The following is a 144,179-nucleotide window of genomic DNA, read 5'->3' on the forward strand; positions in this document are numbered from 1 at the left end:
CTACTACTACATAACTACTAATAAGGTGAGTTCTTTTGTAGCACCTGGTTCCTGGCACGTACTCCTTGTGAATTATATTCTAATTTTATGCATTTTTTCCCTGGACTCGGCGAGTTGAAGGACCAACTCGCCGAGTAGGAGCGGGACAAGGCGCGGGGTTAGAACTTTGTACTCGGCGAGTCGGTACCTGGACTCGGCGAATAGATCCTGTTTGGACAAAAACCCTAATCTGGGTGTTTGCACCCTATTTAAACTCTCTAGGCTTCCTTAGTCCCTAACACTTCCAGAGAACCGTAGAAAGAAATCCTAGCCCCCATATTGTTCTTGAGAGTGATTTTTGGCTTAGTGGAGAAGGTTCGGAGCTTAGAGGAAAGAAAAGGAGGTTGAAGTGAGCAAGGAGGGGAGGTAGATCCGGAATCTACACTGTGAGAAGCTTCCATTCAGGTAGAAAAGTTCTTACCTTGTTCATTAGTTCATTAGATCCCCTTTTTGTCCCAAATTAGTGGTTTCAAGCCCTAAAACCTCAAATTCCATGTATTTATGCTTTAAGTTCTGAAAGGACTTTGGATTGGGATCTTATGGACATCCTAGAAGTATAAAGTCTCTGTGGTTGGAGTTATTGAGGTCCCTATTGAGTGTATGACCCCTTAAAGAGCTTGGATTTGCCTTCTTGAGCTTATAGGGCCATGCATGCACGTAAAGTTTGCAACTTTACGTGATAAGCATGCCCTAGGAGCATAGATTTATGGGTTAGAAGCGTTGCATGTCCCAGTTTTGGTATGTTTGGGAAGTGGGACGTAGGGACTCTGCGAGTTCTATGAAGATGGTCTTAGACTCGGCGAGTTGGATGAACAACTCGGCGAGTCCTATAAAGATTGCCTGGAGCTCGCCGAGTTGTTCTTCAAACTCGGCGAGTCATATGAGCTTTCACAGAGTAAGAGGGGTTTAAGTGTTGAAGGTTCAACCCTTCGTATCTGCACGCGGAATTAGCAGTGTAGCATAGTCCCAAAACCCAAACCCTCTTATGGGGTGTTATGGTGAGGATTGGAAGCAAGTAGGAGATCCGCTCGAGGAACTCGGCGAGTTGCTCGCAGACTCAGCGAGTCGGGACACGAGTCGGCCTCATAGTCCCGAGTAGTGAGTCAAGGGTGACTCAGTGCATGGAAAGAAGGACTTGGCGAGTAGGACCAGATTAGTAGGGGAAGGACTCGGCGAGTCTGTGCCACGACTCGGCGAGTCCAGTCAACTGGAAGTTGACTTTGACCAAGGAGTTGACATTGGACCAGGGATGGGTCAGTTAGTTGACCTAAGGGTGTTTATGAGTGGCTAATCAATGTTTATGGGTTTGTAGCCGGAAGATTACCGGTGCAGCAGCCAGACGACCAGCAGTCAGACTTTCGGTAGCTACTCTTCGAGGTGAGTTTCCTTCCAGTAGTAACGGGTCTAAGGCACCAAGGCCGACTCGTATAGACGATATGTTAGTGTCGGAGTGTGGGCAGAGCCCGTATCTCACAGTTGAGTTTGATTATGATATATGCCAGTATGATAGAATTTTTTATACTCGTTGTCTGTGTGATACTTGTATGTTATGGTTGAGCAACTGAGTGTGGGCAAGGCCTGTATCTCTTTGATAGCGGAGTATGGGCAAGGCCCGTATCTCCCAGATAGCAAAGTATGGGCGAGGCCCGTATCTCTCGGATAGCGGAGTGTGGGCGAGGCCCGTATCTCCCAGCTAGCGGAGTGTGGGCGAGGCCCGTATCTTCATGAGTGTGGGTGAGGCCCGTATCTCCTAGCTGTTCGTCGCATGTTTGTATGGTATGAGGTATTATGGGGGAACTCACTAAGCTTAGTGCTTACAGTTTCAGTTTTTGTTTCTGGTACCTCTTCTTCGAAGGGGAAGGAGCTGACACAGTAGCGGCCCATCACACATATGTCTCGTATTTCCGCACCGGGAGATCTTCCTGGGGATTTGTACTCTGACATTTGTTATGTTTTTATGATAATGTTTTCCAGACATACGATATCTTTTATGAAATGTTATGATCGGTGAACGTTTTATTCCTGGTGTTTTACTAAGTATATGTTTTAAAAATGAAATTTTTGGCTCGTATTTTTAGGGATGTTACATCTTCTTTGGCAGAGTTGAGGCATCTCAAATACCTCGACTTGAGTGGGAATCTTTTTCAAAGAAGTCAGATTCTTTATTTCATTGGATCCTTGAAACAGCTGAGCTACCTCAATCTCTCTGATGCTGAATTTATAGGTATTATTCCTCCTCACATTGGAAATCTTTCTAATTTAAAGGTTCTTGATCTCAGTTTAAACTTTAAGTTGAATGCTGATGAAATGGCATGGGCTTTTGGGCTTTCGTCACTCGAGCTTCTCCACTTGAGTTCAGTGGATCTTAGTGGAGCACACAACTGGGACATGGTGCTTCACATGATTCCCTCCTTAAAAGAGTTAAGTTTGAGGAGATGTAGTCTTTCCAATTTTAATCTTGGTGCTTTTCTTAATTCGAGTAGAGTACTTCCCAACACCAAACACCTCGATGTTGGCTTCAATTCTACAAAAAAAAAAAAAAAAAAAAAAAAAACAGTCTTCGTGTACACAATCATTAAAATTGTAACGTCTGACTCTCAGGTAATAATTTTATTGTAACACCCTGTTTATTATATATCAAATGATGGTCTCGTAGAGCTAATTGTCACACCCTAAGAAATTGGAGGTTAAAAGTGTAAAATCCGGACTTAATTTGTAAGTATTATGGAAGGCAGGGACTAATTGGTAATTATTGGGACTTCATTGAAGAGATTTTGGAGGTTTAGGGGTTGAATGGTAACATATGGAGCTGAATTGTAATGAATTATGAAGTCAGGGGCTGTTTTGTAATATAATGGACGTAATTTGAAAGGAGTTTAGATGGCAGGGGTTAAAAAGATAAATTTTGGATCTATTTTGAAGAAGTGGGGGCAGGAGGGACCATCTTGGTCATTATGGAAAAGATGGAATGAAGGATGGGATATATAAACTCGTTAGCCTTTTTACCCTAACCTTAATGGTATGTTGCAGCCGCCATCTCACCCCCCTTATACCTCCCTTCAGCCGCCACATTGCATGACACTCCCAACCGCACCATTTTCCTCATTCGTTTTCCGATCAGACCAGGTAGCCAAGCCGCTACTCCGCCATCGGATGCAACGCTGCTGTCGGAGATGTTGTGGGCAGACGACGAGTCGCCGAATCAGAGTGGAGTTGGGTCATTGTGTGCGGGTCGTAAGCCATCGGAGACACTCGGTAAGCTAGATACACTGCAATTCTACTTCTCCTTCGTTCTGTTTAGCGGTTCGACGTCAGGGTATGTCGGTTGTGGCTGCCACCATCCGTTGGCCGCCATTTCTGCTATACTCCGGCGACGTCAACCGCTTGGGAGGCCAACAGATGTTATATGCTTGAGTATTCATGTGTTGTTGTTGTGCTTGCTGGTTGTAGTGCTTCTTAGTGATTTTGATGTGGATTCGCATGCGTTGGGCTCTCTGTCGAGTGAAGTTATGAAGAACCACCATGGCAGCCGGCCATGGTGGCTGCTACCGTCACTGCCTACCGCAGGTGGAAGATTTGGGTCCGTTTCTCGAGCAAAGGAGTGTACTTCTGTTAAGTGTGTGTTTTGTGTGGGTGTATGGTCGGAGTCCTCGGAAAAGTCATTACCACCACCATAGGGTGGTGGCTGCCACCATCTGCCGCCGCCGGCCATCACAAGGTGGCTGCGTGACTGTGTGTGTGTTTGTTTAGTGTGTTTATTTTGATATTTAGCATTGTATAATGTAAATCATAGCTTGGAATAATAAAAGAAATTAAAAACCACCACTTTAGGGTGGTAGCTGCCGCCTCATGCCGCCACCGGTCGTCGTGTCGTGTGGCGGTGTGCTTAGTTGGGTTGGGATTGCTAGTTTGTGGATGTTTGGTCAAGGGACTAAAACCTTAATGGGCCTTGAAACCCTAATGTGCCCAATGAGGCTTAATGGGCATAAAAGCCCAAACATGTGTCTAATGGGTTTAATGGACCCCTAATGGATCCAAGGACTTAATTAATGGGCCTATTGGCCTAAGATGGGTTGGAAACCCTAATTAGGGTTTAGAAAACCCTAATATTGGATTTATGGGCTTGGACTTATTGAGACCCACTTGTGGGCCATTGGAATAATAGAATTGTGTGATTAAGCCCAATCACACCATATGACTTATTTAGAAGAAGGATGGACTTAATGGATTAAGTCCTTAATGGGTTAAGTGAGAAACACTTAACCCTAATCATCATTTTATGTGAAACCCTAATTTCACTTGGGTTTATTGTTGGGCCTTGATGATTACGTTATTAATGGGCCATCCAAAGTCAAGCAAATGGACTAGAATATCTAATGGGCCTAGAGTAAGGCATATGTAAGGGGTTTGGGCCCAATTTAGAAAATTAGGCCATAGATGGGCCATAGTTTGGGCCTAAATGATTATATGATGTTGGGCCTTAGAATGAGACCATGTAAAGGTTTGGGCCCAATTTGGAAAATTAGGCCATATGTTGGGCTTTGAGCCATAGTTGGACTTTTGGGCCTTTGGATTGGGCTTTGGGCTTAAATAAGCCAAGATAGGGGTAATGTAGTAATTACCCAAAGCATGTACTTATGGTTATGAAAGGGAACCCAATTATTAATTGGGTAATGTTTTGATATTGACAGACCGGGAATCTTTTATCCAGTAGTTGGGGTTGAGTTTGCGGGACGCCAACAGTGTGGGGTTGAGTCTTCGGGACTTCAGTAGTGCGAGGTGAGTTACCTTCCAGTAAGAGTGGGTCTACGGCCACAATGTCGACCCACTAGTAGGAGTTATTTGTTAGATGATTGTCTTTGTGATAATTATCTAGTGTATTGTTATCTGATATGTTTTATATGCTAGGATGCTATGACATATGTGTTAGTAGTGGTAGGGGTGATATAGCCCATAGTTACCAGTTGAAAGATACCGAATGGGTAGATAGTACTCATGCATGCCTAGCAGTATGATCATGATATGTTATTGAGTGATAGTGGTAGGGGATGCAATAGTCCCCGGTTACCGGTTGAAAGATACCGAAGGCAGTTACCGGTTGAAAGATACCGAAGAGGTAGACAGAACCCATGTATGAAATGTTATTAAGTGACCAGTATGGTTATGATATGCCATTATGTGATTCAGTATGTTTATGTTATGTTATCATGGAACCAATATGTTTATGACTTGTTGATAGGGGGTGAAATAGTCCCCGATTACCGGTTGAAAGATACCGATGGCAGTTACCGATTGAAAGATACCGATGGCTGTTACCGGTTGAAAGATATCGATGGTAGTTACCGGTTGAAAGATACCGAAGGGTTATACACAACCCAGGCAATGCTTATCTGTTTGTTTATGATATGTTGGTAGGTGATCATTATGTTATGATGTTAGTATGTGATCGATATGTTATGATGTTAGTATGTGATCAGTATGCTTATGATATATTATTATGTAATAGTCCCCGGTTACCGGTTGAAAGATACCGATGGCAGATACCGATGGTATTATGTGGTATGTGGTATAATGTGGGAACTCACTAAGCTCCGTGCTTACGGTTTACAGTTTTGGTTTCAGATGCTTTGTTTTCAAAGGAAAGGAATCAGCTCGATTGCAGCGCATCACACTATGTTTTCCGCACATGAGATCTTTGGGATTACATTCTGATATGCTTTTATGATAAAATGCTTTGATTATTGACAATTGGGTTTTATGTAATAACCTAATTAAAAACGAAATTTTTGGCCTTGAATTTTGGAATGTTACAAGTTGGTATCAGAGCCTTGGTTTGAGGGACTCAGACACACTTTCGGGTGTGTCTGGACTCAAACTGAGGGCTTGGTATGAAATTTTTCAAAAGAAAATCATTTTATAACAAGAATTTGAAAAGAATTTGGACGGAGAAAAGAACTCTGAAAAGAACAAGGTGTGTGATGCGTGTAATCAGCCAAGCTCAAGTAAGTTTTCCCCAAGATACCCATACATGTTGTGTTATGATATGATATGATTATGAGAACTGCATGCTAGACTAGGGCTAAGGATCTAGGAAGATGCCTTATATGCCTGTTGTATGTGCTTGCTGAATTACATGATAGTACTGATCAGTCAGTGATAGGATAGCCTGTAAAGGTTATGCCTGATTGTATGAGCCTTTAGAGTTACATGCTAGTATAGATCCCTAACAAGAGGATAGACTAATCTGATTGGAATATGTTGGTGAGATTTTCCATTGTCTGAATGCTGCTTGCTTGGTGCTTTGAGGGACTCTTAGTAATGTGAGCTAGCTACTAAGTGAATATGCTAAGTCGCGAATGGCTATATTCATGAGGTAGCTAGTTGACATTAGTGGGAAGTTCTTTAGTAGTTGAGGACCAGGTGAGTACGGGAACCTAGGAAAGCTTAGGATATGCTTAGTGGGTTAGTAGTGAGGTTCAGTGAGATTTGGGTGTACCAGTTGAGGAAGTGACTTGGAGGATTTGGGAGGATTGCTGAGGAAAGTATGGATAGGTGTGGAAGGTAGTATCGGGCCCGTACTACTGAAAGCACAGGATCCATAGTCGAATCAGTGAGAGTCTTGGAGAATCTAAGAAGCTTTAGGGAAGAGTTTGTGACCCAGTGTGGGGACAGAGGATGTTCTAGTTGTTGCAGTTTTGCCATTGGCAAGCGAGCTAGTGAGCGTGACAGGGTGTCAGACCCTGAAGGATATGATTTCCAAGAGTTGCAGATGCGGGATCGATTTGGGAGCACCCTGGAAAGAGATGTGCGTGCCAGGTGCATATAGTAGAGCGTCTCGGGAAGAGACCCATGACTTCTGATCATCGGGTGAAAGGCCAGCAGGGCCTAAGTCAGTGCAGCGCGTACGAGAAGGTACACGAGGGAGTTTGTTACTCCAAGGGTTTATGCTGCTACAGGGCAGCGGGGTTGGTCATGTCAACAGAAGGGGATCTGATTTCAAGAGTACTCATCAAGATTTCCAAGGATGGGAGATCTCGAGGTTTAATCGGTGATTAAACGCTAGCATGGGCAGTCACAGGTTGTCATCGGTGGGATATTAGAAAGCGAGGAGGATTGGGAATCCTTCAATTCTCATGTAATGTGAAGACTTAGTCGAATCTAAGTGGGGGAGAGACTTTTTTATAAAGTTCTCTAACTGTGAGTTCTGGTTGCGCGAGGTGCAATCTCTTGGGCACCTTGTCAACCAGAAGGGCATTCTCGTTGATTCGGTTAAGATAGAGGCAGTGATGCAGTGGGAGATTCCGAGGTCTCCAACCGAGATTCGGAGTTTCCTGGGTCTATCGGGTTATAATCAGAGGTTTTTACGGGACTTCTCTGAGATTATGGGTCCTTTGACCCGACTGACTAAGAAGTCGGTGGCCCTTCGCTGGGGGCCTGGACAACAGGCAGTGTCACAACCCAAAACTGATAAAGGCGGAATACGTTTCGGGGTGGAGGATGTCATGTACAGTATCATCACAATTGCATAATAGTAAAAACAAGAAACATACAACCATTTCATTTCCATAGTGAGTTTAATTACAAACATGTTCTGTAAAGTTTCAATAGACACCAAAATATAACAAAAATAAGAGATGAATCTCGTATGCTCCATCTTCTCCAAAATGCGGCACCTGTACCTATCTATCTTTGACCTGAAGATACAAGTTATTTTGAAAACGAGTATCAGCATAAAGCTGGTGAGTTCATAAGAATTTAGTGTGGTTCATGTATAAAATGGGTTAAAACTTATAGTGTTAAAAGCTGCAATTTATTTTTATAAGTAGTAGAAAACCCTAGAAAATCCTATATTTTCCAGAAAATACATCGTAAGTGAAAACCTTTAAATTACATGTAAGTCTTATCATTGAAGACTGTTCGTTGTAAAAGTATAGTAGTAAATCTCCAGTAGGTAGTATAGATAAAGAAAAGTTATGCCTGATGACAGTAATAGTGGTGCGAACTTTCATTAGTAATAGATACTTACTTACTTCGGGATATTAGCTTAGACTTTAGTCTTAGTGTTTTAGTGTGAAATTAGTATATTCCTTTTATGTGACCAATAGTGTGAGAAATAGAGGGTCCGATGACCTTCCCGGTCATCCGTAGCGTAGTGAAGTAGTGCCATCCCTGGGCCTGCTCGGCTCGGAATGAAATTAACAGTCGGGATATAATAGCGTCTGCCCTGTATAGATCTATACATGTAGCGTCTCCTTCCTTCCGGAAAACCCTGGTTACAGTATGTAAGCGCGTAGAGTGTCTTGTAGAGGATTAGTGTGTTATACTCTGGATTAGTGCTTTCTCTTGTATTATAGTGTAGTAGTCTTTTGTATAGTTCATAGAGTGTTCTATTATTCATGTATCATCTTGTAATAGTAAGAATTATAGAGTATATAGTAGTACAAGTAACGAGTAGTAGTAGCCTTAACTATACCTATTATAGCTAACTTAGTGTGTACGGTTCTTGGCAATTATATGAAAGGGATATCGAATAAGATGAAAATGTTCGTATCTAACACCAATATACATGATATATAACTAAGAAATCAACGACAGTCGGACAGATAACAAATACCCTAAGCCCACATCAAACAAGAACAGGAAATAAGGCGAGCTATCGGTCCTAAGTACTTCAAGTCTTACTTATATAAATATATTAGTGTAGATACATTTTACAAGAAAAGTAATTTAATAAAAATCTTAACAAAAAGAATGCATTTAGAAAATAGTTTATTTTTCCAAAGTAGTTTTTAAAAAACGTAGAATTCTTTTATAAAGCATAGTGATAAATCACATGTGATTTGAACTACGGATGGTAAATCACATGTGATTGATTTCCATAAAATGTACATTTGACTTGTATCCCCTCCCCCTAAAACATGTAAAAACAGTGAAAAAGGTTCATTATGGGGTATGAACTCACCTGAAATCGGGTAAATCGGGTGAAAGTGTCGGTTGAGCGTTTGGTGTCAAGTAAGGACTTGTACACCTTTTATGTCACACCCCCGAACCAGACGGCGGAAACGTCCGAGGGCTGTTGTGACTTAATTGAATACCATAACATTGAATATATATGAAACATAACATCATTCGTCACCATGCATTAATATAGTACAACCGATAAAGTTTACATTGAGTACATTGTTTAAACATTACATTCCCAAAAATAAATTGTTCGATTCATAAATAAACGAACTGCAAGCCATCACTGAGTACATTTTCCTTTGGTTCACTTGTTACCTGAGAATACAAGTATTTTGAAAAACGTCAACATATGAAATGTTGGTGAGTTCATAAGCAGTATTTGAAAAGCAACGTTTTGTATTATTTTGAAAATCACCAGAAAATCCGATATTTTCTGAAAAAAGTTTTTGAGTAAAAAGAAGTTTGTGAAGATCCATAAGTATGCTTGTTTGTTTCTATAGTTGTAAAAAAAAATGTTCATTATGCTTGTGTACATTTCGAAACTGTATGTATTGTAAAACCCTAGGAAAACCCAATGTTTTCCTAATTCTTTGAATTCCATGAAGTTGAAAATAAAACCATCGCGGCGTGTGAAGTCATTAATTCCAGGCGACGTCGGATTATTGCGCATGGTGAATTGCTATAAACACGCGTTACGTAAACGACCAGTTTACAACTATACTAACGATCCCGTAGGCGTCGTCCGTACTATTCACGTAATCCAACCGCCCTGACTTCGAGTAATCCCACATCCGAAGAGAAAGAGGGCACGAAGACCTCGATAACTCCATTAGCCGGTTGGGGATAAAAAAAAAAAAGAGTACGAGGGGCCTTTGACCCGCCTCGCATTAAAATAACCGACTTTACTAGCAGTACCAAAGGACCCTTGGGGACCAATAGTATAAAAGCCATTGAAAGTCCTTTTACGTTGTGTTAGATCATGTAAGACCCAACAACTCGTAAGGTAGAAGTCTTCGGGCCTAAAGATCAGGTCATTGGGCTAGCTAGGCCCAACAAACAAGATTTTACACTCTGGGGCCCAAAGATGGTGCGTAGACGTCTGTGCACTCTCACGTGTGTATTAAATTCCGAAATGTTACTTGTGTGAATCGAGTTATCGTCGTGTTAGTAGTTTCGGGTTGTTATTGATTCGAGACCGAATCAATTCGTTTAACAACGATTTTTGGTATTGTTGTGTATTGTAGTTCGTCGGTAGTCGCGGTGCCAATATTTGATCACGTTGGGTGTATTGAATTAGCCTTGAAAATTTTCTGTTTTCATCCCCTCTTTATTTTGTAAATTTACTTTTTCAACCCTTTAATTAAATAAATTTCCGGTTTGGTCCTTAAACCATTTTTCTTGACAATTTAACACCAAAACTTATTGAAATTGATATTTTTCAGCATATTTTAGGTTGAAAACAGTTTGAGTCCCTGAAAATACAGTTTTCTCGGTTATAACCCCTCTTTTTCGCAGTTTTTACAATTTTGGCCCAAATTGGAAAATTTTTGCAACTTTGGTCCTTTTTTAAATTTGAAAAGCATTTTAAACCTTAGAAAAGGTCTTGGAACACTAGTAGTCCACTGTTTTACAGAAAAACACAGTTTTGGCCCTTCAAAACAGAAAATTTCGCATATTGGGCCCTATTGGGCCGAAAATGTCATTTTTAGCCCATTAAGCTTGAAATTTATGTTTTTAATCCTCCAAAAGAGTATATTTTCAGAAAATACATTATGGAAACTGTTTTGACTCATCTCACCCATCAGAATTCGAAATATTTCATTTTGGGCCCTTTAACTTTATATTTTTAACATTTTATGTCCAAAAATTGAGTTTTTAGCCTAAAGAAAATATTATTAAGCCATTTAGCTATTTTTCTTGGAACACTCTGTATGTAGAAATATATTTTATGCTAGTATCATTTAACATAAAGTATATCTCGATTTTTAGGGGTTTATGGCTAGATCTAACATTATGAACACACAAAAACACACATATAAGCATAGAAATCATACAAGGCATACAAAACACATATAGATCTACACTTTCACTTGTATTCCCCCCCCCCCCCCCCCCACAAAAATTATAAAACAGAAAAATAGGGAGTATGAAACTCACCTTAGGGTGTGGTTTCGGTTTTTGAAGAAAAGATGGAAGAAAGCTTGGTGATTTTTGGCCTTAGCACCCTTTCTTGAAGATCTCGAGTTTGAGGTGATTCTAGGATGCAAGATCACGATTTTTGCATGGATTAGGAAGAGATTTTGATAAAACAAAGAGTCTAAGTCATAGATCCAAGCATAACCTTACCTTAGATGAAGAGTTTGTGGAAATATCCTCTTGAAAGCCTCCTAATTTTCGAGATTTTTGAGTGGAGAGGAAGGATGTGTTCTTGAGTATTCTAGAGAGAATTTGTGAGAGATTTGTGTATGTGTGTGTTTGAAATGGCCGAGAGCAAGAGAGAGAGAAAGAAGAAATGATCTTTCAAGTGATGTGCATGGAAACATGGAATAACTGGCATGGAGATCCAAAAGACAATAATGAGGTGTCAATTGCAAGTCAACTCTCTTCATTTCTTCTTGGGTTTGGGCCTTGGGCCGAGAGTTTTGAAGGGAAAAGGAAAAATTTGGGCTTTTTGCCCCTAAGCCCAATATTAGAGTTTGTTTGGGTGAGTTTTAACCTAAAAGAAATATAACATGATTTTTACATTTTGTTGGACTAGTTTAGGTTATTCATGGATCAAAGCTTTTAATTCATTTCATTCTAGGCCCAATATGGCCCAAAATGTTGAAATAAATTAATGTGGGTCCAATTAGAGCCCAACTAGGGTTCTAAGCCCATGATAGTCAAATTGGAAGCTTATTGGTCCATTGAGTCCAATAAGGAAGTCCTAGTCCAAAATGGACCTAAACAATAACTTCTAGGGTTTCCAATTGTTTGATGACCATTTGTAGTACTTGTATGATGTATTTAATTGAAGTTTTTGATGTCATAATAATAGGTATCACACATGCTCTTAAATTTTTGATTCAACATTTACTTGAGTGTATAGATTACATGACACAAAATTTCTAGTTGTGACATCATCCCCCCGTTAGAGGGAATTTCGTCCCGAAATTCTGTTTGAAGCTAGGTTTGACAAGGCTAGAATAGGTGAGGGTACTTTTGCTTCATTTGGTCTTCGTGTTCCCACGTGAATTCTGGCCCACGCTTTGCATTCCACCGTACTTTCACGATCGGGATGCGACTTTGCTTAGTACGCTTCACCTCCCTGTCCATGATTTCGATTGGTTCTTCAACGATCAGGAGATTCTCATTGATTTCGATCTCGTCAAGAGGAATGACGAGGGTTTCATCTGATAGGCACTTCTTCAAATTAGAGACATGAAACATGGGGTGTACACCGTTTAGCTCTGTGGGTAGTTGCAGTCTGTATGCTACCGGACCTATTCGGGCGACGATTTCAAAAGGTCCAATGTATCGTGGGTTCAGCTTTCCCCGTTTTCCGAAACGTATAACCCCTTTCCAGGGTGAGACTTTCAACAGTACTCGATCACCGACCTGAAATTCTAAGGGCTTTCGCCGTTTATCGGCATAGCTCTTTTGTCGGTCACGCGATGCTTGCAATCGAGCTCTGATTTGAACGATCTTTTCCATGGTTTCGTGAATGATCTCCGGTCCCGTTAGTGCCTTGTCCGACGTATGTGTTTTTGCTATCTGGGTGTCACCTACTTCAGCCCAACATAACGGTGATCTACATTTACGCCCGTGCAGTGCTTCGAAAGGAGCCACCTTGATGCTCGAATGATAACTATTGTTATATGAGAACTCGACTAGAGGTAGGTGGGTATCCCAAGACTTCCCAAAGTCTATCACGCATGCGCGGAGCATGTCTTCGAGCGTTTGGATGGTTCGTTCGCTTTGACCATCCGTTTGCGGATGATAAGCGGTGCTCATGTCGAGGTGAGTTCCCATTGCCTTGTGGAGTGATTGCCAAAAACGTGAAAGTGAACCTACTGTCCCTATCCGAGATAATAGATTTTGGCACTCCATGGAGTCTCACGATTTCTCGTAGGTACAAACGCGTCAATCTCTCCATCTTGTAGGATTCCTTGATTGGTAGGAAATGGGCAGATTTCGTTAGTCGGTCGATTATTACCCATATGGTGTCTAGTCCGTCCGACGTCTTGGGTAGCTTGGTCACGAAATCCATAGAAATTCCCTCCCATTTCCACTCATGGATTATTGGTTGCTGCAATAACCCTGAGGGCTTCTGGTATTCCACCTTTACCTTGGCATACGTAAGGCACTTACTAACGTAGGTAGCAATTTCTGTCTTCATGTTAGGCCACCAATAGTGTTGTTTAATATCCAAATACATCTTGTCTGAACCAGGATGAATGGAGTATCGCGTCTTGTGGGCTTCCTTCATAACTACCTCCCTATATCCTCCGACCTTAGGGACCCAAATACGGTTCATTAAGTAGTATACTCCATTCTCCTTTGCTTCTAGGTTCTTCTCCATCCCGCGCAATGCTTCACTTGCCTTGTTTTCCGTTTTCATTGCCTCTGACTGGGCTACCGCAATTTGGAGTGGCCAGATGAGTTTGAATGGTTATCGAGAGAGCTTTCGCGCGGCGATTAGAGTACTCCTTCCGACTTAACGCGTCAGCTACCACGTTGGCCTTGCCTGGGTGGTACTTGATCTCGCACTCATAATCGTTTAGCAATTCAACCCATCTTCGCTGCCTCATGTTCAGCTCCTTCTGGTTCAAGATGTGTTGGAGACTCTTGTGGTCCGTGAAGATGGTGCACTTCGTACCGTACAGGTAGTGCCTCCAAATTTTCAGAGCGAAGACCACGGCTCCCAATTCTAGGTCATGGGTCATATAATTTACTTCGTGCGTCTTTAGTTGGCGGGATGCGTATGCTATCACTCTTCCACGCTGCATGAGAACGCAACCTAAGCCTTGATTTGACACGTCACAGTAGACTACAAAAGCTTTCGTGCCTTCTGGTAGAGATAGTACAGGAGCACTACAGAGAGCTTGCTTCAAGGTCCGAAACGCAATCTCTTGCTTGTCTGTCCATTTGAATGGTACGCCCTTCTGCGTAAGCGAGGTAAGTGGCTTGGCGATCTTAGAGAAGTTTTGAATGAATCTCCTATAGTAGCCTGCCAGACCCAAGAATTGACGAATTTCAGTGAGCGTGGTCGGAGTTGCCCATCCTTCCACGGCTTTGACCTTAGAGGGATCCACATGAATTCCATCTTGGCTAACTACGTGACCTAGGAAGTTCACACTCCGGAGCCAGAACTCACACTTGGAGAGTTTGGCGTAAAGCTTTTCTGATCGCAGAGTTTCTAGGACTTGTCGGAGATGTTGGCCATGCTCTTCTTTGCTTAGAGAATAGACAAGGATGTCATCGATAAAAAACAATGACGAAGTTGTCGAGGAATGGTCGACAGATTCGGTTCATTAGGTCCATAAATGCGGTAGGAGCATTTGTCAGACCGAAGGGCATTACAACAAATTCATAATGTCCGTAGCGGGTTCGGAAAGCGGTTTTTGGAATGTCCTCTTCCCGGACTTTGAGTTGGTGGTATCCGGACCGTAGATCTATTTTAGAAAAATAACTAGCTCCTTGGAGCTGGTCAAATAGATCATCGATTCGTGGGAGTGGGTAGCGGTTCTTGACTGTGAGTTTATTTAACTCTCTGTAATCGATGCACATCCTAAAGGATCCGTCCTTCTTTTTGACAAAGAGTACTGGGGCTCCCCATGGCGAGTAACTAGGTCGGATAAATCCCTTGTCCAGAAGCTCACTGAGTTGGCTGGACAATTCCTGCATTTCAGCAGGAGCCAGCCGATAGGGTGATTTAGCGAGAGGAGTTGCTCCTGGAACGAGGTCGATTCGGAACTCAACCTGTGTCTCTTGGGGTACTCCCGGAAGATCTTCAGGAAACACGTCTGGAAATTCACACGCTACCGGGATATCTTGAATGTTAGTTTCTTCCTTGGTCTTATTCACTATGTGAGCCAGAAATGCCGAATCCTTCTTTCGTAGGTGCTTTTGTGCCTTAATGCACGAGATAAGGCGAAGGTTCATGCTGGGTTTGTCTCCGTAAATTACTAGGGTTTCGTGATTTGGAAGGCGAAGGCGAACAGCCTTCTCGTGACACATAATTTCAGCATGGTGGGGGCTTAACCAGTCCATGCCAATAATCATATCGAAACTCCTAATTGATACAGGCATCAAGTCTATTCGAAAGATGTGTTGATTAAGGGTTGGGGTACATCCGATGTAGATTTCCCCAGTGGATTCGGTTTTCCCATTGGCCATTTCCACCGTATAGGTTTCATTTAGCTTTTGGGGTTGTTGTTTTAATAAATGTTTAAACTTATCGCTTACGAAACTTCGCTCCGCTCCGGTGTCAAATAAGATGCATGCATAAGCGTGGTTTAGGGGAAACGTACCGGTGACAACTGAGGGGTCCTGAATAGCCTCACCCTGACCCATGGTCAACATCCTCCCTGCTCCTCCGTTTCCAGAATTGTTGTTGTTAGGGCAGTCTCGACGGAAATGCCCCGTCCTTCCACACCCGTAGCAGGTGTGGCTAGGTCCTGCATTGCTGCCGCCGGTGATGATGTTGTTGTTGTTGCGATGGTTGTTATTGTTGTTTCCCTGATTTTGGTTATGGGGAGGATAAGTCCTGCAGTACCTTACAGTGTGTCCCCTTCGATTGCAACTGGTGCACTGAAAATCCCTGCATTCTCCGTTATGATGGAGACCGCACTTATTGCATTTGGGAAGATTACCGGAATAGGGTCTTGAAGCATTTGGAGCAGCTGAGGCTGGAGCATGTAGTGCGGCTGGAGCCGGTGCGGTGACAGCGTTACTGCCACTGTCTGCTGCTTTTTAGAGGTCTCGGGGCCCTGGCGCCCCTTCCTCTTATTATTCTTTCCCTTTTTGCCATCACCTTCCTTCTTCTTCTCAGCCTCCACTGGCTTCTCGCCCTTCTTGTTGTTATGGTCATACAGCCTCTTTGCCAATCTTTTTGCACTATCAAACGTTTCAGGTTTCGCAGCTATCACATTCCCTTGAATTGGTGTTGTTAGTCCCCAGATGAATCGCTCAATCTTCTTTCCTTCCGAGGTGATCATACCCGGGCACAGCAGAGATAGTTCACTAAATCTCGATATGTAGGCATCGATATTTGGATTCTGCACAGTGAGGTTCCATAGCTCTTGCTCCATCTTCTGTATTTTTCCTCGCGGGCAGTATTCAGCCATTAACATTTCTTTCATCTCTGCCCACGGCATAGAGTTGGCTACAGGGAGCGTCATGGCTTCCACATGTCTATTCCACCAAGTGAGTGCTTGGTCCACAAAAGTGCAGGCCGCGAACTTCACCTTCATCTGCTCGGGGCATTCGCATATCTCGAATACCGATTCCACCTTCTTGATCCATCGCTTCAGAGTGATCACCCCTCCAGTGCCGTTAAAAGTTCGTGGTTTGGCGTTCGTGAAGTCCTTGTAGGTACATGTTTTGGTAGGTCCTTGATTCATCCCGTTGTTCGAACTTCCGGCTCCTTGCCCATTGACTCCTCCATTGTTCCCTTGATGAATTTGCGCAATCGCTGCAGTGACCGCAGCAGATACAGCTGCCTGGAACGCGGCTGAGTCAATTTCGGGTGGAGTTGGTCCTGGGTTTCCGCGAGTAGGTCGGAGAGGCGTCTTTCTGTCACGAAACGGAAAGATGTTGAGTGTATGTGGTTTCTGTGAAGTTGTGATCCTACTAACTAGGTGCATGGTACGAACTTGAACACTACTACCCTTGAACATTCAATCATAATTTCTCAACACATAGCAATTTGTAATATCATAACAAAGCACATAAAAGTTTATTAATATTATCCGCGTTTGATACAAGAAAATTTTGCTCGTAAGAGCATACATGAGTGACACTAATTCGACAGCATAACGGCTCTGTGAGTAGTGTAGTCACTTAAACATAGAGTCGGGGTACATAGCATAGTTCCTAACGATCTACTAAGATAAGTCTATCTCTAACCGCGATGAGCTGCGTCCGGAGGTGGTGTCGAGGATGTGGATGCTCCCTGAAGACGAGCCACCAAGCGTTATGCGTCCTGAAGTCGAGACTCCCACCTTACCTGCCTCATGTGAAACTCCCGAAGGACGTCACGCGTCTCCTGTTCCGCACGCTCGACCCTAGTCCACAGCTGGCGTACCTGATCAGCAGTGCCCTGAGCAAGGTCGCCGGTGTCCCGTAATCGTCTCACCATGAACGGTAGGGCTCGGTCGGCCAGTCCTCCGTCCCTCAGGTCAAAGAACTCACGTGACATGCCGAACGGAGGTCGCTGTCCCTGATGTCTGCTCCATCTCCAAAGATCAATGCCCCAAGGAGGGGTAGGACCAGTGGGGCCCACACGGTAAGCAGGCACCCTGATCGGGTAAGGGGGGTTGATGACCTCGGACTTTGCGTCCGAATCACCCCCTTCGCTGTCATCGGGTTCCTCTTCGAAGTTCTCTTCGTCTTCTTCGGGTTCGGCAGGCTCGCCCTCGACTTCTGCCTCCGGTTCCCCGTCAGATTCCTCTTCGGGGTCTTCCTCAGGTTCCTCTTCAGGCTCTTCCTCCTCTAGCCATCCGTTGTTTCCCTGGTTAGGGAAGTAGGGATCCCCGGGATGATGAAAACCAGCCATGCTGTCTGCGAGAGTGTGTACATACGCTAACGTTATTCCTAAGGTGCTACGGTTATTGCATAAGCTTAAACAGGCGTTCTCTTTTTGGTGCTAAAAGGGTATAGTTTTAGGTTCCCTAGCTATCCCGATCTCATCAGGACGTGTGTTAGTTTTACTTTGGAGAGAATGTAGTTGATCAGGCTACATCCACTCCTTGGTATCACTAAGAACAGTCCCGAATTAACCGAGATACTAGCATTATTGTGTTTGGTTCGGCGTTATGTTCCTATTCCTAATGCAAGCAAGGGTGTTTTATTTACTTGTTTTGTTCAGAGTTATGTTAGTCCCTCTTTTTGGTTTATAGTTGCATAACAATGTGTGGCTAGACATGCTAGTTCACTATAAACAAAGCTCTGATACCAACCTGTCACACCCCCGAACCAGACGGCGGAAACGTCTGAGGGCTGTTGTGACTTAATTGAATACCATAACATTGAATATATATGAAACATAACATCATTCGTCACCATGCATTAATATAGTACAACCGATAAAGTTTACATTGAGTACATTGTTTAAACATTACATTCCCAAAAATAAATTGTTCGATTCATAAATAAACGAACTGCAAGCCATCACTGAGTACATTTTCCTTTGGTTCACTTATTACCTGAGAATACAAGTATTTTGAAAAACGTCAACATATGAAATGTTGGTGAGTTCATAAGCGGTATTTGAAAAGCAACGTTTTGTATTATTTTGAAAATCACCAGAAAATCCGATATTTTCTGAAAAGAGTTTTTGAGTAAAAAGAAGTTTGTGAAGATCCATAAGTATGCTTGTTTGTTTCTATAGTTGTAAAAAAAATGTTCATTATGCTTGTGTACATTTCGAAACTGTATGTATTGTAAAACCCTAGGAAAACCTGATGTTTTCCTAATTCTTTGAATTCCATGAAGTTGAAAATAAAACCATCGCGGCGTGTGAAGTCATTAATTCCAGGCGACGTCGGATTATTGCGCATGGTGAATTGCTATAAACACGCGTTACGTAAACGACCAGTTTACAACTATACTAACGATCCCGTAGGCGTCGTCCGTACTATTCACGTAATCCAACCGCCCTGACTTCGAGTAATCCCACATCCGAAGAGAAAGAGGGCACGAAGACCTCGATAACTCCATTAGCCGGTTGGGGATAAAAAAAAAGAGTACGAGGGGCCCTTGACCCGCCTCGCATTAAAATAACCGACTTTACTAGCAGTACCAAAGGACCCTTGGGGACCAATAGTATAAAAGCCATTGAAAGTCCTTTTACGCTGTGTTAGATCATGTAAGACCCAACAACTCGTAAGGTAGAAGTCTTCGGGCCTAAAGATCAGGTCATTGGGCTAGCTAGGCCCAACAAACAAGATTTTACACTTTGGGCCCCAAAGATGGTGCGTAGACGTCTGTGCACTCTCACGTGTGTATTAAATTCCGAAATGTTACTTGTGTGAATCGAGTTATCGTCGTGTTAGTAGTTTCGGGTTGTTATTGATTCGAGACCGAATCAATTCGTTTAACAACGATTTTTGGTATTGTTGTGTATTGTAGTTCGTCGGTAGTCGCGGTGCCAATATTTGATCACGTTGGGTGTATTGAATTAGCCTTGAAAATTTTCTGTTTTCATCCCCTCTTTATTTTGTAAATTTACTTTTTCAACCCTTTAATTAAATAAATTTCCGGTTTGGTCCTTAAACCATTTTTCTTGACAATTTAACACCAAAACTTATTGAAATTGATATTTTTCAGCATATTTTAGGTTGAAAACAGTTTGAGTCCCTGAAAATACAGTTTTCTCGGTTATAACCCCTCTTTTTCGCAGTTTTTACAATTTTGGCCCAAATTGGAAAATTTTTGCAACTTTGGTCCTTTTTTAAATTTGAAAAGCATTTTAAACCTTAGAAAAGGTCTTGGAACACTAGTAGTCCACTGTTTTACAGAAAAACACAGTTTTGGCCCTTCAAAACAGAAAATTTCGCAAATTGGGCCCTATTGGGCCGAAAATGTCATTTTTAGCCCATTAAGCTTGAAATTTATGTTTTTAATCCTCCAAAAGAGTATATTTTCAGAAAATACATTATGGAAACTGTTTTGACTCATCTCACCCATCAGAATTCGAAATATTTCATTTTGGGCCCTTTAACTTTATATTTTTAACATTTTATGTCCAAAAATTGAGTTTTTAGCCCAAAGAAAATGTTATTAAGCCATTTAGCTATTTTTCTTGGAACACTTTGTATGTAGAAATATATTTGATGCTAGTATCATTTAACATAAAGTATATCTCGATGTTTAGGGGTTTATGGCTAGATCCAACATTATAAACACACAAAAACACACATATAAGCATAGAAATCATACAAGGCATACAAAACACATATAGATCTACACTTTCACTTGTATTCCCCCCCCCCCCCCCCCCACAAAACTTATAAAACAGAAAAATAGGGAGTATAAAACTCACCTTAGGGTGTGGTTTCGATTTTTGAAGAAAAGATGGAAGAAAGCTTGGTGATTTTTGGCCTTAGCACCCTTTTCTTGAAGATCTCGAGTTTGAGGTGATTCTAGGATGCAAGATCACGATTTTTGCATGGATTAGGAAGAGATTTTGATAAAACAAAGAGTCTAAGTCATAGATCCAAGCATAACCTTACCTTAGATGAAGAGTTTGTGGAAATATCCTCTTGAAAGCCTCCTAATTTTCGAGATTTTTGAGTGGAGAGGAAGGATGTGTTCTTGAGTATTCTAGAGAGAATTTGTGAGAGATTTGTGTATGTGTGTGTTTGAAATGGCCGAGAGCAAGAGAGAGAGAAAGAAGAAATGATCTTTGAAGTGATGTGCATGGAAACATGGAATAACTTGCATGGAGATCCAAAAGACAATAATGAGGTGTCAATTGCAAGTCAACTCTCTTCATTTCTTCTTGGGTTTGGGCCTTGGGCCGAGAGTTTTGAAGGGAAAAGGAAAAATTTGGGCTTTTTGCCCCTAAGCCCAATATTAGAGTTTGTTTGGGTGAGTTTTAACCTAAAAGAAATATAACATGATTTTTACATTTTGTTGGACTAGTTTAGGTTATTCATGGATCAAAGCTTTTAATTCATTTCATTCTAGGCCCAATATGGCCCAAAATGTTGAAATAAATTAATGTGGGTCCAATTAGAGCCCAACTAGGGTTCTAAGCCCATGATAGTCAAATTGGAAGCTTATTGGTCCATTGAGTCCAATAAGGAAGTCCTAGTCCAAAATGGACCTAAACAAGAACTTCTAGGGTTTCCAATTGTTTGATGACCATTTGTAGTACTTGTATGATGTATTTAATTGAAGTTTTTGATGTCATAATAATAGGTATCACACATGCTCTTAAATTTTTGATTCAACATTTACTTGAGTGTATAGATTACATGACACAAAATTTCTAGTTGTGACATTTTAAGACCCTAGTAACATATGAGATATATGTTTTACAAGTAATTAGTCACTTATACTTTTATTAAAACATTTACATATACTAAATTAATTAAAGGTCTTATGGATTAGAAGTGATTCTCGGGAAGTATACAAAACCAAAAGGGGGTAACTAAGGGTCCAAGAGCTTACTCCCTTGGAGTTTACAGCCCAAAGGCCACTCCTTGGGAGTTTACGGCCGTAAGCCCCATGGCTTGGGCCGTGAACTCTTGTGTACTCCCCAAATTTTGATTTGAAGGTCCTTGTTTCAATCCCAATAATGTTTAGTGAAGGTATAGGGCCATCTAGGGGGCTTAAGCCCTCATTTGACAAGTTTTGGGGGAGTTTATGGTCTAAGCTTATGCTTGGGCCGTAAACTCTAGTTTACCCCTCAAATCATTATGTATAATTGTCCCAAACTCAAAATGGAAATTCCCTAAGCGATATCTCAAGTCTAAACATGTTTTGGAAGGGTTTTTGGGGCATTTTGCATGGATAAGGGGTGTCTACGGCCTAAGCATGTGCTTGGGCCGTAAACCCTCTTTTATGCCCTCAAAATTATTGTTTTGATGCTTAAACACTCCTAGATAAATTCCCCAACTAGTATTTAAGCTCAAAGGAAGGAAAATCGGGACTTTTGGCACCCTTTTAGGTGTTTACGGCCTAAGGAGATTCTTTGGCCGTAAACTTCCTTTTGATGGCTATTTTGTCTGATTTTTGAGATAATGCAACAATAAATAATGTTTAGAACGAGTTAGGGCAGAAGATCTTACGTTTTGAAGGCGAAATTTGCGGTTTTTGGAGTCGGTTACGAGCTAGAGATAGAAAGTAGTGAGAGAGAGGAGCTTGAGTGGTAAAAAGCTTCTAAGAGGTGTTCCACCTTCTTTTTATAGGTCTCGGGTGTTGCACCCGGTATACGACTACCCGATGCTAAAGCTTAACGGGGTTTAAACTTTTTACCCGGGTTAAATGGTTGAAAATAATATAACTTTATTTCGTTAAATGGAAATAACATTAACGAGTTATATTTATTTTACTAAGATAATAATCACTTGAAATATAAATAAATAAATAAATATTTATTTATTAGACGATTCCAAATTACGGAACTTTTTATGAAATGACATATTCCGTTAGCGGATAGGGATTTATATAACGGAATAAATGTTGGGTTGTCACATCATCCCCCCGTTAGGGGAATTTCGTCCAGAAATTTAGAATTCAAACAGTTAGGTTATTACAGTACTACTAAGCAAAGAGATGGGGATATTTGAGTTTCATTTGATCCTCGCGCTCCCAGGTGAATTCCGGTCCTCGCTTGGCGTTCCACCGAACCTTCACAATTGGGATGCGGCTCTGTTTCGTTCGTTTTACTTCTCGATCCATAATCTCCGCAGGCTCTTCCACGAAGTTGAGGCTCTCGTTGACCTCGATCTCGTCAAGCGGAATCACAAGAGTCTCGTCGGACAGGCATTTCTTCAAGTTTGTGACATGGAAGGTAGGATGTATGTTACTTAGCTCGTGGGGTAGGTGGAGTTTGTAAGCTATACGGCCGATTCTAGCGAGAATCTCAAAGGCCCTATATTCCTTGGGTTCAGCTTTCCACGCTTTCCGAAGCATATCGTGCCCTTCCAGGGCGAGACCTTCAAAAGGACTCGGTCTCCCACCTGGAATTCCAAGGGTTTTCTTCGTTTCTCGAATGATCTCCGGACCCGTGAGAGCGCTGCCAGGAACTCGTCCTTTAGCTAACCGAGTGTCACCCACCTCAGCCCAACACAGAGGGGATCTGCACTTCCGGCCGTAGAGGGCTTCGAATGGAGCTGCCTTGATGCTTGTATGATAACTATTGTTGTAGGAAAACTCCACAAGGGGTAAGTGTGTATCCCACGATTTACCGAAGTCAATCACACAAGCTTGCGTCATATCTTCTAAGGTTTGGATCGTCCTCTCACTTTGTCCGTCAGTCTGCGGATGGTGGGCTGTACTCATGTCCAACCTCGTCCCTAATTTCTTTTGTACTAATTGCCAAAATCTCGAAGTAAACCTACTATCTCTATCTGAGATAATAGATATAGGGACGCCATGCAGCCGAACTATTTCCTTAATGTATGTTCTTGTGAGTTTCTCCATCTTGTATGTTTCCTTGATGGGTAGGAAGTGTGCAGACTTGGTCAATCTGTCGACGATGACCCAAATTGTATCCAAACCGCTCGTTGTCTTGGACAGCTTGGTTATGAAATCCATTGTGATCCGCTCCCACTTCCATTTCGGTATCTCCAGTTGTTGGAGGAGACCCGGCGGCTTCTGGTATTCGACCTTGATCTTTGCGCAAGTAAGGCACTTACTCACGAAGGTAGCAATTTATGCTTTTATATTAGGCCACCAGTAAAGCTTTTTGAGATCCAGATACATCTTATCTGAACTAAGGTGAACGGAGTATCGAGTGTTGTGCGCTTCCTTCATGACTAGGTCTCTGAAACCTCCATGGCGCGGAGTCCAGATTCGGTCCATGAGATAATAGGCTCCGTCACCCTTGACCTCCAAACTCTTATCCATTCCACGCAGGGATTCTCCCATCACATTCTCAGGATTTAGGGCTTCAAGCTGAGCCTCCCTAATCTGTGCGGATAAATGCAAAAGGATAGCCATTGTTAACGACTTGGTTCTTCGACCAGAATACTCTTTTCTACTTAGGGCGTCTGCTACCACGTTGGCTTTCCCCATGTGATAACGAATTTCGTAGTCGTAATCATTGAGTAGTTCGACCCACCGGCGTTGTCTCATGTTGAGCTCTTTCTGGTTCAATATGTGTTGGAGGCTTTTATGATCAGTGTACACTATGCTCTTCGTTCCATACAAGTAATGTCTCCAGATTTTTAGTGCGAACACGACCGCTCCTAACTTGAGGTCGTGAGTAGTGTAGTTTACCTCATGTGTCTTTAGCTGTCTTGAGGCATAGGCGATGACCTTACCTCGTTGCATCAAGACACAACCGAGCCCCTGATTTGATGCATCGCAGTATACAACAAAATATTATGTTCCTTCGGGAAGGGATAACACCGGTGCGGTGCATAGGGCTCGCTTCAGGGTCTGGAATGCCTTCTCCTGCTTCTCTTCCCAATCGAATGTTACGCCCTTCTGTGTCAACATGGTGAGAGGTTTCGCAATCCAAGAGAAGTTTTGAATGAATCTGCGGTAGTAGCCAGCGAGGCCTAGAAATTGACGAATTTTTGTAGGCGTCTTTAGTGCTGATCAGTTCTCGATAGCTTTAATTTTGGAGGGATCCACGTGGATTCCTTCTTCACTAACCAAGTGTCCTAAGAATTCAACTCTTCGGATCCAAAATTCGCACTTAGAGAACTTTGCATAGAACTTCTCTGATCGTAGGGTTTCTAGGACTCGTCGTAGATGATCCCTGTGTTCTTCCTCGCTCCGAGAGTAGACGAGTATATCGTCAATAAAGACGATGACAAATTGATCCAAGTATGGATGACACACCCTATTCATCAGGTCCATGAACACTGCGGGTGCGTTAGTCGGTCCAAAGGGCATCACCACGAACTCGAAGTGCCCGTAACGGGTTCGGAAAGCTGTCTTCAGAACATCCTCCTCAAGCACCTGTAACTGGTGGTACCCGGACCTAAGATCGATCTTGGAAAAATAACTCGCCCCTTGTAGTTGATCGAATAGGTCGTCGATACGAGGGAGAGGGTAGCGATTTTTGACTGTGAGTTTGTTGAGTTCCCTATAATCGATGCACATACGGAACGATCTGTCCTTCTTCTTTACGAACAAGACTGGAGCTCCCCAAGGTGAGAAGCTCGGTATTATGAAGCCCTTGCCGAGCAGCTCGTTAAGTTGACCGGATAGTTCTTGCATCTCGGCAGGCGCTAAACGGTAGGGCGACTTAGCTATGGGGGTATCTCCTAGGACTAAGTCGATTCTGAACTCAACCTGATGTTTGGGAGGTAGACCTGGAAGATCCTCTGGAAAGACATCAGGGAAATCGCATACAACAGGGATGTCTTTTGGATCTTTCACTTTCTGACTTGTGTCAACGACGTGAGCAAGGAAGGCGTGATATTCTTTAAGCAAGTATTTCTGGGCCTGAATACTGGAGATGATACGAAGGCTCGTACCGGGTTTATCTCCGTAGACGAATAGAGTTTCGTGGTTCGGAAGATTCAGGCGAATGGCTTTGTCGAAGCATAGGATATCGGCGCGATGCAGACTCAACCAGTCTATACCAATAATGACATCGAAACTCTTGATTGAGACTGGTATGAGGTCGATTGGAAATGAGTGATCGTCTAACGTGAGGGTACAACCTATGTAGATTTCATTAGAGCTTTCGGTCTTCCCATTAGCCATTTCTACGATGAATGTTTCTTTTAGTGGTTGCGGGGATTGTTTAAGTAAGTGTTTAAAGTTTTGGTTTATGAAGCTTCTTTCTGCACCACTATCGAATAAGACACAGGCATAAGAGTTGTTGAGAAGAAATGTACCTGTGACTACTGTGGGATCCGCCACTGCTTCGTTGTGACCAATAGTGAGTAGTCTTCCGGTTCCTCCTGTACTCCCAGCCTTCGGGCAGTTTTTCTTGAAATGGCCAGCTTCACCGCAGCCATAACAAGTCTGGGTCACTCCCGAACCGGGAACTTGCAAGATAGGTTTGGGTGGGGCCTTGCAAAACCGGACAGTATGGCCCTTCCGGCCGTAGTTAGAACACTGCAATTCACGGAAGGGGCCGTTGTGGTGGAAAGGGCACTTGGGACACTTGGGCAGGTTCCCAACATAAGCTTTTGGCGGTGTAGGAGTGGCTGGAGTGGTGGCAGCATGGACAGCCAAAATTTGTTGATCCTTGGAGGAGGTTTGAGTTTTCTTGCCCTTTTTCTTATCCCAACGCTTTCTCTTTCTGTAAGTTGAATCGGGTGGTGCAGTGGCAATTGCAGTTGTTGTTGCTGGAGTAGAAGAGACTTCATGATTGATTAGACTATGGGCCAACTCCTTGGCGTTGTCGAAGGTGGTAGGGCGTGAGGCTAGAATGTTTCCCCGATACAGAGGCATTAGACCCCAAATGTATCGTTCGATCTTCTTATTTTCAGAAGGGATCATGTTGGCACACATAGCCGCCAAGTCGCAGAACTTGGCCGTGTAAGCTGTTATGTCGATCCCTTTCATCTTGAGGTTCCAGAGTTCCTCCTCAAGTTTTTGAATTTCGCCCCTAGGGCAGTACTCCCTTCTCATGAGGTCTTTCAGAGTGTCCCAACCCATGGCATTGGCTGTTACCAAGGAGAGTGCACTGACATGGCCGTTCCACCATGTCAAGGCCCTGTTAGTGAGGGTGGCAGTAGCGAACTTGATTTTGCTCTCTTCGGGGCAAGAGCACATTTCAAAGACAGCTTCGGTTCCTTCGAACCACTGAGACAACGCTAAAATTCCTCCGGTACCATAGAAGACGGTAGGTTTGCAGTTCATGAAGTCCTTATAAGTGCATCCCTACACTCTTTGATGGACTTCACCAAATCTAGAGTTGCCATCGCTCGCATCACCAGAGTTCATTTGAGCCATGGCTGCTGTCACAGCCGTTTGGAACAGCACTGGATCGAACTGCAGAGGAAGAGGTGGCTGAGGAGGGGTTTGAGTTGCTGGTCTTCCTCTGCTTGGATGCTTTCGTGGAGGCATCTTTCACTGGAAGATCATAGAAATGATAGTAATAGTAAGAGTCTATTGCGAATATGAATAGAGTGTTTCATGGATTAAATCAACATAATCCAAAGATCATAATGAGAGTCATAGCAATAGAGTAGTTAACTGCCAATCTACTGGTATTAATGATGTGATACAAGTTCATGAAAAGTGACCTAATAGTAGGTCTTACATCAAACCATAAGGAAAATGTTGGCAGTCTATAGGCCTAATTAGAGTACTTTCAAAGCTAGGAATGTTTACAGACAAGTGATCTACGGAACATAGAAAGGAAAGGCTAGTCCATTAAAAAAAGAGTGAGGTAATTAGACATCTTCTACGGGCGACGGTTACTTGTTGGGCGAACCCTTAGTTCTGCTAGTCGACGCATAACTTCATGAAGATGTTGTTCATGGGCCCTTTGACGTGCTCGAAGTTCCCTAACTTCGGCTCGGGATGCAGCTAGCTGTTGCTGTAGAGCCTCGTTGGTCCTCCTTGTCCTGTCCATGGCTTCTTCAAGTTGGCGGATGCGAACAGTGTTGAGATTCAAATTGGCATCCACTTCTACAACTCGACCAACAGCTGCTTGACCCTGCTCGACATTCCTAGCAATCCTTCGGACCATGATGAGCAGAACTCGGTCCGCTGATCCTCCTTTGCTTATGTTGTAGAAGCTTCGGTCTCCATTGTAAGGTAAAGGTTGGCCCTGCTCCTCGCTCCATCGGTTCAAGTATATTGCCCACATGGGAGTGGGACCCTGAAATGCCGGACGGGGGTTGGGGTTCGGAGCTTCAGGAGGTAGGTTGTTAACTTCTGGTTCAGAGTCGGAGCTATCCGAAAAGCCTTCTGCTCGGTGATCGTCCAGAGGGATCTGGTGATCATCGTCTGACTCTTCGTCGAGCCATCCTCCATTGCCCTGGTTTGGGTAGTACGCATCGCCGGGAAGGTGGAAGCCAGCCATGCTATCTACGCGAGTTAGACCAATACTTGCATAATGCATACTAATTACATGTGACCGAGGCAGGATAGTCCGTCGAATAAGTGACCCTAACTCTAAATCCACAACCAAACAAGGAACAGGAAGTAAAGCAAAGATCACAGATTCTAAGCCTATAACACCCTAATCACAGGTAACTGGAAAGTATCCATTTAGCAACTATTACTCCACTAGTAACAACCCATTTTAGTTCTCACATATGTATATTTTAGCGGCACATAATACTCCTATAGTATTCTTATTCTAACGTTATTGTGGTAGTGTTGGTAAGTTTTTGACTTGTTGCAACACCACAACCAAACTTAGGCACATGCTAGTCACTCCCAGGAAAAATGTAGTTGATCAGGCTACATCCCCCCCCCCCCAGATGTGACTATATGTCTCTAAGCCCAATTGTGTTGTCCAACAATCTTAATACTTTTATTCTGTTCTAGTGCGATACTGACTTCCGAATTTTATAGAGATGTGTATATACATACTTAGTTAAATATTTTAGTACTTAACAGTATATATTCTTGGTCAGAGTGTTTTAGTCCCGAAGTGTTTATAGTTCGTATATCTTTTATAGGTTGATATACTTGATTCACTATAAACAATGCTCTGATACCAATCTGTCACACCCCAAAACCGATAACGGCGGAATACGTTTCGGGGTGGAGGACGTCATGTACAGTATCATCACAATTGCATAATAGTAAAAACAAGAAACATACAACCATTTCATTTCCATAGTGAGTTTAATTACAAACATGTTCTGTAAAGTTTCAATAGACACCAAAATATAACAAAAATAAGAGATGAATCTCGTATGCTCCATCTTCTCCAAAATGCGGCACCTGTACCTATCTATCTTTGACCTGAAGATACAAGTTATTTTGAAAACGAGTATCAGCATAAAGCTGGTGAGTTCATAAGAATTTAGTGTGGTTCATGTATAAAATGGGTTAAAACTTATAGTGTTAAAAGCTGCAATTTATTTTTATAAGTAGTAGAAAACCCTAGAAAATCCTATATTTTCCAGAAAATACATCGTAAGTGAAAACCTTTAAATTACATGTAAGTCTTATCATTGAAGACTGTTCGTTGTAAAAGTATAGTAGTAAATCTCCAGTAGGTAGTATAGATAAAGAAAAGTTATGCCTGATGACAGTAATAGTGGTGCGAACTTTCATTAGTAATAGATACTTACTTACTTCGGGATATTAGCTTAGACTTTAGTCTTAGTGTTTTAGTGTGAAATTAGTATATTCCTTTTATGTGACCAATAGTGTGAGAAATAGAGGGTCCGATGACCTTCCCGGTCATCCGTAGCGTAGTGAAGTAGTGCCATCCCTGGGCCTGCTCGGCTCGGAATGAAATTAACAGTCGGGATATAATAGTGTCTGCCCTGTATAGATCTATACATGTAGCGTCTCCTTCCTTCCGGAAAACCCTGGTTACAGTATGTAAGTGCGTAGAGTGTCTTGTAGAGGATTAGTGTGTTATACTCTGGATTAGTGCTTTCTCTTGTATTATAGTGTAGTAGTCTTTTGTATAGTTCATAGAGTGTTCTCTTATTCATGTATCATCTTGTAATAGTAAGAATTATAGAGTATATAGTAGTACAAGTAACGAGTAGTAGTAGCCTTAACTATACCTATTATAGCTAACTTAGTGTGTACGGTTCTTGGCAATTATATGACAGGGATATCGAATGAGATGAAAATGTTCGTATCTAACACCAATATACATGATATATAACTAAGAAATCAATGACAGTCGGACGGATAACAAATACCCTAAGCCCACATCAAACAAGAACAAGAAATAAGGCGAGTTATCGGTCCTAAGTCCTTCAAGTCTTACTTATATAAATATATTAGTGTAGATACATTTTACAAGAAAAGTAATTTAATAAAAATCTTAACAAAAAGAATGCATTTAGAAAATAGTTTATTTTTCCAAAGTAGTTTTTAAAAAACGTAGAATTCTTTTATAAAGCATAGTGATAAATCACATGTGATTTGAACTACGGATGGTAAATCACATGTGATTGATTTCCATAAAATGTACATTTGACTTGTATCCCCTCCCCCTAAAACATGTAAAAACAGTGAAAAAGGTTCATTATGGGGTATGAACTCACCTGAAATCGGGTAAATCGGGTGAAAGTGTCGGTTGAGCGTTTGGTGTCAAAGTAAGGACTTGTACACCTTTTAAGACCCTAGTAACACATGAGATATATGTTTTACAAGTAATTAGTCACTTATACTTTTATTAAAGCATTTACATATCCTAAATTGATTAAAGGTCTTATGGATTAGAAGTGATTCTCGGGAATTATACAAAACCAAAAGGGGGTAACTAAGGGTCCAAGAGCTTACTCCCTTGGAGTTTACAGCCCAAAGGCCACTCCTTGGGAGTTTACGGCCGTAAGCCCCATGGCTTGGGCCGTGAACTCTTGTGTACTCCCCAAATTTTGATTTTAAGGTCCTTGTTTCAATCCCAATAATGTTTAGTGAAGGTATAGGGCCATTTAGGGGGCTTAAGCCCTCATTTGACAAGTTTTGGGGGAGTTTACGGTCTAAGCTTATGCTTGGGCCGTAAACTCTAGTTTACCCCTCAAATCATTATGTATAATTGTCCCAAACTCAAAATGGAAATTCCCTAAGCCATATATCACGTCTAAACATGTTTTGGAAGGGTTTTTGGGGCATTTTGCATGGATAAGGGATGTCTACGGCCTAAGCATGTGCTTGGGCCGTAAACCCTCTTTTATGCCCTCAAAATTATTGTTTTGATGCTTAAACACTCCTAGATAAATTCCCCAACTAGTATTTAAGCTCAAAGGAAGGAAAATCGGGACTTTTGGCACCCTTTTAGGTGTTTACGGCCTAAGGAGATTCTTTGGCCGTAAACTTCCTTTTGATGGCTATTTTGTCTGATTTTTGAGATAATGCAACAATAAATAATGTTTAGAACGAGTTAGGGAAGAAGATCTTACGTTTTGAAGGCGGAATTTGCGGTTTTTGGAGTCGGTTATGAGCTAGAAAGAGAAAGTAGTGAGAGAGAGGAGCTTGAGTGGTAAAAAGCTTCTAAGAGGTGTTCCACCTTCTTTTTATAAGTCTCGGGTGTTGCACCCGGTATACGACTACCCGATGCTAAAGCTTAACGGGGTTTAAAATTTTTACCCAGGTTAAATGGTTGAAAATAATATAACTTTATTTCGTTAAATGGAAATAACATTAACGAGTTATATTTATTTTACTAAGATAATAATCACCTGAAATATAAATAAATAAATAAATATTTATTTATTAGACGATTCCAAATTACGAAACTTTTTATGAAATGACATATTCCGTTAGCGGATAGGGATTTATATAACGGAATAAACGTTGGGTTGTCACAGGCAGCCTTCGAGGCTCTTAGACAGCGGTTGTGCGAGGCACCGATTCTCACCCTACCATAGGGTGTAGATGATTTTGTGGTTTACTGTGACGCTTTGATCACGGGAATGGGTGCGGTACTGATGCAGTGGGGTCACGTGATAGCAGGTTTTGGGAACCAGGTTAGAGTTCCGGCTAGGATTCAAGTTCAGTGGTGTGTTAGGTCGAGTGCATGTTCGACCTGGTTTGGAAAGTGTTGTAAGACTGCGGGGGTAGCCGTAGCATTCACTGACGATCAGGTAGTATGGAAAGTGTTGTAAGACTATGGGGGTAGCCGTAGCATTTACTAGCGATCAGTTAGTATGGGAGGTGTTGTAAGACTGCGGGGGTATCCATAGCATTCACCAGTAGGGGTAGCCGTAGCATTCACTAGCGGTCAGATAGTGATAGAGTGTCGTGAGACTGCGGGTGTAGCCATAACATTCACTAGGTTGGTAGATGGCATGAGCGCGTTGTTAGAACACGGAAGGAACAATAGTACCCACCAGTTCGGGTGCAGCAGTGAGGATACGGAAATCCACTGATTGGATTTCGGATTTACCCAGATGGATTAGCTATGGTTGAGCCAGTGATAAGACTGTAGGAACGTCACTACAGGTATGAGATCAGGGAAGTAATGGACTGCTTAAGGGCGTTTTTGATGTAAGGCTACCATTAGTTAGGTGGCAATCACTTTTAGCCTTGGACTTGATGATGATAGGATTCGATGTATGGACCCGATCAGTTAGATCAAGTGGTTGTTAGAACCTCAGTGGCATGCTAACTAGTCGTAAGTAGTTTCAGAGAAGGATCACGTTTAGAAGTCATGCGAGACGACTAAGTGGGAGTCCTTTGGCCCCACAGCCGGGCAGAAACCCGATATTTTAGATGATGGGCGAGCGAATTGAGACCCAGGAGGCCTCGATAGATTTTGGGAAGCAGCTATGTAGCAACATACTGCTTCAGGCAGTTCAGTGTTTGAGCAGCTTTAGCGTTTGGGCAGTATTAGTATTTGTGTTTTGGGTTGCAAATACGAACGAAATAGTTGGTTGATTGAGAATTGACAAGTCACTCACAACGGGATTAGCTGAGTCTTGGCCAAGTATAAATGACATGCAAAGATAATTAGGATTATGACCCTGAATTATAGTGGAAACCTCGAGTTATTGAAAGTTGAGTAGTCAGTTGAGGGATAAACAGACTAGATTCAACGATAATGATTCAATATGAGTGGTCTGTTAGGGATTCAGATCATCTCGAGACAGCAGACTTCAGACGGAGTAGACGAGATCTAGTTGCGAGGAATTCGTTCACCTACGGATTTAAGGCTATATGAGGTTTGGTCATGACTACCCTGGGAAGGCTAGGGTGTGCCCAGGTTGGTGACCACACTACTTGAGTAGCTGGGCGAGTAAGGAATGGTAAGGAATTATTTCGGGGACGAAATCTAATTTAAGCGGGGGAGAGTTGTAACACCTTGTTTATTTATTAAATAAATAAACAAATTAATGAACGAATGGACGCCCCAAAATAAATAATTATATATCAAATGATGGTCTCGTAGAACTATATCAAATGATGGTCACACTCTAAGAGATTGGAGGTTAAAGGTGTAAAATCCGGACTTAATTTGTAAGTATTATGGGAGGCAGGGACTAATTGGTAATATTAGGACTTCATTGAAGAGATTTTGGAGGTTTAGGGGCTGAATGGTAACATATGGAGCTAAATTGTAATGAATTCCGAAGTCAGGGGCTGTTTTGTAATATAATGGGCGTAATTTGAAAGGAGTTTAGATGGCAGGGGTTAAAAAGGTAAAATTTGGATCTATTTTGAAGAAGTGGGGGCTAGAGGGACCATATTGGTCATTATGGAAAAGATGGAATGAAGGATGGGATATATAAACCCGTTAGCCTTTTTACCCTGACCCTAATGGTATGTTGCAGCCACCGTCTCACCCCCTTATACCTCCCTTCAGCCGCCACATTGCATGACACTCCCAACCGCACCATTTTCCTCATTCGTTTTCCGATCAGACCAGGTAGCCAAGCCGCTACTCCGCCATCGGATGCAACGCTGCTGCCGGAGACGTTGTGGGCAGCCGACGAGTTGCCGAATCAGAGTGGAATTGGGTCATTGTGCGCGGGTCGTAAGCCGTCGAAGACACTCGGTAAGCTAGCTACACTGCAATTCTACTTCTCCTCCGTTTTGTTTAGCGGTTCGACGTCAGGGTATGTCGGTTGTGGCTGGCGCCATCCGTTGGCCGCCATTTCTGCTATACTCCGGCGACGTCAACCGCTTGGGAGGCCACCAGATGTTATATGCTTGAGTATTCATGTGTTGTTGTTGTGCTTGATGGTTGTAGTTCTTCTTAGTGATTTCGATGTGGATTCGCATGCGTTGGGCTCTCTGTCAAGTGAAGTTGTGAAGAACCACCATGGCAGCCGGCCATGGTGCCTACTGTCGTCACTGCCCACCGCAGGTGGAAGATTTGGGTCCGTTTCTCGAGCAAAGGAGTGTACTTCTGTTAAGTGTGTGTTTTGTGTGGGTGTATGGTTGGAGTCCTCGGAAAAGGCAATACCACCACCATAGGGTGGTGGCTGCCACTATCTGCCGCTGCCGGCCACCACAAGGTGGCTGCGTGTGTGTACTTGTTTTGTGTGTTTATTTTGATATTTTGCATTGTATAATGTAAATCACAGCATAGAATAATAAAAGAAATTGAAAACCACCACCTTAGGGTGGTGGCTGCCGCCTCCTGCCGCCACCGGCCGTCGTGTCGGGTGGCGGTGTGCTTACTTGGGTTGGGATTGCTAGATTGGGGATGTTTGGTCAAGGGACTAAAACCCTAATGGGCCTTGAAACCCTAATGGGCCCAATGAGGCTTAATGGGCATAAAAGCCCAAACATGTGTCTAATGGGCTTAATGGACCCTAATGGATCCAAGGACTTAACTAATGGGCCTATTGGGCTAAGATGGGTTAGAAAGCCTAATGAGGGTTTAGAAAACCCTAATATTGGATTTATGGGCTTGGACTTATTGAGACCCACTTGTGGGCTATAGGAATAATAGAATTGTGTGATTAAGCCCAATCACACCATATGACTTATTTAGAAGAATGATGGACTTAATGGCTTAAGTCCTTAATGGATTAAGTCCTTAATGGGTTAAGTGAGAAACACTTAACCCTAATCATCATTTTATGTGAAACCCTAATTTCACTTGGGTTTATTGTTGGGCCTTGATGATTGCGTTATTAATGGGCCATCCAAAGTCAAACAATTGGACTAGAATATTTAATGGGCCTAGTGCAAGGCCCATGTAAGGAGTTTGGCCCCAATTTGGAAATTTGGGCCATAGATGGGCCATTGTTTGGGCCTTAATGATTATATGATGTTGGGCCTTAGAATGAGACCATGTAAAGGTTTGGGCCCAATTTGGAAAATTAGGCCATATGTTGGGCTTTGAGCCATAATTGGACTTTTGGGCCTTTGGATTGGGCTTTGGGCTTAAATAAGCCAAGATAGGGGTAATGTAGTAATTACCCAAAGCATGTACTTATGGTTATGAAGTGGAACCCAATTATTAATTGGGTAATGTTTTGATATTGACAGACCGGGAATCTGTTATCCAGCAGCTGGGGTTGATTCTGCCGGACGCTAGCAGTGTGGGGTTGAGTCTTCAGGACTTCAGCAGTGCGAGGTGAGTTACCTTCCAGTAGGAGTGGGTCTACGGCCACAAGGCCAACCCACTAGTAGGAGTTATTTGTTAGATGATTGTCTTTGTGATAATTATCTAGTGTATTGTTATCTCATATGTTTTATGTGCTAGGATGCTATGACATATGTGTTAGTAGTGGTAGGGGTGATATAGCCCATAGTTACCGGTTGAAAGATATCGAATGGGTAGATAGTACTCATGCATGCCTCAATATGATCATGATATGTTATTATGTGATAGTGGTAGGGGTGAAGTAGTCCTCGGTTACCGGTTGAAAGATACCGAAGGCAGTTACCGGTTTCAAGATACCGAAAAGGTAGACAGAACCCATGTATGAAATGTTATTAAGTGACCAGTATGGTTATGATATGCCATTATGTGATTCAATATGTTTATGTTATGTTATCATGGAACCAATATGTTTATGACTTGTTGATAGGGGGTGAAATAGTCCCCGATTACCAGTTGAAAGATACCGATGGCAATTACCGGTTGAAAGATACCAATGGCAGTTACCGGTTGAAAGATACCGATGACAGTTACCGGTTGAAAGATACCAAAGGGGTATACAGAACCCAGGCAATGCTTATCTATTTGTTTATGATATGTTGGTAGGTGATCATTATGTTATGATGTTAGTATGTGATCGATATGTTATGATGTTAGTATGTGATCAGTATGCTTATGATATATAATTATGTGATGGTGGTAGGGGTGAAATAGTCCCCGGTTACCGGTTGAAAGATACCGATGGCAGATACCGGTTGAAAGATACCGATGGTATTATGTGGTATGTGGTATAATGGAGGAACTCACTAAGCTTCGTGCTTACGGATTACAGTTTTGTTTTCAGGTGCTTTGTTTTCAAAGGAAAGGAGTCGGCTCGATCGCAGCGCATCATACTATGTTTTCCGCACATGAGATCTTTGGGATTACAGTCTAATATGCTTTTATGATCAAATGCTTTGATTATTGACACTTGGGTTTTATGTAATAACCTAACTAAAAACAAAATTTTTGGCCTTGAATTTTGGGTTGTTACATTTATGGCCTTACTTTTCATTAATTGCAAGGTCTACTCGACAAGTTGCTTTCCCTGACTCGTCGAGTAGAAGCAGATTGGGCCACGTGTTTAAGTGACCTACTCGCCGAGTCCAAGATAGGTCTCGACGAGTAGGAGTTGGAGGATGAAACCCTAATTTCCGGGGTTTTGCACCCTATTTAAAGGATCATTTGCCTCATTTAGCTCCCTTATAGCCTCTTGAGAGTCCAACAAACCCTAATCCATGTGTGTGCTCCATTATTGTGTGTGTTAAGCTTTGGAAGATGGATCTTAGTAAGAAGAGCTTGGAGAGCAAGTGACTAGAAGCAAGGAACGTGTGGGGATCTGAAATCTACCTCAGTTTGCATCTTTTGGAAGGTATCAAGTTGTTACCTTGACCTTCTTTCCTTCTAGATATCATTTTGTTGAAGATTAGGGCTTTTTCTAGCATGTTATGTAGCCTTTCTTGAGTATGGCTAGGATCTGAAGTCGCAACCTCAGATATGAGCTCACCTTGGTCTTTAAGTCCATAAAGTTCCAACTTTAGCAAGAATGAACCCTTCCTTATGAGTTAAACCCCATTTCAAGCTCGAATTTGGCATTCTATGTCTCTAGATCCTTGCATGCACGTAAAGTTTGCAACATTACGTGATAAACATGCCTTGGGAAGCTGGATCTGCAATATGGAGCCTTGAAATGGCTCACAAAGCATCTGAATGAAGAAAGGTCTGAAGGGACTCGGCGAGATGCATGGTCAGCTCAGCGAGTCCAATGAAGATTGTCGTGGACTCGGCGAGTTAGCTAGGGTTTTCCCAACTTTTGGCATGCATGAACTCGGCGAGTTGCAGGGAAACTCGACGAGTCAATAGAGGATTTCACGACTACTCGAGTTCTGGAAGGAGTCGACGAGTCAATGAACTGCCCTCGACGAGTCAGGTCAACATGGACTGTTGACCTTGACCGTTGACTTTGACTTTGACAAGGTTTGACTAGTTAACTTTTAGGGCATTTTGGGAAAATTGGAAACTTATGAATATGGTTCTATGGTGAATATAGGTGGTGGAGTTTGTAGCGGTGATCCGAGAGTTTGAGTTTATCATTTCGAGTCGACAGTTGAGAGGTGAGTTACCTCACTATACTAAGGGGTCTAAGGTACCAAGGGCGGCCCATTGGATATGATATCCTAGCAGTTGGTAGTATGTTGAGTATGAGTTAGTGTTGCATGCTAGTTGTTATGCCAGTTAGGTAGATATGTAGGACTACCTGTAGTATTATGTGATTATCTGTATGCACATTAGTTGTGTTATATGTCGACATATTATGTGGGATGGGTTGAGTTGATACTGCTCCGTGCGGTAACCAACAAACCCGAGAGCAATCAAGATACGAGCTGAGGGCCACGTGGGGCATGGCAGACTCGTACTGTGGGCTCGGGAGCATTCCAGATACAAGTTGAGGGAGACTCGTACTGTGGGCTCGGTGGCAATCCAAATGTGAGTTGTGGGCCCGGAAGGCAATCCAGACTCACACTGTGGGCCCAGGGGTAATCTAGTCTGTAAAGTTGTGGACCAAGTACATGTTGTTATTTATGAATGTATTTATGTGCAATGTATCGGTATTTTGGGGGAACTCACTAAGCTTTCGGGCTTACAGTTTCAGTTTATTATTCCAGGTACATCAGGGGATCATGGCAAGGCAAATGCATGATCGTACAACTTCTCATGTGTTGTTTATGTTTCTGGGTAAACTCTAATATTATACATTTTGGAAACAAGTTTGTAATGATTTAATGGTTTTGGAAATGTTTTTAAAAGTTCAAATTTGTCATGATTTTTTATGGGTGTTACAAATTTCTTCCCCAAAAACCCTTGACACAAAACGTATATCAGACATGCTCTCACATCATCATCACCATTAGCAACTAACAATGTATTATTTAATATGATACTTTTCAATTCAGATATTGTCATCGAACTATTTGTTTTGTTCGGAAAGAGATGTTCCCGCAATAAATACCTTTTTTTTTTACTAAAAGTTTGCTTTTTTTTTCGGACACCTTTTTTCCTATTTATTTTCGATACATGCCAAAAATAAATCCGGTGATCAGACAAAACTCTTTAGGGCCATAAACCATTTTCGTATCTCCCACTTTAAAATACAATCAGTTTATGCCATCTAGAGATAATACTGCATCTAGCCGTATCTAATAAATGAACATTTTGTGGAATAGCAAGCCTACCCTTTCTATTTTTTTTTGAAAGAGAAAATACTAAGCCGATCCTTTGTAATGAAGCGACATCCAACAAAATACTAAAAACGGTCCTGCTAAATGATTCATGTCGGGTAGCCGTCAAATGTTTAAAGACTTTCCATATATTACACCCCGATCCTTTCAGATTAACCACGACTTTAACATCGTCACACTTGTGCTAAAATATAAAAAATGTTGAAAGGGTATAATTTTTATTTTCAATAACACATTAATGATATTTCTAACTATACTAAAAATTCACAAAACTATAAAAAAAAAAACATATACATATGACAATTCACTTGCAATAACATACTATGAAATGCTAAGGTACAACCTTAAGATGCATCGTAAATAAGTTTTATAACATAAATCATATTTATATCACAATTGTGTAACATATTCACATAATACTTGCACTTGCATCAAAAATCATTTGGCTACAAATATAAATTATGAAAACCAACTGTACAACCTTACAAATGGCAAATGTACAACTTGAAGATGCATCAAAAAATCTGTTTACTACAAATATAATGCATGAAAACCAAATATACAGCCTCAAAATGCACGATTTATGCATCATGTACTTGCACAATCACATATCTGCAATATACTAACAATACCAAGGCTACTGACGCATCAAAACCACAATGCTACTTATGAAATGCTCTAAATATCGGATATAACTTATACATCTACGAAAATCAGAAAGGCAACACCTTCGATTTATGTTTTTTTCGTACTTTTGATGAATAAGTCGTAAACAAACATACCCTAAACATGATAAATGATGATTATAACACCAAAATAGTAAAGATCCTACCATGTTTTCGGGAGAGTACATACGATCGTCTATAGCTTCCTCTGAGAGACTTGAGAGAGTTTCCCAAACAAAAGTGAAGAAAAATAAGGGTTCTAAATTTTTTTTAGGAATTTATATTCTTAAAAAGAGAAAATTGCAGATGGACAGGGTTAATCTACGAACATACAACTTACAATGCACGCCTATGCTTTAAGCGCTTATACATTCGCAGATGAGAAGACAAAATCGCATATTACCCTAATCCATCTGCGATTTTAGTGGCTATCTTACATAGTTATAAAGCTTGCATTTTCCCTTGAATCTCATGCATTTGAAACCCCCCACAATAATTTGCTAAAACCTCATGCATTTGAAACCCCCAAACCTTTTCACCTTCTTAATAATTAATCACACATAATCAATGGTAATTCATATGAGATAATAATTTGCTAAAACCTCATGCATTTGTATGGTATTAGAACATGTTTGAGTTTTTGGGTTTTAGACTTTAGTAAATGGGTAATCCGTTTGATACGTTGGATTTGAATCTATCTTATTCGAATTACCCAAACTCTTATTTTCCTTATTCAAATGTTACATCAATGCCAAACAAAAGATAAATTAATAATATATGCTCATGCATGTTTTGTACAAGCCCCAATCAAAATACAAAGTATCATGATCATACAATTAAGTGTGTCTTTTATTCCATTTTTGGCTTTATAACAAAAGTTTGTTTACCTGGCGAAGAAAGAAAACTTGAAGATGAATATTTAGGTTGGATGTTTATATAAGATTTGTTTTAAATATATAATAAGCAACGATTATAAATAATAAAATCAAATTACATGGATATGTCATATTATCCATGCAAGTCTTTTTTGAAATGCAAATTGTCTATCTTAGCACTTTATTATTTAGTGTATGTTTCAAATTTTAATAATAATATTAAGTGTTTCTTAAAAGTCTTATTTAACTTATTATTAATAATAAGTGGTTTAAAATTAATGAATAACAAATTTAAATGATAATAACATCAAATTATAAACTACATTTAGCTATAAATAAATTGTATTTTAAATGAACATCATTATTGAAATTAAAAAATGATCGCATAAGTAAAAATATAATTAATCAATAATAATAATTGTTAAAAATAATACTAAATAGATAATTATATTTAAGACAAAATTGCAAAAATGGTCCCTGTGGTATGCAAAATTTTGGGGTTTTAGTCCAAACAGTGACTTTTTTGGTTTCGTAGTCCTTTTGGAGTGGTTTGTATGTGAAAATGGTCCCTCCGAAAACTGAAATGACTATAATACCCTTGGGGTATTTATTTTTCATTTTTCTTTCATTATTCTTAAAATTTAATATTTATTTATTTATTTTAACAATTAAAAAAATAAAAAAGGGCCCACCTCTCTCTCTCTTTCTCTCTCTCTCTCTCTCTCTCTCTCTCTTCCTTATGATCCATCACCCGTTCGTCTCCTTCCCCTGTCAAAGAACTAGAATCACCGGTGATGTTTTCCCGGTTCCCCACTGCCGCCACCTCCATATCCCCTTCCCTTCCGTCTTCTGCCGAGAAACACCACCAGAAGCACCCTCTCCGGCTGTTGCTACCCTTCTCAACCCCCACAACCCCGATTGAAGGCTTGAACCGCCAGAAAAATCGACTCCTCCCTTTCGAAGACCCATTCCATTTCGTTTGACCGACAGACCAAACACAACCACAATAAGTCTTGATTTTCACCCTTATTGCTTGATTGAACTCCTCAGGACCGCCGACAGTCGCTATTGGTTTGATTCCCGATCAATCCTCTTTTCCTTCCTGTGTTATAGATGACACACAATCCAGAGTAGCAGAAACGGCGATCGATTTAGTGAGAGGGGTTGTTTTTGTCCTGTAACACAAGTGATGAAAGAGGGGGGTTCTTCACCTTCGTGGGTTAGTTAAACAATCGAAGGTGATGACTTGAACAGGGCAACGATGGTGGTGAGGGGCTGAAGATGGTGGTGGCAATAAGGCTGCTCCGGTGCTCTTCTATGCTTCATTCCTTTTTTGTTGTCGGCTGTGGATGTAGGGTAGCACTCGAAGTGATCGTAGGGTGTTTGGGGGTAATTAATCAACAGGAAAGAAAATGGGGAGGAAGGGAGCTACAGAGGTGGTGGCAGTTTGTCTTATGGTGGCGATTTGCAACGGAGTGGAGGAGGAGGAGATCCCTCGTCGTTCTTCTTTCTGTTCCGGTGGCACACCCATAAAAGGGAAGCAACAACATCAAAAGGGGGTGTTTGGGAGAGAGAGAGAGAGAGAGAGAGAGAGAGAGAGAGGTGGGCCCTTTTTATTTTTTTAATTGCTAAAATAAATAAATAAATATTAAATTTTAAGAATAATGAAAGAAAAATGAAAAATAAATACCCCAAGGGTATTATAGTCATTTCAATTTTCGGAGGGACCATTTTCACATACAAACCACTCCAAAAGGACCACGAATCAAAAAAAGTCACTGTTTGGACTTGTTTCCTGAAAAAATGCAAACCACAGGGACTATTTTTGCAGTTTTGTCTATATTTAATTATATTAATAAGGAATGTAGGTTGATGTCAATTAATATTATTGTTCAATATATATATATATATATATATATATATATATATATATATATATATATATATATATATATTGTGACAACCCTATATTTTCCAACGCTTTGTAACTGTTGGGTCAAAAATATTGTTTATACTTTACTTTTCTAGACAATTATTTTTATGTAATATTTTATTAATTTATGGTCTAGTTTACGGCTGAGTTTACGGCCGTAAACACCTTGCGGCCGTAAACTCGTTTACGGCCCAATTGTTTCCGGCCCATGTTCCTTAGTATAAATAGAGGTGTTAGGGTGAGGAGAGCTTACGGCCAGAGAGAACTAGAAAGCATTGTATGTGAATCTTTTGTATCCGGATCTTAATTCATATCAATTCATACGAAGATTCATATTATTCTTCTTCTCCTTCTCTTCTTATTTTATATGACATCATCCGTTTGATTGGGATTCCGCACCATCAAACGGATCTGACTGATACACGGGCAGATTAGAGACTTACAATTGGTATCAGAGTCAAGTTGTATCAGTCAAAAGGTTTATTGTTTCATCAAAATTTCGAATATTTTGTGTTTATGGTCCAAGCTTACGGCCGTAAACACCGAGTTCTTGGGCCGTAAACTCTATTTGGAGCATTATTTGATCTTGTTTTCGTAATATTTCTGCGTTTTTGGATAGATCTCGCAAAAATAAAGGGGGTTTGTTCTTTGTGTTTTTCATAAAAAAAAGGTTTTTGATTGAGTTTTGGAGCTTCAAAGTCGAATTTTCACGTAATCTTAAACTGTTTACGGCCGGCGGCGCGTTTGTGTTTACGGCTAGGGTTTCCGTAAATCTCGGCTCGGCAGCGGCTTGCGACTCGGACGTGGCGGCTCGGAGTTTGCGGCTCGGATTGGAAGTATACGGCTCGGCTACGGAAGCCGGCTAAAGTTGAATCTTTGAAAGGAAAGTTTGAAATTGCCAAACTTGATGTTAGAAAATATGATTTCTCAATTGAGGTGGTTGCAAATATGATAGACCAAAGCATGCAGTTTAAAAGGAATCAAAACAAGGGTCTAGGGTATGATAGTGTACCTCCTCCGTACAATCATAATTACACATTCATCCTTATGAAACAAGAAGAAATTGACAGGGAGGCACATCTTAAATACGGAAAACCAGCTGGATTTGTGTCAGGAGGAGTTATTAATTTTGAAGATACTAATGTTGCTACTTCATGTGCAGGTAAAGTAGCAGAGGATGAGAACAAGGAGAGCTCTTTAAAACAAACAAACGACCCATTGAACTCTGAATCTGTTGCTTCTAACCAACCTCCCGTTGGTAAATACAGGCCACCATTTCAAGCTAAACAGAGTGCCTGTTGCAACTGTACGTGTGGGAAAAGCAAGAGACAAGGCAAGGATATGCCACCAGGGGCAGGAAGAGACAACTCCACAGTGAAGAAAAGGACATGTTTTCACTGTGAAACACCTGGACACATTGCCAGAAATTGTCCTAATCGCGCATATGTTCTCTACTATGCACAAGGTTGGCAGAACGTGCCAAGAGGGAGATTTTTCAAAAGAAAACCCTCAAAGTCACGTTCAGAACATGATGATTGGAACGCACAGGAGGCGAAGAATCAAACTCCAAAGGCCAAGAATCTGAATGCCAAGGGAAAGAAGGAAATGTCGGCCCAGAAGTCTAGTCCAAAAGATGCTCCCGTGAAGCCAAAATCAAAGTCATCTCAACGGCCGACATCAAGTTCAAAAGCAAGTACTGAGCCACCCATCAGATTGAAAAAGGAATGGGTTAAACCCAACTACAAATGGGTTCCGAAGGCTCAATCTCCCAAATCAACTAACGATTCTAATATTTCTATGTCTTCTGTTTGTGATAAGCAGGACATGTCATGGGAGAGAGTATCGTGCGTTGATGACAAAGGTCGACCCAGTTTCAAAATGGAATGGGTTCCAAAGACCAACTAATCTCGCTCTGTGTTGGAGCAGCTATGGAGGCATATCATCAGACTTCAGTTTGTTGGTAGTGGTTGTTCCAGGCACATGATAGGGGACATCTTTCAACTGTACAACATTCAGATCTTTGTTTGAGAGTATGTGTCCTTTTGCGGGAAAGGAAGAAAAGAAGGGATCACATGGGGTTAGTGCTTAATGACATGAAGAATTTTCGGATGTGTTCTGAGTTTACGCGTGCTATTCTCAGACCTTCTGGATGCAGATTCAATCGGTGAATTACGGTTTGCGTTTTCTTCTCTATACTCCTAAGTTTTTCTTAACCTGATTCGCTTTAAAGACTAATTTTTGTTTTAGGATAGTTTAAATTTGCGCATTAATTTTTGTTTCTCTCCTATGCACAAATTTAGGGGGAGAAATAAAAACAAAACAAAAATTAGAAAATTTTCAAAAAATCCAAAAACATCAGAAAATCAGAAAAAAAAAATATATATTGGTTATGAAATGTGTTTGAGGGAGATGTTTTGGGAAGTGATATTATCAAGTGATAACAGACAATCTGCGTCTGCGTAACGTACCCGAAGTTGAAGGGTCTATGCTCTGACTTGATGCGTCGGTAGGCACAAAAATTTTTAAATAGACTTGACTAGGCAGAATTGAACTTAGGAAATTTATAGACTTGACAAATCTTGACCTAGTTAGATACGTTTAGCCTGACAATACGACGCTCGGATAGGTTGAGCAGGGAGATATATATGGGAATCTACTCGTCACATTAAATGAACCCGTACTTGGAACCGTGGCTTAACTTTTCCTTGATGTGCGGATTCTGTCCTTAATTCCGGTTGGATGGGGCGACTGGTAAATTCCGATAAATTAGGTCTGTAGAAAATCGTTTTCTTTCTTTCTGTCTGTTAGTCATATGTTGTCTCCTTTGCGTGACTTATAATCCGACCTGGTACACAACATATGCAACTCTATTTCTCTGCAGGATATATATGTGTGTGAAATATATGTGTGAAATACTTCTCATCTGTTAGCCATATGCTGTCTCCTTTGCGTGACTTCTAATCCGACCTGGTACACAGCATATGTAACCTTCTTCTTCTCAACCCCTCTGAAGTAGTTAGCAATAGAATTCTGAATCTATTCTCTCTCTGAATGGTTGTCTGCTCACCCGGTGTAAGGAGTACTCTGGAAGTTCTTGATGGCTGGGGCATATCAGGAAGCGGGAAACACGTTCCAGTACACTTAAAATTGAACACTCAAAGATTGTCTATAGATCTCGCTGCTCAATTTAGGTGGACAACAATATCCCTGGTCGTCGTCAGATGAATGGACCTTAAGATATAGTATCTAAGAAATTAGGATCAGATATAATTTTTAGGAACTTAAGTTCACTTTGTCTTGTAACAAATAGTATGTCCTAAATTTGTCACAATTTTTCGTGTTTAAGTGGACAACAATACCGACGATCGACCAGACAAAGATGTGAATATGGAAGGTACCGACAAGTGGATAAAGGCTGTCTAAAAACTTTGATACCAAATCACTCTTAAAGTTATATATCATTTTTATTTTTGTTAAATTTATTATAGTGTCTTCTAATTTAAATATTAGGGGAGAATTAAAAATTAAAAATTAAAAAATAAAAAAAAATCAGAAAAATTAAAAAAATCCAAACATAGTGTTATTTTTGTTTTATTTCTTGTTCAGAAAATAAAAAAAATCCAAAAATATTTTTGTTTCCGTTTTAATTTGTGTGTTAAGTTTCTTTTAGTTTTGTTTTGTCTTGAAAAGTGATTTCAGGTATAGATAAGGCTCATGGAGTTTGTGTTGAAGATTTCTGAGCAAAAGCTTCGTCCGTGAGCATCGAAGAATTCTCATTCAAAGGAGCAAGAAATGAAGGTTATTCTTTCAAATTCAATCTTTCAACCCCAGAAGCAAGGTGAAGCTGCTGAAATTGAAGATTATGTGACGGATTGCATTGAAGCCTCCTCAATCAGTCTGCTGCTATCTTTGTACCTGCTGAAGTGATCCAGAAGATTTTGTTCTCTCTGAAGATTCTCAAGCTAAATGCGCCATCTTTCAAGAATCAGTACGTCAAGCTTCCTTACTCAATGTGCGATCAATGCCAAATTCAGAAGAAAACCTCAAGTGCTCAAGATGAAGTCATTCATTGAAGATTCATATGTTCATCCTGATGCTGTGAATAAATCGAAGGTTAAAGCTGAAGCCAAGTTCCCGATGAAGATTAACAAGCAAAACCAGCTACTTTTTAGGGGGAGCTTGTTGGGTCAATTAAGAAAAGAAAGCTATAAACCAAGGGGGAGATTGTTGGGTCAAAAATATGGTTTATACTTTACTTTTCTAGGCAATTATTTTTATGTAATATTTTATTAATTTATGGTCTAGTTTACGGCTGAGTTTACGGCCGTAAACACCTTACGGCCGTAAACTCGTTTACGGCCCAATTGTTTCCGGCCCATGTTCCCTAGTATAAATAGAGGTGTTAGGGTGAGGAGTAGAGGATTGATGAACTAGAGAGCTTACGGCCAGAGAGAACTAGAAAGCATTGTATGTGAATCTTTTGTATCCGGATCTTAATTCATATCAATTCATACGAAGATTCATATTATTCTTCTTCTCCTTCTCTTCTTATTTTATATGACATCATCCGTTTGATTGGGATTCCGCACCATCAAACGGATCTGACTGATACACGGGCAGATTAGAGACTTACAGTAATGCTTAAAAGTCAAATACAACGAAACCATTTGGAATCAGCAGAATTAACCCCAAACATAAAGTATTCAAAAATCTAAATATGGGATGCATCAAATATTAGATATCATGACAAGAATCCTGAAAACATAAAGAACATTCAAAACCAAGTTATATTGAAGAAATTATAACCACTTGAATATTTATGACACACCGTTTAAAACGTCATTTAACGTAAAAAAAAAAGTGAAATTGTAATAAAATGCATTTTAGCCTTAAGTATCTAAACAAAAGTTGTAGAGTTCGTTAAGCCATAAACATGAATAAAAGGATCGCCCAAATTGGACCTCGTATGAAGAAGTTACGAATTTTCTAAGTTTCGTAACAGTAGTAGAGGGCTAAAAACTCGAATTGAAGATCGAGCGTTATTTAGCTATTGCAACCTAAACGAAAGTTGAAGGTCTCCACAATAGGAGTAAAATGGTAAAAAGTCAAACAAAAACCGACGTCGAATAAAGAAACTATGAATTTTTAACGGACTTTAGCAGTCCCGGCCTATTAAAAACATAATTAAAAATAAAGTCAAAACTAGCCGACGGAGTCTAAATGAAAGTTGTAGAGCATAGTCTCACCTACGCGGAGATATAAAGAACGCGAAAAACGAGCTCGTACGCGAAAGTTACGGAATTTCGAAGATGACAGACTGGATTACGCCCCGCGTAATCCAATATTACGCCCAGCGTAATAGGCCCAGTGTCGAGTCCCATCGGCTCGAGTGCTCTACGCTAGCTAGCCTGGAGTCGTAAGTCATGACGCATTGTTACGCCCAGCGTGACCAAGGTACGCTCAGCGTACGCGAGTACGCCCAACGTACTCCAAGATTACGCCCCGCGTACTCCAATTTTTCACCCTATAAATAGATGGCATGAACTACGGGTTTTAGGCACACATTCTCAAACTCCCACTTACTCCCACACACTTTCAAGCACCAGAAGCCATCTCGACACTCTCGATTTCCGCACCCGAACCTCCGACGAAGTTGCTACGCTACCGAGAGTCACGAGAAGCTTGAAAACGCAACTTTACGCAGTTGAAGTTCTGCTCGACTCTAATCTCATTTTCATCAACCCAAGCAGGTGAGTTTCATACCCCTATCTTTCAAGTCTTTTCATGTTTTAGGGGGGAAATACAAGTACAATACAAATAAAAGTATCGTTTTATAAACAAGTGTAACATCTATCTAATTTGATATTCGATACCAAACAACTTACTTTATAGGGCTAGTATATCATCAAGCTATTTTCACTCAAATGGAATATACTTTCTGAAAAACTATAATGCATGTAGTTAGAAAGTTATTCATACAGTCTTACGTATACATCTTGAAAAACGATATACTTTCAAACACAATGAAGTAGAGTCTTTCTTATCGTAAATCTATTTATACTAAGTAATCTGAGATATTCAAACTTCAACGTACTCCTATGTATGCATTTCAAGTCCTGTATTATATACCAAAATCTCTTGGAGGGAGAGCGTGATACTTGTGTATAGATCTATACGAGATTGACAACCCCGCACCTAAACTGTTAGCTACAGTTAAACCGGCAGGTCTGGGGTGACAAATGTCATAACACTACAACACCTGAAGAATGTTGTTACAGGCAGTCAGTGTCAATAGTATGGTTATAAGGCTCACATAAAAGTATAAAAACAAGTTTGATTTACGAGATTCATATATGCATTCTATTTTCTACACTATTTTTGAGTACAAAGTTATCTTTACCAGTTAAGTACGAGAAATACTAATGCACTCCAACTTTGGGAAAATTTCAAACTCTTTATAGAAAATATTGGATTTTTTGAAAACCACATTCATTAAAGTACTACCAACGGGACATTTTTCAATACAAAAACACTTATGAACTCACCAACTTAATTGTTGACACTTTTTCGAAACCACTTGTATTTCTCAGGGAATCAGTGATACAGGTAACCACTAACTTTTGAAGAAGGCACGTTGAGGACATTTATTATTAAAACATTTATATCATCATATTGTAATATTCTTTTGGAAATATGTATAACGCAACAATATACGTTTTTATTATATATATGATGGTTGTGTTACTTTCTTTATAATATTCAATTGTTGTGATACTACGTGAAGTCATCGACCCCCGAATGTTTCCGCCATTCTGGTTTGGGGGTGTGATATATATATATATATATATATATATATATATATATATATATATATATATATATTAATGTAAAAATATTATCTCAAAGTTAATGTCAATAACATAACCATTTTAAACATATATCTTTTAATATTTTAACAATATATTTTTAATTTTCGATGCGCAACGCACAAGAATTCTGTCTAGTTTTTATAATTATAGGTTATTTTTAACTATTTTCTGCAAAGGGATTAGAAAATTTGTTATATCTATAATTCAAAACCACCGATTAATTTTAACATAGCCCATTTTAGCAATTTTGTCTTTAATAAAAGACAAAACTTTAAAAATGGTCCCTGTGGTTTTCGAAAATATCAAGTTTAGTCCTTAAGTTCAAAAAACCTCACAGATGGTCCCTGTGGTTTCAAAACTTTTAACGTTTGGTCCTTTTCGCTAACTCCGTTAGCTTTTGGCCGTTAAGTGAAAGACAATTCTGTCATTTCACTTCCACAGGGACCATTTATGAAGTTTTAACTTATTTTTTTTAAAAAGAAAAAAATATAATTATTTAATATTAAAGGGTCCCATCTCTCTCTCTCTCTCTCTCTCTCTCTCTCTGTTGCATCTTCTATTCCACTGTAGCCCCATTTTCCTTATTTTACATGGTCCAAATCAACAAAAAGAGTTTTCTCGATTTTACTCAATTTGTCCCGGAGTCGGCTGATCTTGAATCATATATAAGGTGTTTGTGTGAAAGTAAAATGATTGAGGATGCACTCCAAGTGTTCGATGAAATGAAGAAAGTTGGAGTTTGCCCTTCATTAGAAACATGGAACTGTCTTTTACTTTCTTCCATTCAAGAAGGGTATACGAATCTTGTATGGGAATTATATGGTGAAATGATGCAATCTGGCATTGTTGCAGATCTTGATACTGCCAGTTGCTTGATCCAAGCCTTTTGTTTGGACAGAAATGTCACAGAAGGGTATCATCTTCTTCAACTATTTTTAAACAAAGGGTATGTTCCTCACAAATTTGCTTTTGACAAATTGTTATTTGAATTTATACTGGATCAAAAGTATGACAGAGTACCCGGTCTTCTTCGCCGGAAGGTATGTTAGATGTTAAATTGTTAATTGTGTCTTTTTTCTCCGATTAGATTTACTTTCCACATGTCAAGGATTTCAATAACCTATTGATTAACAGAGACCAAGTCTACATGAATGGTGGGAGGGTTTTTTGGGTGAGAGGATGGAAGGTGATAAGCCGATATTAGCTTGAAGAGATCTTCGATCATCAGAAAGTCAAACATGACGGTGGGAATGTTCGGCGATCGTTCAGAGGAGTATCATATCGAAGGACGCTTCTCTCAGAGGAATTGCACGATATATGATTCAACGAAGGAAACAATGGCGGAGATCAAACGCAAAGTGAATGCTTCCACTAATGTGATGCTTGGGAAAGATGTATTCTCGCTCATACTGAAACCTGGTTGGGGAAGAAGAAGCGGGGGTGGGGTATGTTTTTGATCGATCTCTCCGGAGGTAAATTAAACCCGAGGGTCGTCGGAGATTGATCTCTCCGCCCCTCCTTAGCGATTCTATCAATCATCACCGGACCATTTTTTTTCTGCTTGTTCGTCTTCTTCGATCTGAGTTAGCGAAAAAAGTCCTTTCCCCTTATTTGTTTTGGAGAGAGAGAGAGAGAGAGAGAGAGAGAGAGAGAGAGAGAGAGAGAGAAGGGGGGGGGGTGGGACCCTTTAATATTAAATAATTATATTTTTTTCTTTAAAAAAAAATAATAAGTTAAAACTTCATAAATGGTCTCTGTGGAAGTGAAATGACAGAATTGCCCTTCACTTAACGGCCAAAAACTAACGGAGTTAGTGAAAATGACCAAATATTAAAAGTTTTGAAACCACAAGGACCATCTGTGAGGTTTTTTGAACTTAGGGACTAAACTTGATATTTTTAAAAACCACAGGGACCATTTTTGAAGTTTTGTCTTAATAAAAAAATAAAAGGGTTATTTCGAGAAAAGAGATAGACAAGCAGGAAAAAAAAACGCAAGGCAGCAGCAAATAGCTGCTGTTGGGATCGATGGAGCCAGCAGCGCCGCCGTGGGTGGCTGCAGATGGCAGTGGTTGCGGCGGCGGCCGGCAGAGGTCATTGGTGGCCGGGATGATCAGAAACGACCGCATAACTCTCCAATTTCAGTTTTGAAACCAAATTGTGAAGGTAACATCTAAACCCTAGTAAAGATTGTGAAATTGTTGGAGTTATTGTGATGCATTCACAGCTTGGTATAGATTTGTATCTTAAAACGTCACTAGAAACTTGAATTATTGGAAGAATATTATATACGGCATTGACTTAATATTTAAACTGACAGATTTGACTTTTCTGTGGTCAAGCTTTAATTTGGATTTTTTTTACGTTGTGTTAAAGTAATGGTTGTAAGATGATCATTTGTTGGGGTTTTAGCTAAAACAAGACATAGAACTAAGTTAGAAGAAAGCTGAGTTGAGACTTGAGATAGTGTTTAGGGACCTAATTTTGTCAATTCTGGGTTAAATTGGGGAATGGTGATTAAATTGAATTAGATAATGTTGGTGTTTGGATTAGATTTTTAGCTTCTTGCTTATAGCTTATTTGTGGTGGGAATAAGCAATAAGCAATAAGCATGGGGAGGAATGCTTATTAAAATTAGCTTATTTAGCCTAATAAGCTGGATTTTATCCAAACGCTTAAATTAGCTTATTTAAGCAATAAGCAGTTTTTTTTTTTTCCTATCCAAACACCCCTAATAAAAATGAAAATATTATATCAATTACCTATATACGAGATCCTTCTTTAGACAGTAAGACTATGCACGTCACCTGCTTGCCTGCTGCTTTCCTCATCCAATAAGAAGTCTGGCGGTCATTCTTTAACTTATGTGGAGTCGGTTTGCTTTCCTTCTCCACACCGCCTCAATTAGTTGTGTCAAGCCGAGTCACTGTCTATTTTCTCATGTTTTTCCGTTTTCCCGCCACCTCCTACTTGGTTTTGCGCACCGACCACTGGGTTCAATAAACGGCGTCGTTTGGCTATTGATGAAGGTCACCTAGACGTCACGATGAGGTAGAAGACTTAGCGGTGGGTTTTCCTTCTTGGCGGCCACGTTCCCCCCAAAGCTGCATATCTTTTGGATCCCTTTTTACCGCCACCTCCCATTGATTGCTGCTGAGTCACCCTTTTGACTTCCTCTTCATGCCGCTCCATGTTTATTCTGTATTTAAGGTTCGCATAATTTCACATGTTTGTTGTTGGTTGTTTTTTTGCGATTTAATATTTGATTCTTCTTTCCCCATTTCCATAATCGGTTTGCTGTTGTTTCTGTCTTAAAGATTTTGCTTCGTACTCGCATCTTCTTCTTGTCGTAATGTTTCTCCCTCCTCAATACATCTCAATTCCTCTTTCTCTCTCTAGGGTTTTGTTGCTTCACGATTGATGTTGAAGAGGACGAAAGGGAAGGGCCTGATGAAGAGACGATTTAGCCTAAAGACCGTTACTAATGACAAATCGATGACATGGAACCTTAAATTAAGGTAATCTATTTTTCTCATTTTCTCTTTCTCGATTACTTATTGACGTGCACAGTATCCACCACCATGACCAGCTTGTATTCTTACTCTCATCTTTTGTTGACTGTTAGATAAAACTAATTTTCCTTTTTTTTTTAATAGTTTAACATATACAATGACTTTCTTGATTCTCTTTTGATTTTAGTAATCGTACGGAAAAAACCATCATGACCACCTTCAGAATATAGTTATTTTAGTGCCTGGGTTTGCTGGATCTATTCTCAATGCTAATGATGTTGAAACAGGGAAAGAAGAGATGGTTTGGGATTCAAATTTGGGAATTTGATTGTCAATTTTTGTGGGAAACTTTGCTGTCAGTTTGTACTGATTGAACAAAGTATGTTCTTATCTAACACTAAATTTATTAATCAGATTTCTAATATATCTACATGCCCTTCCAGATCATCTTTCTTGATGTTTTTTTATAATCGTCATACCCAGGGTATTTGTAGTCTTGTCATGGTTCTACTTAATTAGGATTTAGAATATACGTGTAAGACGCATTTGTGAATCAAGGTAATGGTTTCAATTTCGGTATGTCCTTTAAAAGCGGAGTTGTTCTTGATCAAAAAATAAGATATCTCAATTACCCTTTAACAACAGTGTCATCCAAAAATATACAGCAATAGTAGAATATCATTCCATCTTAATGTTTAATGACTATTGAGTATTGATTGCATGTCTATCATCCGAATATAAACGTCAATGATGTGCTAGAAATTGAAAATTTATAATGACTAACAATTCTTGGAGGCTCTTGAAACCTTTTTAATTGTGTGGTTTGAAAGTTTCCATTGTGATTACTTTGTTATCTCAAGTTTAGTGTGCTAGAATATGGAGATTTGGCAGGAGACATGTTTCTGAACCTTTGGATACCACTCGATAAATTTGTCGAGGATGAAAATGTACTTGCAGGTAAGGATACATTAACTGTCAGATTAGTAATATGGTTTTTGTTGGTTACATAGATTGTAATTAATTCATATGAGATATAATAAGGTTAGGATGAGGACTTATTTGTGTTGAGAATTTAGTAGCATTTTCCCCAGATGTTGGTGGACTAGCTACAAGCTCGAGAGTTTCATGATCTTTTAATATTTTTCTTAGGTTAAAACTAACAGTTTATTTGTTATTTTCATACAAAAAATGAAAGGGATTATTTCATTAAATCCTTTTGCGGAATTGAGAAACCTAGATTGCAAGTCAACCTCAGACCCTGTGGACTCATCAAACACTTTCACCACTCCATTCCGAAACAAAATACTTCTATGGAGGTTAGTTTCCAAAAAACAATTTGATTCAACTTTGTGGGTTTTGGAATTTGACTTACTATTATCTGATATGGGACGGAATCAAGGAATATAAATAAGAGTACATAACATTAAATTTCTTGAATTTAAAAAGAATGGATCTTGGTACTAGCATAAAAAGATATGAAAGTTAAAGTTGAATCCTACTTTAAAGTTTAAAAAAATGGCAACCAAGATTAATAAGATGCTATTTTCAAATTTAAAGTTTGAATTTATGTCTAATTGGAACCTGAAATAACAACCTATTTAATGTTATTAAAGATTTGAAATGATTGTAATTGACATTATACATTTAGAGCTTTTCCTTCAACTTGCATCTCAAACGATGGCCCATGTTTCTTCATTTCTTCATTAATGCTCTAGGTGCTCAACCAAGGTTGTTGAGATCTTATAACCTTAAAAACTAATGTTAGCAGGTAATCGTGATAGGGGAATGAGCATGGTATTTCCAAAGGTTTTTGGATTCAAGTTGTTGGGGAAATAAAATAATGGTGCAAAAGCTACTGATTGCGCTTTTTGACAGTCGCCCAAAGGTTGGGCTTTATACACCAATAAATATAATTATTATATAATTTACTTTATAAATCAATATCTTATCTTATATGTTGGAGTTCTTTTAGGTATGCAGCAACAAAAACATGCTAAAATCCCCTTCCTCAATAGATGGTACGGCAATTTAATAGCAACCTCATGCTTCCCTGATTTCAAAAGGATATTTGAATCATCATTGACACATTAAAAAATTTAATTTTTTTCTGAATATTTTCTAACTGGCAACCAGGAACAAAGTCTCAGCAGAAACACATGACACCATTAGTTGATGCAAGAGTTTTATATAGCTGGAAAAATAAATCCTTTATGAGGATATCAAACCCTGAGCATAACGTATATATAATAAGTAGTACTACATGAATCATAAATGCATATATATTATATCCAACGCATACCAACTGTTCGATACAATGCTCATGACAATTCTCTTTCCTTATGATCTCAATTTTAATAAACTTATACATATACTTTGCAAGAAAGGAAATTTTTAGGAGAGTGAGTTTTTTCCACAAGTTATCGAAGTATTTATGAATATTATTTGTGTTTATTTAGCCAACTGTTGGTTGTCTTCATTTGACAGAAGTGTGTCGGGTGTAATTTTGATACCTATAAAAAGTTTACATTTTGATTCTTTTTTTTTTTACCTTAAACTTTACTGCTCAAAGAACATACAAACCCATCTCATTTAGAGCTTCAAAAAAACTGCAAATCGAGGAAGAAGATGCACATGGGAGAAACTTTCAGCCATTAAAGGCAACTGTGGAAACTGACTTGTTCTTGATGAATTTGTTGTAATTTTAAACCGCATGGATACTTAGAACTATCAGGCTCGTTCTGCTGGTTTTAATGTTTTTCTTTTGACTTTGGCCCAATATCCACCCCTTGACAGTGGTTTTTCATAGCAGTTACCAAGTTGGTATATAGAAATTTAGATATTTGTTATTTGTATTTACAGTTTATTTTCTGTATTTGATCATTCTTTAGATCAAATAAATCCGATGGTAACTGACAGCAAATTCGAGTTTCGTCTAATATCTCACCCTCAGCCAATGCACCTTCGCAAAATTGTCATTAACATCAAATTTAGAAGTATCTATATACCCACATTACCATTATGCCCTTGTAACCTACCTATATGGCCTTTTTATAATAATACAATGAAAGCATTTTACCTCATGCTATTTCAAGATTTGGTGTTCAAATACAGATCCATAAACACACTCCAAATTACCAAAATTGTCCCTCAACCACACTAAAACCCTATATCAAATCAAGTCTCATGCCATATAATCACCATAGTCCTCCATATAATAAGTCTTGAAAGCATAGATTACATTTTCAAACTACAATGCATAAACAAGAAAAACAATCCATAAACAAAATACCATATATCTCTATTTTACACACATCTATCCCAAAATTATTAAAACATAACTTTCGAAATTCCCAAATTACCCTTCGTGGGCTGTGCTCAGCACGGCCCTCCTAACTTCACTAGTATATACATATGCTAAAACTATGGAATGATGTTAAATCAAGTAAAAAATCAACCAAATGATAGCTGGAACAAGGTTTTGATTACATAGGGAACATATTGGAGGGGCTATACGACCTTGTAATATATTATTATCAGATATTGATGACTGCTGATAGGAAAGTGGGTTGAGGCATACTTGTTGGGTATTTTATAAACTGATATATAATTAATTAATTAATATTGATGTTACATATTACTTATATATACATACTGATTACTAGACAAAATGTTTATTTTGATGACTATAAATATAATTCAAGAATGATCTAATCTCTTCTCCAATCTCTCTATATGTAGTCAGACTAGTAACTGTATGGCTGTGTAACTAACCCATGAGCTACATTCTAACAACTTACTTCTGTTGACTTTGGACTCCAGCTTTGACTTTTGTTTGACTAATTTGTTTACTTTTCTTCTGGTATATGTATATACTATATAGTAGAGTATTGTTAAAAACAACCAACTTAGTATTGAATTGTGGAATATTATGCAAATTTAGGATATATGGTATACTACTTCTAGCTTAATTAAGAAGGACAACTGGGGATTGTTTATACTTTATACTTTATAGTTATGGCAAGAGTGTATGTACTATGTAGTGAGGGGTATATATGTTTGAAATTGAACTTGCTTATATAGTTTTGTCTTGACTTCAAAGTCGTTGAATGAAAACTTTCAAGGTAGCTCTTCATTCAATGTTGTATTCCTATAACACTATTAGTTACCAAAATGTAAACATATCTAGAATGTAAGACAAGAGAATAAAAAGAATAGCATCAATTAGTAGAAATGCCGTATATAATTATAATGTTGCTGCTCGAGATGAGATTGAATTCAATACCTAGACAATGCCTCTGTAGTACATACATTAAGTTTCAATTTGGTTTAGGAAAGGGATCGGGCTTGAATTGAGATACACTTTCAGATGGATTAGTCTACAATCATAAGTCTTTATTGGAATGTCTTTGAGTATTCTTTTTGTTTTATTAATTAAGTAGCTTATATTATAAAACAGAGCAACAAATTAAATTTGTCAATTAATTTATCAGGTGAAAACATTGCAAATAGGCATCTGGCGAATGTCAAAGATTTGGTCATAGCTTCAAGAATGCAAAATCCATTTTAATTGGAAAGGTAATTTCTTGCAAGATATTATTACTCTTTTTAAATCTGCTGACTAGTGGGCTTTCAAAAGTTCTACATGTCGTTAATTACTTACTTTAATGTAGGTTATACATGCATTTTAGCTATCCAAAACATTCTCATTTTGTAGGTTTTTTTTATCATTATATTAATGTTGGTTGAACCCACAGAGCATGAAAAAGATTTTATGTATTCATTACCTCTTGTGTTATGATGCTTTCCTTGTTTCTTTAATTTTACTTTTTTCTTGCAGGGTAACCCCTTTTTAATTTTATTATGTGTTTTGAGGGTTTTATTGTATATATAGATAAGGACTAACCTTGCCCTTTACTTTATTTGATTTGTTTCTTTAGGTCATTGAAGATGCATCATATATTATACTCATAACCATGTTACAGGTCAGTTTTTTCTAACTCGAGTGGGTGAGTTATCTATGTGAACCTTGTAATAGTTGAAAAACACCATGTCTTGTATACTCCACACTTTAATAAAATAATCAAATAAACAAACCGAATGTTTCCTGTAATTTAGGGAACCCAAGTGTCAAAGATATAACATAAACTTTGGGGGCTACTTTGTGGACTTTAAGAATCATATGTGAGGTAACATATTCACAAGTTCATGTATCATTTAATGTAGTTTTTTAAATTCACAAGTTTCTGTATCATTCCTGACTTTAATACATAAAAATAACAATATAGTTTTAAAATAATGTGATTCAGGAGATTGTAAGTATTAGATTACACTTTGAATAAGTTTTAAAATAAAAAAAATATATTTTAGGTATTTCTGTAAATCATTAAATTTCAAAATCAAGTTTATAATCTTTAAGGGTAAATGACACAAAAAACATTCTTTTTACACAGAAATTCGATTTTGACACTGTGTTTTTTTTTTGTGTCAATTTTGACACTGTGTTTTCCAATTTGTTACAATTCTGACCACTTGACCGGTTAACCAGGTTGCATGCTGACGTGGCATGATGACGTGTCGGTTTTGATGACGTGGCATGCTGACATGATATGCTGACGTGTCAAAATTGAATTTTTTTCTCACAAAAAACACTAAGTTTTCATTTTTTTTCGATTTTGACACTACGTTTAATTTTTTCTTTCAACTTTGACACTATGTTTTTTTGTTCCAAATCGAACATCATTTTTTCCAATTTTGTTCAATGTTGACAATTTTCTATTTGAAACCGTATAAATATTTTTTTAATACATTTAAACCGTATAAATATGTTTTTTTTTTCATTTAAAAACCAAAGTTTTGTATAAATACATTTTTTTTACACTCAAACCATATTTTTATGTATAAATATGTATTAGCTATATAAAAATTGTATTTTATATTAATATGCAACTTTAAAATGTGTTTGAAGGTTTATAGGCGTGTAGTTAATCAAAATTTGGATATCAAGTTTGCAACCCATCAAATTTTTACATCTTATTAGAAGCTTATGGTTAGTTTGATTTTCATGATATAACTAATGCTTTGAATGTAAGAAAAAAAACACCTTGTATTTAAAAAAAAATGTGGTTTTTAAATGAAAAAAAATATGTTATACGGTTTAAAATGTAATAAAAAAAATATATTTATACGGTTTCAAATGGAAAATAGACAAAATTGAACAAAATTCGATAAATGATGTTCGATTGGAACAAAAAAAACATACTGTCAAAATTGAAATAAAAAATTAAACTTAGTGTCAAAATAAAAAAAAAGTGAAAACTTGGTGTTTTTTGTGGAAAAAAAATCAATTTTAACACGTCAGCATATCATGTCAGTATGCCACGTCATCAAAACTGACACGTCATCATGCCACGTCAGCATGTTACCTGATTAACCGGTCAAGTGGTCAGAATTGTAACGAATTGGAAAACACAGTGTCAAAATTGACACAAAAAATAACACGGTGTCAAAATCGAATTTCTGTGTAAAAATAGTGTTTTTTGTGCCATTTACCCAATCTTTAATCATGATAAGTCTTAAAACCATCATATATATTGTTTTTGTGGGCAAATGCATTTACGTGTGACATGGGGAATTGATTTAGCCAAAAATCACCTTCTTTGATTGAGAAAATTAAAAAAAAAAATAGCCCATGACCAAATCAATACAATTTTGTGGATACAAATCAACATTTGATTTCCATGTCTTGTTTTGGTCAAAGGAAAAGTAAATATAGATAGACTATAAGCATGCAGTCTTGTCTTGTGGATACAAATTTTCAATTGACTTCCAAGTCTCCCATCACAATAACTTGTTTCATCACATCACATGCATGGGCAACTTAGTCATCATATTTGTAACTTGTAAATTTTCTGTTATAAATTAAAATTTTATTTTCATAAACACTCCACAAAATGCAATGTCAAGTCTTGTACCCTTCTCCAGCATACTGTTAGGAACAAAGCTAAAAAATCAAAAATTAAAATACGTTTCCTTTCCTTGACACATTAACATTGTTACATCAAATAATACTAAAAACAACTTGTTCTGTTGTATCTAGTTTTTTAAATCGTTGAAACCAAAAATCATTTTTATAATATAGAACAATAATTTACAAAAATTTATAATCTATCTTTGATTTCTCAAATACATAAATGCTTGTTTGTCAATATATATTGTGCTTTTTTCAATTCATAAATTGTTAAAGACTTGTGACCAAGTAATTACGTGTGCTATGGGGAATAAACTTAGACCAAAACCACTTATTTTGATTAAGAGAAAATTAAAAGTGAACCTGGACCAAAAGAATACAAGTTTGTGGATACAAATTGTCCGTTGACTTCCATGTTGACTTCAAAGTCTTATGTATCATTTTCTTGTGAACAAATTCCCAAGTACATGTATCATTTCTGACTTAAATATATTAAACAATAATATAGTTTTTAAATTCACAAGTTTGTGTATTTTAATTATAAAAATAATAATATAGTTTTTATAAATAATGTGATTCAAGAGATTGGAAGTATTAGCTCATGACCAAAAAATACAATTTTGTGGATACAAATTAAACATTGATTTCCATGCCTATTTTGGGGAAAAGTAGATATAGACAAAGACCAAAAGCATGTGGATAAACTTGTTTCATCACATTTTTTAAAACACTTGAATACTGTAGTAGTGCATGATATACTGCTTAGTTTGCAACTTGTAATTTTGTTGTGATAAATTAAAATTATTATTTTCATATAATAACATAAGACAAATAAAGAAACTGAATATTGCATGTGATTTAGGGAGGCCAAGGTCTGATACAAGTAATGTCAAAAATAATAATAAAACTAAATGGAGCCTCTTGTGTATCATAAATGTGAACATATTGATTAGTAATCTTGAACACTGTTTTTATTTAGACTTTATAATAATATCAAAATAATAACATGATTTCTAAATAATGTGATTAGAAGCTTGTAAGCATTAGACTTCCACTCATTTGACCTGCTCAACCCATCTAGCAGTTTCATATTTAGCCGCGATTTTAAATTCCCAGTTTATCATTGTAACCATCACTTAAAAATATTTATAATGTATCTATGATTTATCAAAATGGAGATGCTTGTTTGTCAAATACTGTGTTTTATTCAATTCATATTTTGTTAATAATTTGTGGCAAAATAGAATTCCATGTGCTGTGTGGAATAGTCTTGTCCCACAAACCACTTTTTTTGATTGACAGACAAAAAATAAAAAAGCATAAGAATATAAGGTTGTGGATACAAATTCTCCTTTGACTTCCAAGTCTTCCAATATTCATTTATGGCTTTATAAATGTACTCGTTGCTTCATCATAATAACCCATCACTTCTTCATCACAACCCATCTTTTCTACTTCAACTTTCTTCTAAACTAAAACTGAGTTAAGGTTGATAATGGGGATCCATCTCATTTTCATATGTGTGTTTTTGTTTGCAGCCACATATACTTGTTTGGGGGTTGGAAATGTTAGTGTCCTTTGCTCTGAGAAAGAGCGACTTGCTCTTCTCAACTTCAAACACAGTATTGTCAAAGATGACTCAGGAATGATGTCATCATGGGTTGGAAATGAGTGTTGCCTGTGGGAAGGAATCCAGTGTGACGGTGTCACTGGAAATGTTCAACGCCTTCATCTCAAAGGAGATTGGCCCTACCCCTACAATCACTTAGCTGCTAATAAGGTGAGTTCTTCTTTGGCAGAGTTGAGGCATCTCAAATACCTCGACTTGAGTGGGAATGATTTCCTAGGAAGTCGGATCCCTGAGTTTATTGGATCCTTGAAACACCTGAGTTACCTGAATCTCTCTTATGCTGGTTTTGAAGGTATCATTCCTCCTCACATTGGAAATCTTTCTAATTTAAAGGTTCTTGATCTCAATTCATACGATTCTGAAAACTTTCTGAAGGCAGATGATATGGCATGGGCTTTTGGCCTTTCGTCACTCGAGCTTCTCAACTTGAGTTATGTGGATCTTAGTGGAGCACAAAACTGGGACATGATGCTTCACATGATTCCCTCCTTAAAAGAGTTAAGTTTGTCAGATTGTAGACTTTCCAATGTTAATCTTGGTCCTTTTCTTAATTCCAGTAGAATACTTCCTAATATAAAACACCTCGATCTTGGCTACAATTCTTTCAAAGGTCCACTCCCCTTCCTTCTTCAAAACATGACATCCCTAACATTCCTCAGTCTTTCTGGATTTAATCATAGTTTGGCATGGAACTTTCCAAACCTACTAAGCATGATCCCCTCTTTGTCAGAGCTTCATTTGTCAGGTTGTGGGCTGGATAAGACGCATCTATCTTCTCCACATCTTAATTACAGTACACTTTCTAACATCCAGCACCTCGATCTTAGCAATAATCCACTTGGAGGTATATTTCCATCTGTATTGACAAACATGAGCTCCCTAGAAGTCCTTGACCTTTCAGATACCATGCTGAATTCATCGCTTCCTATTATGCCTAAACTTCTAGAGCTTCATCTTTCTGGTAACAAGTTTAAGCAGATTGAGGATGTTGGAATCTGGAGACAGTGCCACCTGAAACAATTGCGTGTGACAAATAATGTGTTCCGTATGGAAATGACTGACCCACCAAAAAACGCATCAGAATGCTCCCAATATTTTTTGGAGTTGCTGGAATTAAGTCGGAGTTTAAATGGTAGAATTCCAGAAACACTTGGAAGACTGGCGAATTTAAGACACCTTGATCTATCGTACAACAAACTGACTGGTTCAATCCCTGAATCTGTAAGAGGATTAAGATTTTTACAAGTACTATATCTATATGAAAACCAGTTGACTGGCCCCATTCCAGAATTCCTTGGGAACCTTACCCAACTTGTCCTTTTTTCTAACAAATTGAATGGTTCAATTCCAGAATCCCTTGGAAAATTAGCAGCTTTAACAAAATTGTATCTACATTTTAATTTATTAGACGGGACTATTCCAGTTTCGATTGGGCAACTTGCCAAACTCCGTACTCTATCTATCTCTAACAATTCTTTAGAAGGAGCGGTTACCGAAGCCCATTTTGCTAATCTTTCAGTGTTGAAGGACTTGGATGCTTCTTCTAACACTAAGCTGACATTCAATGTTTCACGTGGGTGGATACCTCCATTCCAGTTGATATCTCTTAGTCTCAGCTCTTGCAATATCGGGAATGGATTTCCGCAGTGGCTTCGACATCAGAGGAAACTTAAGAGCTTAGAGTTATCCAATGCTACACTTTCGGGGCCGCTGCCCACATGGCTGCGGAAGATGCTCATCATGCCTTATTTAGATTTCTCTCACAACAAACTCAGCGGATCTTTGAAAAACCTTCCTAATGTGAAAAATTATGATGTATATGGGTCTTTTGATCTATTACTTCTGGAATATAACCTTTTCAGTGGGTCAATTCCACGGTCATTATGCAGAAGAACAGATTTGGAAGTGCTTGATCTTTCAAGAAACATGTTTAGTGGGAAAATTCCCAACTGCATGGGGAATCTGCAGGGTTTGACTGCCATGAGATTAAGCTCAAATCAGCTCTCTGGTGCCATTCCTAGCTCAATTGCTCTTATTTCATCATTATTTTGGTTAAATTTGAACAAAAATAACTTTACTGGTGAAGTTCCTCCAGAATTAGGGAATCTACAAGGTTTGGAAGTCTTAGATTTGGGTGACAATAAATTATATGGAAATATACCCAATTGGATAGGGAAAAAACTTACATCTTTGGTAGTTTTGAGTTTACACAAAAACCACTTCACTGGTAGAATTCCTCCATCTCTTTGCAAAAGTTCAAATCTTCAAATTTTGGATCTTGCATACAACAACTTAACCGGAACCATCCCTCCGTGTGTAGGAAACTTAAATGGCATGGTTGTGGGTCACTCGATATATGAGCATTATTCAGATATCGATCATGATAAGAATGTGATTCAGGTCATGAAAGGTGTTGATCTTGAATATACAACAACTTGGAGAATGGTTTATAACATGGACCTTTCAAGCAATAAACTTGTGGGAGAAATACCTGTTGAGCTCACTGCACTTTCGATGTTGGTGGGTCTGAATCTGTCTAATAATCATCTGAGAGGGGGTATTCCAGACAGCATTGGAAACATGATGAAGTTGGAAACTCTTGATTTCTCAAAAAACAAGTTGAGCGGGAGCATCCCTCCAAGCATGGCAGCTTTGACTTTTTTGAGCCATTTGAATTTGTCACACAACAACTTGTCAGGACAAATTCCAACAGGAAATCAACTGCAGACGCTTATTGATGATCCATCAATATATGCTGGGAACAAACATCTATGTGGACCTCCATTGCAAAACACTTGCTCAAATCATCAAGATTCAACAACAACAAGAAGCAAGAAGAAACACAAAGCAGCTGATGAGAAGATGGAGGTATGGTTGTTTTATGTGGATATAATGAGTGGTTTTGGAACAGGGTTTTGGGGTGTTATTGGAGTTCTGATGTTCAAGAAGCAGTGGAGACACAAACTTTTCATGTTTGCTGAGGAAACCATGGATAAGATATACGTTGCAGTTGTGGTAAGAGTTGCCAAGTTCAAGAGAGGAAGAGAATAGCTGCACCGATCATGTGGAATGCAAGTAGTTCTTGAATGCATGTTATCAGTGATAGTTTTGCTTTTGAGATATGCTTATTCTAATGTATTACTATTTGGATTTTGTATTTGTATGGCCTTTGTGATATCAGTGTTGTTTAGAGGTGCTAATTTACAAAATTTCTTTTGGATTTGGTATTTATACATGATCAAGTTGTAGATTTAAATTACTATGTATTTGAGTTGTAGATTTTTTTTTCTTTTTAATTCTCGACCTTCTGCTGCTGCTCTCACTCCCAACATGCAGTTGCATCCCTCAGTTTTCCTCTACATTGGTCCAAGTAAGTAAGAACCATGTAACTGACTCATTATTTATTTCTTCATTTGTAAAATCTCTAGTTTTTCATGTTTAGAAAGAGGATGTTTGGGTGAAAGGTGGAGTTTTTTTTTGTTGGATTTGGTATTTAGATAAGACTATGGTCTAGTATGAATCTGCAATGGTAGTGATCTTGGTTGATTGTTTGATTATATTCTCATGAGTCTGCAAGTTATGAGATTAGATTAGGGTTAATCTCATCATCATTTATGTTATGTAATCCTCCACAAGGCATATCATCATTGACAATAGATGTAAAGAGGGTCATAAAGTCACTTCTGATACTATATTATTTCTAAGTTTATGATATTTTGTCAGTTTTTTTGATTTTGGATTTTTCTTGACCCATCCCCCTTTCTACTTATGTGTTTTAAGTTTTTCATATATTGTATCATGCGTAACCTTTTTCTTTACTTTATACATTTTGTTTCTTAATTTAGATCATTTTGAGTGCATCATCGCATGGCTCTTCATGATTGCTCCTCTCCTCCATTAAACCATGTTAATTACTGGTGAGTTTTGTTGTGTACTTTGAATTGCTTCAAGTGGATAAAATATTTTGCCTGAACCATATAATTTGAAAACACATTGTCTAATATATACCACAACCTGATTAAATAATAAACACAAACAAATAAATAAAATGAATGTTGCATTTAGTTAAAGTAGCCCAACGTTTAAGGTTTAATACAGTGTGAAAAAATAATAATAGAACAAATATGTGAACTTTGGGGGCTACTTTATCGACTTCAAATTCATATGTGAGGTCTACCGTGAAAGTAATTAGACTTCTTATGAATAGATTTGACTAGTTATCCTCAAAAAAGCATTTTTGTTCCAAAACAATAAAAGAATTTGTTGCAATTTTGGTGGTTATTTTGATGTTTTATAGCAATTTTGGTCATGTTCCAAGTAAAGGTACCATCTTACCCTTTATCTAAAAATATTGTAAGTTCATATATATTAAAATACCTTTGAGCATTCTTTTAATTAAATTTGTTGGCAATTTTGTTTATATTTTTAATGGAGCAATAAATTATTAAATTTGTCTATTGTATCAGGTGAAAATTACCAATTGTGTTTGGAATCTGCATGAGATTAAGCTCAAATCAGCTCTCTAGTAGCATTCCATGTTCAATTGCTCGTAATTCATTATTATATTGCTTAAATTATGAACAACAATAGCTTTATCGGTAAACTTCCTCGGGAATTAGGGAATCTACAAGTTTTGGAAGTCATAGATTTGGGTGACAATAAACTCGGTGGAAATATTCCCAAATGTATCGGGAAAAAACTTACATATTTGATAGTTTTGAGGTTCAACAAAAACAACTTCACTGGTTGAATTCCTTGATCTCTTTGCAAAGATGGGATCTTGATTTCAATGTACAACGTCCAAAAGCTTACCTTGAACTTGGGTGGATTCAATTATGGATAATATTCTGTTCTTCCCTTTCTGAAATAAATTTGTGATTTTTCTTCACGAAAATCATTTGATTTTGGAATAACTACCAAATCAGCAAATGGGTGCTGTTTTACAAGAAGCAATTGGTCATTACAAGGCCCTTATGACCCAACATCATGAAGAACTAGGTAAGTATTATATACTAATTCTTGTAAGAAAAGCATGGTGGTTGTTTTGTGAATCCAACCATGAATTTTGAAAATTTCCATTTTTCAATCAATAATTGGTACTATATTCATCTTTATGAAGGTGCTTCAACGCCCATGATTACATCTACTTCAAGGTCCTTGTGAGTTTTTATGTTCTTTCGATCTTTTACTCAGATTATACATAAACCGCCATACTGGTGTTTATGGGTAATGTATTTTTAGGTTGATGTTAATATATATATATATATATATATATATATATATATATATATATATATATATATATATATATCATGTGTAAACCTTAATATGCTCAATAATTTGCAATTATTGATGAAATAATCAAGAATCGACCCAAAATCATGCATTGATTGGTGATATTCTACACCATGTTTAGCTATGGTCGTTAATTTTATAATTTACCCAAAATCATGCATTGATTGGCTTGATTCTTTGTTTTGCAGCTTGTCGATCTGTGTGTGAATGCTAACTCAGGTGATGCCTTCATTTGATTCAACTTAGTGTGTTTAGTCTTAAAGAGAAATATTATATACTCCCTCTATTTTAATGAAATTGTTTTAGGTTATGTATCTTTCATCTTATGACTTATATTTCATCTCACATCTGTTTTAAGGTTGCTAGAAGTTACATTTCTGGTATAAAGGGTGTCCCTCGTTGTACTTGCATACTTTGTTAGTCGGTATTAGATACACACCATATATAGGTTATGTTGTAATTTAGTTGCTATCTACAGTCAAAGTCAAACCATTCTTGTTCCATTCATATATGTTTTTTTACAATTAAGTTTCATCACGTGCATTGTAGCAATTATTCTAATAAACGTTTATGGGTTGTTTTCTTTAATGCTTGCTGATCTCGAAGTGGTGGTTCGATGGACTCACAAAGTGGGAAACGAAAGGAAGAACAAACGAAGAGACCGATAAAGGTAACAAAGTGGGCGTGATAAACTCATTAGGACATCGCTTTATTTATATAAGGGGGTGTCCAATCTTGGGGAACAAGGGTTGACCGTGGACCAGAGTCAATTGCCACATCAGCTGTGACTAGGCGGCCACCTCACCGTCTTTTTTTTTACTGATTTGTCATAGAAACTTTTTATTACAGGTCAAGGGACCATTTCAATTGGTCAATGTATATGTCGTTCCCTTAATGTACAAAAAAGATTAATTGGGTGACCTTTTAAAACAAACTTGACAAGTTCGTTAGGATAAGATGACATTTTCCCTTTTCCTATTAACAAATCCACAAGTTCGTGTATCTCATTTCCGACTTAGATATATCGAAATCATAATATCGGTATTTAAATTTACAACTTCGTGTATCATTTCAAGAGATTGTAAGTATTAGATTACACTTTGGATAAGTTTCAATGTGCTCCCAACTTGTTTGTTTCATTGTCACTTTAGCCCAACCAATTTATCGTTTTATTTTAAAAAGTTTGTCATCTTATTATTTATTTATTTATATATTTTGCATATGAAGGGAACCAACTTGTGTTTTACCGCTAATTTATGTAACAAACCCATTATAATCGGTTAGTTTGTTATTTGCCTTTTTTATTTGGCTAGAAAGTGTTGACATGTAGCTTCGTCATTCTAATTTCTTCCCATCTGTCAAACTTTCATCTACATATCAATCATATGGCGGTTGGTTTAGTGATAAACCGATAACAATTAAAAAGTCTTCCCATATGTGGAGATAAAGGCAAGAGAAAGGCGCACACAAACACACATACACATTGCTCAGTTTCATCCCCTGCCTCCCCATTACCAAAACTCTAGTGCATACAAAGAAGATCAATGGAGAAGTACTTAGGAAACAAGTACACAGGAGACGCATGTGTTTATACACATCTCTTTCCTTTTCAATTTCAGTTATTTCTAACATACCCTAAACATGATAAATGATGATTATAACACCAAAATAGTAAAGATCTTACCATGTTTTCAGGAGAGTGCATACGATCGTCTATAGCTTCCTCTGAGAGACTTGAGAGAGTTTCCCAAACAAAAGTGAAGAAAAATGAGGGTTCTAAAAAAAATTTAGGAATTTATATTCTTAAAAAGAGAAAATTGCAGATGGTCGCAGATGGATAGGGTTAATCTACGAACATACAACTTACAGTGCACGCCTATGCTTTAAGCGCTTATACATTCGCAGATGAGAAGACAAAATCGTAGATTACCCTAATCCATCTGCGATTTTAGTGGCTATCTTACATACTTATAAAGCTTGCATTTTCCCTTGAATCTCATGCATTTGAAACCCCCCACAATAATTTGCTAAAACCTCATGCATTTGAAACCCCCAAACCTTTTCACCTTCTTAATAATTAATCACACATAATCAATGGTAATTCATATGAGATAATAATTTGCTAAAACCTCATGCATTTGTATGGTATTAGAACATGTTTGAGTTTTTGGGTTTTAGACTTTAGTAAATGGGTAATCCGTTTGATACGTTGGATTTGAACCTATCTTATTTGAATTACCCAAACTCTTATTTTCCTTATTCAAATGTTACATCAATGCCAAACAAAAGATAAATTAATAATATATGCTCATGCATGTTTTGTACACGCCCCAATCAAAATACAAAATATCATGATCATACAATTAAGTGTGTCTTTTATTCCATTTTTGGCTTTATAACAAAAGTTTGTTTACGTGTCGAAGAAAGAAAACTTGAAGATGAATATTTAGGTTGGATGTTTATATAAGATTTGCTTTATATATATAATAAGCAACGATTATAAATAATAAAATCAAATTACATGGATATGTCATATTATCCATGCAAGTCTTTTTTGAAATGCAAATTGTCTATCTTATCACTTTATTATTTAGTGTATGTTTCAAATTTTAATAATAATATTAAGTGTTTCTTAAAAGTCTTATTTAACTTATTATTAATAATAAGTGGTTTAAAATTAATGAATAACAAATTTAAATGATAATAACATCAAATTATAAACTACATTTAGCTATAAATAAATTGTATTTTAAATGAACATCATTATTGAAATTAAAAAATGACCGCATAAGTAAAAATAAAATTAATCAATAATAATAATTGTTAAAAATAATACTAAATAGATAATTATATTTAATTATATTAATAAGGAATGTGGGTTGATATCAATTAATATTATTGTTCAAAATAATTATATATATATATATATATATATATATTAGTGTAAAAATATTATCTCAAACTTAATGTCAATAACATAACCATTTTAAACATATATCTTTTAATATTTTAACAATATATTTTTAATCTTCGCTGTGCAACGCACGAGAATTCGTCTAGTTTTTATAATTATAGGTTATTTTTAGCTATTTTCTGCAAAGGGATTAGAAAATTTGTTATATCTATAATTCAAAACCACCGATTAATTTTAACATAGTCCGTTTTAGCAATCTATAAATATTATTAAAAGAGAACCTTTAATTCACCAATGAAGCAATCAAGGCCCTTGATTGTATTTCAATCATAGGATTTTCACCATTAGATCATGTTGATGACATCATCTTCTCAAAATAAAATTCAAACATCTAATTATAGAATCTTTAAATTTACCAATTACATTCAAACACAATTACATTAAATTATGGAATCCTTAATTATAAAATCTACTCATATTTAATTATAGAATCTATTCATACTTTCGAAAATATATTTCACAATTCAAGCATAATTACATTTAATTGTAGAATCTTTAAATTCAGCAATTATGTTATCAATTAAAGCATATCATTCTATTTATATATGAGACATCGGTTTCTCCATAAATCTGGCCAAAAACATGAATAACCGTCTCCATCTTTCTCCTCTATTATTCTCTTAAACCAGAATTCCCTAATCCTCTTCTTCTTCATGTCAATGGTTGTGCTTCAATTGATGTTTTGTGTGTTCATAACAGAATGTAGCACCATAAGGTGGTTCCTTTTTCTCATGGATTCTTAGAATTTGCGTATTGCCTCTTCCTTGCATCTCATTATCACACATCTGTTTTGGCTTCACACAAATCTCTACAAACTAAAGCAAGCATCTCCTTCAAGACATCTTTTGAAGATCTATGTCATCATTAACCCTAATTAATATTGTTCATAATTTAATTCCATTATTTATAGTTTTTGGCTTCAAAATTTAAACCTGATTAGTTTTTTCTTAAAAAAAAAAAACTCATTAAATAAGCATATCAATAATTATGTTATCTTTAATATATATTAAAACAAAAATCTTATGATATCATCTGAAACAATCTAGGTCATTGATTGCATTTCAATCTTATGTTTTCCACCCTTAGATCAAATTGGTGACATCATCTTCCCTAAATGGAATGTATTTAATTCTAATAAAAGTTTTCCAATTGTCAAACAAAATTAACTTAAATCCATTGAAATAGAATGTATTTAATTTTAATAAATTTCCCCTATTTTAAAATCTTGAATTTTCGGTTATAAAGGTTTTAAAATAGTCAACTTTTAAAACATATTACTGAAAACCATTTCAATTAAGACATTAAATATCAACCATTAATATATATCTGTTAATATTAGCAAACCATTAATATAAAATCCATTTTTATTAGGAAACCATTAATTTCTAAATATTATTGAAAGAGAACCTTTAATTCACCAATGAAGCAATCAAGGCCATTGATTGTATTTCAATCATATGATTTTCACCATTAGATCAAATCGATGACATCATCTTCTCAAAATAGAATTTAAACATCTAATTATAGAATCTTTAAATTTATCAATTACATTTCATACACAATTACATTAAATTATGGTATCTTTAATTATAGAATCTACTCATATTTAATTATAGAATCTATTCATACTTTTGAAAATATATTTCATAATTCGGGCATTATTACATTTAATTGTAGAATCTTTAAAATCAACAATTATGTTATCAATTAAAGCATATCATTCTATTTATATATGAGACATCGGTTTCTCCATAAATCTGGCCAAAAACATGAATAACCGCCTACATCTTTCTCCTCTATTTTTCTCTTAAACCAGAATTCCTCAATCCTCTTCTTCTTCTTCTTCATGTCAATGGTTGTGCTCCAATTGATGTTTTGTGTGTTCATAACAGAATGTAGCACCATAAGGTGATTCCTTTTTCTCATGGATTCTTAGAATTTGCGTATTGCCTCTTCCTTGCATCTCCAATTATCACACCTCTTTTTTGGCTTCACACAAATCTCTACAAACTAAAGCAAGCATCTCCTTCAAGACACCTTTTGACGATCTATGTCATCATTAACCCTAATTAATATTGTTCATAATTTAATTCCATTATTTATAGTTTTTGGCTTCAAAATTTAAACCCGATTAGTATCAAGAAATGAGAAATTGCAACTAACTTCTAAAAACTATCAAGAATGTATAATATATGATGATAATAATGCTTAAAAACACCGAGTTTGGTCTGATTTGAAAAAAGTAATTTTATATGAAAGTAGGATTGCAGTAATACTAAAAGAACCTATATGTTTTTTATCTGATACAAAAGTGGTCGAAACATACTTCTAAATTGGCAAGAAATAGCAATGACCTTTTAATTCATTTTGAATATCCATTTAATAGATATATGTGAAAGATATGAATACTCAGTAGTTAAGACCATAGACCTTACTCAAACGTCCGCAGATGTCTTGAAGTAAGCATTCATTTTTCAATTATTTTATCATTGTCATAAAATAAAAGTAAAAAATCATCATTTGTTTAAATTGTTTAATTCGTCTCATAATAACAAGTAAGTTCTGTGCCAATTATGTATTTTAACATTTTTAATGAGTTATGGGCAATATCTAAATTGAGGAAGCATAAATGTTTTTCTATTTCTTTGTTAGAGTTTTTTTTTTATATTTAATATTGTATGTGTGTGTGTGTGTGGGGGGGGGGGGGGGTGGGGGTGGGTGGGTGGGTGGGGAGGAGGGGGTTATGTGGTTCATTTCAAATAAACATAAATAAGTTGCTATTTTTAAAATAAAAAATTCTATTTCGCAATATAACCATAAAAGAACAATGTATTTTGAAAGTACATTGTCAAACGTTGGATTATACTTGCGTAGACCCGTTTTGCGCATTGTTAACTATATGTTGCTGTTTCCGGTGTCACAGGTAAAAAAGGTTTGAAGGTAATTTGTGGCGATGAAGGTCGTTCAACTAATAAAACAAAAAATATTGTCTATAAAGAGGTCCTTCAACGATTTTATATATTTACCAACCTCAGTGTATTTTATACACATTTCAATAATATCAATAATCCTAATTTTTTTATAATTATTCTGCAATATCTATATATATTTATATTTTATTTATCCGTTTCCGTGTTTAACGCGGGTATAATCTAGTTTTGTCTTTAATAAAAAAAAATAAAAGGGTTATTTCGAGAAAAGAGATAGACAAGCAGGAAAAAAAAACGCAAGGCAGCAGCAAATAGCTGTTGGGATCGATGGAGCCAGCAGCACCGCCGTGGGTGGCTGCAGATGGCAGTGGTTGCGGCGGCGGCCGGCAGAGGTCATTGGTGGCCGGGATGATCAGAAACGACCGCATAACTCTCCAATTTCAGTTTTGAAACCAAATTGTGAAGGTAACATCTAAACCCTAGTAAAGATTGTGAAATTGTTGGAGTTTTTGTGATGCATTCACAGTTTGGTAAAGATTTGTATCTTAAAACGTCACTAGAAACTTGAATTATTGGAAGAATATTATATAACGGCATTGACTTAAATATTTAATTTGACAGATTTGACTTTTCTGTGGTCAAGCTTTAATTTGGATTTTTTTACGTTGTGTTAAAGTAATGGTTGTAAGATGATCATTTGTTGGGATTTTAGCTAAAACAAGACATAGAACTAAGTTAGAAGAAAGCTGAGTTGAGACTTGAGATAGTGTTTAGTGACCTAATTTTGTCAATTCCGGGTTAAATTGGGGAATGGTGATTAAATTGAATTAGATAATGTTAGTTAATAAAAATGAAAATATTATATATATATATATATATATATATATATATATATATATATATATACATATGCTAAAACTATGGAATGATGTTAAATCAAGTAAAAAATCAACCAAATGATAGCTGGAACAAGGTTTTGATTACATAGGGAACATATTGGAGGGGCTATACGACCTTGTAATATATTATTATCAGATATTGATGACTGTTGATAGGAAAGTGGGTTGAGGCATACTTGTTGGGTATTTTATAAACTGATATATAATTAATTAATTAATATTGATGTTACATATTACTTATATATACATACTGATTACTAGACAAAATGTTTATTTTGATGACTATAAATATAATTCAAGAATGATCTAATCTCTTCTCCAATCTCTCTATATGTAGTCAGACTAGTAACTGTATGGCTGTGTAACTAACCCATGAGCTACATTCTAACAACTTACTTCTATTGACTTTGGACTCCAGCTTTGACTTTTGTTTGACTAATTTGTTTACTTTTCTTCTGGTATATGTATATACTATATAGTAGAGTATTGTTAAAACTTAAAAACAACCAACTTAGTATTGAATTGTGGAATATTATGCAAATTTAGGATATATGGTATACTACTTCTAGCTTAATTAAGAAGGACAACTGGGGATTGTTTATACTTTATACTTTATAGTTATGGCAAGAGTGTATGTACTATGTAGTGAGGGGTATATATGTTTGAAATTGAACTTGCTTATATAGTTTTGTCTTGACTTCAAAGTCGTTGAATGAAAACTTTCAAGGTAGCTCTTCATTCAATGTTGTATTCCTATAACACTATTAGTTACCAAAATGTAAACATATCTAGAATGTAAGACAAGAGAATAAAAAGAATAGCATCAATTAGTAGAAATGCCGTATATAATTATAATGTTGTTGCTTGAGATGAGATTGAATTCAATACCCAGACAATGCCTCTGTAGTACATACATTAAGTTTCAATTTGGTTTAGGAAAGGGATCGGGCTTGAATTGAGATACACTTTCAGATGGATTAGTCTACAATCATAAGTCTTTATTGGAATGTCTTTGAGTATTCTTTTTGTTTTATTAATTAAGTAGCTTATATTATAAAACAGAGCAACAAATTAAATTTGTCAATTAATTTATCAGGTGAAAACATTGCAAATAGGCATCTGGCGAATGTCAAAGATTTGGTCATAGCTTCAAGAATGCAAAATCCATTTTAATTGGAAAGGTAATTTCTTGCAAGATATTATTACTCTTTTTAAATCTGCTGACTAGTGGGCTTTCAAAAGTTCTACATGTCGTTAATTACTTACTTTAATGTAGGTTATACATGCATTTTAGCTATCCAAAACATTCTCATTTTGTAGGTTTTTTTTATCATTATATTAATGTTGGTTGAACCCACAGAGCATGAAAAAGATTTTATGTATTCATTACCTCTTGTGTTATGATGCTTTCCTTGTTTCTTTAATTTTACTTTTTTCTTGCAGGGTAACCCCTTTTTAATTTTATTATGTGTTTTGAGGGTTTTATTGTATATATAGATAAGGACTAACCTTGCCCTTTACTTTATTTGATTTGTTTCTTTAGGTCATTGAAGATGCATCATATATTATACTCATAACCATGTTACAGGTCAGTTTTTTCTAACTCGAGTGGGTGAGTTATCTATGTGAACCTTGTAATAGTTGAAAAACACCATGTCTTGTATACTCCACACTTTAATAAAATAATCAAATAAACAAACCGAATGTTTCCTGTAATTTAGGGAACCCAAGTGTCAAAGATATAACATAAACTTTGGGGGCTACTTTGTGGACTTTAAGAATCATATGTGAGGTCTACCGTGAAACTATTTAGAACTATTATGTACTATTGGCCTGCTAACATATTCACAAGTTCGTGTATCATTTCCCAGTTAAATATGTTGAAATAATAATGTAGTTTTTTAAACTCGCAAGTTCATGTATCATTCTTGACTTCAATACATAAAAATAATAATAAAGTTTTTAAATAATGTGATTCAGGAGATTGTAAGTATTAGATTACACTTTGAATAAGTTTTAAAATAAAAAAAATATATTTTAGGTATTTCTGTAAATCATTAAATTTCAAAATCAAGTTTATAATCTTTAATTATGATAACTCTTAAAACCATCATATATATCGTTTTTGTGGGCAAATGCATTTACGTGTGACATGGGGAATAGATTTAGCCAAAAATCACTTTCATTGACTGAGAGAATTAAAAAGAAAAATAGTCCATGTCCAAAGTAATAAAATTTTGTGGATCAAGTAATACAATTTTGTGGATACAAATCAAACATTGATTTCCATGTCTTGTTTTGGTCAAAGGAAAAGTAAATATAGATAGACTATAAGCATGCAGTCTTGTCTTGTGGATACAAATTTTTAATTGACTTCCAAGTCTCCCATGACAATAACTTGTTTGACACATCACATGCATGGGCTACATAGTCATCATATTTGTAACTTGTAAATTTTCTGTTATAAATTAAAATTTATTTTCATATAAACTCCACAAAATGCAATGTCAAGTCTGGTACCCTTCTCCAGCATACTATTAAGAAAATAAAAAAAAATGTAAAACCTCCATAAAGACATCACCTGACAAGGAAAATAAGAATCACATGGCAAGACTCTGCCTGAACATTGTAATTTATATAACATGGTGTTTTATCAGGTTTTATATATATTGATCTCAAAGGATTACCCAGAAGGGTATAAATACAATAAACAAGGAAAGCTATAAAAACGCAGACAATCATGCTATACAGAATGTAGATAAGCATAAAAGATATTATCCGAATGTAAATAGATTTCCTTTACTTGACACATTAACCTTGTTACATCAAATAATAATAAAAAGAACTTATTCTGCTATATCTAGTTTTTTAAATCGTTAAACCTAAAAGTCAACTTTATATTTTAGAACAATAATTTACAAAATTTTATAAACTATTTTCGATTTCTCAAGCACATAAATGCTTGTTTGTCAATACTGTGTTAAGACTTGTGACCAAATAATTACATGTGCTATGCGGAATATACTTTGGACCAAAACCACTTATTTTGATTAAGAGAAAATTAAAAATGAACCAGGCCCAAAAGAATACAATTTCGTGGATACAAATTGTCCATTGACTTCAAAGTATGCGTATCATTTCCGACTTAAATATATTAAAACAATACTATAGTTTTTAAACTCACAAGTTCGTGTATTTTAATATATAAAAATAATGATATATTTTTTTTAATAATGTGATTCAAGAGATTGTATGTATTAGCTCATGAACAAAACAATACAATTTTGTGAATACAAAATCATGTGGATACAAAATTTCCATTGACTTCCAAGTCTTCCATCACAATAACTTGTTTCATCACAACTTTTCTTGACCACCAGAGTACTGTAGCAGTGAATGATGTACTGCTTAGTTTGCAACTTGTAATTTTATTTATTGTCATATACACTCCACAAAGTGCAATGTCAAGTTTTGTCCCCTTCTCTAGCATACTGTTAAGAACATGCTAAAAAACCAAAAATTAAAATAGGTTTCCTTTACTTGACACATTAACCTTGTTACATCAAATAATACTAAAAACAACTCATTCTGTTGTATCTAGTTTTTTAAATCGTTAAAACTAAGAATCAACTTTATAATATAGAACAATGATTTAAAAAAAATTATAAACTATCTTTGATTTCTCAAACACATAAATGCTTGTTTGTCAATATATAGGTTTCAATTCATAAATTGTTAAAGACTTGTGACCAAGTAATTACGAGTGCTATGGGGAATAAACTTGAACCAAAACCACTTATTTTGATTAAGAGAAAATTAAAAGTGAACCTGGACCAAAAGAATACAAGTTTGTGGATACAAATTGTCCGTTGACTTCCATGTTGACTTCAAAGTCTTATGTATCATTTTCTTGTGAACAAATTCCCAAGTAAATCTATCATTTCTACTTAAATATATTAAAACAATAATATTGTTTTTCAATTCACAAGTTTGTGTATTTTAATCTGTAAACATAATAATATAGTTTTTATAAATAATGTGATTCAAGAGATTGGAAAATATTAGCTCATGAGCAAAAAATAAAATTTGGTGGATACAAATTAAACATTGATTTCCATGCCTATTTTGGGGGAAAAGTAAATATAGACAAAGACCAAAAGCATGTGGATAAACTTGTTTCATCACATTTTCTAGAACGCTTGAATACTGTAGTAATGAATGATATACTGCTTAGTTTGCAACTTATAATATTGTTGTGATGAATTAAAATTATTATTTTCATATAATAAAATAAGACAAATAAACAAACTGAATATTGCATGTAATTTAGGAGGCCAAGGTCTGATACCAGTATTTTCAAAAAATAATAATAAAACTAAATGAACTTTCTTATGTATAATAAAGTGTGAACATATCGATTAGTAATCTTAAACACTGTTTTTTTTATTTAGACTTAATAATAATATCAAAATAATAACATGATTTCTAAATAATGTGATTTAGAAGCTTGTAAGCATTAGATTTCCACTCATTTGACATGCTCAACCCATCTAACAGTTTCATATTTAGTTACGGTTTTAAATTCCCAGCTTATAATTGTAACTATCACTTAAAAATATTTATAATGTATCTATGATTTATTGAAATGGAAATGCTTATTTGTCAAATACTGCATTTTATTCAATTCTAATTTGTTAAAAGATTGTGGTGAAATAGAATTGCATGTGCTGTGTGGAATAGTCTTGTCCCGTAAACCACTTTTTGTGATTGAGATAAAGAAAACTTGCATAAGCATATAAGTTTGTGGTTACAAATTTTTAGGGAAAATGACTTACGAGGGTAATTATCTTTATCGCTTTGTTCACATTTAGGTAACTTCTTTATTTTTGTACACATTTGACCATTTAAATTGTTATATGTGTTTACATATTGGCAATGTCACCTGGCTATAGCAGGTGACAATGCTAATATGTGAACAAATTAACAAGTTAAATAGTTAAATGTGTACGAAAAAAGAAAATTGCCTAACTGTGAACAAAACGAAAAGTTAATTACCCTGATAAGTCATTTTTTTCACTTTTAATAACGATTTTATTTTTCATATTTGTTTGTATTATTTTTTTCAAATGTTATATTTAAAATATCCATATTTTCCTAAATATTAATTAAATATTGACCAATTTTAAACTTTACTTTTTAATTAATAAATATGTTTTTGTTTTGTAAAATATTTTATATAGCCTCTTATAATTTTTTGTTTTAAGCATATACAATATTTTTAAAGTTAATAGTATCTAACAATGAATTTAAATAAATTAAATATTTAACAATAAGTATGGAGGGTCTTTTAAAAAAATAAAAACAAAATATTACTTAGCAAATAAAAATAAAAAAAATCTATATATTGTAAGTGTTTTAAAATTATTCCAACTTTTTAATAATTTTGAATTAGAAGTTTACAAATTTTTAAAAGAAAGTTTTTAAAGGTGAACAATTTTTTTTTACAAAATTAATTTTTTTTTATAATTTCTTACGACATTTTTATGATATTTTTTTCCTACGGATTTTCTAATACAATGTTTTTAATCTCTGTTTATATTTTTTTAAACTTTTTTTACTCCTTTATATAATTTTAATACAAGTGTTTTTAAACAAAATGTTTTATAAATGTGTTAAACTTGTTTTTTTAATTACATTTCCATATAATTTTTTTATAACTTTCATACATTTATTTTTAAATTCTCTTTTACAACAGTTTTAAAGTGTTTCACAGATTTTATATGATAATTTAATATTTTTTATAACATTTTAAAATACTTTTGTTAAATACTAGTTTAAAATGTTGTATTAAAAAACTTAAAAGTTTGTAAACTTCTAATTAAAAATTATTAAAATGTTTGAATAATTTTAAAACATTTACATTATGTAGATTTTTTTTGTGTTTATTTGCTAAGTAATATTTTCTTTTTATTTTTTAAAAGACCCTCTATACTTATTGTTATATATTTGATTTATTTAATTTTATTGTTAGATACTATTTACTTTAAAAATATTGTATATGCTTAAAAACAAAAGAAAAAAAATTTATAAGAGATTAAGAGGCTAGCTATATAAAATATTTTACAAAACAAAAACATATTTATTAATTAAAAAGTATAGTTTAAATTTGGTCAATATTTAATTAATATTTAGGAAAATATGGATATTTTAAATATAACGTTTGAAAAAAAAAATAATACAAACAAATATAAAAAATAAAATCGCTATTAAAAGTGAAAAAAATGACTTATGAAGGTAATTAACTTTTCGTTTTGTTCACATTTAGACAATTTTCTTTTTTCGTATACATTTAACTTGTTAATTTGTTCACATATTAGTATTGTCACCTGCTATAGCCGGTGACATTGCCAATATGTGAACACATATAGCAAGTTAAATGGTTAAATGTATACAAAAATAAAGAAATTACCTAAATGTAAACAAAACGATTAAGATAATTACCCTCCTAAGTCATTTTCCCCAAATTTTTAATTGACTTCCAAGTCTTCCAATATTGCAACAAGTTATTCTTCATTAATTTATGGCTTTATAAATGTACTAGTTACTTCATCATAAGAACCCATCACTTCATCATCACAACTCATCTGCCTACTTCAATTTTCTTCTAAACTAAAATTAAGTTAGGGTTGATAATGGGGAATTGGAGGGGTTTGGGTTTCCATCTCATTTTCGTATGTGTGTTTTTGTTTGCAGCCACATATACTTGTTTGGGGGTTGGAAATGTTAGTGTCCTTTGCTCTGAGCAAGAGCGACTTGCTCTCCTCAAGTTCAAACAGAGTGTTGAAGATCCTTTTGGAATGTTGTCATCATGGGTTGGAAATGAGTGTTGCATGTGGGAAGGAATCCAGTGTGATGGTGTCACTGGAAATGTTCAACGCCTTCATCTCAAAGGAGATGACTACTGCCTCTTAGTCGGTAATAAGGTGAGTTCTTCTTTGGCAGAGTTGAGGCATCTCAAATACCTCGACTTGAGTCAGAATTATTTTCAAGGAAGTCGGATCCCTGAGTTTATTGGATCCTTGAAACACCTGAGTTACCTGAATCTCTCTGATGCTGGTTTTGAAGGTATTATTCCTAAGTCATTTTCCCCAAATTTTTAATTGACTTCCAAGTCTTCCAATATTGCAACAAGTTATTCTTCATTAATTTATGGCTTTATAAATGTACTAGTTACTTCATCATAAGCCCATCACTTCATCATCACAACTCATCTGCCTACTTCAATTTTCTTCTAAACTAAAATTAAGTTAGGGTTGATAATGGGGAATTGGAGGGGTTTGGGTTTCCATCTCATTTTCGTATGTGTGTTTTTGTTTGCAGCCACATATTCTTGTTTGGGGGTTGGAAATGTTAGTTTTATTTGCTCTGAGCAAGAGCGAGTTGCTCTCCTCAAGTTCAAACAGAGTGTTGAAGATCCTTTTGGAATGTTGTCATCATGGGTTGGAAATGAGTGTTGCATGTGGGAACGAATCCAGTGTGATGGTGTCACTGGAAATGTTCAACGCCTTCATCTCAAAGCAGATGATTACTACTACATATCTGGTAATAAGGTGAGCTCTTCTTTGGCAGAGTTGAGGCATCTCAAATACCTCGACTTGAGTGGGAATAATTTCTATGGTATTATTCCTGAGTTCATTGGATCATTGAAACAGCTGACCTACCTCAATCTCTCTGATGCTGATTTTCAAGGTATTATTCCTCCTCGCATTGGAAATCTTTCTAATTTAAAGGTTCTTGATCTCAGTTCAAATGATTATGAGCTGAAGGCAGATGATATGGCATGGGCTTTTGGCCTTTCGTCACTCGAGCTTCTCAACTTGAGTTATGTGGATCTTAGTGGAGCACAAAACTGGGACATGATGCTTCACATGATTCCCTCCTTAAAAGAGTTAAGTTTGTCAGATTGTAGACTTTCCAATGTTAATCTTGTTCCTTTTCTTAATTCCAGTAGAATACTTCCTAATATAAAACACCTTGATCTTGGCTACAATTCTTTCAAAGGTCCACTCCCTGACCTTCTTCAAAATATGACATCCCTAACATTCCTCAGTCTTTCTGGATTTAATCTTAGTTTGGCATGGAACTTTCCAAAGCTACTAAGCATGATCCCTTCTTTGTCAGAGCTTCATTTGTCAGGTTGTGGGCTGGATAAGACGCATCTATTTTCTCCACATCTTAATTACAGTACACTTTCTAACATCCAACACCTCGATCTTAGCCATAATCCACTTGGAAGCATATTTCCATCTATATTGACAAACATGAGCTCCCTAGAAGTCCTTGACCTTTCATATACCATGTTGAATTCATCGGTTCCTATTATGCCTAAACTTCTAGAGCTTCATCTTTCTGGTAACGAGTTTAAGCAGATTGAGGATGTTGGAATCTGGAGACAGTGCCACCTGAAACGATTAAGTGTAATAGATAATGAGTTTGATATGGAAATGACTGACTCACCAAAAAATGCATCAGAATGCTCCCAATATTCTTTGGAGTTGCTGGAATTAAGTGGGAGTTTAAAAGGTAGAATTCCAGAAACACTTGGAGGACTGGCAAACTTAAGAGACCTTGATCTATCATACAACAAACTGACTGGTTCAATCCCTGAATCTGTAACAGGATTAAGATTTTTACAAGTACTTGATCTATCTGAAAACCAGTTGACTGGTCCCATTCCAGAATTCCTTGGGAACCTTACCCAACTTGTCCTTTCTTCTAACCAATTGAATGGTTCAATTCCAGAATCCCTTGGAAAATTAGCATCTTTAACAGATTTGGATCTAGGATCTAATTTGTTGGATGGGACCATTCCAGTTTCAATTGGGCAAATTGCCAAACTCCGTACTCTATATATCTCTAACAATTCTTTAGAAGGAGCGGTTACCGAAGCCCATTTTGCTAATCTTTCAGTGTTGAAGTACTTGGATGCTTCTTCTAACACTAAGCTGACATTCAATGTTTCATGTGGGTGGATACCTCCATTCCAGTTGATATATCTTAGTCTCAGCTCTTGCAATATCGGGAATGGATTTCCGCAGTGGCTTCGACATCAGAGGAAACTTAAGAGGTTAGAGTTGTCCAATGCTACACTTTCGGGGCCGCTGCCCACATGGCTGCGGAAGATGCCCATCATTTCTTATTTAGATCTCTCTCACAACAAGCTCAGCGGATCTTTGAAAAACCTTCCTAATGCGAAAAATGATGATGTATATGGGTTTTTTGTTCTATTACTTCTGGAATATAACCTTTTCAGTGGGTCAATTCCAAGGTCATTATGCAGAAGAACATATTTGGAAGGGCTTGATCTTTCAAGAAACATGTTAAGTGGGAAAATTCCCAACTGTGTGGGGAATCTGCAGGGTTTGGCTATCATGAGTATAAGCTCAAATCAGCTCTCTGGTGCCATTCCTAGCTCAATTGCTCTTATTTCATCATTATTTTGGTTAAATTTGAACAAAAATAACTTTACTGGTGAAGTTCCTCCAGAATTAGGGAATCTACAAAGTTTGCGAGTCTTAGATTTGGGTGACAATAAATTATATGGAAATATACCCAATTGGATAGGGAAAAAACTTACATCTTTGGTCGTTTTGAGTTTACACAAAAACAACTTCACTGGTAGAATTCCTCCATCTCTTTGCAAAAGTTCAAATCTTCAAATTTTGGATCTTGCATACAACAACTTAACCGGAACCATCCCTCCGTGTGTAGGAAACTTAAATGGCATGGTTGTGAGTCACTCGATATCTGAGCATTTTTTAGATATCGATGATGATAAGAATGTGATTCAGGTCATGAAAGGTGTTGATCTTGAATATACAACAACTTGGAGAATGGTTTATAACATGGACCTTTCAAGCAATAAACTTGAGGGAGAAATACCGGTCGAGCTAACTACACTTTCTATGTTGGTGGGTCTGAATCTGTCTAATAATCATCTGAGAGGGGGTATTCCAGACAGCATTGGAAAGATGAAGAAGTTGGAAACTCTTGATTTCTCAAAAAACAAGTTGAGCGGGAGCATCCCTCCAAGCATGGCAGCTTTGACTTTTTTGAGCCATTTGAATTTGTCACACAACAACTTGACGGGTCAAATTCCAACAGGAAATCAACTGCAGACGCTTACTGATCCATCAATATATGCTGGGAACAAACATCTATGTGGACCTCCATTGCCAAACACTTGCTCAAATCATCAAGATTCAACAACAACAAGCAAGAAGAAATACAAAGCAGCTGATGAGAAGATGGAGGTATGGTTGTTTTATGTGGATATAATGAGTGGTTTTGGAACAGGGTTTTGGGGTGTTATTGGAGTTCTGATGTTCAAGAAGCAGTGGAGATGGAACCTTTTCATGTTTGCTGAGGAAACCATGGATAAGATATACGTTGCAGTTGTGGTAAGAGTTGCCAAGTTCAAGAGAGGAAGAGAATAGCTGCATAGATCATGTGGAATGCAAGTAGTTCTTGAATGCATGTTATCAGTGATAGTTTTGCTTTTGAGATATGCTTATTCTAATGTATTACTATTTGGATTTTGTATTTGTATGACCTTTGTGATATCAGTGTTGTTTAGAGGTGCTAATTTACAAAATTTCTTTTGGATTTGGTATTTATACATGATCAAGTTGTAGATTTAGATTACTATGTATTTGAGTTGTAGATTTTTTTTTTCTTTTTAATTCTCGACCTTCTGCTGCTGCTCTCACTCCCAACATGCTGTTGCATCCCTCGGTTTTCATCTGCATTGGTCCAAGTAAGTAAGAACCATGTAATTGACTCATTATTTATTTTCTTCATTTGTAAAATTTCTAGTTTTTCATGTATAGAAAGAGGATGTTTGGGTGAAAGGTGGAGTTTTTTTTTTGTTGGATTTGGTTTTTAGATAAGACTATGGTCTAGTATGAATCTGCAATGGCAGTGATCTTGGTTGATTGTTTTATTATATTCTCATGAGATTGCAAGTTATGAGATTAGATTAGGGTTAATTTCATATTTTTGTGTTTGTTTGTATGGTGTTCACTCTATACAGACAATCACTCTGACCAACATGAAATTGTATTGTATGTATTTGTTGCATTAAACTTGTGGTCCATTTTACCCTTCCTGAAGAGTAGGTTGGTTTTGGATAGGATAGGATAGCTATGTTTTTCTCATCATCATTTATGTTATGTAATCCTCCACAAGGCATATCATCATTGACAATAGATTTAAAGAGGGTCATAAAGTCACTTCTGATACTATATTATTTCTAAGTTTATGATATTTTGTCAGTTTTTTTCATTTTGGATTTTTCTTGACCCATCCCCCTTTCTACTTATGTGTTTTAAGTTTTTCATATATTGTATCATGCTTACCCTTGTTGTTTACTTTATACATTTTGTTTCTTAATTTAGATCATTTTGAGTGCATCATCGCATGGTTCTTCATGATTGCTCCTCTCCTCCATTAAACCATGTTAATTACTAGTGAGTTTTGTTGTGTACTTTGAATTGCTTCAAGTGGATAAAATATTTTGCCTGAACCATATAATTTGAAAACACATTGTCTAATATATACCACAGCCTGATTAAATAATAAACACAAACAAATAAATAAAATGAATGTTGCATTCAGTTAAAGGAGCCCAATGTTTAAGGTTTAATACAGTGTGAAAAATAATAATAGAACAAATATGTGAACTTTGGGGGCTACTTTATCGACTTCAAATTCATATGTGAGGTCTACCGTGAAAGTAATTAGACTTCTTATGAATAGATTTGACTAGTTATCCTCAAAAAAGCATTTTTGTTCCAAAACAATAAAAAAAATTGTTGCAATTTTGGTGGTTATTTTGATGTTTTATAGCAATTTTGGTCATGTTCCAAGTAAAGTTACCATCTTACCCTTTATCTAAAAATATTGTAAGTTTATATATATTAAAATGCCTTTGAACATTCTTTTTATTAAATTTGTTTGCAGTTTTGGTTATATTTTTAATGGAACAATAAATTATTAAATTTGTCTATTGTATCAGGTGAAAATTACCAATTGTGTTTGGAATCTGCCATGAGATTATGCTCAAATAAGCTCTCTAGTATCATTCCATGTTCAATTGCTCATAATTCATTATTATATTGCTGAAACTAGGTGTGAGACCCGTGTATTACACGAGTTTATTAAAGATAAAAATTTAATATCAATATTTAATCATTAAATATTTTATAAAATAATACTTTTACATAACATAATATAATCTTTTGTAATATTTATAAAAGAAATCAAATATTCTTTAAAGCATTTATTAGACTTTATTATCAAATTAATAGAATCACTACTAGAAAAACAGCCTTTTACGACGCTCATTGCGCGTCGTAAAAGGCTCAGACGACGCGCAAATGCGCGTCAAGGAAGGCCATGTCATAAAGAGAGACGACACGCTTTTGCGCGTCGTCTATAGACGACGCTCATTTACGACGCGCAATTACGACGCGCGTTTACGATACGCAATGCGTATCAAGGAAGGCCCTGTCATAACGGAAGACGACACGCATTCGCGTGTCATTACCTTACGACGCGCGTGTTAATGACACACACATTTTTGCGTATCATAATTTTAAATGTTTAAAAAAAACATTATTTATAGATTTACTTATTTTCAAATTAAATTTGTATTTAATGTTTCATAATAGAAAATAAAATATGATATACAAAAAATAGAATCCATTGCATAAATTTAATGTCATACAAAAAATAGAATCAATTGCATAAATTTAATGTCATACAAAAAATAGAATCCATAGAAAAAACCAATCAGTCCAACAACTATAGGTAAATTTCTAACTTCTAATGCAGTTCCACTTGGTTGATATTCAATTCCATCAACTACCCCTAGCCATAGCAAGCACAGAATCACAGTTGCCAATGTTACAACTCCAAAAGCTGCTCAATAAAACCTCTAGAATTAGTCCCTTTAACTCAGCCAAGGGTATAAAAAGAAAATTACTGAAGGATATATAAATTAGAACCTGAAATATAAGAGAGTAAACTGAGGTTTCTCAACCAAACTGTGGAAGCAATCCCTTCTCAGATCTTTAAATGCATCCTAATAGAATACAATAAAGTTACTATTCTAAGATTGCATCATTTACCTTAATCTATGACATTATTAATGTGAAAGAAAAACATTTTTGTTATAAAGAAAAGTCAAAAAGAATTTTTTTGTTGATAAATAACAGTCTATAGGAATAAAAGAGCATACTACACGGAAGGGTGTTGGTTCCTTTTATTGAACACCATGGGATTCACCACTTGTGCCCCAGTAGTGCAACCTGTTTTCACATTGGGAGTGAAACCAGGAAAAAAATCTGTAATCTTCTTATTTGTGACTGTTTTAGGGTTCTAAATCACAGATCTTTAGTTTACAGTCAGAATTAGCAAGAATGTTTTTGGGTTTTAAATCTCAATGAAACACATTTGCTGCACACATGACAAACAATCAAACACAAAAGTATACGTATCTGATGCATATATTTGCACATTCATACAAGTATTTGTAGGTATCAGTCACAATACCACAAGAACATATATCTTATCAAAAGTATGGCCAATTGACAACATATCAACCACACAAAATTTATCAATCCTAAGGAATTTGAACGGAAATCAGATGAGAAGAAAAAACTTGGAAGAGATTGTTGAGAGAGTGTAAGAGGCAAAATTGTAAATTCTATTTTTCATGAGGCTGTGCAATTAAGCTTTTATCTTCATATCAAGTACAAAAAAAAAAGTTAAAAAGATGTTATTTAGTGTGTTAAAGGAGTGTAAAAACACATATACCTCAACAAATGATAACCCTTTCAATATATTTGACTTGTATGGTCCAAAATACCCCTGACTTCTTATCATTTTAGTTATTTGGTTTCGAACAGATCTCCTAACATTACCAAAAACCAACTGCCTTAGGCAACTTTCCACATCCTCTCCTAGCTTTTTCCTGCAAAAATAATAATTAGAGTTCATATAATAGAAATTTACAAGGAAAATGTTGAATACTTTATAACTTTATCAAGGAGTAAAAATTAATAAACAATAAAAGGACACAATTATGTTCTATCTTTTCATGTGCTTGAATACTTTAGACAGTCATTTATAATGGAGAAAAGAAGTTACCAACTCTTTCATGGTCTCCCAAATCAGAATAAAAATTAGCTGATATGGTCAAAACAAGACCCTTTCACTCTTATAAATGTCCTTATAAATGTGAGAGTGTGTGACAGAAATGATAAGATAGTGATCACCTAAAACTCAAGACCCTTTCACTCTTCTATGGTCAAAACAAGAGCATGCAAGGACCTGATCATAGAGCAAAATAGGTTGTTTTATTTGCCTATAAAGACTATGACTTGATCACCGATTATAAGTGTAAAAATAGAACATTAAAACTACAATAAAGTATTAAAGTACCTTGCCTTCAACCTCTCTAGGACTTTGATGGTTACAAGTTGTGAGGCCATGCAAGCATCGGGATTTACAAATACCAGACAGTTTCCACAGAAAGCATCACACGAAAGTGTATGTATGTATCTCTCACCTATGACTTCTTTATGAACATGTGTCCTTTTTTAGTGTTGGACCAAATTCTTCGATGAGGTGTGTAGAAATAATTACTTGAACAGTGAATGCGGTATCCCAAAGTTGACTGCCATTGTAACCCTGTATTATATAACGAAAAATCATATATATATATATATATATATATATATATATATATATATATATATATATATATACACTCTGATACTAATATGTGCACACAAAAGAAATCATATTTAATGAAAGAAAGATGGGAAAGTGTCATCTTAAAACCTGCATTTCATTCCATATTCAGCAAACCAAAGATAATCATGTATCCTTGGGAGGTGTAGCTTGAAAGCCTCTGAGTTTGGATCTTCTGCCTAACAGCAGAGCATATTTAACACCTGAAGAAAAGGTTTTGGTTTAGACTATAGAAAGGGAAGGCTTCAGATATAGGATATGAACTTTTCGATTTTCCAATATAAGGATTAGATAGATTATAATGGTATTGTTTACCTTGTTTACAAGCCCTATGCATATATAGCGAGTATTATCATCCTCATAATGGATGTGTTCCATGGCAGTGCTAAGAGCCTTCTCTCTCTACTTCTTCCTAGGCAATCTCATCAGTATAAGAGTAATAAAAAAAACTAAAAATATAATTTAAGAACTAACATTAACCCCCATTGAAGTATGGCCTTTTCTGTTGGTGATCCAAAAACCTCAATTTCTTAGCCTCCCTATTAAACACCAACCATAATCAGGTATCATTTAATGATAATTATTATAAAAAAAAAGATTTACTATATTTGAAAATACCTACCTCATGTAAAAAGACATTGCCAGTTGTATTTTGAGCTACGTACACTTCACCAATAAGATACATCATCTCTCCTTCTTCCTTAACTACCCTTTCAGCAGCCTCTTTACTAACAACCAAAACTATCCCAATTCCCATATTAAAAGTCCTCTTCATTTCACCATCTTCAACCCTTCCAGCCTAAAAAGGGGCAAAACTGGAAACATCATTAGAAAAAAACAAATAACCAACTTTTTATTAGTGCTATAATGAACTTCTAAGCTCAAAAGTATACCATTTGTGAATAGGATCACATAATTTACAGAAGAATGGTCTAAAAGAAGGAAAAAGACATTTACTCAGGGACTCAACAAGACAAACAAACAGTCTAAATTTAACAACAAGAATACGTAAGAGAAAACACAGACTACAATAAATAGTAAATGGAATTACTATGCAAAGTAAGTTTGCCCCAAATACAGAGGATCATTAATGAAAAATAAACCAAGATTTGAGAAGGTGAAGTGATTCTATGTTTACCTGATTGAATTTTGGAGAAGATAAAGATGAACACAGATAACTAAGAGATAAGAGACCAGATGCAGTTTGTGCAGAAGTTTCCGAAGAGATAATTTCAACACGTGTTCTCATTAAGACTTTTAATCGGGATGAAATCCTTTGTTGATTCCATGGCAATAGGAAAAGGAAATGAAGATTTAATGGGTAGCAACATAGAGCCGACCAAGCAAAACCAAGCCATCCACAACTCTCAAATCAAGACGATGACAAACCTGGTGGGCGGTGGAGGCGCTGCTTAAGGCGACGACTTTGGGTGTCCACCGGAAGGGTTTTTTTACCGGCGGGAAGGGTTTTTGACCGACTTAGGGTGTCAACACGTGCACGCATAGAAACATGCTTCTTCCTTCCTTGTAGAATTCCTTATGGGATGTCACCATTAACATCTTCACAATTATGCTCCAGTGAGTCAACACCACTCCTTTGCTCAATCCGGTTGTACCGGAAGAATAAAGTATCGTGGTGTCATCGGATTGAGAAATATAGGGAGACAGAGCAGCAAGGTTACACTATTTCTCTATCAAATCTGAGAAGTTTCCCAGATCAATTATCGATAGATTGAAGCCATTGACCTTAGAGAATGGTTGTTCAACCCTGATAATCAACTTAGGTTTTGAATCGCTGATTTGGTGGGAAAGTATAGGGGATTCGTGGTGGTAGCGATGGCACCAATGGATGTAACGGTGAGAAAGGCAAGGCTACAGGGAAGAGGATGGATTTTAGGTTATAAAGAGAGAAAGGAAGACGAAGACTCTAGGCTTCTTTCTTGCTAATTGGAAAGGGGGGTTTAATTTTTCACATAGGCGGGGTTTTAATTTTTGGGGATTTCATTTCCCGCTCAAAACGCGTGTTTCATTAAAAAAATTATAAAAGCGACACACTTACATGACACCCATTTTATAATAGGTGTCCTCTGTATTTCTTTTTCTTTTTCTTTTCAGACACTAATTTCAGGGCACGTACAAATGCGTGTCCTCTATCCTTCAAATTTTATAAGAGATGACATTATTTTTTGGACGCACGCTTTTGCGCATCGTAAATCACTGCGTGTCATTGTTTGCGCGTCATTAAAGGTTGTTTTTCTAGTAGTGAATGATTCTCTTTCCTTATATGAAATTTTATTTTAAAAAAATGAAAATTCCTAAAAAATGACAAGTGGAAAATAATAATTCTAAAACTCCCATGAAATTACAAGTGGCAAAACTTTTGAGAATTTGACAAGTGGCAAAAAAACATTCATTTATTAGAGAGGATTATGAACAACAATAGCTTTATTGGTAAACTTCCTTGGGAATTAGGGAATCTACAAGTTTTGGAAGTCATAGATTTGGGTGACAATAAACTCGGTGGAAATATTCCCAAATGTATCGGGAAAAAACTTACATATTTGGTAGTTTTGAGGTTCAACAAAAACAACTTCACTGGTAGAATTCCTTGATCTCTTTGCAAAGATGGGATCTTGATTTCAATGTACAACGTCCAAAAGCTTACCTTGAACATGGCTGGGTAATCAATTCAATTATGGATAATATTATGTTCTTCCCTTTCTGAAGTAAATTCGTGATTTTTCTTCACGAAAATCATTTGATTTTGGAATAACTAACAAATTAGCAAATGGGTGCTGTTTTACAAGAAGCAATCGGTCATTACAAGGCCCTTATGACCCAATTAACATCATGAAGAACTAGGTAAGTATTGTATACTAATTCTTGTAAAAAAAAGCATGGTGGTTGTTTTGTGAATCCAACCATGAAGTTTGAAAATTTCCATTTTTCAATCAATAATTGGTACTATATTTATCTTTATGAAGGTGCTTCAACGCCGATGATTACATCTACTTCAAGGTCCTTGCGAGTTACATCTACTTCAAGGTCCTTGCGAGTTTTTATGTTCTGTCGATCTTTTACTCAGATACATAAACCGACATACTGGTGTTTATCGGTAATGAATTTTTAGGTTGATGTTAATTGTATCATGAGTAAACCATAATATGCTCAATAACTTGCAATTATTGATGAAATAATCAAGAATTGACCCAAAATCATGCATTGATTGGTGATATTCTACACCACGTTTAGCTATGGTCGTTAATTTTATAATTGACCCAAAATCATGCATTGATTGGCTTGATTCTTTGTTTTGCAGCTTCTCGATATGTGTGTGAATGCTAACTCAGGTGATGCCTTCATTTGATAAACCTAGTGTGTTTAGTCTTAAAGAGAAATATTATATACTCACTCAGGTGATGCCTTCATTTCATCTTATGACTTATATTTCATCTCACATCTGTTTTAAGGTTGCTAGAAGTTACATTTCTGGTATAAAGGGTGTCCCTGGTTGTACTTGCATACTTTGTTAGTCAGTATTAGATACACACCATATATAGTTTATGTTGTAATTTAGTTGCTATCTACAGTCAAAGTCAAACCATTCTTGTTCCATTCATATATGTTTTTTTACAATTAAGTTTCATCACGTGCATTGTAGCAATTATTCTAGTAAACATTTATGGGTTGTGTTCTTTAATGCTTGCAGATCTCGAAGTGGTGGTTCGATGGACTCACAAAGTGGGAAACGAAAGGAAGAACAAACGAAGAGACCGATAAGGGTAACAAAGTGGGCGTGATAAACTCATTAGGACATCGCTTTATTTATATAAGGGGGTGTCCAATCTTGGGGAACAAGGGTTGACTGTGGACCAGAGTCAATTGCCACATCAGCTGTGACTAGGCAACCACCTCACCGTTTTTTTTTTTACTGATTTGTCATAGAAACTTTTTATTACAGGTCAAGGGACCATTTCAATTGGTCAATGTATATGTCGTTCCCTTAATGTACAAAAAAGATTAATTGGGTGACCTTTTAAAACAAACTTGACAAGTTCGTTAGGCTAACATGACATTTTCCCTTTTCCTATTAACAAATCCACAAGTCCGTGTATCTCATTTCCGACTTAGATATATTGAAATCATAATACCGATATTTAAATTTACAATTTCGTGTATCATTTCAAGAGATTGTAAGTATTAGATTACACTTTGGATAAGTTTCAACGTGCTCCCAACCTGTTTGTTTCATTGTCACTTTAGCCCAACCAATTTATCAGTTTTATTTTAAATTGTTTGTCATCTTATTTATTATTATTATTATTATTATTATTATTATTATTATTATTATTATTATTTTGCATATGAAGGGAATCAACTTGTGTTTTACCGGTTAATTTATGTAACAAACCCATTATAACCGGTTAGGTTTGTTATTTGGCTTTTTTATTTGGCTAGAAAGTGTTGACATGTAGTTTCGTCATTCTATTGTCTTCCCATCTATCAAACTTTCATCTACATATCAATCATATGGCGGTTGGTTTAGTGATAAACTGATAACAATTATAAAGTCTTCCCATATGTGGAGATAAAGGCAAGAGAAAGGCGCACACATACACACACATACACATTGCTCAGTTTCATCCCCTGCCTCCCCCATTACCAAAACTCTAGTGCATACAGAGAAGATCAATGAAGAAGTACTTAGGAAACGCATACACAGGAGACGCATGTGTTCATACACATCTCTTTCCTTTTCAATTCAGTTATTTCTAACATTTTCCTCAATTTCTCGATGCCTTCTTTCGATTGTGCCTTTTGTCCGTTTAGTTTCTCATCGAACATTATCACTCTATTTCTATTTTAGGTATAAACAAATTGAGATTTTCTATTAGGGATTCTGATCATCAAATTTTACAGAAATGTTTTTCGTTCCATGTTTTAGAGTCCCATGGAAATTTAACTTGAAGTTCAATATATAAAAAGAATCGCTTGATATAAATTATGTGTTCTTTCTGCTCGTTAGTTTTCAGGATGAATTTGGGAATGGTTTCTGGTCAGTGGTCAGCCAACTTCGTGAAAATTGATTATCATGTTCAGAACCGTCAAAGCACCTCCCATGTGTGGTACCTGAAGGAGGTCAATGTCACTACTAGAAAAACAACCTTTTACGACGCTCATTGCGCGTCGTAAAACACTCAAACGACGCGCAAATGCGCGTCAAGGAAGGCCCTGTCATAGCGAGAGACGACACGCTTTTGCGCGTCGTCTAGAGACGACGCGCATTTACGACGCATTTATGACACGCAATGCGTATCATTAAAGCCACTGTCAATAAAGGCCATGTCATAAATTAAGATGACACACATTTTTGCGTATCGAAACTTTTATTTTTATTTTTTTAAAAAAAATTATTTATAGATTTACGTAAATTTACTAATTTTCAAATTACATGACACATTTAATGTCTCATAATATAAAATAAAATCTCATACACAAAAAACAAAATAAATTGCACAAATTATAATATGTCATACAAATGATCATTCAAATGTTAAACAAAAATAATACATTGCTAACATGGGTTATGCATTCCTATAAAACTAACAACCCACTGTGACCTTAATCTAGATTGAGGTCGACTTGGATCAATGGCGACAATTGAACTGTAAGAAATATATAGATCAAATTGCTTAACAAGTGATAAGTAAACAAATCCATTAGGATTTAATCAATTTTACTTACTTTGATCTTAAAACTTCGGGAACTAGAAGACCAAATTGCTTAAAAAAATCAGCAAAAGCCTTGTTGGTAGGGTACCTTGTACAACTTATACGAATTGCTTCTAGAACCCCCTTCATGAAGAGTAAACAAAAGAAAATTCAAATATAATTCAGGAATCTTTATAAAAGTTTGAACATCATTATATGCAGTCTACTCACCCCACAACATAATTGATGAATGATGTTGACATTATCAAAGAGTAACATACCATTTCCTTTTGAAGATTCCCAGAGATCCCATCTCTCTAATATTGATGCCATCTCTCTAGCACCTGAGTCAAGGGGCATGTTGACTCTCCCCTGAAAATTAAAAAATATATATCAAAATTTTTAATACTCTTCACTCTAAATAATGTTAAACTGTTACCTTGTTTGATCTTTTGGATCGATTGCTTTCATGGGTGTGTTCAACAGCATCTGATATAACCTCTTCACTGTATGAGAAGGTGAAGAAGTGTCCATGTCATCTGACATACCAGATGAAGCTCTTGATAAGTAAACTTTACCACTCATATCCAAAAAACTTCTCAGGTCCATAAATATTACCTGATATGAATTGACTACTACTTTGAGGCTCGAAGGTTTGAATCTTCTGGTGCAAGTAGCTTAAACAATGCCAAAGCTTCCTCAAATTTTCCGGATGCTGTCAATTGTACAATCTACATTTTGATACAAGATTTAGGCACTGATAAAATTACATAAATGGCCATTGCTCTTGTAAAATACTTGTAGCATAAGGCTTCTGAATAAGACGAGGCTCATTACTAATGTGCTCAATAAGGCGAGGCTCTAAATTCCTTAACTTCTCTGGAAGTTCACCATCAGGACCACATAGTGCATCCATGTTGTAATCATAGTTAAAAAGAAAGTTAATATGAACAAAAGTTACAGAACCATGTTTGATTTAATTTTTTTTTATTGAAAACAAAAGTTCATATGAACAATAACGCGAGGCTCTATTATACGACATGAACCATTAGCGTTAGTTGAATAGCTTCCTTTAGGGACTCCCCATAACACAGGATTATAACTTTTTATTGAAAAAAAAGAGTAAATTTTTAATTTTTAGAACAAATCAAATTTTAGAATCAAGAATTAAAGAGTATGAATTAGAATTACCCCCAGTTGTATCCATCCTCATTTTAGAATCAAGAATTAAAGAGCATGAATTAGAATTACCCCCAGTTGTATCCATCCTCATTTTGGATGGCTGTGATGTACTCCTGTTGCTCAGGTGAATCTGGTGACAGAGATTTGAGCATCTCCATATCTAATCTTTTTCATTGCAATCCAAACCATAAAATCATACACTGTAAAATCTGAATAATAAGAAAGAAGGAAATGTAGAGTTTTTCTTACCTACAGACTTCCAAATTATGTGTGCGGCCAGCATCTGATAATTTTTTCAAATGAAGTACACCAGGCGATTCCTTCAACACAATAACATATAAACTTTATAGCATTTTAAATGTTTAATAAAAAAGGATCACATATGTTTGAATTTTGAACATGGGTATGAATTAAAAAACATACCTGAGAAGTGAAGGCAAGATAACCTTTCTGGATCTACTGTAGAGTTGATAATGAAAGTAAGTTATACTTGAGCAGGTATGAAGGACAACGTGACATGTTGTACAATCAAACATTCAACCTGGATCAAGTTGCATTCGCTTCAGAAGGTATTAAAGATGCTCAGCAAACAGTATGTGTCACAATTATCAAGCATTTGCTACAAATAGGATCAAACAAAGAGCTGAAAGGATTGATGAAAACCGTGAAGATACAAGACATTGATGTTAGTATAAATATTATGAATCTCTTTCTTTTGATACTTTGTAATTACAGACCATTTAATCTTGTTTTTATGTTTAGAATTTGCAAGATGAAATGATGGACATGATGGATATAAGCAGTGAGATACAAGAATCTCTTGGTAGAAGTTTAGTGTGCCAGATGATATTGATGAAGATGATCTCATGGGTGGTAAGAACAAATTCATTATTATTATTTTTCTTTTTTTAAATGTTAATTTCACTTCATGGAAATGTTTCAGAACTTGATGCTTTGGAGGCAGACATGGGTCAAGAAACTGAAGGTGAAGGGGTACCTTCATATACTCAACCTGATAATGAGCCCGATCTGAATGAAGAACTTAATATGCCTTTAGCTCCAAGTGTACATGCAGTGCCAGTGAAACCATCAATCAGATGACCTCATTACAAGATTCTAGAGTAAAATCACAACAAATTTCAAGAATTTTAGATACCCAAATTGCTAAAATTGAGAACTCTTATGTTTCACATATGCAATCTAACATCAGAAATGAAAAACAAGAAGTGCATTTAAATACTTCAAGAACAGATAGAAGAGAAGAAAAACAGGAAATAATAAATTAGATGACCTTATTACAAGAATCTAGATTGAAATCGCTACAAACTTCAAGAATTTTAGATACCCAAATTGCTAAAACTGTGAACTCTTCTGTTTCTCATACATCTAACATCAGAAATGAAAAAAAAGAATTGGGTATATGATTTTTAACACTATTGATTCAAAAAAGTTTTACCTAGTCGAGCAGCATGCTTAAGCATCATCTGTGGTAATATCCCTTTCTGCAAGGTTAGCTTCCAAATTTAACATCATTAATTAGTTAATTAATTAAAGGGTATTTTGGGAAAATCATAAAAAAGATAACCTTTTTTGGTTTTGTGTTACTAGGTTATGCGTGATCCAAGCGGAATGAGTAGAGGTTCTGGTTTTAAATACTAGGAATAGGAATATCTTTTACAGGTTCTTGATCTTTGGGTAAAGGGGTTTTAGGAGGGCGACCTCGTCTTTTTATAGGTATGTCTTTTACAGGTTCAGTGAATGCAAGAACTGCATCAGGATCTGGTCCCACTTCAAATTCTTCACGATTGTCTGTTTCTGCCCTTAGTTCTGCAGAATCCAGGGCACCATAACATAAGATCTGCAAAATGATTAGCTTCCTACCTGCAGAAAGGGTATAATAGTCCTTTTCCAAGACACTCACAAAATTATCAATCTTAGTAACTTTAGGCAAAAGTGAATTGATGCAATTCCATGAAATTACACTTTGTATCCTTGCTACGACGTTAGTGGAGCGTGTGTGGTTAACCAGCACACTAAATGGGTTCTAAGAAAAGGTAGCGAATGGTGACTCGATGTTTGTCATAGTTCGGTGGAGCGTGTGTGGTTAACCGACACATTGAATATGTGACTGTAACATTGGGGGCATCATGTAAGTTTGCATGGTTATTCACACCCTATTTTGTGATCCTCAGCATCCCAATCACAAACCGAGGGGCATATCGAGATTTAAACATGCCATTGAAAAGTTCAATGAATCTCAAAGGATCTAGGATTTTTCAATACATTTAAAACTTAATCTCTTTTTCGTTTTTCATGGTGGAAAATTAGTGAATCGTCATTCACTTACCTTTAAATGTTCTGCAATTTGGGTTACGACATCCCTCTCCCAAGTTGTAGGCTATTGTGTTTGGTCCTAGCCTTAATATCTCATTGGTGTTTTATTAAGGACTCACTCAATCAACTAACTTGAATTTCTCCTATTTGTAGATGTCAAAGTCTGACAACTATGGTCATCCTGAATCCGTTGGAAAAAGTTTTCCACATAAAGATGATGTTCCACTATTGGATTGTAGAAATGGAAATCATGCTTCACTTCCTCCACCTCCTCCTATTGTTCTCCTTAACCCATAATTTCAAAGGTTTGAAAATTTCAAGCTCACTCAAGCCCTTTTGGTAAGTAAACATGAAGAAGGAAAGTCAGTGTGTGTGCACACACCTTAGAGATGAAGTCATACATTGATAGGTTAAGAATGTTGGGAGTCGTAGTCTGTGAGAAGCTGGTTGTTGTTGGGGTCTTCAATCGCTTCCTGACTCATATAGTGAGTTTGTAAGAGAGTACTATATGATAGACCATGACGTGACCCTCATCGATCTCGCCTATTTGCTTGTTGTTGATGAATCAGCAATGATTTGGCACGCTAGAGAAACAAAGTTGATTGGTGGATCTGCCTTCCAAACTTCCATGGATATATGCAATGGCAATGAAAGGCATGCCATGGTCGAAAAGTTTGATCATAAGAGAAAGGCAAAGTCTGAAGTAGTTCAATGTGTTATTCCAAAAGAGTCAATTTGCTTTTAATGCGAAGAGAATGGGCATTGGAGACGAAGTTGCCCTGTTTACCTGAGAGATCTAAGAGATGGGAGAGTCAAGACATTTGGCTCTGCTTCAGAATCGAAGAAAAGAAAGGAAGCTTAAAGGAAGAAGCGTGCTGAATCTGATCGTGAAGAAATGGATTTTGATCGCATGGATTCGAAGATTGGATTTTTTTGAGCTGCTACTTTAGAGTTACGATAGATTGCTAAGAAATGTAATAGCATAGTTTTTCAATTGAGTTGTGTTGTAAGGACAAAATTTTCTGCAATAAAATAAAGATTTTGTTTTATTTATTTATCCTTGCAAAGACATGTATGAAAAATTGATGTTTGTGTATTTCTATTATTAGCAATGTTGAAATGGATGCGATTCTTAGTTATGTTATTTATGATAGTGTCATAATTTTCTAAGTAAGGAAAGATTCCCATCGCCCAAGTTTCAATTGGACAAAAACTTGGAATCATACAACCAGAATTGTGTGATGTATGGAAATCTTGGTACTTAGGTAATTAAGACTAATTCCTTGTTCACATAAGTATGTGAGTCAAGTGAAGGACTAAAGAAACTAATACACAATGTTGTGCACTAGTCAAGTCCACCATAAATAATAATAACATTATTCATCATGATTTAATAAAGGTCTAGTAAATGTGGTTATACTTACAAGATTAAGTGTAATTCTGAATAATTGAAAAGTTTCAATGAATGACAGAACGAATGAGTAGAATCACTGAAGGCAGAAAGATAAAAAGTTTCTCCAAGAAGGGAGAGTACTTTTGTATCGGGTTTTTATGATCATCTTAATGATTAAGAGTCATATCATAATTGATCCTCTAAGGACATCTTAGTTCCAAAATCAAGTCTTAGAGTCATACTCCAAGAATGTGAATTGAGTGACACATTTTAAGAAGGTCTAACACACTTATCAAATGTAAAGTAGAAAAATTGTTTTTCTTGCTCTTACACATTTGAAATTGGTAAGTTGTGATGTCTTGAAGAAGACAAAGACCAACTAAGACCAACTGTGTGTAGTGGTTTGTCTTGATATAGACACACACTAATTCTTGAATATTTGTTTTATCAAGAAATGTTTCTTAATAAGAGAATCTAATATGTCAAGAGGTTAGTGGGAGTCTAAAAGATCTTGAAAAGTTTCAAGAACTAATCAAGAGTAAACTTGTTAAACACTAGCACACGACTTAAGGATTTTAACCTATCGTGTTGACGTATTCTTGTTTCTATGTCAATCCATTTGAATTGATTATACATATGAGTTCTACGTGTTCTCAATAGGTTGCATAAGGGCAAACACATTGTTCAATGAAAGTACATTGACTAGCATAGGTGAGCTGCTAAATAACTTGGAAGCAATGGTGGGATCCTTGATGGCAAGAAATTAAGTATGAACAGGTTATGTCTATAAGAGTTTGGATTTGTCACAAACATTATCTTGTGACTATGGTTATGACAAATTCACATGGATAGGAACACATGCACCATAAAATCTAAGTGTCATAAGGTTTCTCTCCTTCATGAAAATGATTATGAGGAAACGCTTTCACTAAGAGAGATTTTAAGAGGATAACGATTATGTATGTTGAATTCTCAAATTCGATTATGATTACGAAATCCCTCTTCATAGTTCGAATTGTGAGATTTGGCAATTGGTCTGAACATTTGGGACTTAGTAATATAAGCTCAAATTAGTTTAGACACACATGTGAGCTGTCTGAGGAAAGGTGTATGAGTTTGAGAAGCTTAGATAAAGGATTATCGAAGCACATCGTATTGGAAATATGAACTTTGGAAGTCAATAAGTATTGTCTTCTAGAAGTCTAACTGTTTTCTGAATACATGTCAAAGCTAGTAGGAGCATAAATGTTATGCTGGAAAGGATATAATCATCATGTTAGTGGGAGCATGATTATTATTTTAAGTATTGCAAGTTGGCAATATTAATTATAGAAAAACAAAAGTTTCACTTTGCAAAGTTACAGGGGTTGAAAAGTTGTTTTTGCTATAATTAAGGGAGAGAATGTTATACTTCTTTTTCCAATCTAAAAGCTTAGATCGAGAAATTTTAATTGAATTTAGTCAAGGATGTATTTATTAATTGCATTCTCAAAGTTCGATTATGATTACAACATCCCTCTTCATAGTTCGAATTTTGAGAACACAACAACTAGAAATATTATGACAATATTATAATAAGAAACTGGTAATTATATACTACAAGAAAAAGACCCTTTTACGACGCGCAAAACACGACGCTCTTTGATCTATGTTACGCATTAGAGAGCGACATTAAAAAAGTGTCATCTCTTCAAAAATTTTAAGGATTTAGGTCGCGCATTACTGAGTGCCCTTAAATTAATGTCTCATGTAAAAATATTAAAAACACGGAAGGCACTTGAGCGTCGTCTGTGAATGTCATTTTATATATATTTTTTAAGAAACGCGCGTCTCAGAGGGAAAATGAAATCCCCAAATTTTTTAAACCCCCACCTTCTTCTCCCTCGTCTCCACCCCTCATCCACATCCACTACCTCCAATCCTCATTTCCTCTTCTAGCCTCAAACTACGGCGATGCACCTTCCTTCTTGAAAAATGCTTCATTTACCACCATCGTCCGATTATGTGAACCCAAGGAATTGATGGAGACGAAAAAGATTATGGATCAATTGCTTCACATCATGTTTAAGGTTAAGGGTTTGAGATTTCTTCCAAATCGACCCTCACACTAAATGGTTCGATCTCCTCTCTTTTTACCTTGTTCCCTCTACTAATGCCTCCACCTTCTACCATCGATGTTGATCTTTGAATTAGCAACAAGAAGCCCTAGGGCCTCCGCCTTCACCCACCTCCAGCGCCTCCAACAAGAAGCCCAAGCTCCCCTGCCTTCACCCACGTTCTCACAGTCGATTGTAAATCGGTTTTGATGTTCTTCCAAGATTCATGGCTTACACATCTCTCAATTCTCTTTCTGTTGGTGAATCTGCTCTTTTTTGCTCTCGATCGAGGGTTTTTTGGCTTCAGGTCTCAGATTTCTTTTAGGCCTTCTTCAACTGTACTCATGCATAAATTCTTTGGTAAGGCTTTTTAATCGCTCTTTAATTTCGATTCTATGTTGTTTCCGTTAGTTAGTTTGCTTATTTTCTGTTCAATTTTCGTTATTTAGTTGTTTTATTAGGGTTTTTTGGGCTTCAGGTCTCGGATTTCTTCTGTCACCATGTCGATGTGTACTTCCCCCCTCGATGGTGACACCTAATCAAGAAGCAATCGATACATTCATGAGCATCACCGGTTCATCTAAATCGGTTGCTATATAGAAACTCACGGTAATTACGCCAAATCTTCATCTAAATCGCATCACTGTTCATATAGCTTTTGTTTTCCTCTTCCTTCTTGATTAACTGTTATCGTTTATTTGATTTATTCTGGTACATATTAACAGTGTTAACTCATGCTTATATGTTATATTGAGCTTGATTTTGATATTATAATAGAATATAGGGGTTAGTTTTTTACTATTCCATAATTTTTTGTTTGATTCGAATAAACTAATTCCATACAGATGTAATTTTGATTTACTATGTTATCGTAGAAAGGGCTAGGGCTTGCTTTCAAAAATTAGTACTTATATACACAAAAGTGGTAGGGTTTTCTATCATATCAAATCTACGAACATTACTTGTTATGAAGTTCAATCAAGGTAGCGATTTTTTGTTGGTACGTGTTTGTAAGCAATTTGTTTGGCATTAAAAAGTTCAACAAGTGAGATTATTTCAAAATGGTCTAATTTTGAATTTGCTTTCTTGATGATTTGTTGCTTTGAGTATTTTTGCTTCATGTTTTCTTGGATTTAATTTTGTAAATTTCAAAGTTTACTAAGATATTTTCTATCTATATTTCTGTCAGGAGCATGGTGGAGATCTTAATGTAGCTGTTAATGCACATTTCACAGAAGGAGATAGAAACATCTTACTTTCTTACATATATTTCACTGATGTTGTTATAGAAGACATACAACCTCCATTGCTGCCCCACCTGAGGATTTCATGGACATAGATGATCCAACTATTCCACCTCAGAGACCTCCTCTCTCCCTCTTTCCTTCTGCTAGAGATATCAACATGAACCTATTCTCTCTTCTTGATCCAAACTTCACAAGAAGTATGTTTGATAGTGGGCCAAGGTTCAGGGGTAGTGAACCATTTTTGTCTCATCTAAGAGAACTAAGACATATTCCAGTTGAGGTCGTGGATGGGCCAAGTACATAATCAAATCATTCCGGACATGATCCATGAATTGAAGATGTCACAGAAACAACAACAAAAAATGTCCCAGAAACCCGTGCACATGAGATAGCGGGTAGGTATCATGTTACAGAGTATCTTATTGTCTTATTAATCTTTATTGTCTTCTCTTGCATCTAAAATTACCATTTTACCCTTGATTTTTGTTTTTTCTCAGAACTGGATTTGAGGAGGACAAGAATTTCCATGTAGTTTTAAATTATGTGATAGCTGGTAAGTATCATGTTACAGAGTATCTTGGTTCTGCTGCATTCAACAAAGCTATTCAAGCACATGATCTTCACACTGGAATGGATGTGTGTGTGAAAATAATAAAAAAACAACAAACTCTTTTAACCAGAGTCTTAATGAGATAAAGCTTCGAAAATATATCAACAAAAATGATCCCAGTGACAAATATCACCTTCTCATACTTTATGATTACTTTTACTGCCGAGTATGTCAAATTCATAACTTTTTTTTATTAATTTGATTTTCCCTTTTTGTATTATTAACTTGTTTATAATAAATACTTTCAGGAGCATTTATTAATCGTTTATGAACTTCTCAAGGCAAACTTATTTGAAATGAAAACAAAATTTGAATGTTTTCTCTTAAAAACAAGACAAGTCTTTGTGTGCTCGTTATATAGTTGCTAATCAATTGTACGAACTATGTGAAGGTCTGGGCCCTGAACCCACCAAGTATGTTCAATTTTCAAATCCAAAACAGTTTCTTTTCTTTTTTATTTTTCTATTTTCTTTTTCTATTTTCATTTTTTAACATTTTCCATCTAAATTATAACAGGGGTGAGTTAGTTCCAGCATACGCTGAGGCTACTTTGTGATAATGAAGCTGAAGTACGTATTGCAACTGCTGAAAAAGTCACCCAATTTTGTCGTATTCTTTCCCCACAACTTGCAATTCAACATATTCTTTCATTTGTAAAGGTACAATCTTTAATAAAAAAACATGGTATCTTACATTTATATTTCTTGTTTTTTTTTCGTTTTTTTTCATTTTTTTTTCAGGATACCAGGAGAGATTCTACTTCAATCCAGGTGACATTGGCTTCAAGGTCCGTTTTTTATACAATCATACCCATGTTTCATATTAAATCGGCACTTTGACTTTTCAATGTAAGGGTAAGATAGTCATTTAGTCTTTTGATAATCTATATTTTATTGTGCAGGTGTTCCAAACCAAGTTTGCTAAGATAAGCATGGGTATGAATTTCTCAATCCTTTTACCTAATTGCTCTCCTCCCAACACGTTAAAATTAATGAATTTTTTGATTTTTTTTTTGGCAATAACGCTTGGATGATGCTTACTTTGACTTGCTGTTGGAGAGGGTAGTGGAGTGGGCTTGCTGAGTGCTGATTGTGTGTTTGATGGATGAATTGGTCCTGATTTGTGGCTGGATACTAAAGGTGATGAATGCCACAAATTATTCTCATTATTGTTTGTTTTTTTATGTTAGTGTTGCGAGAACATATGTATTTAGCTTTCAAGGAGATGACTGCCTCATCTGTCGTGGGTCACGCTCCATATTACTGCTTGCAGCAGAAGCAGAAAACGATGTTGATTTGTTTCTTTCTACTTAGTATTTCTTACTGGTTGTGAACAAGCCTCTCATCTCACATTTGAGTTTATAGGAATCAACAATCACTATGAAACTTCTAGTGTTTAGATTTCTTACTGGTTGTGAACATTTGTTTCTTCCCTTTCTACCCTTCACTTGCAGGTTGATGATTTGTCAAGAATGTTCAGACTATTTTCCAAAAATACCCCATGGATTGGATCCTGTCTCTAGTATGTTTAAAAAGGTTTGTGATTTAGAAGCTTTGGAGGAAACGAGACTCAAGCAAAAGTAAACACACAGAGAGTTGTTGGCACATAATAAGCTAGATAATGCAATTGTATATAAATGAGTTCATTTTTTTATAACATTTACTCACTATTGGAATGATTATTTTTATTTGACATATTAGTGAAATGAATTATCTTTGTTATTTATGGTATTTTATTTTGTATTATGAGATTTTTAATGTATTATTTAAATTGAAAATTAGTAAATCTATAAATAATACTTTTTTTAAACATTTAAGATTATGATACGCAAAAATGTGTGTCATCTTCATTTATGACATGGCCTTTCTTGACAGGGGCTTTCTTGATACGCATTGCGTGTCATTAACACGCACGTCGTAAGGTTATGACACGCGAATGCGTGTCGTCTTCCTTTATGACAGGGCCTTCCTTGATACGCATTGCGCGTCGTAAATGCGCGTTGTAAATGAGCGTCGTAAATGCGCGTCATCTCTCTTTATGACAGGGCCTTCCTTGACGCGCATTTACGCGTCGTCTGAGCCTTTTACGACGCGCAATGAGCGTCGTAAAAGGCTGTTTTTCTAGTAAAAGTATCACGTTTTTCCATTATGAATTGTATTCCATACGCTTCGGGTATAGGATGGATTGCATATGCTGTAATATTTGACCGTTCTAAAATTTTCCAAATGCCTAGGGCATTTAGAGGGAAAAAGGGAATAGAACCGGTTTTGACTAAAATAATTAAACAACGGTCAAGGACAATCTAAGGTTCGCCAAAGATTGGTCGCTTGTGGACAATTGGAAGTATAGTCATGGATGGACCATATTGACATTATTATGAATAGATAAGATTCTATTTAGAATAAGTTGTCATATTGCAAATATGGAAATGTTTCCATATTCGAAGTTGGATATCGAGAATCAATGTCTAGATTAGAAACTTTTATGCAAGAAGGATGTTCAGAGGAATGTACTTTGAATGTGAAACTTCATGACTATGAAATTGTCTTGTAACAATATCCAATATAGCACTTTGTAATTTCATTGGCAAAGTCTTGGTGACTTTGGCACTGTGATATTACGAAAGGATCGTTGCATAAAATGTTAGAATCTAACATATTCTAGTAGCGGCGAGAATTTTGTATTCTTACACTAATGGATTAGGAATTGTGAAATAAGCATCATTGGAAATGTGTTAATTTGATCTATTTCACAAAATAAGGACCATAGGTAAACATAGTGTGCATGCTAAGAGCAAAGGACAATTGTTGTTATCATTCAAGTAAGAAGTTGATTACCTGAAACAACAAATAATGAGTAATCAATATGGTGATTAAATAAAATGTTTTATTTATACTCAAAGGTTTGGGACCATATAAGATTAGTATTATTCTTGTGTTTCACTTTGCATGTTTTGACTTCTCGGATAATAAGATTATTCAAATCCTCCACAGTCGCTTATACTTTGGAAGTAGGTATGAATGAAGACTGTTATGAACCCGTCTGTAGATTGTCTAAAGTGTTTAGACATAGCACAAGTTTGCTGCAGATTTCATGAGTGCTGCTATAAGATTAGAGTATTGGATTAAACCCACGCTCACTAGGAACGCTTCATGGATTTTATAACGAGTGATTGGTGAGACGATAATATCATATATTCTTGAAACCGAGATGTGTAAGTTGTATCTTGTGAGTTGGTTACACATTGATAATATGTAAACGCACCAGTAACTTGGTGTTATAAAACGTATTGTTGTGTGTGATTCGGTGAGTGAGTACAAGCGAGCATTGAGTAAAAGTTTATCCGTTCCTTTTACCCAAAGTGGGATAAAAATCATATCTATGGGCCCCTTGATGATTTAGTGATGACACCTTAAGTGCTTGGCCAAGCCGGGACTAAGTTGATGTGTTCAATTGTAGTCCGTTGTCAGTCGTCATAAATCGGAAATCGGGAAACAACACGTGAATAGAGAGTATCATTAAAATTCATGTCTCGGTTCATACGATATCTAGAATGGAGGAATAAATGATCCTTTATCTAAAGGACAAGTTGCTGATAAGATCAAAGTTCGACAACGGCTTTGAGAGCTACGATTGCTAATCGGATTGTACTTACATTATAGTTACTAGACTTATCCAAGTGGGAGAATGTTGGATTAGTGTCTAAGCCCGTAACTATATTCGGTATGTACTTGACCCGGTTGTGCATGGTCCTTTTGGGTTGCCTTCACCAAAGCAACTTGATAGCTAGGATGATTTATGGAGAAAAAGGATTAATTATGATTTATTAATATATTATATGAATAATATATTAAAGGAGAAATCATATTATTTAATTTTATATTAGTCAAGAATTAATTAAGAATTAGTTTTGTGACTAAAAGACATTAATTAAACTTAGGGGACTGAAATTGTAATTATAAGATAGTTGCAATTGGGCGATGGATCACCTTGGAACATAGGTTGGGCGAATTCTAAGGGAAGCCCATAAGGAATTCATCCAAGGGTGTTCTAAAGGGAGTCCATGGGCTAGAATGTTTTTGGTGAACTCTTTTGTTAGAACCCAAAAACGTGGTGAACTCTTTTGGAAGAGCCCTAGGACGTTTTTGGTGATCCTCCTCTTTCTCATAAGTCATTCTCTTGCTCTTGGTGTTTGTAAACCATTAGAGGAGTGACATTTGTGACAATAAGCTCCAATGAAAGAAGATTGAAGAGATTCAAGCCATTCTATAAGAGGTAATCATCTAGATCTGTTCATATATGTCAATTTTGGAATTAGTATGCTAGATCTAGGGTTTATAAGGTCTTGGATGAATTGCATGTACAATAGAGAAACCTAGATCCAAGCTTTAGGGTTTGCATGAGCACATAGGATGTTCTTTTGTATAAACCCATCATCATGTACTTCTGGTTCTAAGGGGAAGAGCTCAGGATGACTACATCGCACACGCTATTGGGATTCTGTTATGATGTTTTACTATGATTTATGACAAATTTGATACATTGGTTTATTTCAAATGTTTGGATGATATGGAAATTTACTATTTTATCTAATATTAAATTGAGAACTTTTGGGACCATATTTTTAGATGTTACAATATTGGTGTGGTATATTGGTATTCCAGTCCGATGACTGAGTGGGTTGGTTGTAATCCATCCTGATGGTTATGGATCCAAGGGTATTCGAGTCTGATGACTGAGTAGACCCGTTGTATATTAGCATTCCAATCCGATGACTGATTAGGTCGGGGGTAATCTAGCCCGATGGCTGTGGACCCGAGGGTATTCCAGTCATCGGACTGAGTGGACCTGTGGTATATTGGTATTCCAGTCCGATGAATGAGTGGACTTGTTGTATATTGGCATTCTAGTCCGATGACTGATTGAGACAGGGGTAATCCAACCCGATGGTTGTGGACCCTTGGGTATTCCATTCCGATGACTAATTGGACCCAACATCCTTGTTTGTATATGTGTAACAACCCGAAGTTGTTCAACGCCGAAAACCGTTCTACCCGAAAAATTCGTCGTTTATCAAATTCGTTCCGTTTTCGTTTTTGGTTAAGTTATTTAAACTTATATGTTTATTATAATCTAATGAGTGTCCAAACCCCTTAGGAACTCATGAAATTAGCCCAAAAATATTTCTTTCAGAAATTTTAGAAATATCCTTGCCGGGTTACGGAAACTTAATCGGGTGCGACCTAAAGCCCCGTTTAATGCCGGTATCGGGTAGAATTCCACCATGTCCAAGTTTTGAGACCTATATAAACATGTTTAAACATTCATTTGAAGCTTTTTCTTCCTCTCTCTACTCTCTCTCTAACCTCTCTCCTAAATCTAAGTTCAAGGGTCCAAAACTCAATTTTAAGGCCTCAAATCTCTAAGGTACCTTCCTAAACTCATTGTGTATCATATTGGACCTTCAAATTCGAGATTTATTCATGATTTAGAGGCTTATATATGAGTTTACGGCCCAGGATGGTGCTTAGGCCGTAAACCCATATTTAAAGGGTTTTTAAGCCTTAAAGCCCTTCCAAACCACAACTAGACTTTAGATATGGCTAAATGACTTCATGGAATGGACTTAGAACACTTTAGACATGAATTTTGGGGGATTTGTATGAGTTTATGGCCAAGGCATGAGCATGGGCCGTAAACTCCTCAATTATGGGTGTAAACTCATTTTCAAGGTGTTAGAAAGCCATCCAACACCACCAAAAGCCTTGGAATAAATCATAGGACCAACCAAAAATAGTTTAAGGGCTTTAAACATAACAAAACCTCTCATATAAGAGTTTACGGCCATAGAACATGCTCCAAGGCCGTAAACTCCTAAAACATGTCATATTATGCCCAAAAATCATTTCAAGGCTTGTAGGAATTTTTAGAATCACATGTGATTAACTTTGGAACAATAAAAACACACATTCAAAGGAGTATGAGAGTTTACAGCCATAGGCTCCATGCCAAGGCCGTAAACTCCCTTAAGTGTTGTCATTTGATGTTTTAAATTAATTCCAAGCCTTAGGAAAAATTATTCCAAGCATTCCCAAGTGATATTAGCCATTTGTGACCCATTAAGCACCATAAACCACCCCACCATGAGTTTACGGCCGTAAACTCATGGGGAATGGGTGTTATAGACCAAAAACTCTTGTATGAGTTTAATCTTGGGGAGTAAACTCAAATTCCAAGTCCCTAGTACCATTACACGTCCGTAGATGTCACCCGGGTCCCTCCAAACACTTGTAATGGGGTGTTTCCGCGACTAAAAGTGTTTGTCCCTAACAATTAAATAATCTAAGTCCTAATTAGATACAAATGTGAATTTTTGCATTATACTTAGGAACCTCGTGCGTTTGCAAGCCCCGAACCAACGTTTAGCATCCTAAATCGTCACGTTTCTCGTCCAATGAGTTCATACCCCTACGCTCTTTCCGTGTTTTTCAATGTTTTCAGGGGGGAATACAAGCAAACTATAACTATTTTCGAATTATAATATTGATATGTTTCAAATAATATCTGGCAAACTTATAAACACTTTTACTCCTTATGTATTATGCTGAGCATAAGGGATGATTTATCAACTACAACTAAAATGGATTTTAGTTAAGAAAATAACCAAACTAATCAAATTATTATGAGAATAATTTGGGGTTCTTTAGTTCTCGTTTATCATGTACAGATATGTATATAAAGTTATTAGATAAACTATGTCTGATTCAGTTTATCTCTGTATCATTTGAATGTATTGCCAGATAGCTTCATTGTATGTATCTATATTCACTGTATTATGTTTCATAATCTTTTATATGTTTGATATCGTATGAGAACCCTGTGAATAGTTTAGTACTAGTTTGTGAGTTAGTCACTACCCTTTATGGATGATCAGTAAATCCTCCTCGGAAGTGTAACCAGAGTCTCCTGGAGGGAGAGCGAGGAATTTGTGAATAGATCTATTCGGGACTGACAATCCCACACCTTAACTGCTAGCTACAGTTAGGCGGGCACGCCTGGGGTGACAAATTATGGATATCATCCGACGTCTGACAAGCGTCAAGGAGGTCTCGTTGTCGTATCAGCATGGTTACCCGACTCACAATATGTATTAATATAATTTTATTCACGGTATCGCTTTGGGTTTGGTTTTGACTTTGATTCGATTTCATATCTACTTTCTATCTATAGTTTCCATATCTAGTACGGGATGGTAGTCCCATGGTTTTCAGTTTATTGAACTTGTATCTAGTGCGGGATGTTATTCCTATGGTTTTCAGTATGTATATATCTTATGTCTAGTATGGGATGATAGTCCCATGATTTCAAGCTATATCTAGTACGGGATGATAATCCCATGGTTCCGAATCTATAACTAGTCCGGGATGGTAGTCCCATGATATTCAATCTATATTTTCATGTATATCAAAGTATCTTGTATCTAGTTCGGGATGTTAGTCCCAAGGTTTTCAAACTACTTTCTATCTACAGTTCGTGTATATTAAAGTATTTCATATCTAATTCGGGATAGTAATCCCATGATTTTCAATATATAGTTTTGTGTATTAAACTATACTCTGTGTTATTCAATCAATCTTGTATTTAGGAAAATATGGGATTTTCCTGGGGTTAACATATAACGCGTAATTGAACTGTAATGAAGGATAACTAAACTGTTTAACATAAGAAAATATGGGATTTTCTTGGATAACAGACCTTTTCGGAAAACTAAAGGAAATTGGTACATTTTCAGAAAACAAACATCTTATGAACTCACCAGCTTTATGCTGATTTTCAAACCGCTTGTATTCTCAGGTCCAAGTTAGACAGGTACCCGGCGATATCTTTTGGTGAAGACGGAGTGCTCAGAAGACTCGTCTCAACTTTTGTTTATATGATATATGTATAAAACTTGTACAATTTACTTTTGAAACAAATGTAAAACTTTCAAATATATGTAATGTAATGGTTGTTTACTGTGATTACTATGTACATTGGATTTGATTCTCAACGTGGAGTCAACCCCGGAAATGTTTCCGCCTTTGGTTTTCGGGGTGTGACAATATGATATGTTTATTGTGTGCTGGTACTTTGGGGGAACTCAGTAAGCGTTGGCTTACAATTTTAGTTTTGTTTCAGGTACTTAAGAGGATTGTGGCAAGGCGAAGGCATGACCTTACACATCCTGATTTTTATGTTGTTTATCTTGGGAGACTCTGTTTTTTGAATAATGTTTAAAAACAATGGTTATGTAAACATTTCATTTAGTAAATGGGTTGTTTTGAAAAGTTTAAATTCGTTGTGATTTTTGAGATGTTACATTTGTGTAGGAAACTTAAATGGCATGGTTGTGATCCATTTAATGCTTGAGCATCATCTAGATATCGTTTATGATAAGATTGTGATTCAGGTCATAAAAGGTGTTGATCTCAAATATACAACTTGGAGAATGGTTTATAACATGGACCTTTCAAGCAATAAACTTAAGGGAGAAATATTGGTCGAGCTAACTACACTTTCTACGTTGGTAGGTTTGAATTTGTCTAATAATCATCTGAGTGGGGGTATACCAGACAACATTGGAAACATGACACAGTTATTTTCTCTTGGTTTCTCAAAAAACAAGTTGAACGGGAGGATCCCTTCGATCATGGCATCTTTGAACTTTTTAAGCCATTTGAATTTGTCAAACAACATGTCAGGACAAATTCTGATAGGAAATCAACTGCAGACACTTACCGGTCCATCAATATATGTTGGGAACAAACATCTATGTGGACCTCCATTGCCAAACAGTTGCTCAAATCATCAAGATCCAACAACAACAAGCAAGAAGAAACACAAAGTAGCTAAGCAAACCAAAATATGGTTGCTTTATGTGGACATAATGAGTGGTTTTGCAACAGGGTTTTTTGTGTCATTCAAGTTTTTGTAAGTTTCTATTTTAGCCCCTAATGCAAATTTCTTTCAAAATTAGTCCATTGGTTAGTACATGGGGCGTACTCAATGGGTACACTTAGCGTACTAGCCATAAAAGTGGTCGTGGGACTTAACCACGTACGCAGGGCGTACGTAAGGCTGAGACAAACCATAATATTTAGGGTTTTCACCCTATTTAAACCTCATTATAGCCTCATTTGGAAATGTTAACCGGCCTACACCTCTCCTTGTCCTAGAAAACGAAACCCTTGAGTGTTTTGGTGAGTTTTTAGTTTGACAAAGAGATTTTGGTGTCTTAAGGTGAAGAAGAAGAAGAGGAGCACTTGAGCAGATTGTTTGAGCTTGTGGATCCAGGATCACCTCCACATTGGAAGCTTTTTGAGGTAAATTTAAACATTATAAGAACCTTTTGTCCTAAATTAAATACAAATGTAGCTAAAAATACTAAGATAATGCAAAAAAATATATATGAATAAATATAGCAATATCATCCATGTGTATCACGAATTAATCCAAAGCCTATCCCATACACATGTACCTACTACATCTTTCCTTTTACATTGACCATTCTCCACATGAGTTCTTGAAAGTATTGCAATATACATGTATGTACCTAATGCATCTTTTCTTGTACGTTTCCATTATTGTTTAAGACCTCCGATATAACAAAATCACCGGGATACTCTTCTAGAATTTCAAGATTGATGGCCCTGCAATGAGCTTCTACCAACCTTTGGCTGGTCCAATGGTCACTATATCTGCATGACAATACTTTTTAATATTTCCGATCATAACGAATGGATCAACGTCCCCAGTCACCGTCATTTTCTTTTCATTCATGTCAAAAGCTATGGACTCAATCCCTGTATATATTTCAAAACAAAGTTTAGTCGAACATATGGTACTCAAGTGAAAATACAGGAAAAACAAAACAAACATAATATTAACCTGAAAGGATGGAAACTGCCTTCATAACCTTCAGTTTTTCTTTATGATCGTGTACATCCACTTTGACAACAACTTTCTGCAATGGAATACAAATTAATTACAACCAACCATGAAAGTTAAACTCGAGAATGAATTTAAATGAGGCTAAAACGAGTAAGTTTGGTTTTATTTGGGAACATGGTTTTAGGCTTTCTTCTGCAGATATAGACAACATGTTCTCATCTGTAATAGATAGGTTCAGAAGCAATTCTATTTACCTCTCCTAATTTTTTACTTCAGTTTTTGGACCATAGGTATATGATCCCACAAGTCAACAAGTTTTTTTTTTTTTTTTTATGAAATCTCCAATTGAATATGTAGAGAATTAATTCACAAAAGTATTATATGTTGGAATGTTATGTGACAAAAGTCTTTTTCTTTTTGAAGTATTTATGCAGTTTCTGTAAAAAATCAATTTTCAGAAAAACAATTTAATAATTTTTATAATTATCTGAATTCATTGTCATTAAATTATAAATGAAGCAGATAACTACTTATATTATGAAAGTAGGGACATTTTGTCATTTACCATAAATAAATGTCAAATCCTTTGAAAGATTTACAAACCAGATCCAAATGAATGGACTTCAGTTCTATTCCAAATCCTGAGGGTGTCCAAGAAAACTAACCAAACCAAAAACCAAGTAACCAAAAATAAAATAAAATAAAATAAAATAAAAACGTATTCATTTGGAAAAACCGGCGGTTGGTAAGATTTGGAACCTCTAATGTGTTTGGTTGGTTGGATTTGAAAGATCCTACCAACCAAACACAAATCCGTCATCCTTCCGGTACCAAATCACTTGACAAGTTCTGAATCCCGCAACACAAACACCGCTTAAGAAGTTAAATGATGGTGGAAGAAACTGCTAACAGGAAATAAGCCTTAAAAAAAAAAAAAAAAAAAAAAAAAAAAAAAAAAAAAAAAAAAAAAAAAACCACACTACAATAGTAAGCAAAGCAGCAGGGAAATGGAGGCAATTCCATAATGGTCAAATATAAGGGAATACTGAGAAAACCAAAAACTTGTGAACATCTCACTACATTATTGAGACTAAAGTGATTCATCTACCATTTACCTAATCATAATGGTAGAATCAAGGGATTAGTGGGAAACAGATGGAAATGTCATTTTGTAGACTTCAGTTTTCACTTTTCAAAAAAGTACATGTTACCGCTGATTATTAAATGAGAACATGCAAAAGAATAAGTTTCCTACAGACCTGTAGGTAGTAGTAAGGCCGCCATAAGATCTCGACGGAAGACTTTGAATCATGTGGTCGGATTGTAAATGTGTTTGAACCATCTTCATTTTCCTTGTCCCAAAATAATTCTGAGCAATCTGTTGTTTTCACCTCATCCCCTTTACTTACCCTACGAACGAGCTGACCTCCGACATAACTCTTAGCTGCTAGCCCACTCCGATGCTGCTCTCCGTCAATGGAAAATGATATACTATTGTATGAAGAATTCAACAGTGTTGTGTGCCTCAGTGAACTAAAGGAAACATATCCTACGATTGACACACGTCCAACATATTCAGGATCTGCTAGTGCTTCCCTAGACCCCTGCCAAGGCGCACATAGAGTATCTTCATCTACCTCCTGCCTGATGATTATATTTATACGCTGATGTCTTGCTTTGGTAACAATGCATATTAAGAACCCACAAAAGTCTTTGTACCAATCATATGGAAGACGCCGTGTAAATGTTGTCCCCCTAAACAGCCTACCTACAAACCCCCTTGGAATCATCTGATGATCAAGCGTGACACTGATAAAGTGATCTTCAAGAGCATGTCCCTGCCATGGAAAACACATTCAATTATTCTTCTTTATGGGTTTTATATGAAGAGTGAAATTCCAAAAACATAAAGATAAAGCAAACCTGGAGCATGGAGTGTAGTAATATGTTACAAACAAGTGCACCAAGATTGTTCGGCCCCCAAAGTGAAACCTTCCACAACCATATACAGTTTGAAGTATCTCCAAAGCTTTCAAGTGAGCTACAACCATCCGCTATAACAACAGCTATACTTGATGGCAGATCTGACAATTCTACAAGGCCTGTGCACCATGACACATCCAGCCATTTGAGCCGAGGAAGTCGCCAGCGACTAAAACTTAATCGTGAAAACTTATTTCCTTTTAGATTGAGTTCTTCCAAGTTGGGAAACTCCCAAACAGCAGAGTCAATGTCTTCATCTCCCAGACTGCAGTACCGGAGATTTAACTTTCTTAAGCCTCTGGGAAAAAACCGTAACACTGTATTGTTGTTGCGAGGTAAACAAGGCTCCTCTAAACAACATTCTTCTACATCAACCAGGTCCTCTGCTGGGTTTTTAATTTCTGTGTCACCACCACATGTCCAACAAGTAACAACAAAGTTTGAAGAATACTTTTTGTAGGATGCAACTTCTTTCCCACTAATATTCGAATGAAGATGCAGTAGACTGCTCCTTTTGTGTTGGATCCCCAAGAGCTTAAAAAGTTTGGGGCAATCTGATAATGAAAGGGTCTCGAGTTTCTTTAGTCGCTTAATGGGTGGAGATATCTTAAGAGCGGAACAAAATTCTACAGATAGGAAAACAAGCCTTTCCAACTGTCCAATTGATGGCTGAATCTTTTTTAAACGCCGGCATCCACGAAGAATGAGTCTTTCAAGATTTGGAATTTCACCAAAATCTGGTGTCATGATTAGGTTATTCAATCTAACAAGTTCCAAGATTTTCAGATTTGGCAGATTCTGTTGCATAAAAGTGCAAACAAGTCAGTATATCAAGGTAATAAGAATTTAAAGTAAAATTCAAAATTATATACACGTGAAACAAGTCAAAACATATGAATTATATATTAGAAAAAAAAGTATAATATTTGCAAAGTTTGGAATTCAGGCGGTCCCCCATTAAAAATACATAAAGCTGGGACTAAACCATTCGACCAGCTATTTATTTGGTTTCACCGGAAAATCAAAGAACAACGTAATCCAAATAACCAGTTTTAACAAATGAACTGGACACGTTATTTAGTTGACCTGAATCGTGAACACCTCTAACTTGAAGAAGGGAGATTCCTATTTGACATGATGTGGATTTTTTTAAACAACCCTTTAATATGACAGGTCTTTTTGGTCGTGTTTATCAGCACCACAAATATGTTGGTGATTTGTATTACCAATGCGTATTTAAGTGTAATTGATTAATTAGTTGACCAAATACAATCTTGATGAACATTAAACAAGTAAGGGAGGTGCGGAATGCACACTTGTTTGAGTTTGTTCAAGATTCAAAGTACATTGTCATTTAGGGGCGAAGCACTAAATGAACGGGAGTCCGGGGGCAGCGCCCCTGGTAGCGGGCTCCAAGCCCCTGTCTGGGGTCAAGCTGGAAATTTTTTATTTGGGTGCACGAGGAACAAATGTCCAAGTACCATTCTTGAGTAGTGTTGCATATTCATCAGCAATGGCTTGTTGCCAATGAGGTTGTTTAACAGCAGCCGAGAAGGTCTTTGGTTCCTGTTCAGATGTAGTGGTTGTGTGAAAAGCCGCTGGATCAAATCGGGTCGTTTGTTTTGGATTCTATCGGAGCATAGCTGCTCTAACTCGGGTTGCAAAGGTGTCGGTTGGGGCATCGGTAGTTGGCAATGATGACAGATTCATAGCCTGACCAGTTCTGGTCTGTCTGCTGCGAGCATATGTGAAACGAAGGGGAGGAGCAGCAGCAGTCGGTGTCACTAGAGAAGGAGGTAATGTAGTAGCTGGTGGTGTTTGTGGTGAGGAAGTTAATGTAGTAGCTGGTGGTGGTGAGTCATCGTCAATAGTGTGAAGTGGGTAGGTGGAGATATAAGGGTCAGATGTGGAGGGTGTAGGCTTTATAGTGACAGGTATCAAAAAGGAAAAGTGGTTTTCGTGAAAACGAACATGACAAGAGATGTAAATCTTGTCTGTGGTTGGATCAAAACACCGATACCCATGAAGAGAGGAGCTATACTCAAGAAAGACACAAGGGGTGGAGCGAAAATCCATCTTATGACTTATGTTGGTTATAAGGCCGAAGATGCGGAAAGCATTGACACCCGAAAATCTTTAAAAAAAGAAAAATCAGAGGGTCGTGAAAAGATGGACTCAAAGGATGAGGTATTAGAGGTGGTTCGAGATGGCATTCGATTGATAAGATAAACTGCAATGTCAAATGCAAAACCCGATTGAGCGAGAAGGGTCAGGCCAGTTTCAACATGTCGATGGCGTCGCTCAACCAGGCCGTTTTGTTCACTTGTATGAGCACAAGACAACGGATGAATGATGCAAAGAGAGCTAAAAACTAAAGAAGTTTTCGAAACTCACCCTCCCCCCACCCCCCAAGTCAGTTTGAACCGACTTAAGCTTGGTTGAAAACTGACGTTGAACAACTGCAACAAATTGTTTGAAAATCTCAAAAACATCAGATTTGCGTTTAAAAGGGAAGATTCACATAAAGCGGGAAAAGTCATCAACAAACAACAAGAAATAATTGTGACCGTCACAAGAGGTCACAGGTGCCGAACCCCAGACATCACACACGATAAGATCTAAAATATGTTTGCGATTAAAATTGGAAGAAGATAAATGAAGCTTGCAAGATTTCCCAATATGACATGAATTACAAAAAGCATAAGACATTTTATGAGAAACAGGAAGACAATACATAGAACACATAAAATTGAAAAGTTGTGAATGGGGGTGCCCCATCCGTTGATACCAAATGTCAGAAGGGGCTTTAAAAGTAGTGAGCGCAACTTTGGGAAGACTCTGAAGAGACGAAAGACGGATAGAGTAAAGACCATGAGGGTAGTTTTGGTAGTATTGTCCTTCACAACAAAAAAAAAAGTGAAACTCAAAGAAAACATCATTGTCAAGACAAAATTGTTGAACTAAAAGATGATTCTTTTGATTGTTGGAACATGAAGAATATTGTATAATGAAAAGGTTTTAGAAGGTGAATAAAAATGAGTAGATCCAATATGTAAAATAGATAAACCTGTACCATTGCCGACATCAAGAGAATCCTCCCCAAAGTAAGGAGTGTGACTGTCAAGAGAGGACAGATCATGAGAGACATGATTGTTAGAGCCCGTATCACGAAGCCATGTAGTGGTTTGAGAGTAATTTTCAGCAAAGTTAGCAGTTGGTTGTTGATGAAGACGAATGGTGATGGGGTCACGGTTAGGACATTGAGAGGGAATATGTCCAATTCCACAACGGTTGCATGCAACATAGACCGCGTTTTTGTGTAGAAGCTGTCACACCCCGAAAACCAAAGGCGGAAACGTTCCCGGGGTTGACTCCACGTTGAGTATCAAATCCAATGTACATAGTAATCACAGTAAACAACCATTACATTACATATATATGAAAGTTTACATTTGGTTCAAAAGTAAATTGTACAAAAGTTATACATATATCGTATGAACAAAAGAGACGAGTCTTCAGAGCACTCCGTCTTCACCAAAAGATATCGCCGGGTACCTGTCTAACTTGGACCTGAGAATACAAGCAATTTGAAAATCAGCATAAAGCTGGTGAGTTCATAAGCGGTTTTGTTTTGTGAAAATGTATCGGTTTCCTTTAGTTTTCTGAAAAGATTTGATATCCAAGAAAATCCCATATTTTCTTATGTAAAGTAGTTAAGTTATCTTTCGTTACAGTTCTGTTACAGATATAAGTTAACCCCAGGAAAATCCCATATTTTCCTAAATGCAAGATTTATTGAATAACACATAGTATAGTTTAATATACAAAACTATAATTTAGACGAACTGTAGATAGAAAGTATTTTGAAAACCTTGGGACTAACATCCCGAACCAGTTATAAGATAATTCGATAAAGACCATGGGATCACTATCCCGAAAATAGATATAAGATAACTTGATAAACCATGGGATCACTATCCCGAAACTAGATATATGATAGATTGATAAAATCATGGGATTATCATCCCGTATAAGATTTAGATTTAAGACCATGGGATTACCATCCCGAACGAGATATAGACACAAGATCATGGGATTATCATCCCGAATGAGATATAAACATAAAACCATGGGATTACCATCCCGAACGGAATATAGATACAAGACCATAGGATTATCATCCCGAACAAGATATAGATTCTAAACAAAATCCTAGCTATGAATAAGTTTATATTAATACGTATTGTGAGTCGGGTAACCATGCTGATATGACAACGAGACCTCCTTGACGTTAGTCAGACGTCGAATGATATATAGAATTTGTCACCCCAGGCGTGCCCGCCTAACTGTAGCTAGCAGTTAAGGTGTGGGATTGTCAGTCCCGAATAGATCTATTCACAAATTCCTCTCTCTCCCTCCAGGAGACTCTGGTTACACTTCCGGAGAGGATTTACTTGATCATCCATAAAGGGTAGTGACTATCTCACAAGCTAGTATTAAACTATTCACAGGATTATCATACGATACGAAACATACAAAGATTTCAAGACATGATACAGTGAAAATAGTTACATACAGAAAACTATCTGGCAATACATTCAAATGATACGGGGATAAACTGAATCAGACCTAGTTTATCAAATAACTTTATATAGATATCAGTACATGATATAAAGAGAATTATAGAACCCCAAATTATTCCCATAATAATTTGATTAGTTTGGTTATTTTCTTAACTAAAATCCATTTAGTTGAAATCGATAAATCATTCCTTATGCTCAACATAATACATAAGGAGTAAAAGAGTTTATAAGTTTGTCAGATAATATTTGAAACATATAAATGTTATAATTCGAAAACAGTTATAGTTTTGCTTGTATTCCCCCACTGAAAACATTGAAAAACACGGAAAAAGGGCGTAGGGGTATGAACTCACCGGACGAGAAATGTGTCGATTTGAATGCTAAGAGTTGATCCGGGGCTTGTAAATACACGAGGTTCCTAATTATAATGTAAAGATACACATTTGTATCTAATTAGGACTTAGTTTATTCATATGATAGGGACACTTGCTTCAAGTCGCGAAAACACTCCGATACGAGTGTTTGGAGGGACCCGGGTGGCGTTTAAGGACGTGAAATGACACTAGGGACTTGGGACTTGAGTTTACTCCCCATGAGTAAACTAATACAAGAGTTTTGGTCTAAAACACCCATTCCCCATGAGTTTACGGCCGTAAACTCATGGTGGGTGTGGTTTATGGTGCTAAATGACTTCATACACTTAGGGAATAATTTCTAGACTTGGAATGATTTCAAAGCATCAAATAGACCTTCTTATGGGAGTTTACGGCCTAGCATGGCTCCATGGCCGTAAACTCCTATTTTTCCAAGTGGAAACTCCTATAAAATAAAAAATACAATAAAATGACAAGTGAAAAATAGAAAATTTTAAAATTTCTAAAAAATGACATGTGTCCAAATGAATGAGAAGAGGACATGTGGCAAAGTCATTTTCATTTATTAAGGTAGATGCGTTTCCCGCGGGTAATAATCTAGTTTTGTCTTTAATAAAAAAAATAAAAGGGTTACTTCCAGAAAAGAGATAGACAAGCAGGAAAAAAAAACGCAAGGCAGCAGCAAATAGCTGTTGGGATCGATGGAGCCAGCAGCGCCGCCGTGGGTGGCTGCAGATGGCAGTGGTTGCGGCGGCGGCCGGCAGAGGTCATTGGTGGCCGGGATGATCAGAAACGACCGCATAACTCTCCAATTTCAGTTTTGAAACCAAATTGTGAAGGTAACATCTAAACCCTAGTAAAGATTGTGAAATTGTTGGAGTTTTTGTGATGCATTCACAGTTTGGTAAAGATTTGTATCTTAAAACGTCACTAGAAACTTGAATTATTGGAAGAATACTATATAACGGCATTGACTTAAATATTTAATTTGACAGATTTGACTTTTCTGTGGTCAAGCTTTAATTTGGATTTTTTTACGTTGTGTTAAAGTAATGGTTGTAAGATGATCATTTGTTGGGATTTTAGCTAAAACAAGACATAGAACTAAGTTAGAAGAAAGCTGAGTTGAGACTTGAGATAGTGTTTAGTGACCTAATTTTGTCAATTCTGGGTTAAATTGGGGAATGGTGATTAAATTGAATTAGATAATGTTAGTTAATAAAAATGAAAATATTATATATATATATATATATATATATATATATATATATATATATATATATATATATATATATACATATGCTAAAACTATGGAATGATGTTAAATCAAGTAAAAAATCAACCAAATGATAGCTGGAACAAGGTTTTGATTACATAGGGAACATATTGGAGGGGCTATACGACCTTGTAATATATTATTATCAGATATTGATGACTGTTGATAGGAAAGTGGGTTGAGGCATACTTGTTGGGTATTTTATAAACTGATATATAATTAATTAATTAATATTGATGTTACATATTACTTATATATACATCCCGATTACTAGACAAAATGTTTATTTTGATGACTATAAATATAATTCAAGAATGATCTAATCTCTTCTCCAATCTCTCTTTATGTAGTCAGACTAGTAACTGTATGGCTGTGTAACTAACCCATGAGCTACATTCTAACAACTTACTTCTGTTGACTTTGGACTCCAGCTTTGACTTTTGTTTGACTAATTTGTTTACTTTTCTTCTGGTATATGTATATACTATATAGTAGAGTATTGTTAAAAACAACCAACTTAGTATTGAATTGTGGAATATTATGCAAATTTAGGATATATGGTATACTACTTCTAGCTTAATTAAGAAGGACAACTGGGGATTGTTTATACTTTATACTTTATAGTTATGGCAAGAGTGTATGTACTATGTAGTGAGGGGTATATATGTTTGAAATTGAACTTGCTTATATAGTTTTGTCTTGACTTCAAAGTCGTTGAATGAAAACTTTCAAGGTAGCTCTTCATTCAATGTTGTATTCCTATAACACTATTAGTTACCAAAATGTAAACATATCTAGAATGTAAGACAAGAGAATAAAAAGAATAGCATCAATTAGTAGAAATGCCGTATATAATTATAATGTTGCTGCTCGAGATGAGATTGAATTCAATACCTAGACAATGCCTCTGTAGTACATACATTAAGTTTCAATTTGGTTTAGGAAAGGGATCGGGCTTGAATTGAGATACACTTTCAGATGGATTAGTCTACAATCATAAGTCTTTATTGGAATGTCTTTGAGTATTCTTTTTGTTTTATTAATTAAGTAGCTTATATTATAAAACAGAGCAACAAATTAAATTTGTCAATTAATTTATCAGGTGAAAACATTGCAAATAGGCATCTGGCGAATGTCAAAGATTTGGTCATAGCTTCAAGAATGCAAAATCCATTTTAATTGGAAAGGTAATTTCTTGCAAGATATTATTACTCTTTTTAAATCTGCTGACTAGTGGGCTTTCAAAAGTTCTACATGTTGTTAATTACTTACTTTAATGTAGGTTATACATGCATTTTAGCTATCCAAAACATTCTCATTTTGTAGGTTTTTTTTTTATCATTATATTAATGTTGGTTGAACCCACAGAGCATGAAAAAGATTTTATGTATTCATTACCTCTTGTGTTATGATGCTTTCCTTGTTTCTTTAATTTTACTTTTTTCTTGCAGGGTAACCCCTTTTTAATTTTATTATGTGTTTTGAGGGTTTTATTGTATATATAGATAAGGACTAACCTTGCCCTTTACTTTATTTGATTTGTTTCTTTAGGTCATTGAAGATGCATCATATATTATACTCATAACCATGTTACAGGTCAGTTTTTTCTAACTCGAGTGGGTGAGTTATCTATGTGAACCTTGTAATAGTTGAAAAACACCATGTCTTGTATACACCACACTTTAATAAAATAATCAAATAAACAAACCGAATGTTTCCTGTAATTTAGGGAACCCAAGTGTCAAAGATATAACATAAACTTTGGGGGCTACTTTGTGGACTTTAAGAATCATATGTGAGGTCTACCGTGAAACTATTTAGAACTATTATGTACTATTGGCCTGCTAACATATTCACAAGTTCGTGTATCATTTCCCACTTAAATATGTTGAAATAATAATGTAGTTTTTTAAACTCACAAGTTCATGTATCATTCTTGACTTCAATACATAAAAATAATAATAAAGTTTTTAAATAATGTGATTCAGGAGATTGTAAGTATTAGATTACACTTTGAATAAGTTTTAAAATAAAAAAAATATATTTTAGGTATTTCTATAAATCATTAAATTTCAAAATCAAGTTTATAATCTTTAATTATGATAAGTCTTAAAACCATCATATATATCGTTTTTGTGGGCAAATGCATTTACGTGTGACATGGGGAATAGATTTAGCCAAAAATCACTTTCATTGACTGAGAGAATTAAAAAGAAAAATAGTCCATGTCCAAAGTAATACAATTTTGTGGATACAAATCAAACATTGATTTCCATGTCTTGTTTTGGTCAAAGGAAAAGTAAATATAGATAGACTAAGCATGTAGTCTTGTGGATACAAATTTTCAATTGACTTCCAAGTCTCCCATCACAATAACTTGTTTCATCACATCACATCACATGCATGGGCAACTTAGTCATCATATTTGTAACTTGTAAATTTTCTGTTATAAATTAAAATTTATTTTCATATAAACTCCACAAAATGCAATGTCAAGTCTTGTACCCTTCTCCAGCATACTATTAAGAAAATAAAAAAAAATGTAAAACCTCCATAAAGACATCACCTGACAAGGAAAATAAGAATCACATGGCAAGACTCTGCCTGAACATTGTAATTTATATAACATGGTGTTTTATCAGGTTTTATATATATTGATCTCAAAGGATTACCCAGAAGGGTATAAATACAATAAACAAGGAAAGCTATAAAAACGCAGACAATCATGCTATACAGTATGTAGATAAGCATAAAAGATATTATCCGAATGTAAATAGATTTCCTTTACTTGACACATTAACCTTGTTACATCAAATAATAATAAAAAGAACTTATTCTGCTATATCTAGTTTTTTAAATCGTTAAACCTAAAAGTCAAATTTATATTTTAGAACAATAATTTACAAAATTTTATAAACTATTTTCGATTTCTCAAACACATAAATGCTTGTTTGTCAATACTGTGTTAAGACTTGTGACCAAATAATTACATGTGCTATGCGGAATATACTTTGGACCAAAACCACTTATTTTGATTAAGAGAAAATTAAAAATGAACCAGGCCCAAAAGAATACAATTTCGTGGATACAAATTGTCCATTGACTTCCATGTTGGCTTCAAAGTATGCGTATCATTTCCGACTTAAATATATTAAAACAATACTATAGTTTTTAAACTCACAAGTTCGTGTATTTTAATATATAAAAATAATGATATATTTTTTTTAATAATGTGATTCAAGAGATTGTATGTATTAGCTCATGAACAAAACAATACAATTTTGTGAATACAAAATTATGTGGATACAAAATTTCCTTTGACTTCCAAGTCTTCCATCACAATAACTTGTTTCATCACAACTTTTCTTGACCACCAGAGTACTGTAGCAGTGAATGATGTACTGCTTAGTTTGCAGCTTGTAATTTTATTTATTGTCATATACACTCCACAAAGTGCAATGTCAAGTTTTGTCCCCTTCTCTAGCATCCTGTTAAGAACATGCTAAAAAACCATAAATTAAAATAGGTTTCCTTTACTTGACACATTAACCTTGTTACATAAAATAATACTAAAAACAACTCATTCTGTTGTATCTAGTTTTTTAAATCGTTAAAACTAAGAATCAACTTTATAATATAGAACAATGATTTAAAAAAACTTATAAACTATCTTTGATTTCTCAAACACATAAATGCTTGTTTGTCAATATATAGGTTTCAATTCATAAATTGTTAAAAGACTTGTGACCAAGTAATTACGTGTGCTATGGGGAATAAACTTGAACCAAAACCACTTATTTTGATTAACAGAAAATTAAAAGTGAACCTGGACCAAAACAATACAAGTTTGTGGATACAAATTGTCCATTGACTTCCATGTTGACTTCAAAGTCTTATGTATCATTTTCTTGTGAACAAATTCCCAAGTAAATCTATCATTTCTACTTAAATATATTAAAACAATAATATTGTTTTTCAATTCACAAGTTTGTGTATTTTAATCTGTAAACATAATAATATAGTTTTTATAAATAATGTGATTCAAGAGATTGGAAAATATTAGCTCATGAGCAAAAAATAAAATTTGGTGGATACAAATTAAACATTGATTTCCATGCCTATTTTGGGGGAAAAGTAAATATAGACAAAGACCAAAAGCATGTGGATAAACTTGTTTCATCACATTTTCTAGAACGCTTGAATACTGTAGTAATGAATGATATACTGCTTAGTTTGCAACTTATAATATTGTTGTGATGAATTAAAATTATTATTTTCATATAATAAAATAAGACAAATAAACAAACTGAATATTGCATGTAATTTAGGAGGCCAAGGTCTGATACCAGTATTTTCAAAAAATAATAATAAAACTAAATGAACTTTCTTATGTATAATAAAGTGTGAACATATCGATTAGTAATCTTAAACACTGTTTTTTTTATTTAGACTTAATAATAATATCAAAATAATAACATGATTTCTAAATAATGTGATTTAGAAGCTTGTAAGCATTAGATTTCCACTCATTTGACATGCTCAACCCATCTAACAGTTTCATATTTAGTCACGGTTTTAAATTCCCAGCTTATAATTGTAACTATCACTTAAAAATATTTATAATGTATCTATGATTTATTGAAATGGAAATGCTTATTTGTCAAATACTGCATTTTATTCAATTCTAATTTGTTAAAAGATTGTGGTGAAATAGAATTGCATGTGCTGTGTGGAATAGTCTTGTCCTGTAAACCACTTTTTGTGATTGAGATAAAGAAAACTTGCATAAGCATATAAGTTTGTGGTTACAAATTTTTAGGGAAAATGACTTACGAGGGTAATTATCTTTATCGCTTTGTTCACATTTAGGTAACTTCTTTATTTTTGTACACATTTGACCATTTAAATTGTTATATGTGTTTACATATTGGCAATGTCACCTGGCTATAGCAGGTGACAATGCTAATATGTGAACAAATTAACAAGTTAAATAGTTAAATGTGTACGAAAAAAGAAAATTGCCTAAATGTGAACAAAACGAAAAGTTAATTACCCTGATAAGTCATTTTTTTCACTTTTAATAACGATTTTATTTTTCATATTTGTTTGTATTATTTTTTTCAAATGTTATATTTAAAATATCCATATTTTCCTAAATATTAATTAAATATTGACCAATTTTAAACTTTACTTTTTAATTAATAAATATGTTTTTGTTTTGTAAAATATTTTATATAGCCTCTTATAATTTTTTGTTTTAAGCATATACAATATTTTTAAAGTTAATAGTATCTAACAATGAATTTAAATAAATTAAATATTTAACAATAAGTATGGAGGGTCTTTTAAAAAAATAAAAACAAAATATTACTTAGCAAATAAAAATAAAAAAAATCTATATATTGTAAGTGTTTTAAAATTATTCCAACTTTTTAATAATTTTGAATTAGAAGTTTACAAATTTTTAAAAGAAAGTTTTTAAAGGTGAACAATTTTTTTTTACAAAATTAATTTTTTTTTATAATTTCTTACGACATTTTTATGATATTTTTTTCCTACGGATTTTCTAATACAATGTTTTTAATCTCTGTTTATATTTTTTTAAACTTTTTTTACTCCTTTATATAATTTTAATACAAGTGTTTTTAAACAAAATGTTTTATAAATGTGTTAAACTTGTTTTTTTAATTACATTTCCATATAATTTTTTTATAACTTTCATACATTTATTTTTAAATTCTCTTTTACAACAGTTTTAAAGTGTTTCACAGATTTTATATGATAATTTAATATTTTTTATAACATTTTAAAATACTTTTGTTAAATACTAGTTTAAAATGTTGTATTAAAAAACTTAAAAGTTTGTAAACTTCTAATTAAAAATTATTAAAATGTTTGAATAATTTTAAAACATTTACATTATATAGATTTTTTTTGTGTTTATTTGCTAAGTAATATTTTCTTTTTATTTTTTAAAAGACCCTCTATACTTATTGTTATATATTTGATTTATTTAATTTTATTGTTAGATACTATTTACTTTAAAAATATTGTATATGCTTAAAAACAAAAGAAAAAAAATTTATAAGAGATTAAGAGGCTAGCTATATAAAATATTTTACAAAACAAAAACATATTTATTAATTAAAAAGTATAGTTTAAATTTGGTCAATATTTAATTAATATTTAGGAAAATATGGATATTTTAAATATAACGTTTGAAAAAAAAAATAATACAAACAAATATAAAAAATAAAATCGCTATTAAAAGTGAAAAAAATGACTTATGAAGGTAATTAACTTTTCGTTTTGTTCACATTTAGACAATTTTCTTTTTTCGTATACATTTAACTTGTTAATTTGTTCACATATTAGTATTGTCACCTGCTATAGCCGGTGACATTGCCAATATGTGAACACATATAGCAAGTTAAATGGTTAAATGTATACAAAAATAAAGAAATTACCTAAATGTAAACAAAACGATTAAGATAATTACCCTCCTAAGTCATTTTCCCCAAATTTTTAATTGACTTCCAAGTCTTCCAATATTGCAACAAGTTATTCTTCATTAATTTATGGCTTTATAAATGTACTAGTTACTTCATCATAAGAACCCATCACTTCATCATCACAACTCATCTGCCTACTTCAATTTTCTTCTAAACTAAAATTAAGTTAGGGTTGATAATGGGGAATTGGAGGGGTTTGGGTTTCCATCTCATTTTCGTATGTGTGTTTTTGTTTGCAGCCACATATACTTGTTTGGGGGTTGGAAATGTTAGTGTCCTTTGCTCTGAGCAAGAGCGACTTGCTCTCCTCAAGTTCAAACAGAGTGTTGAAGATCCTTTTGGAATGTTGTCATCATGGGTTGGAAATGAGTGTTGCATGTGGGAAGGAATCCAGTGTGATGGTGTCACTGGAAATGTTCAACGCCTTCATCTCAAAGGAGATGACTACTGCCTCTTAGTCGGTAATAAGGTGAGTTCTTCTTTGGCAGAGTTGAGGCATCTCAAATACCTCGACTTGAGTCAGAATTATTTTCAAGGAAGTCGGATCCCTGAGTTTATTGGATCCTTGAAACACCTGAGTTACCTGAATCTCTCTGATGCTGGTTTTGAAGGTATCATTCCTCCTCAAATTGGAAATCTTTCTAATTTAAAGGTTCTTGATCTCAGTTCAAACCATTATAAGCTCAAGGCAGATGATATGGCATGGGCTTTTGGCCTTTCGTCACTCGAGCTTCTCAACTTGAGTTATGTGGATCTTAGTGGAGCACAAAACTCGGACATGATGCTTCACATGATTCCCTCCTTAAAAGAGTTAAGTTTGTCACGTTGTAGACTTTCCAATGTTAATCTTGGTCCTTTTCTTAATTCCAGTAGAATACTTCCTAATATAAAGCACCTCGATCTTGGCTACAATTCTTTCAAAGGTCCACTCCCTGGCCTTCTTCAAAACATGACATTTCTAGAATTCCTGGATCTTTCATGGTTTGATCTTAGTTTGGGATCAAACTTTGCAAAATTGCTAAGCATGATCCCTTCTTTGTCAGAGCTTCATTTGTCAGGTTGTGGGCTGGATAAGACGCATCTATCTTCTCCACATCTGAATTACAGTACACTTTCTAACATCCAACACCTCGATCTTAGCGATAATCCACTTGGAGGCATATTTCCATCTTTTTTGACAAACATGAGCTCCCTAGAAGTCCTTGACCTTTCATATACCATGTTGAATTCATCTCTTCCTATTATGCCTAAACTTCTAGAGCTTCATCTTTCTGGTAACAAGTTTAAGCAGATTGAGGATGTTGGAGTCTGGAGACAGTGCCACCTGAAACAATTAAGTGTAACAGATAAGTTGGTATGGAAATGACTGACCCACCAACAAACACATCAGAATGCTCCCAATATTCTTTGGAGTTGCTGGAATTAAGTCGGAGTTTAAATGGTAGAATTCCAGAAACACTTGGAAGACTGGCGAATTTAAGACACCTTGATCTATTGCAGAATGGACTGACTGGTTCAATCCCTGAATCTCTAGGAAGATTAAGATTTTTACAAGTACTATATCTATCTTATAACCAGTTGACTGGTCCCATTCCAGAATTCCTTGGGAATCTTACCCAACTTGCCCTTTCTTATAACCAATTGAATGGTTCAATTCCAGAATCCCTTGGAAAATTAGCATCTTTAACAAATTTGGATCTAGGATCTAATTTATTAGACGGGACTATTCCAGTTTCGATTGGGCAACTTGCCAAACTCCGTACTCTCTTTATCTCTGACAATTCATTGGAAGGAGCAGTTACTGAAGCCCATTTGGCTAACCTTTCGATGTTGAAGTACTTGAATAGTTCTTCCAACACTAAGCTGACATTCAATGTTTCACGTGGGTGGATACCTCCATTCCAGTTGATATCTCTTAGTCTCAGCTCTTGCAATATCGGGAATGGATTTCCGCAGTGGCTTCGACATCAGAGGAAACTTCAATGGTTATTGTTGTCCAATGCTACACTTTCGGGGCCGCTGCCCACATGGCTGCGGAAGATGCCCATCATTTCTTGGTTAGATCTCTCTCACAACAAACTCAGCGGATCTTTGAAAAACCTTCCTAATGCGAAAAATGATGATGCATATTGGTATGTAACTGTATTACTTCTGGAATATAACCTTTTCAGTGGGTCAATTCCAAGGTCATTATGCAGAAGAACAGATTTGAAAGGGCTTGATCTTTCAAGAAACATGTTAAGTGGGAAAATTCCCAACTGTATGGGGAATCTGCAGGGTTTGGCTATCATGAGTATAAGCTCAAATCAGCTCTCTGGTGTCATTCCTAGCTCAATTGCTCTTATTTCATCATTATTTTGGTTAAATTTGAACAACAATAACTTTACTGGTGAAGTTCCTCCAGAATTAGGGAATCTACAAGGTTTGGAAGTCTTAGATTTGGGTGACAATAAATTATATGGAAATATACCCAATTGGATAGGGAAAAAACTTACATCTTTGGTAGTTTTGAGTTTACACAAAAACCACTTCACTGGTAGAATTCCTCCATCTCTTTGCAAAAGTTCAAATCTTCAAATTTTGGATCTTGCATACAACAACTTAACCGGAACCATCCCTCCATGTGTAGGAAACTTAAATGGCATGGTTGTGGGTTACTTGGTGAATGTGTATTATTCAGATATCGATGATGATAAGAATGTGATTCAGGTCATGAAAGGTGTTGATCTTGAATATACAACAACTTGGAGAATGGTTTATAACATGGACCTTTCAAGCAATAAACTTGAGGGAGAAATACCTGTTGAGCTCACTGCACTTTCCATGTTGGTGGGTCTGAATCTGTCTAATAATCATCTGAGTGGGGGTATTCCAGAGAGCATTGGAAAGATGATGAATTTGGAAACTCTTGATTTCTCAAAAAACGAGTTGAGCGGAAGGATCCCTTCAAGCATGGCAGCTCTGAACTTTTTGAGCCATTTGAATCTGTCACACAACAATTTGTCGGGTCAAATTCCAACAGGAAATCAACTGCAGACGCTTATTGATGATCCATCAATTTATGCTGGGAACAAAGGTCTATGTGGACCTCCACTGCCAAACAGTTGCTCAAATCATCAAGATCCCACAACAACAACAACAACAAGCAAAAAGAAACACAAAGCAGCTGAGCAGACCAGAGTATGGTTGTTTTATGTGGACATAATGAGTGGTTTTGCAACAGGGTTTTGGGGTGTTATTGGAGTTCTGTTGTTCAAGAAGCATTGGAGACAGAAGCTTTTCATGTTTGCTGAGGAAACCATGGATAAGATATACGTTGCAGTTGTGGTAAGAGTTGCCAAGTTCAAGAGAGGAAGAGAATAGCTGCATAGATCATGTGGAATGCAAGTAGTTCTTGAATGTATGTTATTAATAATAGTTTTGCTTTTGAGATATGCTATTGTGCTTAGTCCAATATAATACTATTTTGATTTTGTATTTGTATGGCCTTTGTAATATGAGTGTTGTTTAGAGGTGATAATTTACAAAATTTCTATTGTATTTGGTATTTATACATGATCAAGTTGTAGATTTAGATTACTGTGTATTTGAGTTGTAGGATTTTTTTTTTCTTGTTAATTCTGCTCTCTTGCTCTCGACTTTGACTCATTTGTTTCTTCATTTGTAAATTTTGTAGTTTTTTCTTTTATGTAAAGGGGGGTGTTTTGGTAAAAGGTGGAAATTTTTTGTTGGATTTGATATTTAGATAAAGATTATTGTCTTCTCTCATGAATCTGCAATGGTAGTGGTCTTGGTTGATTATTTGGTTCTGCTCATGAGTCTGCAAGTTATGAGACTAGATTAGGGTTAATTAGTATTGACCTGCTTGTGCAGTGAAAAGTGAAAACATACTGGAACATATTTTTTGAGATTATTTGGTCACCTATGTATTGATTTGACAATTATAGTTGTGTTATTACTATTTCCTTGAGTGCTGGAGCCCTTGATGTGTCTTTGAGCAATTTCTTGATGTTCCTTTTTATTTCTTTCAGCTCAAATATGAGTTGACGCATATTCTTCTTTCTTGTATCTGTTTTTCCAATTATTTTTACTTCTAGTCTGAGTTTGTTCAGATCATCGACGCCAATAGCTAACAGTAATTATATGTTTCTTGTACGTCTTCCAAGGTTAATACTTTACATGCTTCTCCAATATTACTTTTTTCTCCTTTAGGCTCTGTTTCTTATGCAGTACATCAACAAAAAAGGTTGTACTATGTTTGGCATCCATTAGATTATATAAAGAATGTAATTCCTTTTTCATGCCAAAAGGTGGGGCTCTCTTCACTTCTTGCCTATGCAATGACAAGAGTTCCAATCTCTTGCAGTTTGGTTTGAATTATGTCCACTCTAACAAGCATAAGAAGTGCAGCCTTAGTACTTTCATGTTTGTGTAGTGTGTACCATTCGATCAAGTTTTGGATTCAAATGGCAAGGGTTAAAGAAAGCACCAGATTGCTCTTTCATATTAACTGAGCCATGAGTCCATGATGAGTATTTGATTGAGAAACTTTTTTAGAGATTATACACATTTAGTTTGTCTATGTCGACAGCCTTCATATCCTTTGTTTTAATTTCTTATAGATTTTAGCAATGAGCCATTGAAGAACGGTCTTTTGCTTGATTTAGTAGCGATATAGTTCATCTCTGAGATCGTGTTTCCTTGTTTCTTTTGAAGCATCTCATCATTTTGCTCAATTTCCTATGTGTAGGTCCCAAAAAGAAGCAAATTAACTTTGTGTTTACAGCGTTTTATCCATATAGATGTCATTACTCATTGAACGACTTTATACATACATGACTTAATAGGAAAAACCAAGCCCTTAAAGTTAGTTAAAAGCACATTAATTAAAGCTATAGTTTCTCTTACAAATTACAAGCATACTTCAGACTTAGGATAGGTTAACTCTTTGAAGCAGGGCTTATGGTAACCAGAACTTGAATCAACAAAAATAACTAATATGAAGGAAATTATATGCATTTGATAGCATGATGGGAAAAAACTTAACTAATTACCAAATTACCTTGTGTTTGGTTATTGGAATGCCACAAGCATAATACACAACAATGACCATTTCTGTATTTTGATTAACATGAATGAAATCCCATTTTTGATATACCTTTAAAAAAGACAAAAAAAAAAAAAACGCAGCACTTATTTTTAGATTATACTAATTTTATTTCCAAGATCAGTATATGTTCTCATCCATTTTTTCTCACGATTTTTTTTTTTTCATTTTACAGTTTCGTTTAATAATTGCATAAGATTTCCTTTTAATTGACCGGTATTAAAATCAAATTACTCATGATCTACAAAAGATTACTTGACGTAGTACGAAGATCTATTAAAATAAACTTAAATCTATGATTTCCTCTTCAAGCCACCATTTTCTTCAACTTCAAACGAGATTCCAAAAATCAAAAATCAAAATGAATGGTATTCTTCTTGATGATGAACGAGAGGAGAAGGTAGGACCAGATTTTGTTTCGATATTGTTCCTAAATCTACAAGAGAGAAGAAATTGCCATGATTATTGTTTATTGACATAAACTAAAGAAAGATTTTCAACTTTATTTCCATACATTAAGCCCTCTATTGGCTCCCAGTTGCCTTCACCCTTTCACAGGATCCAATCAACCAAAATAAAAAAACACTCAGATGACCAAAATTGCTATGCACCCTCTTCAGTCACGTTATTTTATATAGGGTTAATTTGGCAAAATTAGCAAAAAAAGAAGATCTTAGTAGTGGAGGGTAATTTAGGTACTTTATCTTATTTTGTTTGTTGCAGCCGAGTATATAAGAGGGTAGTGGGTGTAGGAATTAAATCACTTAATTCTTCGTGAATGAACTTCATACAATAATCAATTCACTTGATTCTAATAGAATATCTCAAGGAAAGAAGGAAATCTGAACACCGATTGACAGGAACATAAAACTTGAGAATCAATTCACTTGATTCTGGAAGAATGAAGCAAAATTTAACAGCGCATGAAAAGAAACATATGAACAGGGTAGAAACGAAACAGGGGAAAACAAAACTTGCTTGGAGGCTAAACAATTACCAACTAAAACGTGTTTTCTGAATAAATTAACAAAGCAACAATTACATCTATATATATACTAAATAAAATAGTATCCTAGTCAAACTCTAAAACTGGAAGAAAATCTATTTAAATAAAAACTTCTGAAAATACCCCTGGGACCAAAACTGTCCCCGTTTCTGAATTAACCCAACATTTTTTTCCTTAATTCAGAAATAGTCACCATTTTCACCTTTTCTGAACATCTCTAGGCCACCGTTCACTTTGTGATTTTTTTTTATCTTTTTCCTCCTCGGCTTCTTCTCTTCAGAGCCTTTTGTTTCAAAACCATCAAACAATCATCATCATCATCTTTGTTCCTATCAGTGAGCTTTCTTTCTTCATCATCATTGTTTTTATCAGGAACATATTCTTGCCAATGAGATCCAGTTCAACTAGGCGGAGACACACTCCAGTTTTCCCCTCCCAGGGTTCCTGGGGGAATGGTATCGGGTTCTATCCGTATCCAAAGCAGTGAAGCCCCTTAATGGGAAACTGGGTTGCTAAGGATGATGTTGTTATCTCTTCGGGAGGGATGGAACCTAGGTCCGTTGGGTGTTATGGCAAACTGCCCTATCGGAGGTCACTGCCTGTTGCACCAAACCAATGTTCAAACAAAAATTAGGAACATATTCTTCATTTTGGGTATGCCAATTTGCATTGTTTTGAACATCCTCTTGAGATGCTAACTCATACATTTCGTGCCTAGCTTTTCTCCTTAACAACCTCCTATGAGTACTTCAACCAACAACAAGCCTCCTATGAGTACTTCGACTACACTACTAGAAAAACAGCCTTTTACGACGCGCAATCAATGACACGCGCTGATAGAAGACACGCATTTGAGCGTGCCCTGAAAATTGATGTCAGTTTTCCAAAATATGAATAATAGAGGGCACGCATTTTTGAGTGCCCTAAAATTAGTGTCTAATAAAAAATAAAAATAAAAACACGGAGGGCACCTTATATAAAATGTGCGTCGTCTAACCATGTCGCTTTATAAATTTTAATGAAACGCGCGTTTCATCCGAGGGGGAAATGAAATCTAAAAATTAAAAAGCCCGCTTTATTTCCACCGGCTGAAAACCCTAGCTCATCCCCACCGAAAACCCCCCTTTCTTTCTTTCTTCTCTCTCGGTTCTCAAACCTCCATTCACCTTCCGTTATCTGCTGCTTCTTCGACCCTTCTGAGTGTCTCCCACCGCCGTCGACTTCCAATGAAAGACGATTGTTCTTCCCCATCACCATCTATCTTCCAAATTACTAGACTAACCTCACCGTCTTTTTTCTTTACAGTTCAGAGCCAAAACCCTCTCACCACCACCGCCCTATAAGAAGCCTCTAGAAACGCAACCCCGACTCCATTATCGTCTACTTCTTCCCAACGCCCATTCATTGGTTAAGTCCTAAATACATTCCACCGCTTACTACTTCGTCTTCTACCTCAATCAAATTGAGAGCCGCCGGTGTTGTAGAAAGAGAATCCTCCACCGCCGGTGTCATCAAACTCAGAGCCGCCGATGTTATAGAAAGAAAATTCACCACCACCAGGTCGCCACTCTAAAAGCTTCTGGTTCGTCTCCATCACCAATTCGGAATCGTGTTCTTAGGTCACTCATGGTCGATGAAATCATCAATCACGTTCTATCACTACAAGGTCAACTAGAGGTAATTCAATAATTTCAAATTCTTGTAAATAAATCCACCGATTACAGTGGTTTTGATTTATGATACGAGCAGCATGAGTATGTTTACTGTCAATTTCTTTGCGCACAACAACTTTAAAAAATATGAACTGCGATTTTGAAGTTGCTGAACTCATACGACATTATATTTTCTTGCATAGAAACAGTTGTAACAGAAGTTGGATGTGAAGATTACTTTTTTTTTTCTTTCTCTCATGCTTATTTTCTTACTTGCTGTGGATTACAGAAAAGCCATTAATGGACGGATTTCATATAGTTGTGGGTGTTGGGAATGGAGCTGGTGGTTTTTTTGTTGTAAGTTATCTTTTAGCATGTGTAGAATTATAGACGATTTCAGGATGACTCTAAGGTGGCGGAAGTGCTGGTTGATGGTAAATTAGTTGGTCGGATGAGTGGTTGGAGAGATTTCCTAATCTGTCCATGATCGAGACAAGTTATGCTGATCTGAATGGTATTGGTCGAAGGTTTTCTACAAAGCAAGTTTGAAATGATCTTTAATATGGGCCTGAGATAAAAGTTAATTGGTATAAGATAGTGTGGTTTAAAGAGAATATTCCCAGAAATGCTTTTATTTTATGGATGGCTATTTTGGGTCATTGAAAACATAAGATCGGGTCAAGAGCTGGGAAATAAGGGGAACTCATGAGTGTTCTTTCTGTAGTAAGGATATGGATTCACATAATCATCTTTTCTTTATGTGTGAAGTTCTTTTTTTTCTTTGGCACAAAATAAAAAAGAAGGCAGAGATGGGTGATTGCCCTGATAACTGGACTGGAATCATTTAGTGGTTCAGTCATAAGGTATGTAAGGAGTAGGGTGTGGTGAAATTGAAAAACTAGATTGATAATGGGAGTAAGAACCAGGATTTTAATGATGGCTTTGATCATTAGTTTTGGGTATGAGTGTGTTGCTAAGTTTATTGGTAGGGGGACTATTTGGAAAGGAGCTAATAGGAGTATTGAGGGCAGTTGGATGTGGTTGCTTTTGTTGACTATTAGCAGAAGGAAGGGTATAAAAGGAATTGACGGATTGATCCTTATTAATGGGATTTGTTTCTAAATACCCCTTTTGTCCTCTTTGTCCTGAAATTATATGGTAGCTCCATTTCAAATCCTTCCGTAGAACCCAAGGAAAACCAACAAATGCCTTTCTCGTATTAAAGTAACCATAATGGAAAGTTGCCTAGCCTGATTGCCGAGTAAGTGTATCACTGTCCACATTACTTGAGTGTTCCTGCATGATACTTTGTTCTTTTGTTGGTAATAGAAGTATAATCTTTTGCAAAATGCCAAAATTACAATAATCCCCCTTCCCCTCGATCGATATCTGTTTGCCACTCATAAGCACATTGGACTTGTTGATTTTTTAAGAATGAGATTCACGAAGTAGGGTAATTTCTGTGTTACATGTGAGAAGGAATCTAACTTAATTGGAAATTTGGAAAGTAATAGACATGAAGTTGATATCTCCAGTGTTTTCAAGATTGATCATATACTGGATTTGATATGAATGCATAGTTATTGATGTTCTTTCATTAATCAGAATTTTGTAATCAAACTGTTTGGAGATATGGGCTCGCCTCATGAGAATGATCAACAATGCAGATGCGAGACAAGAATCCAACATACCATCCGCACACACATTACATACAAGAGCAAGAACAGGAAGTCATACATGATTTAAGTAATGGGAACATGATTGAGCATGAGGATCCGGATGATATTGGGTCTGATCCAGGAAACCTATCATCAGATAACCATAATGCAATGATGGCACGTGGAAGCATTGAGGATACAAACCAGCTTACACTCTCTTTCTAGGGTCAGGTTTATGTGTTTGATTCAGTCTCTCCTGAAAAGGTATGAACTTTTATGAATCTGTTTGACTTATGAGTTATGAGTGGTTATGTAATAAAAAGAAATGAAGTCGTGTTGTTGATCAGGTTCAAGCTGTTCTTTTACTACTGGGTGGGCGTGAAACATCCTCAAGCATGCCTTACATGTCATTAACCCATTATCAGCAGAGTAACATGGTATATAACTAATATGTATGAGTCAATGATACAGTTTTAGCTTTTATTTTATTGGGCAGAGTGGATGAGACATTTCAGCATGTGCCAGGTTGGCACAGTTACAGGTGTCATTTTTAAAATTTGATATCTTTTTTAATTTCTTGTAACTTTGTGTGACCAAGATGAGAGTAGGTCACTAGTTTCAAGGAACGAAAGTTCATTCCCCAGTCAGCCTCTAAAATTCCTAAAATACCCCTATTAGTTTATAATAACAAATTTTTCTCCAAACAATACATATACATGGTGCTTTGCTGGACTTGGTTTTCTCTCATGGTACACAGCTGGATAATCCAGCTTTTAGATACTGCAATTATAATGGAATTTATGCCCCCCTCCTGGTTGATAACATCAAGGAGTTTCTCAGAGTTTTTTCATGTACCGACTTTGTTGGTTTCAGGTACTTGATTTAATCACAAAACTAGTTTTCAAAGTTGATCAGTTAAAAATATAACACTGTTATTGATTAGGTCTTTCTAATGCATTCATTCATGTATTCTCTTTGATGGAACGAATAGTATTGGACTGCCACATAAGGAATCAGTAGTAGCATGATGTGATGAAGTTGACTCCCTTGCTAAGGTAATAAACTAAGAACCAAGCATAATATAAGCTAAGTGAAATTAAGGCATTTATTTGCAATCAAAATATGAAAAGGTTAAAGCTGATTCAACATATTCTTTTCTGATTATCAGTCAATGGTTACAACACTGATTGTGATGCTTGCATTACCGCAATAGAAGATGCACTGCGAGGTTGGTAGCATTATAACTTATATGCAATGATCATATATTTTATTAATTTTGAATCAGTAATTCATGTTTATTGATGAACAGAGAGTCGGGTTTCAAATGGGGATGTAGCAAATGTGTCCCCAACTAAACTCATAAATACGGAAAAAAAAAAAAAAAAAAGAATTCATGTCCTTCCAATTTATACTCTAAATAAATGTATATCAAACATTCAGATCAAAAAAACTTAAATGCCATATAACTTAGGTAGTTGAGAAATTTGTTAAAAGTAATAAATTGGTTTGTTTATCTGATGTGATGGAAGCAGTGTTATGGTGCATGGTATGGATCAGTCCCTGGTTTAATTCAATATATTTTATATGTAATAATTCACTCCATTACAGAGTGTGATTTGATTTGTTGCAGGAATCGTGTGATGCAATTTTAGTATTTGAGTATTATTATTTACACAGTTCAGGTATTGCCTTATCATTTACATGCATGTTTTCTATTTAAAAGCAATGTCTAATTAATTCATTCATTCCATTAAGTGTCGTATTTAGATCTTGGACCATGTCATAATTTATTAATTTATTGTCACATAATATATTAAAAACACAAAAGTATCATATTTTAATTTTCTTTACACTCTGTTGCTTAGAGACTCTACATTCCAACCCATTATTAGATGTCATTTACCAATTTAATGTAACCCATTTATGACCCACTTTAGTCATTCACCAACAATTTTCATTACTTGTCATGTCTTAATAGCTATTAACATAACTTGTCATGTCTTAACAGCTATTAGGCATGAACATTCAATGCATTAATCCTGAACGCCTTGCACGTTTTCAGGCTAGGTTTTTCTACTAATTTTCAGTTCACTGCTTTTTTTTTAACTTATTTATCATATTGGGTAAGTAGAAGAGAATCTGTAAATATATTTTTGAATTTATGCATATTAGAGTATTAGTACAACAGTCTTTTTGTTGATTTGGGAAGTCCGCCATACTATATCTATTATTCATATCAGTTATTAATCTTTTATGCAGATTTTGAGAGACTTGAAGCATGCTTTTTGTAACAGCCCGGATTTCCAGGTATCTTTTATGCTTATGTTTTTAATGTTTTGTGAGGGGACTCGGCGAGTTGGAGCTCAGACTCGCCGAGTAGGATCGCGGTTCAGGACGCGGGTTCGCGCCCGGACTCGACGAGTCCAAGGGATGGACTCGGCGAGTCCTCGCTGTTTAATGAAACCCTAATTTCCCGGTCTTAAGCCCTATTTAAAGGACCTTATGGCCCTTCATTGTGGCTACCTGGATCTTGAGAGCACCAAAACAGCTGGGGGATTCGTGTGAGTGAGAAAGAGGCCATTGTTCACCAAATTTGTGTGTTTTTACAAGAAAGGAAGAGGAAGGGCAAGCTAGAAGAGTTGGGGAGCTTGGATCTTCTTTCATTTCATCAGAGGAGGCTTCTTGAGGTATCCTTCAGAGCTTATTTTCGTATTTTGTTGATATGGTCAAATCTAGGGTTTCTTCATGCCTTATTTGCTTTGTATTCGAAGTGTGAGAGGTCCCATGGGGATATGGTGCCTAGATCTGGACCTTAGCAGGTCCAGAGAGTCCCTAATGTCATGCTTTATGTCCTCCCTTTTGGGTTGGAGGCTAGGGTTGCCATTCTAGAAGTCATTCCTCCAAAAAGAGCCTTGTGAGTGTTGTATGGTAACCAAGATATGAACTTTGCGTGATGAATAAGTTTAGGAGGGCCAGATCTGTGAGTGGATGGTGCGGATCTGACCTCAGAAGCTAGTTTGGGTTGATGCATGGCATGGACTTGCCGAGTCTGAAGAACAGACTCGGCGAGTAGCATGAAGATTGTCCTTAACCACTCAGCGAGTGGTCTTGCCGAGTTAAGGGTCGACTCAGTGAGCCAGGGAGAGTTAGAGAGGGTGGACAGTTAGACTGAGTCGAGCTGGGACTCGCCGAGTTGTTCTTGAGACTCGGCGAGTTGAGTCGTGGTGGCCCCGCGATTCATGCCAGGTGGAACCCGTCGAGTCAGGGGAGTACTCGACGTGTCAAAAGAGAATCCTAGAGAGTTGGTGAATACGTATAGACTCGCCGAGTTGCCCTAGTGCACTCGCCGAGTCCGGTCAAAGTTGATCGTTGACCAAAGTTGACCAGAGTTGACTTGATAGGGGTAGTCAACCTTAGTGATAAAAGTGTTAATCAGAGATGTATGATGTTATAGGAGGATTATAGCTCGGAGGATCGAGCACGAGTGTTTTCCCAGATTCGCGAGTTATCGAGATATACGAGGTGAGTCTTCTCACTATACTTTACCTTGAGTAGGTAATCAGAGTTATGTGTCAGAGTATGTATATTATGTGTATGCTATGTGTTGTACTGCATGATATCTATGTGATTTATGTTGTGCATGTTTATAGAGTTGGAACCGGAAGGTTCCTAGAGTTAGAACCTGAGGGTTCACAGAGCTTGGGTGCACGGACCCATAGAGTTATAGCATCGAGTGGCTAATATATGTTTATGTGGTATTTTGGGGAACTCACTAAGCTTTGTGCTTATAGTGTTAGTGTTGTTGTTTCAGGTACTAGCGATGACCGTGGGAAGGCGCCGGCTTGATCTGTACACACGCATGGGATTTTGATATACATATGATCTTGGGATTTTGTATAATGTGAATTGGGATTTAAACTTAACGTTTTTTATGAAAAGTTAATGAGAAATGTTTTTATAATTTTTGAAAAATTATTTTGAAATTCTCGGTGTTACACTTTTTTGGCCTTTTCAAGTTGACCAAAGTAAAAGCCCATTTCGAAGATTAGCAGAAGCTGCTAACTGCTCTGATAGATTTGCATATATTGAAAAAAGGTCCCTTTTAACTCCTATTACTCTTTCTCTTAGATAATAGATGGACAAAAATTTTCATCATGAATCCTGAACTGTGTTTTTATATTTATTTATTTATTTTGGGTGTATATATAATTTACAGTGGATCGGAGGTGTCTAAAAGCTGAAAACTCTTACATGCTTCTTGTTTTAATATTTTATACAAGTATGGGCTATATTGAAGCCTGGATGAAAGTGGAAATCCCTCAAGATACAGAGCTTGTGGAGCCGCTAGATGAAGCTTGTATATGGCGCCAAACAAGAGGCGCCGCCATTGAAACTTTAGGAGCCGAGAACAAAGCTGAATCCACAGAGAAGGTTCAATTACAATTTACAAATTTGGCCTTCTGTTTTCTTAAATATTATCATATTTGTGAATCTTAACAGTAGTTGTTGGTCTTCCTCTTGGTGATCCATCAATGAAATGGCCAACTTGCATCATGCAATAACATTTTAGGCGAAGATGTAGGTATATGTTTTTTGTAATGAATAATGTAATCATATGTATGAATATGAAATAAAGTTTGTTATTTAGTATGCGATAATCATGTATAGGGAGAAAACTTCTATTGATTTGTTTTATCTTTCCATGGATCGATTATTTGTATGACATTAAATTTTATGCAATGGATTGTATTTTCTGTATATGGTATTTTATTTTTTGTTATGAGACATTAAATGCAAATTTAATTTGAAAATTAGTAAATCTATAAATAATATGTTTTTTAAACATTTAAAATTACGATACGCAAAAAGGTGTGTCATCCTCATTTATGACATGGCCTTTCTTGACAGGAGCTTCCTTGATACGCATTGCGTGTCATAAACACGTGCGTCGTAAGGTTACGACATGCAAGTGCGTGTTGTCTATCTTTATGACAGGGCCTTCCTAGATACGCATTGCGCGTCATAACCGCGCGTCGTAAATGCGTGTCGTAAATGCGCGTCGTCTCTCGTTATGACAGGGCCTTCCTTGACGCGCATTTGCGCATCGTCTGAGCGTTTTACGACGCGCAATGAGCATCGTAAAAGGCCTTTTTTCTAGTAGTGCTAACAACAGGGAGCCAATCATCAATCTCATCGGCCACATATAGGATCTTATTAGCATCATTCCCTTCAGTGTTTTTAAAAACTTGTTCTTATCCCATGTGTTTTTGCATAGATGACCATTAACATCATCAACAATTTCATTACTCTTTATCAACACAAGAGGATCAATAGTGGATTCATTCTCGAGATTCACTTGATCTTTAACAGCTCTAACATCAATATCTCCTGTTATTGCAAAACCATTAACATACCCTTAGATTCCAACACTAACGGATCAACGGGTAGTTCCTTTTTTTTTTTCTAAACTTAGCTTTTCATTTTGACATTGGTCAACTTCATTAGCTGAATCAGATTTCGGAGAGTTGTTTCCAGCTTGTGTGCGTAGTTCCATGTGAACTATCTTTTCTGCCAAGCATCCTTCATACAAGCTTTTGGTGACATCAATCTTTGTTTTTTCACAAAACAATCCTTCTTCGGACATTTGATTGAGTATAGGTTCTTCAACTTCTTAATAATGTGTAAATATTGTATCTATCTATCTATCTATATCTATATATATATATATATATATATATATATTCCGATGTAGATGTAATACAAGGAAACGTGATCACGTTTCGTTGTATTACATTGGAAAAAATATATAGATACAATATTTACACATTGCTACCATAGTTTACATAATTGATTTGCTAGTCTAATGTTTATTATAGCAGCATCCTTCAAAGAATCCAGCCTATACACATAGTGAAAAGAGAAAGATAATAATTTGTAACATAGAAACAACTAAAGTCATCACATAAGAGAGGAGTCATAATCATCTTATACAAAACAGCACTGACAATGTCATCTTCTTCGTCTGTTGGCGAGAGCTTAGTAGATCAGATTTGTTGTGTAAATTCTATCTAGTCCTAGATTAATGGTTGTATCCTGTATTGTAGGTGATTTCTTAGCTCCTATATTGTATATATATATACATGTACCATCCAATGAATAAATAATATACCGGGAAATTACTCCACATCTGTTCCTGATCTCATAGTTTTTCATGGTATCAGAGCAGAATAGATCCTAAATCATCGAATCATCAGATTACTAAAGGACCATGGGAAACGAAGGCGACTCTTCAGGACCATCCAACTCATTTGTGATTGTGCAGAACATTCATGACGCCCTATTCCCTACTGGAGTATGACACAAACTACAACTTGTGGTCTCAATTGATGGAGATGCGTATCGGAGCTCGGAGCAAATCGGGGCTCCTTACCGGTACATCGGCGAAACCCACAACGAATGAAAAGGCGATCGAAACTTGGATCACTGATAACAATAGGGTCAAGAGTTGGATTGTTGACTCAATGAATCCAACCCTAATGCGCCGATTTATTCGTCTCCAAACAGTAGCTGAAATCTGGGAAGCAGTGAAAAAAACCTTCTATGATGGGTCCGATGAAACCCAGTTGTTTGAACTGAACACAAGGTCCTTCAATACTCGTCAGAGTGGGAGATCCTTACCAACTTACTACAACGAGTTGGTAAGTATCTTCCAAGAGATTGATGCTCGATTAACCCCTGAAGAGGACACTGTGGAGTCTACGGTAGCATCAAGCAAAACTCTATCAAGATTTCGAGTCCACATTTTCCTAGCAGGTCTGGATCAGGAGTTTAACCAGGCTAGGAGCGAAATCCTAAGGAAGGATCCACCCCTCGATCTTGAATCATCGTATGCCTACATTCGCAAAGACCATAGTCAAAGACAATCAATGGAGGAACCCAAGCCAGAACCTGACAGCATGGTGCATTTGGCCTCACGAAATCGAACTCAGAACACCAAAGGAAGAAATAACAAGGGAAATATGCTTATGTGTACTCACTGTGGCGAAGATGGACAATCAAAAACCAAATGCTATGAACTTATTGGCTACCCGGAGTGGTGGGATTTCACAAAGAAACCTAGAAAAAAGATTGGCCAAGCTGCTACTGTCAAGTCTTCACAAACTGAGGAAACGACTATTCCTATAGCAGCTCACACTTCTACAAACACGGGTATGTCCATTAGTAACCAAAACAATCAAAATAACAGGTGTATAATTGATACAGGTGCAAAAGATCATATGACGAATGATCCAGCAAAATTAATTAAGTATCATACTCCAAAACAAGCAAATGTTAAAACCGCAAATGGGGAAATGGCACATGTAGTTGGTGAAGGAACTGTAAAAGTAACAAACTCTATGGATCTTGATTGTGTTCTTGTAGTTCCCTCACTATCTTCAAATTTACTATCCGTCAGCCAAATTACAGAAGCACTAAACTGTTATGTAATTTTTTGGAAAAAATGATTGTGTCTTTCAGGATATGGAAACTCATCAGACTCTTGGCTATGGTACTAGGCGTGGCAGGTTGTATTATCTTGAAGAAAATCATCAAAGTCAAGCATATCATGAAGGAGTAGTGGAAATAAATAAGTGTGGCAATGTTATAGCATCGTAGGCTAGGACATTTATCTTTTGGTTATCTTAGGAAGCTTAAACCTAATTTACTTTCAAATGTAACGGATAGTGATTTCAAGTGTGGTATTTGTGAGTTAGCAAAAAACACAAAATTTTCATATGGTTCTAGCGATAATAAAACTTTCGTTCCATTTATGAAAATTCACTCGGATGTAT

At 36.1% G+C, this 144,179-nt stretch overlaps 6 protein-coding genes, 1 long non-coding RNA gene and 1 pseudogene across 19 annotated transcripts; 7 read left to right on the top strand and 1 right to left on the bottom strand.

Annotated features, from left to right (window-relative positions):
* Window positions 1–49,359: 49,359 nt before the first annotated feature.
* On the top strand, window positions 49,360–49,874 carry LOC128127769 (pentatricopeptide repeat-containing protein At5g18950-like). Its single transcript, XM_052766456.1, has 2 exons — window positions 49,360–49,710; window positions 49,758–49,874. Exons 1-2 carry the CDS (start codon window positions 49,360–49,362, stop codon window positions 49,872–49,874), a joined length of 468 nt encoding a protein of 155 aa, XP_052622416.1.
* Window positions 49,875–50,660: 786 nt separating this feature from the next.
* LOC128128131 (uncharacterized) lies at window positions 50,661–57,325 on the top strand. 13 transcript variants are annotated; one of them, XR_008225776.1, is made up of 7 exons: window positions 50,661–50,835; window positions 52,069–52,187; window positions 53,047–53,138; window positions 53,377–53,497; window positions 53,950–54,066; window positions 54,154–54,199; window positions 54,315–54,450. XR_008225776.1 is itself a non-coding variant. In XM_052766959.1 (5 exons), the coding sequence occupies exons 1-5, from the start codon at window positions 51,850–51,852 to the stop codon at window positions 56,673–56,675; spliced, it is 366 nt and encodes a 121-aa protein (XP_052622919.1). In that variant the 5' UTR covers window positions 51,389–51,849; the 3' UTR covers window positions 56,676–57,325. The 13 variants fall into 13 exon arrangements, 2 of the variants coding, with proteins under 2 accessions (XP_052622919.1, XP_052622918.1); XR_008225779.1 differs by lacking the exons at window positions 54,154–54,199; window positions 54,315–54,450 and adding an exon at window positions 56,672–56,779; XR_008225778.1 differs by having other exon boundaries at window positions 53,947–54,066; window positions 54,154–54,461.
* Window positions 57,326–60,643: 3,318 nt separating this feature from the next.
* On the top strand, window positions 60,644–63,829 carry LOC128127770 (receptor-like protein EIX2). The gene has a single exon (XM_052766457.1). The coding sequence runs from the start codon at window positions 60,644–60,646 to the stop codon at window positions 63,827–63,829; it is 3,186 nt and encodes a 1,061-aa protein (XP_052622417.1).
* An 8,045-nt stretch (window positions 63,830–71,874) lies between these two features.
* On the top strand, window positions 71,875–83,372 carry LOC128127771 (receptor-like protein EIX2). Its single transcript, XM_052766458.1, has 4 exons — window positions 71,875–71,970; window positions 72,232–72,442; window positions 79,630–80,001; window positions 80,257–83,372. The coding sequence occupies exons 1-4, from the start codon at window positions 71,875–71,877 to the stop codon at window positions 83,370–83,372; spliced, it is 3,795 nt and encodes a 1,264-aa protein (XP_052622418.1).
* A 3,871-nt stretch (window positions 83,373–87,243) lies between these two features.
* Window positions 87,244–95,694, top strand: LOC111896092 (vacuolar protein sorting-associated protein 60.2-like; annotated as a pseudogene).
* On the bottom strand, window positions 93,523–94,749 carry LOC111896057 (uncharacterized). Its single transcript, XR_008225700.1, has 4 exons — window positions 94,656–94,749; window positions 94,023–94,135; window positions 93,844–93,943; window positions 93,523–93,776 (listed from the first exon to the last, which is right to left on the bottom strand). It is a non-coding gene; the product is annotated as an uncharacterized LOC111896057 (long non-coding RNA).
* Window positions 95,695–116,150: 20,456 nt separating the features above from the next.
* Window positions 116,151–128,290, top strand: LOC128127772 (receptor-like protein EIX1). Its single transcript, XM_052766459.1, has 3 exons — window positions 116,151–116,366; window positions 119,765–119,975; window positions 127,164–128,290. The coding sequence occupies exons 1-3, from the start codon at window positions 116,151–116,153 to the stop codon at window positions 128,288–128,290; spliced, it is 1,554 nt and encodes a 517-aa protein (XP_052622419.1).
* Window positions 128,287–130,287, top strand: LOC128127773 (receptor-like protein EIX1). Its single transcript, XM_052766460.1, has one exon. The coding sequence runs from the start codon at window positions 128,287–128,289 to the stop codon at window positions 130,285–130,287; it is 2,001 nt and encodes a 666-aa protein (XP_052622420.1).
* The last annotated feature ends 13,892 nt before the right edge of the window (window positions 130,288–144,179 follow it).

Source organism: Lactuca sativa, chromosome 8 (genome assembly GCF_002870075.4).
Source record: "Lactuca sativa cultivar Salinas chromosome 8, Lsat_Salinas_v11, whole genome shotgun sequence".
NCBI classification, from domain to species: Eukaryota; Viridiplantae; Streptophyta; class Magnoliopsida; order Asterales; family Asteraceae; genus Lactuca; species Lactuca sativa.

Coding starts and splice junctions, on each gene's coding strand:
- LOC128127769 (XM_052766456.1), top strand. CDS start 49,360: ATGATTGAGGATGCACTCCAAGTGTTCGATGAAATGAAGAAAGTTGGA. Junction 49,711..49,757: donor CCGGTCTTCTTCGCCGGAAG/GTATGTTAGATG, acceptor TTCTCCGATTAG/ATTTACTTTCCACATGTCAA.
- LOC128128131 (XM_052766958.1), top strand. CDS start 51,850: ATGCCGCTCCATGTTTATTCTGTATTTAAG. Junction 51,880..52,068: donor ATGTTTATTCTGTATTTAAG/GTTCGCATAATT, acceptor TTCTCTCTCTAG/GGTTTTGTTGCTTCACGATT. Junction 53,139..53,376: donor GGATGAAAATGTACTTGCAG/GTAAGGATACAT, acceptor AAAAAATGAAAG/GGATTATTTCATTAAATCCT.
- LOC128127770 (XM_052766457.1), top strand. CDS start 60,644: ATGGGGATCCATCTCATTTTCATATGTGTGTTTTTGTTTGCAGCCACA.
- LOC128127771 (XM_052766458.1), top strand. CDS start 71,875: ATGTATTTTGAAAGTACATTGTCAAACGTTGGATTATACTTGCGTAGA. Junction 71,971..72,231: donor TGCTGTTTCCGGTGTCACAG/GTAAAAAAGGTT, acceptor AAAAAATAAAAG/GGTTATTTCGAGAAAAGAGA. Junction 80,002..80,256: donor CTCTGATGCTGGTTTTGAAG/GTATTATTCCTA, acceptor TTTTGTTTGCAG/CCACATATTCTTGTTTGGGG.
- LOC128127772 (XM_052766459.1), top strand. CDS start 116,151: ATGACAAGAGATGTAAATCTTGTCTGTGGTTGGATCAAAACACCGATA. Junction 116,367..119,764: donor AGATGGACTCAAAGGATGAG/GTATTAGAGGTG, acceptor AAAAAATAAAAG/GGTTACTTCCAGAAAAGAGA. Junction 119,976..127,163: donor TTTGAAACCAAATTGTGAAG/GTAACATCTAAA, acceptor TTTTGTTTGCAG/CCACATATACTTGTTTGGGG.
- LOC128127773 (XM_052766460.1), top strand. CDS start 128,287: ATGACTGACCCACCAACAAACACATCAGAATGCTCCCAATATTCTTTG.